Source organism: Mus musculus, chromosome 6 (genome assembly GCF_000001635.26).
Source record: "Mus musculus strain C57BL/6J chromosome 6, GRCm38.p6 C57BL/6J".
Taxonomy (NCBI): Eukaryota; Metazoa; Chordata; class Mammalia; order Rodentia; family Muridae; genus Mus; species Mus musculus.
This window is the reverse complement of record NC_000072.6, coordinates 22,523,510-22,667,688: the sequence shown is the minus strand read 5'-3', so window position 1 is coordinate 22,667,688 and position 144,179 is coordinate 22,523,510. Positions and strand designations below refer to the sequence as shown.

The window sequence follows — 144,179 nt, the reverse complement described above, 5'->3', positions numbered from 1 at the left end:
CCATTACATTGGGTTTGGGGTTCTGTTTTACCTTTTAATTCTCTCTCTTCTCTTTCTCTTCTCTCTCTCTCTCTCTCTCTCTCTCTCTCTCTCTCTCTCTCTCTCTCTCTCTCTCTCTGTGTAAAATGTACATGTGAGTGCAGTGCCTATGGAGTCCAGAAGAGGGTGTAGATCTCCTGGAGCTAGAGTCACAAGTGGTTGTGAGCCACCTGATGTGGGTGCTGTGAACTAAACTGAAATCCCCTGGGAGAGCAGTGTACATACACCCTAACACATCCTTTTTCCTTCTGAGCTATACAGGATGGAGAAGACTCCGAAGTGAAAGAAGCTAAAAGGCAGAGCATTGAGATCCATGGGTAACTGCCCAGCTCTTTTCTCTCCCACTGCTGATGATGGGCACAGTAACAGATAAACATTTCTTATTTGAACCACAGAGATTCAGGAATGTGATAACTGTTAGGCTATTCTGTAAAGATAATGTTAAATAGAATATCCTTGTTTTAAAATATAGGAAAGTAAATATTCCTGTTTCAGGCACATATGGAATTGAAAAAGTATTTTCCTTTCTTCCATAGCTATGTGTTATAGAAAAGCCCTCACAAAAATCCAAGGATTCAATTTATTAGAAAATAGTGTTGTTTTATAGGACTTGACTAAATTCAGAAATTCTTAGAAATAAGTATATTCAGGGAAGTGATCTTAACAGATTCTTAGAGACAAAAGTCCAACCATTATTTGAATTCCATCATGTCACAATTTTTTTATTCATGACTTTGCTTTCTACTCCTGCCTCAGCCTCTCTGTCTCCTAATTCCTTTGCTGTTCTTAAATATTAGTACTCAGTATCTGGATACGTACCATCACAATGGCCTTGCAGTCCATTTGTCTTCAGAAAGGTATATGGACTACTTTTCCTGTTTATTTTTTTCCCCTGAATAACAGATCATTTTAGATTTATTTTAAAATCTGAAATATAGTCTATAAATATGAAAATTAAATTTTCATAGATTCTTTGTGAATTTCACATCATGGAACCCAAACCCACTAACCTCCACATCCTTTCCTATCCACCTTACACCTCTGCCAAAGGGAAAAAAAATTCTTACCAAACTGAGAGAATCCTGGAGATAGAAATCCAAGGTAAGAAAACAGGAACTACAGATGCAAGCATTGTCTGCCTTCTTTTGGGACCCTTTCCTTGCCCAGCCTCAGTAAGAGGGGAGGTACCTAGCCTTACTGGAACTTGATATGACATGTGTACTGGCTTGCTTCTTGGTCATGATGTTTGTGCAGGAATAGAAACCCTGACTAAGACAACATGGTTGGTTCGTATCCATGGGATCCTCAGTCTTTTCTGAAGAGAAATGAAAGGAGAGTTGGGTGGAGGCAGAGGAGATGTTGGGGAGAGGGACCGGGAGGACCAAAGGAAGGGAAAATTGCAATTAGGATGTAGGAAGGAAAAAGGTAGGAAGGAAATCAATGTATTTATATAAAAAAGAAATATACCAATAATATTTATAATAACTTCAAAAAGCTAAACTTACTTTCTTGAAGCATGAATCAGACTTTTCTTCAAGAATAACTCTAATTCCTTCCAAATAGCAGTATCTTCATAAAGTTCACATGTTGAAGTCTTAATTCTTAGCCCCTGAGAATGTAATTTCATTAGTAAATAGACTAGGGTGTGTTCCAAATCCAATGATTAGTGTATTACTGGGGTGGGGGGTGGGGGAGGAAAAACATAGAAAATCCACACAAATACAGAGAAAACGTTCTGATGAGCCTGAAGGCAGTGGTCAGCTGAGGGATAGCAGTGTGAGGAGAAGCTAAAGCTGCTACAGTCTGGATGATGACAGAATTATTATGAAAAGCCAGGGCAAAAACTTTCTAGGTAAAGGAAGGAAAGAGGCCAAGGCCGCAAGGGAGAAAATACTAGGTGCTTCAGGAACAAAAGGACTCCATGATCAGATAGTAAGTTCGAAGATGTCTTGACTAGTGTTTATGCCGACTTGACACAGCTAGAGTCGTCTGAAATGAGGAAACCCCAACTGAGAAATTACCTCCATAGAATTAGGCTGTGGTCAAGCCTTTAGGGCATTTTTAAATTACTAATGAGTGTGGGAGGGCTCAGTCCATTGTGTGTGGGATCATTGCTAGGCTGGTGGTCCTGAGATCTTCAAGAAAGCAGGCTAAGAAAACGCAAGCCATGTGGAGCAACCCAGTAAGAATTATCTTTCCCTTGAATAACAGATCATTTTAGATTTATTTTAAAGTCTAAAATATAGTCTATAAATATGAAAATTAAATTTTTATTTATTCTTTGTGAATTTCACATCACGGAACCCAATCCCACTACACTCCACATCCTTTCCTATCCACCTTCCATCTCTGCAAAAGGAAAAAAAAAAATCTTGCCAAATCGAGAGAATCCTGGAGATAGAAATCCTAGGTAAGAAAACAGGAACTACAGATGCAAGCATTGCTTGCCTGCTTTGGGGACCCTTTCCTCCTACTGGGTTGTCTTGCCCACTATCCTCCATGAACTCTGCATCATCTCCTGCCCCTAGGTCCCTGCCTTGAAATCCTACTCTTACTTTCTTCGTTTGTGAACCTTTATGTGGAAATGTAAGCAAAATAAACTTTTCACTCCCCAAGTTGTTTTTGTCTTGGTGTTTCATCAAAGCAATAGTAACCATAACTAAGACAAGAGATGGCTGCTACACAAGCTCAGGTGTCATGCCAGTGGGGTCCAGACGTATAGCTTGCGTTTTAGTCACAGTATAATGTAAAAATATAAGGCGAAATCTTCAGAAGTTTTAATCAAACCATTATTGGTTCAGTTAGCTTAGGATGCTAAAGATTGCAGCAAAGAAGTTAAGGAAAACTGTTTTTGCAATAGAGAAGGTGAGTGGTAATGGTGAGTTAGAGTAACATGGTCTCAATGCCTCTGATGTAAGCAATAAGATGTGCAGTGCAGATGAGGGAACAGGCAGAGGACAGGATGAGTTGTACAGTGGGGGAAGGTTCCAAATGAATGAGAGGGAAAATCATTACCTGGGGAAGTTCTGTGGGGTATTTCTTTTTATTTATATATAATTGCGGTAAAAAGAGAACAACATTTTTACTAGACTTTTCAGAACTTTTGCATCCTTGTTTTAACCTGATGAACTCATAGAGGTTTGATGTTGTCATTTTACTATCTAATGACAAATAAACTAAAGACTCTATTTAATATCGTTTAGGAAACAGATATAGTAGAAGATAAAGGACATTTTCTTATTCCAAGAGGTTATAAAGTTCCAAGAAAGGCAGACAAAAGAAGGGTGTTCACAGACAGTCACCTTGATGAATTCTTGGAGTTGTTGTTGTTGTTATTGCTGTGTCTTATGTAATTTAACAATATTTACATTCTACTCCCTAAGTATTAGCTCTCTCGAAGCTTTAGTGGAATTTCCACAGTGACTTCAGCTAGTCTTTGAAAACAGATGAGCTACTCTTCATTATTTGGTACACAAAACCAAGAACTAGAAATACAGTGTCAATGTACTCCTTGTAGTTAAATGCTATTTAATTGACATTAGGTGTCAAACCTCCTACAACCCTCGTCACTCCTGTGACTTGCACTATGCTCTGATGATCTTCAAAGGAAAATCAAAAGCTAAATTTTAGATTACTTTTCTAATCATTTTTAAAGGACACAGTGAATAATTCCTTCCTGAGCTTGGACTCTTGCAGGTATCCAACTACTGAACATATAGCATTCTAATATCCTTTGCACAATGAATTCTACTTTCTAATAATGGGTTACTGTCAAAAACTAGGGGGAAAAGTTTGTCAAATGTAATGCATTTTAAAAATAGCTTTTCATGTAAAACTATCCATAAAAAATATTTTCTATGGGTGATACCTCCAAATTAGAGACAATTATACTTGGCATACAAGTATAGACTATACTCAGGCTGTCTTATTTCAAATTCCGCATCTTTTCCCTACATGTGTGATTCTGAGAAATTTTTCTAACCTATTTTTGTGTTTTAATTTATAACCTATAGACAGCAGAGGATATGGAGAAAAAGTAACACTCCTCCATTGCTGGTGGGATTGCAAGCTTGTACAACCACTCTGGAAATCAGTCTGGCAGCTCCTCAGAAAACTAGACATAGTACTACCAGAAGATCTAGCAATTCTTCTCCTGGGCATATACCCAGAAGATGTTCCAACTAGTAATAAGGACACATGCCCCACTATGTTCATAGCAGCCTTATTTATAATAGCCAGAAGCTGGAAAGAACTCAGGTGTCCCTCAACAGAGGAATGGATACAGAAAATGTGGTACATTTACACAATGGAGTACTACTGATATATTAAAAACAATGAATTTATGAAATTCTTAGGCAAATGGATGGATCTGGAGGATATCATCCTGAGTGAGGTAACCCAATCACAAAAGAAGTCACTTGATATGCACTCACTGATAAGTGGATATTAGCCCAGAAACCTAGAAGACACAAGATACAATTTGCAAAACACATGAAACTCAAGAAGAAGGAAGACCAAATCGTGGATCCTTCATTCCTCCCTAGAATAGGGAACAAAATACTCATGGAAGGAGTTACAGAGATAAAGTTTGGAGCTAAGATGAAAGAATGGACTATCCAGAGACTGCCCCATCCGGCGGTCCATCCCATAATCAGCCACCAAACCCAGACACTATTGCATATGCCAGCAAGATTTTGCTGAAAGGACCCTGATATAGCTGTCTCTTGTGAGGCTATGCCAGTTCCTGGCAAATACAGAAGTGGATGCTCATGGTCATCTATAAGATGGAACACAGGGCTCCCAATGGAGGAGCTAGAGAAAGTACCCAAGGAGCTGAAGGGTCGGCAACCCTATAGGTGGAACAACAGTATGATCTAATCAGTACCCCCAGAGCTCGTGTCTCTAGATGCGTATGTATCAGAAGATGGCCTAGTTGGCCATCATTGGGAAGAGAGGCCCCTTGGTCTTGCAAACTTTATATGCCCCAGTACAGGGAAACTCCAGGGCCAAGAATCGGGAATGGGTGGGTAGGTGAGCAGGGCAGGGGTAGGGTATAGGGGACTTTTGGGATAGCATTTGAAATATAAATAAAGAAAATATCTAATAAAGTATTAAAAAAGAATTATATGAGAAAAAATTTATAACCTAAATAAGTAATAGACTATTTATCTCAGATTACTGAAATGATGAATATATGACCACAGTCTCTCAGACACTTACTTCTTACGTGTCATACTTTGTGAGACATGGTGAGTCCTGAGACGGACTTTTGTGTATGATTCAAAAGAAGCAAGAATCTGAGCAAGTATGATAATTTTAAACTTTCTGACAAATTAACAAATATAATGAAATTGACTGTCTGGTTCTATTGTTGATGGACAAAATGAAAAAAAAAAGAATATTTTCATTTCAAATACATGTAGAGATAAGTCTGAGAAACCTGTGTAGGAACAGATATTAAATAAATGTGGAACAATGGTAGAAGAGACATAGTTAGGTCAGTTCAAAATCATGGACTTGGACCAACTAAGCAGAGATGCTACATCTAATGTAGTGTTGGAGAGTAAAAACCCTTTGGTTGGATTCTTGACTGCAACACAGACCAAAGATGGCCCACAGTGAGTTGGAAATACCTTGGTTCAGTTTAGAGAAAGATTCAGAGGTGGGAGAGATAAAAGTTTTAGAGTGGATTTGTCATTTGAACATTTTCACTTACACTTGTGAGCCCAGAAACAGCGTTATATGAGTAATAACTTTGTGAGAGGCACCTTGGCTTCTTCCAGCAGCTCTGTAATTATTTTCAGTATACCAGACCTCTCTGTGTGTTATCTTCTCTCATTCGATCCTGAGGTGTGAAGGGCCAAGTGATTGAATTCAATCTCTAAAGCAAAGTTGTGATGATGGAGAAAAGAGTCAAGGCAGCAACCAAACACCCTGATTCTGGCAGATGTACTGCGTCACCTACTAGCTGCTCGTGGTGATTCTAAAAGTGAAACAGACAAAAAGCCTACTAAGTTCTCAGCTGATCTGTATATACAGAAAATTTCTAAGTTGAGTAAATGAAATTCTGACCTGAATCCTAAAAAGCAGAAAGTCAGGGCCCCTCAATCAACCTTTCATTTTAACCAATTTATAGACCTATCATGCTCTCAATGAAAGGAAGAATGAGATTCCACTAAAATAGATCTTGGAATACTGCCAAAGAATTACACCATTAATCTCTCCCTCAATTTTCCCTCATAGGAATTGATGACTTTATTCCAGGGCAAATTTATTAGCAAATGGGAACTAATGAGACCTTCAGGAGTTTAGCTCCAAGCTCATACTAATTCCAATAGACCCCAAATATAACTGTGTGGCAATAGTAAGTCCACTACTCTTAGAAGTAGCTTATGAAATTCAGGCAATCAATGGAACTGTAGTTTAAGTCCATGTGTAATGGACTCAGTTGGTTCCAAAACATATACTGGCAAGTGATTCCTCAAGTGTATCAAATTTATAATACATTGTTAGCTCCCATGAATTTGATCATCTTTCCCTTCTGTAGGATACCACATTGATAATATTTGAATGGTTAGTCCTAGTGAATAATAAATGCATATTATTGTAAATTTACTGGTAAGACATTTGCATATGGTAGAGTGAGAAGCTTCTAGGAACTTACCAAGATGTTTGCTCTATCGTAAAGTACGATTTGTTTCCTCTGGTCCCTCCTACAACCATTAGAGAAAAAAATAACAGTGAGCTTCCTTGAGCTTTGGAAGAAACCTAGTCCTAACTTGATATTACTTGAGACCATGTCCAAGTGACCTAACAAAGATGCAATTATAGCCTGGGACCCAAGTCAGAAGAAGACTTTATGGCTGACTATGAAGTGGCTTCACCAATATGCTCGCATGTTCAAGCAGATTCAACGGTGCTTGGAGTGATGATAGCATATAGAGATGCTCTTCAGACTCTTTGCCAAGTGTCAATCACTGAAGGACCTTGCAGGTCAAGGTCAAGATTTCGCTTCAAATGTTGACCTCCCCTAGAGATTACTCTAATTCTTTTGTGAAGCATATCAAAGCTTGCTACTATGCCTTAGTCTTACGCGCGTTCGCAACCTGCCAGGAAAGACGCAACAAGCCAGAATCTTCTGCGGCAAAGCTTTATTGCTTACTCAGGAGCAAGAGAGGAAGAGCACGGCAGAGAGAGGCAGAGAGGAAGAGAGAGAGAGACGCAGAGAGACGCAGAGAGACGCAGAGAGAGAGGCAGAGAGGGAGAGAGGCAGAGAGGGAGAGAGGCAGAGAGCAGAGGAAGAGAGCAGAGGAAAAGACGAAGAGAAAGAGACGAAGAGAGGGAGTGCCAGAACCCTGTCCCTTTTAAGGAGAATTATCCTCCGCCTAGGACGTGTCACTCCCTGATTGGCTGCAGCCCATCGGCCCAGTTGTCATCATGAGAAAGGCAGAGCACATGGCGGGAAAACTGCCCCTGCACATGTGCAGATTATTTACTACTTAGAACACAGCTGTCAGCGCCATCTTATAATGGCAAATGTGAGTGCGGCTCCCCACATCTCCCCCTTTCCTTTTAATAAGAGCAATAGGTGTCAGCGTTTGGATGCTGATTATGGGGTGGATCCCTGGATATGGCAGTCTCTACATGGTCCATCCTTTCATCTCAGCTCCAAACTTTGTCTCTGTAACTCCTTCCATGGGTGTTTTGTTCCCACTTCTAAGGAGGGGCATAGTGTCCACACTTCAGTCTTCATTTTTCTTGAGTTTCATGAGTTTAGGAAATTGTGTCTTATATCTTGGGTATCCTAGGTTTTGGGCTAATATCCACTTATCAGTGAGTACATATTGTGTGAGTTCCTTTGTGAATGTGTTACCTCACTCAGGATGATGCCCTCCAGGTCCATCCATTTGGCTAGCCAGATGTAGCTGTCTCTTGTGAGACTATGCCGGGGCCTAGCAAACACAGAAGTGGATGCTCACAGTCAGCTAATGGATGTATCACAGGGCTCCCAATGGAGGAGCTAGAGAAAGTAGCCAAGGAGCTAAAGGGATCTGCAACCCTATAGGTGGAACAACATTATGAACTAACCAGTACCCCGGAGCTCTTGACTCTAGCTGCATATGTATCAAAAGATGGCCTAGTCGGCCATCACTGGAAAGAGAGGCCCATTGGACACGCAAACTTTATATGCCCCAGTACAGGGGAACGCCAGGGCCAAAAAGGGGGAGTGGGTGGGTAGGGGAGTGGGGGTAGGTGGGTATGGGGGACTTTTGGTATAGCATTGGAAATGTAAATGAGCTAAATACCTAATAAAAAATGGAAAAAAAATAAGAGCAATAGGCCACCCATATTAATGAGAGTGGAGATAGAGGTCAAATCCCCAGTGTGTAGGTAAAGGAGCCGTACACATAACCTCCTTCCAGGCTCATCACCCAGAGGGGTCCTGGTCTGGTCCCGTGTTGTTTTTCCTGGGGAGAAGGACACTTGGACACTCAACCTTCTTGAAAGATGACATGTCTCCCTAGAGTAGGCTCATATATGCCGCAGAGCCCTTCTACTGCAGTGCTTAGCCGTGTAACTCTCTCGGGCTGCTGAAGCACACTCACTCTATCCCGTGCAATGAGACTAGCCTCGTGGGGTGCAAGAGCTGAGTGGCCAGCGACCTATTCCTTAAGCATAGAGATATCAGGGGAAGCACCATGTTCTAGAGCTGCAAGTACCTGGGCAATAACCACCTTGTCTCTCCTAGTTTGGGCCTTAAGCTTGCAGACCAACCAAAGAAGCAACACTAATCCACAGCAAAGTGTATCTCCAAATAATCCCACCCCCATCCATTCTTTAAAGAAGGAAAATGCTGAGGAGATCCAATTGGGTAATCCTTTGGTCAGGGACAGGTCCAAGCGCGTGGAGTTGACCTGAATGATGGCAATTCCCGAAGGGTCTGTTCAAATTCAGCCGTCCAATTCTGTAACATATACTGAGAAAGACTTTTTAACAAATTAGCTGCCCTAGTAAATTTCTCATACTGAATGGAAGTAACGCACAATCCCGGAAACTTTTGTTCACATCCCAGCTGAGCTATTTGCCATAATACATCTAGTTGTTCCTGGACAAGATCTATGCGTTGATTCATTTCTGCCCATGGAGCATTTTTGGGATTGGAGGATGGCGGCCGCTAAGCCTGCATTGGTGAGAGGTCCCCCAAGCTCCCGACAAACCCTGAGCCAGTCTTGTAAACCTTTGTTCTTTCTTGGGGCTATGGCCGCTTGGCATTCCTGCGTGGCTTGCTCATAAATGAGTTGTTCTACCAGAGGTGTGGCTTGCTCCGAATCTGCAAAAATATGCTCTGCTACCTCTGTCATTCTGGCCACAAAATCTGAGAAGGACTCCTGGGGTTTCTGGACGATCTTTGTTAGTTGTCCAGTGGCTTCACCTGCTCGGGAGAGCGCCTTCCAGGCCCTAATAGCCTTTTCATCTGATTCAGAACTACTAAGAACTGGCTCCTTGAGCTCATCTAGTGATGAGTATAGACTCCTTCTCCTAGAGACCTCCGCTGTTTGATCTTTTTTCTTTTCTTTTTCCTTCTCCTTCCTTCCAATCTCTCCCCAGGTATTTTTCCCTGACCCAAACTTTTCCTCGGGTTCAAGACCCTTGGAAAGGCCTGTATACTTATTTTGTGCACCATATTTCCTCTTTGCTCCTACTCTCTCTCCCCGCATTACTTCTGATAGATTGCCCTGAATTTCATCCAGAATTTTCAGCCCTGCCTTAACCGCTTGATAACATGTGAAAAGGAACAAAAAGGCTCCTAACACTGGAGAAAGTTCAAGGCCAAACATACCTTGTAAAGCTATTCCCCGCTTTACTTCTGATAGACTGTCTTGAATTTCGTTAGAAAGTTCAAGGCCAGACCTACCTTGTAAAGCTATTTCCCACTTTACTTCTGATAGACTGTCTTCAATTTCGTTAGAAAGTTCAAGACCAGACCTACCTTGTAAAGCTATAACGTGATCGTGACCCGCAGTTCTGGTTCTGGAATGAGGGAATCTTCCTTGCGCTGGTGATTGTAACTCCCGGGTTTCGGCACCAACTCTCATGCGCTTTCGCAACCGGCCAGGAAACAAGCAACAAGCCAGAATCTTCTGCGGCAAAGCTTTATTGCTTACTCAGGAGCAAGAGAGGAAGAGCGCAGCAGAGAGAGGCAGAGAGGAAGGGAGAGAGAGACGCAGAGAGATGCAGAGAGATGCAGAGAGAGAGGCAGAGAGAGGGGCAGAGAGGGAGAGAGGCAGAGAGCAGAGGAAGAGAGCAGAGGAAAAGACGAAGAGAAAGAGACAAAGAGAGGGAGTGCCAGAACCCCGTCCCTTTTAAGGAGAATTATCCTCCGCCTAGGACGTGTCACTCCCTGATTGGCTGCAGCCCATCGGCCCAGTTGTCATCACGAGAAAGGCAGAGCACATGGCGGGAAAACTGCCCCTGCACATGTGCAGATTATTTTCTACTTAGAACACAGCTGTCAGCGCCATCTTATAATGGCAAATGTGAGTGCGGCTCCCCACACCTTAGTAGAATCTAAATTCTTAAAGATTGACTAAATTAGCATGAGAGCCAAGCTACTTCTTATGAGCCATGGGCATCTATCCCTAAGCAGTATATTTCGACATATACCACAGCACTCCATCATCAAGTGGAAGTGGTGTGTTAAAAGCTTTAAGCAAGCTCTGAAGGCACAGGTACATAAATAAATGGCTCTGCTACACATGAGTTAGTTCCTGCTCCAGTGTCCCCTTCTTCCTACTTATACCTATGGTTTCTTGAAATATTTCCTATGGTCAGCTAGCAGATGAAGCAAAGATGGGTCTCACAGTGGTGAATTACCTCATGCAGTGGTGTCATTACTAGTGCATTCAGTTTTTCATTTTGCCCTAAAATAGAAATAATTAAGAATGTGATCACATAAAAATTATTTGTGGACTGTGATCAATGATTGGCTGCTGTAGATATGATATAGTGTTGTAGTAATATAGAATGAGCACAATTGAAAAGCAAATGATAAGAGGGGTAGAGCTGGCACTGCCCCCTCACTCCCTGTAGCATTCAAAAGAGTAGGACCTGCACGCTGCCTGGGAAATACCGTGGACCTGGTCCTCATGGCAAAGGCATGGATGAACCAGCCTCAATGGCATTAGAATGGGTGAGCTGCCCCAGTTCCTCATAGGCTGCAGCACTTGGGAGAGTGGGTCCCATGTGTTGAGTGAGAAGCACAGTGGAGCTGCCACTGCTGGTGAAGACACAGGTGAGCAAGACCTGAGGGCAGGAGAGCAGGAGAGCTGACCCTGCTTCCTGCCAATGGCACAATTGGGTGGCCTACCTGGAGCAGTTCTGGAGAACTCTGGTAGTGCAGATAAGGGAGAACCTGTGGGCTGACCAGATACCACAAGGGATCACATTCGGGGGTCTGAGTTGGCCCACCCCAACATCAATATCATATGTGAATGTTTGGGATGTTGTTTCAAAGCTGCAGGATCTCAGGGTAAGAACAGGATAACCAGGGGGGAGTCCCAATGAGGAACCAATATTCATGGTATCACAGAAGCCAGACAAATGACTCATTGCAATGAATATTTGCAAGTGAAGATATGTGGCCAGAGGATATATCATGGTACACTCTGTGACATACTACAGCTTCCATGATGAGATGTTTTCTATGCTTTGTTTGTTCTTGTTTTTGTTGTTGTTGTTGGTGGTGGTGGTGGTGGTGTGTATCTGCGTGTGTGTGAATGTGTGTGTTAGTTGGGAGAGGGAGGTTGCAAGGACAAGGAGTGGATATAAGGGGGCAGGGAGATGAACAGGACTGGGGTGCAAGATGTGAAACTCACAAAGAATCAATAAAAAGATTTAAAAAAATCACAAGAAAACTTGAGGAAGATGAGGAAATGTGGACTTCTCTAAGTGGGAAAACCCCATAAAAAATTCATTTTCCTATGTGAATATTCACCATGACTGACTTTCCACATGACAGTTTTAATATTAAGTAGATGGATGACTTATTCTGCCTTTCTACATTCATTACTGTTAACATATAAGGCTCCACAGTGGGGAAAACAGATGCCCGCAGAATGGTACCATTCTTTAGCCTGATCAGTCACCTGCTGGTAGTAGTCTGATTACACAGAGCACTTCCATTTTGGAATAAATAACATCCTTATGGAAAGTCTTACAGAAATACATTTGATGTATATATGCTACCTTCATGAAGTGCCTCTACTAGAGTTTTTAGGTGACTTACCTACTGACATGTATTTCATACAGCACATTAATTGTAATCAAAGACCTCACTTTGGAAGAGACTCCTCCAAACTCAGACTCAGCCTTCCACTATTTATTGCCTGCTTTTCCCAATGGACACACTCTGATTCTCCTGGGAATCCACTTAGCCAACAGCAGAACTTGGGGCTTCTCAGATTCCATAAACAATGGCTCTAGGGCTGGAGATATAGTTCAGTGGTATGGTGTCTGTTTAGCATGTGAAGGTCCCTGTGTACAGTCCCTGGGACTGTAAAATACATAAATAATGCCCACAATCATAAGGGTGTATTGTGAGTGTGTGTGTGTATGTGTGTGTGTGTCCGCTAATGGTTCTATTTAGCTAGAGAATTGTAACCAGTATAATAGGATTATGTATTACAAAATAGAGACCATAATTGAAATACTTCAAGACTTAATAATTGTACTTTAGTCAAAATAAATTTGAAATATTCTTTCTAAAGTCTGGGGGTCATTAGAATTAATGGAATAACTTTCAAGGAAATAACTTATTGTTAAAATGGAACTCTTTTGTGAGTTAGTATTGTAATAGAAAAGAACAAAAAGTGCAAGAAGTGAAACAAAAAAAAAAAAAAAAAAGGAAGCTGCTGTGTGCATTCCTGAGTTTGTAACTTGAAGCATAATGGGCACCTGAAGAAGCTCTTCATGTAATACTTTGTCCTAAACTCTTCATCATTACTGTTTGTCTGGACTAAGAAAAATTAAAATTTTTCATGAAACAGTAAACTGAAATCAATAGTCTTTAGTGCCTTCACAATCAGTAATGATAGTTCTAAAAGCATAGCTAATAATCCGCAGTCAGACATGACCAACCAGTTGCCTTCTGTGAGACGAGCTATTACAGACCCAACACTGGCAACATTGTCTTGTAGATCTCACTTAGTAGAACAAACCAAAACAAATCAAAAGCCATCTTGAGTCACAGTGTGTTAGGTGGGCACTGGTCCTAGCAGCTGTGAGCCCTGTTCCTAACGGCGGGGGCACTCACAGTGCTGTGGGTGTCGATGTTGATGGAGTTCGCATGTGCAGTCCCCCTTCATCAGCGTTTTCAGCTGTGGGATGTTTGTTTTGTTTTTGTTTTACTTCTGGTGTGTTTAGAGTATTCTTGAGAGTTTTAGGGTACACTGCCCAGTGCACCCAAGGTCAGAGGAGACTACCAGACCTGTTCCCTCTTTGCTTTTTGCATTATTGTTTTAAAACAGGGTTCCTCATTGAACAGGAAGCTCCCTGAGCTAGGCTGGGTGGTCAGTGATGTCTCAAGATCTGCCTCTATGGTGTGGTTGAAAGTATTTTTAACCCTATAGGTGGAACAACATTATGAACTAACCAGTACCCCGGAGCTCTTGACTCTAGCTGCATATGTATCAAAAGATGGCCTAGTCAGCCATCACTGGAAAGAGAGGCCCATTGGACTTGCAAACTGTATATGCCCCAGTACAGGGGAACAACAGGGCCAAAAAGGGGGAGTGGGTGGGTAGGGGAGTGGGGGTGGGTGGGTATGGGGGACTTTTGGGATAGCATTGGAAATGTAAATGAGGAAAATACCTAATTTTAAAAAAAAGGAAAAAAAGGTATTTTCAGTCATATCTGGATTTTAACGTTGATACTGCGGATTCGAACTCAGTTTCTCTGCTTATAGGACAAATGCTTCCTCGCTGAGTCATTTCCCCAGCCCCTGCACCTTCTAATATTAATTGATAAGATTGTTTAGTAAATGAACGTTTCATTAATGTTACAAACACCATGTTCTCAAAAGGAAATAATTAAGGATTGGTTACCTTTTTTGTTTACTCATGCTATTTTAATGATACTTCCATAATGCAAGGCAAGATAAGTGATCTCCAGCTATACTGAAATAGAACACATACGCCACACACACACATATACATGTGCACACACACAAACACACACATGCACGCACAGAGAGAGAGAGAGAGAGAGAGAGAGAGAGAGAGAGAGAGAGAGATACATAGGCACACACACACATCTAAATGCACAAATCCAACCTGTTCAGTCTATATAATACTACTTGTATGTATATTTTCAGGGCTGACCATTTGGGGTAGATAACCTTCACACCTGGAAAGTACTTGTCTCTTCTCGGCTTGCAGGAGAGCATAGGACACTTGTCTTTTTGTCCTAGCTTACTTCACTTAACATCTAATCCTCCCATGCTTTGGCAAATGACAACATTCCATTCTTCTGATGCTCTAATGATGCTCTACTGCACATATATACCTGCTCATATAACATTCTCCTTATCCTGAATGATATTACATGGCCTATATGTGGTTTTTTTTTAATCTATTCACCTATTGATGGGTACCTACTCTGATTCCATATAGTCTTAACTATTATAACAAGTTCTGTTGTACATATAGGGTTTGATATGCCAGTTTGATTTTCTTTATATCTATTCTTAAAAGTAAGATTGTAGAGTCATGTGGTTAGGTTTTTGTCTGTTTCTTTGGCTGGTTGGTTGGTTGATTTCTTTCTTTTTCTTTGTAACTTCTTTGCTAGTTTCTATAATGTCTGTAACTTATTTCTAATTCTATTAGTAATGCATTTCTGTAACCTTGCCAGTAATTGCTAATTTTGCCTATTATCATCATTATTATAACCATGGTAGAATAAATATCTCTCCATGGCTTTCATTTTGATTCCCTGATGATTAATGAAATTGAATGTTTATTTTTCATAAACATGTTCCCCACTTGCATATTCACTTTTGAGATGCTACTTTTTAGATAATTCATCCACTTGAAAGCCAGATTATTAGAGTTGGGGAGATTACTCAGTGGTTAGGATCACTTGCTGCTCGTCCAGAGTACTCAATTTCTAGCACCCATATGGCAGCTCACAGACCCCTCTAACTCAATCCCCAAAGGCTCTGACACCTTCTTTTAGATACACATGTGATATACAGGCATCCAAAAAGGCAAAGCACACACACAGAGATAATATTATAAATATATATCATATAATATACAATATAATTTTATATAATTTAAAAATTATGCCATATAATTTTGACATCATTGATTGCAATGTCTCCAGCTTTGATCTATTGGGTGTTGCATAATAGCAGTAGTGTGGAGTATGTCAATCAATGTACATGCCTATTTTCTGATACAATTTTATTCACAAAAAAACAGGAGGTGTGCCTCATTTGTCAGTGAGTGGTAGCTTTCTGTGTTTATTGATCGTCAAATAGATCAATGAGATGTAGCAATACATAAATAGATCTAAGCACATGTGGATAAGTGATGTCTCCACAATGAAAAAGCTACAATACACATGATTGGGAAAATGCTGGATCTCTCAAAACTGGCAGTGAGACAATGAGATATTAATGGGTTGTGACTGACTGGTTCTCTTTTTATTTTATTTTTTTTTCCATTTTTTATTAGGTATTTAACTCATTTACATTTCCAATGCTATACCAAAAGTCCCCCATATCCACCCACCCCCACTCCCCTGCCCACCCACTCCCCCTTTTTGGCCCTGGTATTCCCCTGTACTGGGGCATATAAAGTTTGCAAGTCCAATGGGCCTCTCTTTCCAGTGATGGCCGACTAGGCATAGTGTCCACACATCAGTCTTCATTCTTCTTGAGTTTCATGTGTTTAGCAAATTATATCTTATATCTTGGGTATCCTAGGTTTGGGGCTAATATCCACTTATCAGTGAGTACATATTGTGTGAGTTCCTTTGTGAATGTGTTACCTCACTCAGGATGATGCCCTCCAGGTCCATCCATTTGGCTAGGAATTTCATAAATTCATTCTTTTTAATAGCTGAGTAGTACTCCATTGTGTAGATGTACCACATTTTCTGTATCCATTCCTCTGTTGAGGGGCATCTAGGTTCTTTCCAGCTTCTGGCTATTATAAATAAGGCTGCTATGAACATAGTGGAGCATGTGTCCTTCTTACCTGTTGGGGCATCTTCTGGATATATGCCCAGGAGAGGTATTGCTGGATCCTCCGGTAGTACTATGTCCAGTTTTCTGAGGAACCGCCAGACTGATTTCCAGAGTGGTTGTACAAGCCTGCACTCCCACCAACAATGGAGGAGTGTTCCTCTTTCTCCACATCCTCGCCAGCATCTGCTGTCACCTGAATTTTTGATCTTAGCCATTCTGACTGGTGTGAGGTGGAATCTCAGGGTTGTTTTGATTTGCATTTCCCTGATGATTAAGGATGTTGAACATTTTTTCAAGTGCTTCTCTGCCATTCGGTATTCCTCAGGTGAGAATTCTTTGTTCAGTTCTGAGCCCCATTTTTTAATGGGGTTATTTGATTTTCTGAAGTCCACCTTCTTGAGTTCTTTATATATGTTGGATATTAGTCCCCTATCTGATTTAGGATAGGTAAAGATCCTTTCCCAATCTGTTGGTGGTCTTTTTGTCTTATTGACGGTGTCTTTTGCCTTGCAGAAACTTTGGAGTTTCATTAGGTCCCATTTGTCGATTCTCGATCTTACAGCACAAGCCATTGCTGTTCTGTTCAGGAATTTTTCCCCTGTGCCCATATCTTCAAGGCTTTTCCCCACTTTCTCCTCTATAAGTTTCAGTGTCTCTGGTTTTATGTGAAGTTCCTTGATCCACTTAGATTTGACCTTAGTACAAGGAGATAAGTATGGATCGATTCGCATTCTTCTACACGATAACAACCAGTTGTGCCAGCACCAATTGTTGAAAATGCTGTCTTTCTTCCACTGGATGGTTTTAGCTCCCTTGTCGAAGATCAAGTGACCATAGGTGTGTGGGTTCATTTCTGGATCTTCAATTCTATTCCATTGGTCTACTTGTCTGTCTCTATACCAGTACCATGCAGTTTTTATCACAATTGCTCTGTAGTAGAGCTTTAGGTCTGGCATGGTGATTCCGCCAGAAGTTCTTTTATCCTTGAGAAGACTTTTTGCTATCCTAGGTTTTTTGTTATTCCAGACAAATTTGCAAATTGCTCCTTCCAATTCGTTGAAGAATTGAGTTGGAATTTTGATGGGGATTGCATTGAATCTGTAGATTGCTTTTGGCAAGATAGCCATTTTTACAATGTTGATCCTGCCAATCCATGAGCATGGGAGATCTTTCCATCTTCTGAGATCTTCTTTAATTTCTTTCTTCAGAGATTTGAAGTTTTTATCATACAGATCTTTCACCTCCTTAGTTAGAGTCACGCCGAGATATTTTATATTATTTGTGACTATTGAGAAGGGTGTTGTTTCCCTAATTTCTTTCTCAGCCTGTTTATTCTTTGTATAGAGAAAGGCCATTGACTTGTTTGAGTTTATTTTATATCCAGCTACTTCACCGAAGCTGTTTATCAGGTTTAGGAGTTCTCTGGTAGAATTTTTAGGGTCACTTATATATACTATCTTATCATCTGCAAAAAGTGATATTTTGACTTCCTCTTTTCCAATTTGTATGCCCTTGATCTCCTTTTGTTGTCGAATTGCTCTGGCTAATACTTCAAGTACTATGTTGAAAAGGTAGGGAGAAAGTGGGCAGCCTTGTCTAGTCCCTGATTTTAGTGGGATTGCTTCCAGCTTCTCTCCATTTACTTTGATGTTGGCTACTGGTTTGCTGTAGATTGCTTTTATCATGTTTAGGTATGGGCCTTGAATTCCTGATCTTTCCAAAACTTTTATCATGAATGGGTGTTGGATCTTGTCAAATGCTTTTTCTGCATCTAACGAGATGATCATGTGGTTTTTGTCTTTGAGTTTGTTTATATAATAGATTACATTGATGGATTTTCGTATATTAAACCATCCCTGCATCCCTGGAATAAAACCTACTTGGTCAGGATGGATGATTGCTTTAATGTGTTCTTGGATTCGGTTAGCGAGAATTTTATTGAGGATTTTTGCATCGATATTCATAAGAGAAATTGGTCTGAAGTTCTCTATCTTTGTTGGATCTTTCTGTGGTTTAGGTATCAGAGTAATAGTGGCTTCATAAAATGAGTTGGGTAGAGTACCTTCTACTTCTATTTTGTGAAATAGTTTGTGCAGAATTGGAATTAGATCTTCTTTGAAGGTCTGATAGAACTCTGCACTAAACCCATCTGGTCCTGGGCTTTTTTTGGTTGGGAGACTATTAATAACTGCTTCTATTTCTTTAGGTGATATGGGACTGTTTAGATGGTCAACTTGATCCTGATTCAACTTTGGTACCTGGTATCTGTCCAGAAATTTGTCCATTTCGTCCAGGTTTTCCAGTTTTGTTGAGTATAGCCTTTTGTAGAAGGATCTGATGGTGTTTTGGATTTCTTCAGGATCTGTTGTTATGTCTCCCTTTTCATTTCTGATTTTGTTAATTAGGATTTTGTCCCTGTGCCCTTTAGTGAGTCTAGCTAAGGGTTTATCTATCTTGTTGATTTTCTCAAAGAACCAACTCCTCGTTTGGTTAATTCTTTGAATAGTTCTTCTTGTTTCCACTTGGTTGATTTCACCCCTGAGTTTGATTATTTCCTGCCGTCTACTCCTCTTGGGTGAATTTGCTTCCTTTTTTTCTAGGGCTTTTAGATGTGTTGTCAAGCTGCTAGTATGTGCTGTCTCCCGTTTCTTCTTGGAGGCACTCAGCGCTATGAGTTTCCCTCTTAGAAATGCTTTCATTGTGTCCCATAGGTTTGGGTACGTTGTGGCTTCATTTTCATTAAACTCTAAAAAGTCTTTAATTTCTTTCTTTATTCCTTCCTTGACCAAGGTATCATTGAGAAGAGTGTTATTCAGTTTCCACGTGAATGTTGGCTTTCCATTATTTATGTTGTTATTGAAGATCAGTCTTAGGCCATGGTGGTCTGATAGGATACATGGGACAATTTCAATATTTTTGTATCTATTGAGGCCTGTTTTGTGACCAATTATATGGTCAATTTTGGAGAAGGTCCCGTGAGGTGCTGAGAAGAAGGTATATCCTTTTGTTTTAGGATAAAATGTTCTGTAGATATCTGTCAGGTCCATTTGTTTCATAACTTCTGTTAGTTTCACTGTGTCCCTGTTTAGTTTCTGTTTCCACGATCTGTCCTTTGAAGAAAGTGGTGTGTTGAAGTCTCCCACTATTATTGTGTGAGGTGCAATGTATGCTTTGAGCTTTACTAAAGTGTCTCTAATGAATGTGGCTGCCCTTGCATTTGGTGCGTAGATATTCAGAATTGAGAGTTCCTCTTGGAGGATTTTACCTTTGATGAGTATGAAGTGTCCCTCCTTGTCTTTTTTGATAACTTTGGGTTGGAAGTCGATTTTATCCGATATTAAAATGGCTACTCCAGCTTGTTTCTTCAGTCCATTTGCTTGGAAAATTGTTTTCCAGCCTTTCACTCTGAGGTAGTGTCTGTCTTTTTCCCTGAGATGGGTTTCCTGTAAGCAGCAGAATGTTGGGTCCTGTTTGTGTAGCCAGTCTGTTAGTCTATGTCTTTTTATTGGGGAATTGAGTCCATTGATATTAAGAGATATTAAGGAAAAGTAATTGTTGCTCCCTTTTATTTTTGTTGTTAGAGTTGGCATTCTGTTCTTGTGGCTGTCTTCTTTTTGGTTTGTTGAATGATTACTTTCTTGGTTGTTCTAGGGCGTGATTTCCGTCCTTGTATTGCTTCTTTTCTGTTATTATCCTTTGAAGGGCTGGATTCGTGGAAAGATATTGTGTGAACTTGGTTTTGTCGTGGAATACTTTGGTTTCTCCATCTATGGTAATTGAGAGTTTGGCCGGGTATAGTAGCCTGGGCTGGCATTTGTGTTCTCTTAGTGTCTGTATAACATCTGTCCAGGCTCTTCTGGCTTTCATAGTCTCTGGTGAAAAGTCTGGTGTAATTCTGATAGGCCTTCCTTTATATGTTACTTGACCTTTCTCCCTTACTGCTTTTAATATTCTATCTTTATTTAGTGCATTTGTTGTTCTGATTATTATGTGTCGGGAGGAATTTCTTTTCTGGTCCAGTCTATTTGGAGTTCTGTAGGCTTCTTGTATGATCATGGGCATCTCTTTTTTTATGTTTGGGAAGTTTTCTTCTATTATTTTGTTGAAGATATTAGCTGGCCCTTTAAGTTGAAAATCTTCATTCTCATCAATTCCTATTATCCGTAGGTTTGGTCTTCTCATTGTGTCCTGGATTACCTGGATGTTTTGAGTTAGGATCCTTTTGCATTTTGTATTTTCTTTGACTGTTGTGTCGATGTTCTCTATGGAATCTTCTGCACCTGAGATTCTCTCTTCCATTTCTTGTATTCTGTTGCTGATGCTCGCATCTATGGTTCCAGATCTCTTTCCTAGGGTTTCTATCTCCAGCGTTGCCTCGCTTTGGGTTTTCTTTATTGTGTCTACTTCCCCTTTTAGTTCTAGTATGGTTTTGTTCATTTCCATCACCTGTTTGGCTGTGTTTTCCTGCTTTTCTTTAAGAGCCTGTAACTCTTTAGCAGTGCTCTCCTGTAAATCTTTAAGTGACTTATGAAAGTCCTTCTTGATGTCCTCTATCATCATCATGAGAAATGTTTTTAAATCTGGGTCTAGATTTTCGGTTGTGTTGGGGTGCCCAGGACTAGGTGGGGTGGGAGTGCTGCGTTCTGATGATGGTGAGTGGTCTTGATTTCTGTTAGTAGGATTCTTACGTTTGCCTTTCGCCATCTGGTAATCTCTGAAGCTAGCTGTTTTAGTTGTCACTGTTAAGAGCTTGTTCTTCAGGTGACTCTGTTATCCTCTATGAGCAGACCTGGAGGGTAGCACTTTCCTTAGTTTCAGTGGGCAGAGTATTCTCTGCAGGCAAGCTCTCTTCTTGCAAGGCAGGTACCCAGATATCTGGTGTTCGAACCAGACTCCTGGCAGAAGTTGTGTTCCACTCACTAGAGGTCTTAGGATCACGTGTGGAATCCTGTGTGGGCCCTTGCGGGTGTCAGGCGACTCAGCTGGCAAGGTAGCCGGGGCTCGAGTGGAGTGGAAGGGGTTTGTGCCCCAGATCAAGCCCGGGTAGCCTGCTTCCCTATGTACCGCAGTCTCAAGTTCCACGCGATTGGATTGGGGTAGGCGCTGTGTTCCACTCACCAGAGGTCTTAGGGTCCCGTGGGGAGTCCCGTGTGGGCCCTTGCAGGTGTTGGGCAAGACTCTGCTGTCAAGGTAGCCCGGGGCTCGAGTCTCGAGTCGAGCGGAAGGGACTTGTGCCCCAGATCAGGCCCGGGTAGCCTGCTTCCCTATGTACCGCAGTCTCAAGTTCCGCGCGATTGGATTGGGGCAGGCACTGTGATCCACTCACCAGAGGTCTTAGGGTCCCGTGGGGAGTCCCGTGTGGACCCTTGCGGGTGTTGGGCAAGACTCTGCTGGCAAGGTAGCCCGGGGCTCGAGTCTCGAGTCGAGCGGAAGGGACTTGTGCCCCAGATCAGGCCCGGGTAGCCTGCTTCCCTATGTACCGCAGTCTCAAGTTCCGCGCGATTGGATTGGGGCAGGCACTGTGATCCACTCACCAGAGGTCTTAGGGTCCCGTGGGGAGTCCCGTGTGGACCCTTGCGGGTGTTGGGCAAGACTCTGCTGGCAAGGTAGTCCGGGGCTTGAGTCTCGAGTCGAGCGGAAGGGACTTGTGCCCCAGATCAGGCCCGGGTAGCCTGCTTCCCTATGTACCGCAGTCTCAAGTTCCGCGCGATTGGATTGGGGCAGGCACTGTGGTCCACTCACCAGAGGTCTTAGGGTCCCGTGGGGAGTCCCGTGTGGACCCTTGCGGGTGTTGGGCAAGACTGCTGGCAAGGTAGCCCGGGGCTCGAGTCTCGAGTCGAGCGGAAGGGACTTGTGCCCCAGATCAGGCCCGGGTAGCCTGCTTCCCTATGTACCGCAGTCTCAAGTTCCGCGCGATTGGATTGGGGCAGGCACTGTGATCCACTCACCAGAGGTCTTAGGGTCCCGTGGGGAGTCCCGTGTGGACCCTTGCGGGTGTTGGGCAAGACTCTGCTGGCAAGGTAGCCCGGGGCTCGAGTCTCGAGTCGAGCGGAAGGGACTTGTGCCCCAGATCAGGCCCGGGTAGCCTGCTTCCCTATGTACCGCAGTCTCAAGTTCCGCGCGATTGGATTGGGGCAGGCACTGTGATCCACTCACCAGAGGTCTTAGGGTCCCGTGGGGAGTCCCGTGTGGACCCTTGCGGGTGTTGGGCAAGACTCTGCTGGCAAGGTAGTCCGGGGCTTGAGTCTCGAGTCGAGCGGAAGGGACTTGTGCCCCAGATCAGGCCCGGGTAGCCTGCTTCCCTATGTACCGCAGTCTCAAGTTCCGCGCGATTGGATTGGGGCAGGCACTGTGGTCCACTCACCAGAGGTCTTAGGGTCCCGTGGGGAGTCCCGTGTGGACCCTTGTGGGTGTTGGGCAAGACTCTGCTGGCAAGGTAGCCCGGGGCTCGAGTCTCGAGTCGAGCGGAAGGGACTTGTGCCCCAGATCAGGCCCGGGTAGCCTGCTTCCCTATGTACCGCAGTCTCAAGTTCCGCGCGATTGGATTGGGGCAGGCACTGTGATCCACTCACCAGAGGTCTTAGGGTCCCGTGGGGAGTCCTGTGTGGACCCTTGCGGGTGTTGGGCAAGACTCTTGGTTCTCTTTTTATACAAACATCCATTCCATAAAGAAATATTACCATTTTATTATTACACAACATATCTTCGCGGCATACAGTAGGAACTGATTTTTGTTCATCACACAGAAAACATTAGGAAAATAGAGAAGATTTGTGAGGTTATATTTGATACTCTTTTTTTTTTTTTCTTTTGAGACAGGGTTTCTCTGTGTAGCCCTGGCTGTCCTGGAACTCACTCTGTAGACCAGGCTGGCCTCAAACTCAGAAATCCACCTGCCTCTGCCTCCCAAGTGCTGGGATTAAAGGCATGTGAGATGAATGCACACAGACATACATTGGACTGAGCACAGGGTCTCCAATGGAGGAGGAGCTAGAGAAAGGACCCAAGGAGCTGAAGGGGTTTGTAGCTCCATAGGAGGAACAATAATATGAACCAACCAGTAACCTCCAGAGCTCCCAAGGACTAAACCACCAACCAAAGAGTACACATGGAGAGACCCATGGCTCCAGCTGCATATATAGCAGAGGATGGCCTTATTAGACATCAATGAGAGAAGAGGCCCTTGGTCTTATGAAGGGCCCCAGGGTATGGGAACGCCAGGACAGGGAAGCGGGAGTGGGTGAGTTGGTGAGCAGGGGGAGGGGAGATGAAATAGGGGGGGGGGGTTCAGAGGGGAAATAGAGAAATGAGATAAAATGTGAAATATAAATAAAAAATGTAATAAAAATTCATAAAGTTTATCTAGTTAATATCTATTCCCTAAAGACACTATTAAAGGTTGAAAATTTAAATATCATAAATGAAGAGATTGCTTCACATATAAGTAAGAATGGAGCAATAGCCACATGCATGAAGTTGACTAATGAATATAATGATGAACAAACCAAATCACATAATTACATTGGGGTTTCCCCACTTTCCTACATTAGAACCTTCTGAAAGGCTACTACTAAAATATTTCTTCACTTGAATACTTTCTTTGTTCTTAAAATATACATATACTTTATATACTCATCTGAATATTAATATTTCTCATAAAGACAACCATAAATAGTGAGTTGGACTGTCACTTTTGCCACCATCACAATCTAGAATTACTACACAATCTAGAAGGAAATTAGGTTAGTCTTTAGACATATCCATGGAAGGGTTGTCTTGAGCATCTTAATTGAGGCATGGGATATGGCCCCTGAGGATAGCACCAGTCCCTGGGTATGGGGTTCTGGACATTAAAGTAGAATAAACAAAATGATCATTAGTGTCCATGTATTAAGTACTTGCTGTTCCTTATGTGACCAGCTCTATCCTGCTCTTGCCACTATAAATTCCCTGCTGTAATGGACTGTAACACAGAACTATGGACTAAAATAAACCCTATATCCTTTACATTTACTTTGTCAATTTTATTCCAACAATAGGGAAAGAAAGACGGTGATTATAAGACCACAAGTATATTACTTTGTAGGATGAAGAAGAATTGAAGTGAAGAAAATTGGAAAAAAGAACCCAAGGGCAGAGAAGGAGAACAAGAAGAGAAATTCCAGGTACTTGACACATATTTGAGTGAACACAATAAATGATATTCAACAAGCAAAACTTGACAGTAATAATTTGCAAAGAGATCAAGAAAAAGGTTATAATTAACCCATAGAGGATTTTAGAAAGTGTTGGTTATGACAGTTATGCTGTCACTCTTTGCAGAAGAGAGGGCTATTTTGAAATGAAATAGAAGAAATTTGTCATTTAAAAAACAACCGGTGACTCCAACATTAACCTTAGATTTTAGGTAAGTAAGGTGCCAACAGCTGGTAGGCAGTCAGACGATTTCAGTGAACGCTTTGTCAACAAATGGTTTAGAGACTGTCATTTTCCATAACTTTGCAAATCAGTGTCAGTATCTAAACTTAACTAAAAACATCAACGACAAGAAAGGTTCTGCACTGTGGCCCCACATCTGTGACTGTAGAGCACAGGGTTTTCCACATAGACTTTTGTTTGTTTGTTTTTGTTTTTATTTTTCGAGACAAGGTTTCTCTGTGTCGCCCTGGCTGTCCTGAAACTCACTCTGTAGATCAGGCTGGCCTTGAACTCAGAAATCCACCTGCCTCTGCCTCTCAAGTGCTGGGATTAAAGGCCTGTGCCACCACTGCCCGGCCCACATAGACTTTTCTAACAGAAGATAATGACTCATTTTATAAGCAAAAATTATTTTAGGTTAAAAAAAATTCTGACATTTATGATCTATCTTAGTGAATCAGTGTTTATTCATGCCTCCCCAGGAAAACCTACATAACGTATAAGTGGAACCACATCCCTACAAAACACAAATATTTAAGCCCTAATCATCAAAGAGATGATAATTTGAAGGAGAACCTTTAGGGCTAAACAGGGGCATTAGATGAAGGTGGAATGCACATAATGTAATTCGTGTCCTTCTAAAAGGAGACTGTAGAACTCTTTCTTCTTCTAACAAGGACCAAGGAAAGGCCATGTGATGTAGTAGTCATCCTATAAAAATACTGATGGCAACTAACACATACAAAGCCTATTGACTTTGGCCAGTTGTATGAATAGAAGGACCAGGTATAGAAGTTCACATAGGCCAGCCTTTTCATATTAATCTTGAAGGCAAGTAGAAGTTGAAAGGTAGGCATCTATTATTTTACTTTAACACAATGTTTTTTTTTTCCATTTGAGAGGTATAAAGAAAAGAAAATGTGAAGAAAATTGGAAAAACTGCTGGTGAGATAACCTGCCAGGTACTGTCTCTGGTTTCTTGTCTTTAGGCCTTTCTGTTATTGTATTGCTCAAGGTATCCAGTGTATAGTTTTAGCTTAATGAGCCATTATACTGACTGCATTCTCACACCACATCCACTTTTTATCTGTTATGTATGTAATTATAGCCAGAATCAGTTAAGATAAATAGATACATGCATACGTACAGTCTGAGTTCATGCTTTTGTTTAGCAGTAGTAACCGCATCCCTTCACTCAAAGATGACAGAAGAGGAAACGGTCACTGCGCTGAGGTCAGGACCTCATATCCTTCTGCCCCCTCTTCTCAAGGCCACTATTTCCCAGAAAATAAAACTGAAGTGCATTGGAGGGACATTTAAAGTCTGAGGTTCTTTGACCCCTAGAATCCTACTCTGCCATGCTGTCTTGCTGTGTTATGTGGGCATTTGGTCATTAGAGTCATTAGAAACGATTCTTCCTCTTCCTTGGTTAGCCCTAGAACACACCTTTAACCCAAGAGCTTCTGCTTATTGAAGACAGGATTAAATAAAGTCAACCACAGGTCAAAAAGTCGAACAAACAATCAGTTGACAGGAATGAATATAGAAGATAGAGAGTAAGAAGTTAGGACAGATAGAGAGGCTCACAGGAAGTAGAAAGGAGGAACATTCAGTTTGAGGGTGGGTTTAAGATGGTGTAGAGAAGGAAAACTTCCCTTTGGGAGGTAAACTATGGAGGAAGGTCAGCTGTGTGTGTTCTCTGCCTCTCTGAGCTAGCAGGCTTTCACCCCAATATCTGGCTCCTGAATCTTCATTGGTAAAATTGAAGGATTGAGATTTTGATAAAAAATAACAGCTGTAGTTTGAATCTTCTCACAAAAAGTTCATTTCGGGCTTTTATCCAAATTGTGGGTGAGTAGACTGAGTAGAATTTTCAAGACATAATTGAGTTGAGGGCTCTTCTCGTATTGATGGAGTAATCCATTCATGAATTAGTGGGTTAGTGGGTTATCTCAAAATTACTGAGGGTATTATAAGTCAGTTTACCTCCATCTCTTATAGGTGCCCCTCATACCACATAATTCCCTGTGGTACCCCTAGACTCTAAGAGAGTCCCCTACTATAGTGAAGGATCTGAACATCATGCAACTGTTCCACCCCAGAGTTATAAATTGAATATATTTTCTACTTATGAATTGCCCAGCCTGTGATATCCAGTTATAGCAATAGGTTATGGACTAAGTTATAAACACTAGTATTTGTTTATTTCCTCATTTGCTCATCAGATAGCTGCAGCACCTACTCTATCTGGAGGCTGTGCTTGGTGTGCAGAACAAGGACACACAGTTCCTGGTATCAAAGGACGGATGTCAATGTTGGCATCTCCTTGACCTGGAACAGTTCCCATGTTTTGAAGTCTTTACCCTTTACATCCTCTCATTATAACTGAGCAGACTCTCTGTCACTAGGTTCAGACTTTTTTCAGCTATGAAATGATCTTTTAAGTTCTCCAGCATCCTGATTCACCTTGTATTGAAGGGGCTAAGCTCAGGCTAAGCTGACTCCATGACAGACTGCAGCACAGTAATTCAGGAGAGTAGATCTAAATTGCTCTTTCCCAGAAGTGAGAACCCAGATCCAGGAACTTGTGGTCAGCCAACCACAGCCATGGCAGCCAATCTAAGGACACCTTGTCATCTGACCTGAAGTAAGAATAGGTAGCTGGAATGAGTAAGCAAAACCTGGGAAGTCCCCAGAGCACTAAGAATTACAGAATCAGTTAGACCCCTAAAGATACAGCTAAGTAATCAAGGTAAAAAGCCACATACTGCTTCCTGGAATTCCCCTAACTGACAATAAAAGCTGGGCCTTGAGGTCCACCTAGGTATCTCCATTCCTGAATTGGGATCCCTGCATGGAGGAAATTCTGCTGAATAAACACTCTGCTTTTGCGTACTATTTGAGTTAGGAGTATTATTCTCCAGTGTTTCTCAGATCCTTACATTATCTATATGAATTCAATATTTAATCTTGTCTCAGGCAAATTCTATGGCTTAAATTCATTTCTCAAACATTTCAACTGTGGAAATTCTCACAAACTTATTTAAAACCTGCAAGATTGAATACAACTTGAAATGGTTGATTGGATGTCGATTGATTGATGTCTCTTTTGCTGTATATAACATTTCCCTGTTCTCTATTATATAGTTATTTATAGTTTCATTTTTTCTTGTCTTAACATCAGGGACATAGATAATCTAGTCTCTTTCACTTTAGTCTTTATTACTTCTAGATTATCAACTAGTCCCTTTCCTGTCTCCCAAGTGCCTCATGCATATCATCCCATTTTATATCCAATAACTTTCTACTTTTGTTCACTGTTGATTTGCTTAAAAAAGTCCTAGACCTGGAACATCCTTCCTTCCCTAAGCACTGGTTCCAAAACCAACAATGCTTTTTAGTATCCAGAGCCACCATGTTTATGTTCATCCTTCCATGGCATCTCTCCCCATCTATGAATTGGTTGTGACAAGGACTGTCATTAACTGAGAGTTTAATTCTTTCACCCCACAAACCTATTCAGATTGTTGACAGTGAGATAGGTACTATGCTAAAATATGTTGCTTTGTGTATTAATCAACAGTCTTCGGCTTTCAGAAACTTACAGTTTAAGGAGGAAAGATTCAAACTTGTAATTATTTTAAGCTGTTATAACTGTGTAACTTTGTCATCATTTTAGCATTAGAGGTCGCCTCTGTTTCACTACAGTAGCTCAACCATGCACAAATTTGCCTGTTGAGAGAAAGTGCTCATTAATGATAACTATATATGAACTTACAAGCAATGCCAAAGTTACTATTTCAAAAGACTTAATAACGATATAGGTTTTGATATATAACAGTGGAGTATACAGACAACTACACATTTCCCTTGACTGTCATAGGACAGTGACACAAGGCTGCCCTCTTGAGCAAACAGCTAGTTTTGATGACAGATGGACTAACAAATGCTTTATGAGTAATTTTACAAAAATTATATTATAGCATTAGAATTATAAAAAAAGTCTTAAATCTACTAACTAAACTTTATACTAAGTTATAGCCTTTCCTTGGAATATTATTGAAAATAGATAAATAAATAGAAATATTTTTCTGCTGTATCCATAGGGGATGTAGCAATAAATGTTAGGTCAAGACAACAGTGGATATCAGGATGACAACTACTCAGTACTAAGAAGAGATTCTGAATTCTTGTAATAGATCTAAAGGAAGTCTTTTGAAACACCTGTTGATTAGTGAAATTCAACTGCTATTTGCCATCCTGTCTCTTAAAACCAACAAAATATTACTGTGAAAATCAAATTGTGATGTGAAAGTGGGTTTCTCGTGTTGATGTAGATCTAAAAGTTGCTGGTACCAAACTTATTTTTAAACACCTTAAAGTTTAAAGAAAAATATAAATTCATCACTTCTCATATAGCTTGGGGAGTGGGAGCAGTAGGTTTCTAAACACAGGCTGCCTTAAATGGATTCAGCATTTACACAGCTCAAACAATGAGTACACATCCAGGCATCCAGGCATCCAGGCATCCAGGCAATGATAGTACTACCCATGCCCTAAGCTCAGCCACTCCACAGAGAAAAAGGAGGTCATGAGGAGAGGGTTAAATTATCTGATGCATAGGGCAACTCTTGCCAGTCCACATCTCAGAAATCTGTTCTGATGGATGGAACTGTATAGGATCATCCCGCAAATCATTTCCTTATTAACAGTTATAAAGAGGAGCTTGTTTCTACCATTAGACTAGTATTTTGAAAGTGAAACAAGCCAGGCGTGGTGGCGCACGCCTTTAGTTCCAGCACTGGGGAGGCAGAGGCAGGCAGATTTCTGAGTTTGAGGCCAGCCTGGTCTACAGAGTGAGTTCCAGGACAGCCAGGGCTACACAGAGAAACCCTGTCTCAAAAAACCAAAAAAGAAAGTGAAACAAAGCAGTGTATTTGATCTAAAATTTAAGCATTACTTATGACAGGGCTTTGCTTTGCTTTGCTTTGCTTTGCTTTGCTTTGCTTTGCTTTGCTTTGCTTTGCTTTGCTTTGCTTTGCTTTGCTTTGCTTTCAGGGAGATGCCTTGAATTCCAAATGATATGCTCATAAATTACTTTTGAATTCAACCCCACTCAACTTTTCAGGATATAAACAGAGTACATCAAGACTGTTTGCCATAAGAGCACACCAGTGGCTCCTAGGCAGGCTCCTGATGAAGCTCTTATTCCTCTCTAAAATAGTGTAAGTCACTCTGCCACTCTCTTGATTTATCTCAGTATTATCTCCTAAGTTTCCATGAGAAAGAACATTGTTAAAAAGTGTTTTCTAACTCAAATTCCCAAACTCTGCCACAGTCTTCCCATAAAACAATCCCAAAGGTCCAAGAATCACATGACCATGTTGATCACAACAATGGTCCCACTTCTTGGTACCCCTTTTCTGTCATAGTTACTTGCCTAACTGTTGTGATGAAGTACCTGACAAAATCAATTTCAGAAAAGAAATGATGCTCTTAGATTGTGCAGTCTGCCATGGTGACAGGAACTTGGGCAGCTAGTCACATTGCTTCCCCATTCAGGAAGCAGGCAAGGTTAGTACTCATGCTCAGATCTTTTCCTTTTTTTTTTTCCTTTTCCTTTTTAATTCAACCTAGAATCTCATTCACTCACATATGGCAAGTCTGAATGAACCTAATCTAGAAAATTTCTCAACAGTTCTTTTTTCTCTGGAAAAGAGATCATTTTGTTCTCCTAGGGGAGAGTTGTCCTTTGTGATATTCTAGAGCTCTTTGGTTGGTCCAAATACATTAGACATTACTCTATCAGTGCTTGAATAACAGAATTTTTCTGGAAGATATTAGAAATGGAGTCATGGGTGTCTGTAAAAGCTGGTTTTGAAACCCACTTTTAGATATTATTAAAAGAATTGACTTAGGAATCCAAGGTTCTTAAACATGCCCACTTTGCACCAGACCATTGCAAGAGAGAAGTAAGAGAAGACTATTCCCTGTAAATCCAGGATATGAGCACATTGAGTGTCCTGCCTGCAAGCCTCATGTGTATAAACTCCACAGCACTAGTGAAGAAATGAAAAGAACCATCAACAAGCAAGCCTGGCATGTCAAGAGTCAAAGGTAGCTTAGTGATACTGGAAAAGACATCAAGTGATCTCCACACTCCAACCATTGTGAAAAAAGTTGTATTAATCAGGGCTCTCTAGAGTTTCAGAACTTACAAAATGAATGAATGAATGAATATATGGGATTATTATATAAATTATTGTATTCTATAGAAATATATAAACATATAACAATATATTATATAAAATATATGGAACTTATATAAAAGCGATTTATTAGAATGACTTAAAGGTGATGGCCCAACCAGTCCAATAATAGCGGGCTGTGAATGGAAAGGTCAAGAAGCAGTCTGGAATAGAAGCAAATCTTTCCACTCCAAATTAAACAGAAATCCCTCGCAGGTGTGCCCTCCATTTGGGGGTTTTAGTTAATTCCAGATATAGTTGAGTGGATAACCAAGAATAGCCATCACAGAAGGGAAAAATGAAATCATTCCCTTTCTGCAGCTTTAATGGTGATTTCTTTATATTTGTTGCAATGGTTTTGTTTGTTTTGGAGCTTGTGTCCAGAGAGTTCTAATCACACTCCTCATCTCATTACAGAACCCATCAAAACACTCTTTCAGTCAACAGCCCACCCTTTTGCCTTCTACTTATGTCTACCACATATTTCCTGGTATTCTCCCACTGTCTACACGTGCCACTGTAAAGGTTAAACACTTTAATCCCCAGTGTCAAAATTCCTATCTAATTTCAAAGAAAAAGAATAAAAGAGAACAAGAAAAATTCTCACATAAAACTATGGTGACAGACCTTGGCTCTGAACAGTCCATAGCACATTAAATTTTAACATTAATCAATATGAGGGAGATGTTCTGAAATCCCTTTAAGTTTCTTTCATGGGATATCCCATTATATATAGATGAGAAGAAGCAGGTGAAATGGAACTGGGCAGTCTCTATAATTTTTTTTAAATATTTGTATTTAGACTCTATCCTCATACTCATCTGCATATGAGAAGAAATCCTTCTCTTTATTCAGATTTCAGGAAGTTTACATGAGAAACAAATGAATTTAGTGAACATGAGCCTATTTCATTGACACATGAAAAATTCTAGTGGGTTGGAAATAAAATATGTAAAAATAATAATTATATAATCTAAAAAAGAAAAATCATGTTAATGTAATTGGGGTCTTTTTCTTCCCCCAAATTATCTTCTCTATGAATTCTGATCTTAAACACATTTTAAAATAGAGGAAAGTATTTTATTTTTAAAACTAAGCATGATTAGTATGAGGCTTTAATACATTAAGACTAGTAACTAAAAAAAAAAAAGCTTTAGATTATAGATTATAACACAGCTGCTGCATGGCCAGTAATTAAGAAAAGCACTTTGCAAATAGTTACAGATTAAAGACAATTATTCAGTAATGAATGCAAGCAACTATTTAAAATGTCTTATTTAATTGGTTTGGCATTTGAAACTAAAGCTCTAAAGGAGAATTTTAAATAACTGTCATTAAAATAGAACTTAGACTTCTGAACTAATTTAAATGAAAATTATTCAAAGTGTCTAACAGTTGTGGATCATACTGAAGTTGGGCTTTGTGTTTTCGTGAATGGGGACCAAATAAATGATGGACTTGGTGCCCAAAATTATTCAGTGAATAAGTGTGGTCAGCAGTGTCTATATAATATAAAGCGATCTCAATGAGAGTCAGTATTCGCAATCTCAGTATATTACTTGGCTTATAATGTTATGAAACACATTTTATGTCATAAAGCGTAGGGGAGACCTTAAGCTTCTTTTTCCAGATTTCCGTAGATGGATGGTAATCTTCTGCATATAAGTAGTGGATAAAGTGGCATTTCCTGAACGCTGTGGACACACTGAGGGAAGTGTTAGAGGAGGAACTGGGCATAGAATGGCATTGATTATGCCCAATGCAAATGAATCCAAACAGTTTAAAACTGAGACTAACATGCTAGACTCCTGTGGAAGGATATGAAGGCCTCTACTAGCTAGGCAAGAATAATTACTTTCAACTCTTTTCAGTAAAATCCATTCTGGTGACCTGAAAGCTGGCCCGATTCAACACCCATTCTGAAATGACTCAAAGGAGAAACGACCCTGACTGCTCATGAGATGCCAGTCTTTTTCTTTGCTCTTACTACCTCAGGTCCTTTCTTCTTATTCTGTGACCTCAGACAGCAAAGGAGAAGCTTGCCTACCATCAAACTAATCCCCTTTCCTCTTCCTATGCTGCCTACAAAGCTACAGAGAATGGCTGATTGATCAAACATAGCAATTTGGGAGTTAGCTTAAATCCAGGACAAAAACAGGCAAGCCCGTTTAATACCTGTTATAAGAGGGTCACATGGACTTGAGAAGGAAAGAAGCGCGAGCAATGAAAAGCAATCGATGATGCCAAGAATCAATATTTGCATGGCTTATAACAGAGAGGTGGAAGGAAATAGAAAGTCAGTGAGAGATCCATTAGTATTCTAAGCTTTCATCGTGCTAGAAGAAAAATAGGACATATTGAACTTGTACCTTTCCTAGTAGGAATACAGGTTAAATTCAGAATAATTTATATGCTAATAAGGATTGTTTTGTAGTATGAAATGGCTCATATAGAAATGAGCATTCAGGGGTAAGGTTACCCAGAGAAAGGAGGGGCTTATATGGTGCATCTTAAATCTAAGGCATTCACAGGGGAAACCTGAAATGCTCTAGTCAAAAGCTACAAAGAAGCCCAGTGCCACTCTTTGGGACAGCAGAGCCTTACTGCATCCTTGCAAGGAATCAATGAGAGAGCTTTGTTAAGAGGGATGTACTAAGCTAACTGCATCCAACTACCGTAACATCAAGGAGCTGCTGAAGCATGGAGGGTAAGTCCATGCTGTCCCTGAGATTGTTCCAGTCAATGCCTGACTATACAGCCATATTCCACCCAGTGCATTTCCTTTCACAGTTCTAGGGACCCCCTGGGCTTAGGAGAGATGTTCTAGGAGTGATGAAACAGTTGTAACATCTTACCAAGACACTCTTCCTTTTATCTTTTCTTCCTCATGTATCACTACACATTGTGGGAATGCCCCCTCTCTGCGACTGCTTTTTCTCTGGAAGGTTTCTCTCAACAAATCATTACTACTTCATTTTTGGTGTTTTTTTATTCCTCTTGTCTTTTTCTAGTTTTGGTGTGCAAACGTGCATGCTTGTGCTTGTGGTGTGTGTGTGTGGGTGGGTGGGTATGTGTGTGCACATTTGCATGTGTTGGACACATGTGTAGGTCAACTGGCATGTATGTATGGCAACATGTGAGGTTGATGCTGGGACTCATCCTTCCATATTACATCTTACTCAATAAGGCACTGACTCTTGGAGTCAGACTACGGTTGTGTGAGGCCATATGACAGGGTTCCCTAAGCAAACCCAGAACTCACAAATACTCAGATATGGCTAGTATAGCTAACCAGGCTAGCTCTCTCTGGAGATCTACCTCACTAGGAAGCTAGAGCTACAGAGGCGGCTACTCTCATCCTACATTTAAATGGTTCTAGGGATCCAAATTCCATGCTTGAGTAGCAAGCCCTAACCACAGAGCTATCTCCTCATCCCCCAACCTCTTCAACATTGTTATTGGTCTTGTCATTATTTTAATATTATTTATTGTACAATTTTATTGTGTATATTCAGTGTATACAGTACTTTGTTACATAAGGACATTGTCATACCTTGAAATGTTTGATACTTATTCTGTCCTCATGTCACCTTCTGGAGGACTTTCACATGCACACAGGATGATCTGACAGAGCCTATTTTGTCAAAGGCAAAGATCCACAAGGGCTCTCCATGACAGTGTTTGCTGCAGACCCTCTGGGCCCCTTTGTCTGCGTGGAACAGGTCTCTAAACCGGGTGGACAAAGCGTCAGATGAATTGACAGACAGATGCACACAGGAGAGTTTGTGTAGGATCTGAATGTAATGTCAAATCGAGCATCAGACTTTTTATGCAGAAGACAATAAGGAAGTCGGGTGACACACCAACAAGGTACAAAGAGGTTACTAGATTCTTACATAAAACAGAGGAATGCAAACACAGAAGGTCTAACAGGAACCACCTGGGATAGAATTAATTGTTAACAACTGGGATCAACAAGGTCTCCACCTAAGATTCACTTAATCTTAGAAGCCAGGGTCAAGGGCTTCGTGCCCTTGCCATAGTTCCTATTTTAATCTATTGTATAGTCCACCTTCCCCTTAGGCCATTGTAAATACGTGTGTATGGGTGCAACTCTACTATAGTTCTAAGTATCTATTCTGGTTTCTCCTTTGGTCTGAAACTTCCTTCTTCCTTAGTGATGGTAAATTCCTGTGTAAGGGAGTGACTAGCTTTTATTCAAAGTGATAGTGTAATATCAGAGGCTATTCTGAATGTCAGTGAATAGCAACATTTTTACTGAATTTCAAGCCCATGATCTTGCTCAAGGACGTTCTAGGACTGTTGGAACACTGGCGGAAGGCTTTAGCTATGTCAGAATTCAATCTTAAAAGGCACTTATAATAGGATAATACTAAAGGAGAGCATGTGGATCCATACACTAGACTAACGCGGGGATGGAAAATTAATGTAAGGGTTAGAGAGAATGCTAGACTCCAGGAGTGAGTTTCCGTGAAACTCTTCTGCATCGTGAGTAGCTTCCAAGCCTCTCAGCTTGTCAAGCTGACTCGACCAGAGTGCGTGGCAAGTGTTAAAGATTACGTGATTTCAAAACCACTCTTCAGTATTAACCCAATTCCTGTCTTGCTCTATAACTGACTTGATATATTAACCACATTTTCATCTGAAAGTCAAAAACACTAGATAAAATATTTTAAAATATGTTCTTGGTTCCACCAATGGCCTGAACCTTTAAGGAAAACTCTCAAGAGTCCTTAGCCTAAATTAAAATTTAAGCTTAAACAATTATGAAAGAACCCAAATTAGCTTTGCCCGTGTAGATATTATGAGGCTTTGTGAATCTAAGCCTTGGTTTTCATAACCATTTGAGGTATAGAGCTGCTGAAACCCAAGACAGGTGACAGCTTTTCTACATCAAGCTGCCACAGCCAAAGGAAAAAAAGAAGGAAATGTGCCACAACATCCTGTCAAGACCCTAAGAAATATCACTGCTGTAAGTCACTAAAGCTGCCTCTTTTAAACACTTGATAATCCAAGAATAACAGCATAGATGTATAAGCACAACCACTTGGGAGGCTGGGAAAAAAGAATCAACTTTGGGACCAGCCTGGGCTGTCTTTGGGTCATAAACCACTCTAGATCAAGGGTGACCCTCAAAGATTCAGGGTTACCATTGCCCTAACCACCATCCTTAAAATTGTGGACCAGAAATTGAAGAAAATGCCATCCAAAGACTGGTCCACCTGGGGATCCATCCCATATACAGTCACCAAACCCAGACACTATTGCAGATATCAAGAAGTGCTTGCTGACAGGAGCCTGGTATAACAGTCTCCTGAGAGGCTCTGCCAGTGCCTGAAAAATACAGAGGTGGATGCTCACAGCCAACCATTGGACTGGGCATGATGATCCCAATGGAGGAGTTAGAGAAGGGACTGAACGAGCTGAAGGTGTTTGCAACCCCATAGGAAGAACAATAATATCTGTATTAATACCCCAGAGATTCTAGGGACTAAGCCACCAACTAAGGTATACAACCAAGGAGGGACCCATGGCTCCAGGCACATATGTAGCAGTGGATGGCCTTGTCAGACATTGATGGGAGTGGAGGTCCTTGGTCCTGAGAAGGCGAAATGTCCCAGTATAGGGAAATGACAGGGCAGGGAGGCAGGAGTGGATGGGTAGGTGGGAGATCACCCTCACAGAGGCAAAGAGAGCACTCTCATAGAGGTAGGGGGAGGGGGCATGGGATAGGGGCTGCAGGGGAGACAGGAAAGAGGATAACATTTGAGATGTAAATACATAAAATATCCAATTAAAAAAAGAAGTCCAGATGAACATGTGCATTACCCAAGATGGTGGCTGATCACTGTGGTTCTAGTGAATAGGGAGGCATAGTCTCCAAGATGATGTGAGGCACGGTCCCATCTTTGTTTAGTCTGTGTTTTGTTTATCAAAACAGAACAACTAAAGAAAAAATTTCATGGTAATAAATTAAATATGTTGCCTATGCAAGAGAGAGTGACAATCCAACCTTGTCATAGGACAAATAAAAAGAACCCAACTTTATGGCACATTTGTTTTGAATTCTCATGAGTATCAATCAGGTAGAATTTTATTTGATATGTTTCTAGGGTGATGCAACCAAAAAATAAATAAAACAAACAAAGTAGCAAACATAAAACCCAGGTCTCCAAGAAGAAATGCATCAAGCCTTTAAAGCTTTCACAAATGAAGGGTTAACACAAACATCCCAGTCAACATGTACTCTCCAGAAGAGGCATGCCTGAGAACCAGGGCAGCAGTGGACGCAGAATGAGACTGGCAGAGACTGAAGACACAGCTATCAAACAGAGGCTATAAAATGCAGTTTTCCTCAAAGTTTGCAAGAATGGAATTGTATGGAGGAAGGCTAGGTAGAAACAAGGCTTGAGCGTTTGAGTAGAAGATTCGATATGCAGAAATGAGAGGCTTGCGAACTGAAGAGGATGCTGATGTTGGGGAATCATCCTTGAGTGAATGAACTAAAGCAGAGAAAAGAAAAAGGGATGGGTATAGAAGTTACTCGTGCAGAGAACTGAAACGCTGTGACAAATGTAACACTTGAAACAGTAACAGCAAAGCATCCTCTAGACATGAGCAACCTAAGATTCCAGAAGGACTACATATACTTTCTTCAGCTCTCACAACCTTTGAGGGAACACACAATCCCACCCAGGAAGAAAACTTACACACAAAAAAGGACAATCAGTAGTATTGGTGACTTCTATATTTACAGGCTCATGTCTTTTCAGGGTCCACCACCTTGGAGGCTGTGTCTCCCTATTCCTTAGAAGCACAGTGTTCAGCCACAATCTTGAGTGATGCACACGTTCATCAGACTTGTAAGGATGCTGGTGAGCGGAGTGTCAAGGCTGGATCTCTGAGAGTCACCCTTGAGCTGGTGTGGTTTATGATTCAATCAGGCAGCAGGTTTATTCATTTTGAGATTTGTGTTTTAGACTTTATTTTAGGCATTTTCCCCCCACTGAGGCTTCTGCTCTGTGCTGATGAATGAAAGCTTCAGCACTAAAATGACTCTTGGAGCCATGTTCCAACACAAGAGTGCCACACCTGTGCCCCATAAATCAGTCATGCCCTGCTCCCAGGGTAGTCGTGGTGACTTATAGTATTTGGCTGGTGGCATGCAAGGCTTATTGATATACCTTTTTTGTCCTGTGGTCAAACTTGATGTTCTGTTTTTATCTCATAATGAATTGCTGTTAGAACCACTTTTTATCATAACTTGTGTCAACCAGTGAATAAACCCAGGGTTTTGTTCACAGAATAACATGAATGGATTTCAGGTGTGAGAATGGACTCAGGCCCAGGGAAAGCACCTTCAGGCCCTGGGACTAGACAAGGAGCTGTGATAATTCAGTGTATAATTTTCAGAATAATGTTTGCTCTGATACAAATTATTTCAAACCTTAAGAAATATGCTTTCAACAAGGCCTGGAAGCAGACACCTGTAATCCCAACACTTGAGGCAGAGGCAGAGGGCAGAGGCAGAGGCAGAGGCAGAGGCAGAGGCAGAGGCAGAGGCAGAGGCAGAGGCAGAGGCAGAGGCAGAGGCAGAGGCAGAGGCAGAGGCAGAGGCAGAGGCAGAGGCAGAGGCAGAGGCAGAGGCAGAGGCAGAGGCAGAGGCAGAGGCAGAGGCAGGCATATCTTTGTGAATCTGAGTTCATCCTGGTCTACATAGAGAGTTCCAGATCAGTCATGGCTATATAGACCCTATCTCAGGAGAAAGAAAGAGAGAGAGAGAGAGAGAAAGAGAGAGAGAGAGAGGGTGGGGGGGGGGGAGAAAGTAGAAAGGAAGAGAAGGGGGAGGGTGTTTTCAATCATTTAAGTGGGGATAGCTGTATGGTATTCCTTGCATGTGCTGATTCATATCATTTGATTTTTAAAACTGTACTTGGTGAATAAGCCCTTAGTCACCTTTTCATTTTTCCTAAAGCCTTGATTTAATTAATGTAAAATCCACTTTAGCCAGAACGGGTTTTGCGTGAGGCATTATATTCTGAAAGTTAAAGCATGATATCACAAGGAAAACAAATTGCCATGTATGCAAGCATGAAATTAACCAGCAGAAGGAGCAGGCAGTGCTGGCATATTTATGTGCTCAGAAACACAAGGATTTGACTCCGTGTTTTGCTTTTCTCTTTCCCACATGTGTGCGATTCAGATTAGGCCCTCTTCCAGACGGGAGCATGTCAAATTTTCTCTGTTCAATGCATAAGAATATCTGGTTGTTACTTTGAAAGTGGTAATTACATTTTCTTCACAAATGCAACAAAACTAATCATTTTAATATTCATCGTTTACCAGAAAGAACCCAGATGCCCCTCAACAGAGGAATGGATACAGAAAATGTGGTACATCTACACAATGGAGTACTACTCAGCTATTAAAAAGAATGAATTTATGAAATTCCTAGCCAAATGGATGGACCTGGAGGGCATCATCCTGAGTGAGGTAACACATTCACAAAGAAACTCACACAATATGTACTCACTGATAAGTGGATATTCGCCCCAAACCTAGGATACCCAAGATATAAGATACAATTTGCTAAACACATGAAACTCAAGAAGAATGAAGACTGAAGTGTGGACACTTTGCCCCTTCTTAGAATTGGGAACAAAACACCCATGGAAGGAGTTACAGAGACAAAGTTTGGAGCTGAGATGAAAGGATAGACCATGTAGAGACTGCCATACACAGGGATCCACCCCATAATCAGCATCCAAACGCTGACACCATTGCATACACTAGCAAGATTTTATTGAAAGGACCCAGATGTAGCTGTCTCTTGTGAGACTATGCCGGGGCCTAGCAAACACAGAAGTGGATGCTCACAGTCAGCTAATGGATGGATCACAGGGCTCCCAATGGAGGAGCTAGAGAAAGTAGCCAAGGAGCTAAAGGGATCTGCAACCCTATAGGTGGAACAACATTATGAACTAACCAGTACCCCGGAGCTCTTGACTCTAGCTGCATATGTATCAAAAGATGGCCTAGTCGGCCATCACTGGAAAGAGAGGCCCATTGGACACGCAAACTTTATATGCCCCAGTACAGGGGAATGCCAGGGCCAAAAAGGGGGAGTGGGTGGGTAGGGGAGTGGGGGTGGGTGGGTATGGGGGACTTTTGGGATAGCATTGGAAATGTAAATGAGCTAAATACCTAATAAAAAATGGAAAAAAATAAAGTAGTTTGCTTTTTAGATCCAAATAAGGTAAAGTGTCCTAGTACTGCTAATGAAAGGTCCCTGTTCGGTATATAGGAGCATAATAAATATTATAAAAGTAAACAAGTCATTGTTAAATCACCATACTGAGAGTTTAAATGGAAATTAAACATCTAATTAATTGAAAGGCTGGGGAAATGGTTTAGCAGGTAAGAGTGCTTGCTACAGAGTATAAGAACTGAGTTCAAAGCCCCAGAAACCAGGTTAAAGAGTCAGGCATGTCCACATGCATAGCTCTACCCCAATGCTGCAGGAATAAAAACAAGAAGATTTGGGGGACCTGCTGAGCCAGTCCAGCTTCAAGTTCAGTAAGAAATCCTGAAGCAAGGGACTAAGCTGAGGAGTAATAGAAAAAAGACACATAACATCCACCTCTGGCTTCCAAATAAACAGAAATAAGAACGCACACACATACATACACAGAGAGACAGGGCGAGAGAGAAACTCAATTTTTTTCTTTAGAAGTAAACAAACTACCAGTTGGAACGGTGACCAGGACTGTAACTTTCTTTTGTTCTTATTTGAAATATGAATAATTAAATACACTAAAATAAACATACTAAGTGCATTGTATGTACATTTATTGCATTAAATGTGTATATTTTGTATATAAAACATAAGAAATCGAAGAAGATATCAGAAGATGGAAAGATCTCCCATGCTCATGGATTGTCAGGTTTAATATAGTAAAATGGCTATCTTGCCAAAAGCAATCTACAGATTCAATGCAATCCCCATCAAAATTCCAACTCAATTCTTCACAGAGATAGAAAGGGCAATTTGCAGATTCATCTAGAATAATAAAAAAACCTAGGATAGCAAAAACTGTTTTCAACAATAAAAGGACCTCTGGTCGAATCACCATGCCTGACCTCAAGCTGTACTACAGAGCAATTATGATTAAAAACTGCATGGTACTGGTACAGCGACAGACAGGTAGATCAATGGAATAGAATTGAAAACTCAGAAATGAACCTACACACTTATGGTCACTTGATTTTTGACAAGAAAGCTAAAACCATCCAGTGGAAAAACAGACAGCATTTTCAACAAATGGTGCTGGCTCAACTGGCGGTTAGCATGTAGAAGAATGTGAATTGATCCATTCTTTTTTTTTTTTTTTAAATCTTATCTTTTTTTTTTTTTTCCATTTTTTATTAGGTATTTAGCTCATTTACATTTCCAATGCTATACCAAAAGTCCCCCTTACCCATCCACCCCCACTCCCCTACCCACCCACTCCCCCCCTTTGGCCCTGGCGTTCCCCTGTACCGGGGCACACAAAGTCTGCGTGTCCAATGGGCCTCTCTTTCCAGTGATGGCCGACTAGGCCATCTTTTGATACATATGCAGCTAGGGTCAAGAGCTCAGGGGTACTGGTTAGTTCATAATGTTGTTCCACCTATAGGGTTGAAGATCCCTTTAGCTCCTTGGGTACTTTCTCTAGCTCCTCCATTGGGAGCCCTGTGATCCATCCATTAGCTGACTGTGAGCATCCACTTCTGTGTTTGCTAGGCCCCGGCATAGTCTCACAAGAGACAGCTACATCTGGGTCCTTTCAGTAAAATCTTGCTAGTGTATGCAATGGTGTCAGCATTTGGAAGCTGATTATGGGGTGGATCCCTGGATATGGCAGTCTCTACATGGTCCATCCTTTCATCTCAGCTCCATACTTTGTTTCTGTAACTCCTTCCATGGGTGTTTTGTTCCCACTTCTAAGGAGGGGCATAGTGTCCACACTTCAGTCTTCATTTTTCTTGAGTTTCATGTGTTTAGGAAATTGTATCTTATATCGTGGGTATCCTAGGTTTTGGGCTAGTATCCACTTATCAGTGAGTACATATTGTGTGAGTTCCTTTGTGATTGTGTTACCTCACTCAGGATGATGCTCTCCAGGTCCATCCATTTGGCTAGGAATTTCATAAATTCATTCTTTTTAATAGCTGAGTAGTACTCCATTGTGTAGATGTACCACATTTTCTGTATCCATTCCTCTGTTGAGGGGCATCTGGGTTCTTTCCAGTTTCTGGCTATTATAAATAAGGCTGCTATGAACATAGTGGAGCATGTGTCCTTCTTACCAGTTGGGGCTTCTTCTGGATATATGCCCAGGAGAGGTATTGCTGGATCCTCCGGTAGTACTATGTCCAATTTTCTGAGGAACCGCCAGACTGATTTCCAGAGTGGTTGTACAAGCCTGCAATCCCACCAACAATGGAGGAGTGTTCCTCTTTCTCCACATCCTCGCCAGCATCTGCTGTCACCTGAATTTTTGATCTTAGCCATTCTCACTGGTGTGAGGTGGAATCTCAGGGTTGTTTTGATTTGCATTTCCCTGATGATTAAGGATGTTGAACATTTTTTCAGGTGCTTCTCTGCCATTCGGTATTCCTCAGGTGAGAATTCTTTGTTCAGTTCTGAGCCCCATTTTTTAAGGGGGTTATTTGATTTTCTGAGGTCCACCTTCTTGAGTTCTTTATATATGTTGGATATTAGTCCCCTATCTGATTTAGGGTAGGTAAAGATCCTTTCCCAGTCTGTTGGTGGTCTTTTTGTCTTATAGACAGTGTCTTTTGCCTTGCAGAAACTTTGGAGTTTCATTAGGTCCCATTTGTCAATTCTCGATCTTACAGCACAAGCCATTGCTGTTCTGTTCAGGAATTTTTCCCCTGTGCCCATATCTTCAAGGCTTTTCCCCACTTTCTCCTCTATAAGTTTCAGTGTCTCTGGTTTTATGTGAAGTTCATCCATTCTTATCTCCTTGTACAAAGCTCAAGTCTAAGTGGATCAAAGAACTACACATAAAACCAGAGACACTGAAACTTATAGAGGAGAAAGTGGGGAAGAGTCTCAAAGATATGGGCACAGGGGGAAAATTCCTGAACAGAACAGCATATGTGAATATATATGCAGCATATATACAGAGTATATATACATAGGTATTTTGTAGTATATACAGTATATATATATATATATATATATATATATATACATACATATATACATATATATATATACACACATATATAGTGATACTATATATAGTATAGTCTATACACAATCTTGTATTACTACATACTGCATATGATTTTGAAGAAATGCAAAGACTGGTACTATAGCTCAAATATCTACTTTACCTAATGCTTGAATGCCTCTCTTACATTATTTTTTTTGCCTAAGCATACACAGCATTATACATTATACACTGATGTTTCCTCTCAAACAAAGCAACTAGATCAAGCTCAAAATTAGTGGAGCCATTTCACGTCTTTCTAGAGACATGCATATCTAGCTTCTACTAAGTTCTGAGAAGCCATGTGAAGAGGGAGGGTTGCTGTTCTAACCTCTGTGGACTCCTTTTAAGAGCCTGGTGGGATGAAGACTCCCAGAGCTGCAACAGAGACATCCTAATAAGTGTCTGCTTTGTGTGCCTGATTTGTCAGAAATCTAGGTCATTGGTCCCATCATGACCATCTCTCCAGTTGTTTGATGTAAGGACTTATAAGAAATGAAATGTTCCAGGAGGATAAGAATAGTGATTAATGCAAGATAGAGCTCTGTCTTCTGCAAGGCTTAAATAAGGTTTACAGGGATTATAGATATTTCTTTCCATGAGTTTAACTTTCAAAGGTCATAGATATTTTTGGAAATTTTTCATATCCTTTTAATTATCATATATATTATTTTATCTATAAATAAAGATTCTTGGGTTTATTTTAACAGACTTAACTCACATTAGGTTTTTGTTTTTTTTTTTAAATATAAACTTTCTGTGGTAACCACTGCTGGAGCCTTGGTCCTGTTAACAAACAGTGGGTTTTCCCAGGATGATCAGTGAATTTCTGATAAAGAGACTTTGTGAATCCAGTCAGGTAGCTGTAGGTATTGGAGCTATGATATCAAAGGTGGCCTTGGTAAAGTTGCCCCAAGTAACCATGCAGCCTCTGGCTGATGTGTAGCCATCAACACTGGTCATCAGGGGGTAGATTCTTGATCACAGGGCAGAGACAATGCCAGTGAAGGAATGAGATGCACCAACACAGAGCCATAGCAGCCTGTCACCTTGCATGAAACAGTGTGAGGTTAGCCAGTTTTGTTCTCCAGTAGCCACCATACCTGGATGAAGGAAAGCTTGGCCAAGATGATGACTTCCTGGACAGCAGTGGCTACCTCCTTGGAGCACCAAGACCAACATGACTCCAGTAGTGGCAAAAGCCTTGAACCTGGCCCACTAGCCAGCCAGAGTCTGCTCCTGCTCTGGTATGAGCTTTAGAACTTCATCCTTTAGGGATCCGCTCAGGAAAAAAGTCAATATTCTAGGATGCCTTAGTGGGGAGGGAAAACAGTAGATCTCTTTCAGGGACTTGATCTTCATGTCCTGACCAAGCTGCCCAGCTTGATGATGGGCATCCTTGTCTTCAGCTTTACCTTCAGGAGCCCTGCGACCTGGATCAGGACCTTGGCCTCTAAGACCACTGTGGTCTCCTAATCCTGAGCCCCCAGGTCCTCCAGGCCCTCCAACTGCACCAGTGCTATTTGTTTTTCTAAAGAAGTGATTCTTATTGAATGTACTTATAAATGTAAAGTTCCTTTTAAATGAATGGTTATGTACCAGGTGTTTTGTTTATTTAGAGTGAACCATCTCAGAGCTGCCAGCTGCCCTAGCTGACACAAAGATGTTTTATTAATTTTATTAATTAATTTATTAATTAATTTTATTAATTTTTATTAATCCTTGTTTTTTTTCCTCCCAGCCCCACATTTCCAGATAAAAGACTCAGACTCAAAATATATTTACAAAAATCATGGCCATATAGGTAGGCTCTTCTCTGACTAACTATAACTTGAAATGTCCCATTTATTAAAGCCTATATTTTGTCCCATGGTTGGTTACCTATGCTCAGGTACCATGAGTCCCTCTTGTTACATCTTTCTGGCAAATCTTCCTTTTAGGTTTTCTCCAGATTCCTTTGTCTGTCCCAGATGTCCCTCCTCTATTTTCTGACTAAGCCATAGATCATGGGCCTTTTAATTGACAGGTGATGCATTCATACAATACACAAGATGTCCTCTCTACAATTAATCATGAAAGCTTGGCCTCAGCTTAGGCTTATTCCCAACTAGCTTTATAGTTACATTGGCCCGTGTATACTAATCTATGTTCTTCCATGTAGCTAGTTACCTTCTAGTAAATCTCCTTCCCCAGTGTCTGACTCGTGAATTTCTCCCCTGAGACTCTTTCCCAAAGTTTCTAACTCTGTCCGGAAATTCCACATATCCTCTTCTGCTTTACTATAGACTGTTCAGCTCTTTATTAAACCAATCAGAAGGTGATGGAGAAGCTGTTTACAAAACACTAAGACTGATGGTGCTTCATACATAATGTACAAGAGATTATCCCAACATTTATTAGAGACTCATCTTACTGATTAAATCATTATTAATTTAGTTGTCTTATCTTCTAGACTTCAAGAATGTCTATGCTATAGATTATACTATACAAGTAAATATGTAATTTACTGGTTTATGTTTATCATTGAAATGCACTTGTGTTTATAAATGTGTATATGTATCTGGAATGAACCACCTGGGGACTACTAAGCATTCAGGTGCACATTTGGGAGGGTAGCAAATGAAGGTGGTATGTAAAATGTAACTTTTATTCACCAGACACAATTGTCATCTCAAAGACTTACTGATGAATAAACTCACTCTTTCTAGCTCTTTCTAAACTCTGGCTGTCTGGTTTAGCACAGCTGTTCAGGCTCAACCTCCTCTCCAAGCTGACTAGTTCAAATTAGCTTCTCTTAACTTCTAACTGAACTTCTCTGCTTGGAAAAACTGCCTCTGAACTCCAAAAAAACAAACTGCACTGACTACATGAACAGAACTGAACTATAGTGCACAAAGTCAGTGACCTTAGCTGCACTAAACTGAACCGTATTCACTAACCGGCTTCTCAATTAGTTGTCACTTTCAAACATGGCTGTTTCCTTCTACAAACTAACCTTAAGGAATTAAAGGTGTGTACTAAGGATGTGACTGTAGTCCAGCCAGATATACTGCAATCCAGGACATGTCTGCACGCAATCTAACTAGATCATATAGACCTAGAAGGTCTTTGGATGTGATCTCTTGCCAGAGCAGCTCTGTTGCTGGGCTAAAATTCCTCTACAACAAGATGTTTGGGTTAGGAGGCTCACTAAAGTCTAGGTAGCATGGGACATAATGTGAAAGGGGAAGGATATGTATGCTCATTTTGTGAGCCCCAAAAGACCACCAAGGAGCTGATTCCAATGCAATCACACATGAGTCTTTATTCAAACTCAAGCTGGGGCCACACCATCATCACTGATGCAGCAGGACAGGAGGGTGAAGCCAAGAGCCGAGTTTTAAGCAAGCATTTATATAGGCAAGCAAACAGGCAAGGGGTATCCAGCTTGATACCATCTGATTGGAGAGCTATTATGGAATTTGTTGGATTTTAAAATGATTGGCTGATGCTGGGAGCCAAACCATAAACTTCCATAAGTAAATATCTATAGGTACAACTTGATTGGAGGTTGCTAGGGACCAGTGTTAGGTATAGGCAGGGTGGTTAACTCCAGTTCAACCTTAGGTCAGGTTCTCTATGATCGAGTCTGAACCCAAGATAGAGTTGTTCTTGTCTCTCAGGCACAGTCATCAGGATCAGCTAAAACTCACGACTGAGTGATAAGCTTTTTAAATAAGAAGCTGCAGCTATGGTGTACCAAGGAGAAAAGGCACATGGCATGTGCAGGCAGGAGGTGGAGCGTGATAAACACTGCTGCATGGCGCACTTTCTTCTATGTATTTAGTGACTATAGCCTATGGCCACCCATATGATGTCCATATTCAGATTGAGTTTTCCATTTTCACTTTATGTTTCTAAGAATACCTCCACAGACACAGAGGTATATTCAGAAGTGATTCTAAACCCCTAGAAACTGACAACCAATATCAACCATCACAGACAGTGTATAAAAACAAGTAGACCATGTAAGCAGAGAAAGAGAAATTCAAAGGAAGAATTTTACTTAATGCTACAAACAAAATCACTCTAACAGAATGGAAGAATGTGCTTGATGGGATAATTCAGACTGAATATACCTGAAGAAATGAGTTCTGTTTAACTATGGCTCAAGAGATGCTTCCTAAACCAAAAAGCAATGAGATGGGCTGGTGAGATGGCTCTGGGGGGTAAACATGCAAAGCCCAAGTTGGATCACCAGGGCCCTTGTCATGGAAAGAGAGAATCAAAGTTGTTCTGTGACCTCCATACATACACCTTGGCAAGCATGCTCCCGCCACCACTAAATAAATGAAAATTAAATTTAAAACTTTTAAAAGCAAAGGCTAAAAAGTAAAGCAGGGAAAAAGAGAATATCAAAAATATATGGGGTAATAAAAAATCTGTGATATATTCATAATGGAAATTGAATCCCAAAAAGAGATTATTGGAAGAAATGATATGAGAGCTTTCCTAAATTAGTATTGGTACCAACATACAGCAGGTGAGGGCAAGTTAGAGAATACCAAATCAAGGTAGTGCCCACACATGTTGCACAGAAACTAATGAGAGCAGTACCTATGTACATCATTCAAACTGCAGAAAATTAGGCAGAAAAATTGAAAGAAGAAAGAATTTACTTCCCTTGTGATATATCACTGGAGAAAATTGCATCTAGCTTCTCAGAAACCTTGTGGTCATAATAAAAGTTAAAACAGGGTAAACTTTTTAAAACAGTATTGTGGGAGGAACCAAATCACTCTTCAGAAGAGAAGGGAACCATACCTAATGCAGCAGAGAACAGGAGTAATTAAAGGGATCTTGTTATAGAAGAAAGAAATTCAATTTTGTTCATAGATAATATGATTACCTATGTAGAAAATTCAAACTAATCATCCAAACCAGTTCCTGAGTTAATAAGCAGTTAGGACATAATTACAGAAGAAAGTTACAACAGCGAACTCAATTACTTTTCAATGTGCCAACAGTGAAGAACTAACAGCAAAGATATTTGAAATTATAAGTTTCTTTCCTGAGAAAGACAATGTCATGAGAATAAAAGGAAAAGCCACACATTGAGAGAAGATACTTGCAAAGATTGATTCTGATGAAAGACTGTGATTCAAATATATAAAGAGCTTTAAAACCCAAATAATTAAAAATTAAACAACCCAGTTAAAAACTGGGCAACAGCTATATGTCCTAGCAATATGGCTACCTAAATAAGACATAAACAAGAATGACAGCAATAGACATGCTAACATAGAAGAAGGAAATTTCATAGGTCTCCAACCCTAGACAATGAATTACAAGCAACAGAGGAGTGTTGAGAGTAGGAGAAATAATCTATAAGGATGGCTAAAATCCCTAACACCAAAGCCACAAAATGATAACAATGACATGGACCACATCAATGCTCACTCAATATTGATGCAAAAGTAAAATGTGACAATAACTTTACAAAAGTCAGGTATGGCCTTATAAACTAAACGTTCTCTTCTAACTCCTACAGCCCAACATACAGCATCCACTGGTATCTACCTAAAAAAAGATGAAAATTTATGGCTACACAGAATCTTCATGCAGAGATTTACTTGTAGTTCCTAAATCTTGGGAGAATCAAAATATCCTCTGATGTAGACTGGGTATTATTCAGTATAAAAAAAAATGGTTCTGTCAAACTGTAAGAGTATTGAGACAACTGAACTTAAGTCCCTGTTAATAAGTGTAAAAAAGTAACTTTGAAACTATTAAATACTCTGGAGTCGAACAAAATGAGAGTCTAAAAAAATCAAAGCTACCTAGATAATAAGATCTGTGGTTGTCTAGGGCTATACGGTGAGAGGAGCAAAGACATATGGCACAGTACCGTTTACAAAATTAAAAAAAAAAAAAGCTCTGTGTTATTAAACGGTAGAATTGTGTCATTACACATTTGTTGAAACCCTAAAGATACAACACTAAGATGAAACTCTGGGCTGAACTCTGGGTCTTGAGTGATAACAATGTGTATAGAAGTTTCCTTATTTGTAACAAATGTACTTTTTTTTTTCTGAGAAACGTCAGCAAATGAGGTTGCTTGTTCAGCTATGGGAGGAAGAGCTATTTGTATATTTTCCTCACAATTTTGTTATAAACACAACCCTCTTTAAATTATGGATTCTTTTGAATAATCCTAGTAGCAAATATAAATAACATAACAGAGATATCTTCAGTAGAAGTCAGTGGAAACCATTTTTAAGTATTTCTTTGATATTCAATTTGCCTCAAATAATACCACAGTTATTGTCCTTTATGTTCCATTATTCTTCAGTTAAAGAGGGTCATGGCAACCTGCAGGGGGGTGACATCCTCACTAGTGACTCTCCTGGCCTGTATATCTATTACCCAGAGACTTTGTCATGTGTTTTCAGATTTCTCCCACCTTCTTCTGTCTATATCTCTGCTTGTAACTTTTCATTTGTTGGTGGCCCATCTTTATATAACATAGGTAGGAAGTTTGGATTTTGCCTGATATATCTCTCATTTTTGTATTTTATACATTATATTCTAGATATGGCCTATATGCTTCTAGAATTAGCCTACTCCTTTCCGCATTTGACCAAGATATTTAAGCTTGGCTCACATACTCACATTCCTGAAATAACATCTTTAAGCTGAGTCCCTATCAAATATTCCTGGCTCTCAGTTAGAAATGCTACTTTCATTCTGTTGGCCAAAATTCTGTGTGAGGTAATTGTTCTGTCATTGATAGAGGACCTCATCTCTATATATACTTGAGTTTATTTAAGAAAGTATTGTTAAATTTATCATTATCAGAAAAGAATAAGGCATTCTGTTATTTGTGGCACTGTGTTAGATGTTTTAGAAAACTAGATTTGACAGTACTGGTTCCTATCCTTCAGATAATACAAAAAGTGGGTAGAGGAACACAATTCAAAATAAGAGTCTACATTAATGGAGAGGCAAGCAATTTCTTATAGTTATGGTTCAAGGACTTCTGCAAAGGTCCACCGGGAATGATGGATGATAATGCAATATCCTTCCATTTTAAAGGACTTGTTCAATGTCTCCATCAGTGTTTCTATGAGACCAGTGACTCCTATGACACAGCAGTGGGACTGGGCTTTACTCCTAACTACACTCCTCTGCCTGCCTTACCCTCTCTGCTCTCTGATTTGTCCTTCTTGGACTTGCAGAATTTCTCTCTCTTTGTGGTTCTCAGATTCAAACTAGGTGACAAATGCTATGTGTTATATATAATTCTTGAAAGTAAGTGACAAATTTAATTAAGCATCATAGAGAATAGAAGGAAATGAGTCACTCAGCATGTGAGCACCATTTCAGAACTTATTAAATCCTTTGCTTATCAATACATATGTGTATATCATTTTCAGTCATGTGCTACATGATACTGGTTAATATTTACAGTGCTGCTATGACAAGGACGGGGAGATAGTTTTATTGCCTTTTTTGTAAAAGTGTGGTCCTTAGGTGTGAGAGGAAAGAGAATTTGTCAAGAAGAATGAGGGGGGTAGTTTTGTTTTATTTTGTTTTGTCTGTTTTTGATGATTCATTTTTAAATTTAATTTTAAAATTTTTATTTGTAATTTTTTAATTTTGTATTTTTAATTTTAATTTTATTTGTAATTAATTTTTTACACTCCATATTCCATTCTCGGCCCCTCCCCATCCACCCTCCAACTGCTCCACATTCCACACCTCCTCCCCATCCCCACTCCACCTGACCTCTAAATTCCCTGGGGCCTCCAGTCTCTTGAGGGTTAGGTGCTTCATCTCTGAATGAGCACAGACCCAGAAGTCCTCTACTGTATGTATGTTAGGGTCCTCATATCAGCTGGTGTATGCTGTCTCTTTGGTGGTCCAGTGTTTGAAAGATCTCAGGGTCCAGATTAATTAAGACTGCTGGTCCTCCTACAGAATTACCCTTCTCCCGGTTGTCTGTATGTAAAAGAATGAAAATAAAGCCATATTTATCACCTTGTCCAAGTGGATCAAGGACCTCAAACCAGATACACTGAATCTAATAGAAGAGAAAATGGGAAAGAGTCTTGAACTCATTGGCACAGGGGAAATTTCCGAAACAGAACTCCAATGGCTCAGGCTCTAAGAGCAAGAATTGACAAATGGGATCTCATAAAACTGAAAATCTTCGGTAAGGCAAAGGCAAAGGGAGGCAGTTTTGTTATTCCTTAGTCAATTCCAGTAAGTGGGAAGGCAAGACTACATGGAAGGACACATTGTGGTTTTTTCACTTTTTTTGTTTGCTTTTGTTATTTAGGAATATAAGAGAGGATATAGTACCACGTTGGACCAGAAAAGTGTGAGAATTACACTAGCCAAAAAGAAAATGTATGAGAATATCTGAGGTTCTGGCTTGAAGAAGTCAGCAAATTCAAAAATAAACTAATTTTAAAAACTGAAAAATATAACAAATAACAAATAATTGTGTGATACAGACAATGAAATGAAAATCCTTTATTCTTACAGAATAGAGTATTTCAAGTAAGGAAGACTTGAACTATGTCATAGAAAGACTCAAGGCAGCTATGACCGATATAAGCAAAGAGTTAAAAGGAAACAGTGTTTAAAGAGTGATGGGCTAAAACAGCATCAAACAGCATAATGGTATATTTTACACCATTAAAATATAATAGCAGAATTGACAGATTCATAGCGTACCTAATAGGAGATGTGATATTTAATAAATTTTCTTGAAATATGAGATTGTTTAAAGGGGATCAATAGAAATGATCCAATGTGTTAAAAGAATGAAAAAATGATGAAAAATTAACTGTATCAAAGATGTTTGCTGTTCAAGAAGCACATTAACATATTGGAAAAATAGCTGTAGGGTTGTATCATAAGAAACTACTAAAAATTAGACTCAAAAAAGAAGTAATTATATTTAGAATTTTGTAATAGAAATGTAAAGGAGAGCATGATAGTAAAGGACTGTGAAACTAAACATGATTATTTGAAAACCATTTGAAGTGATAAGGGAAAATGAAAATACAGGTTACCAAAATGAGGAATAACAGTAGGCTGCCAATATAGGGCCTAAGGATAGCAAGAGGGACAAGGGCCTATTAAGAGATTATAACCAACAATTATGTACCCAAAACTAAGAAAAAAAATGGGTTAAAATGGCAATTTCTTTTTGTAGAACATGATGTTACTATTTCAACTGTTACTAGTCAACAAACAGAATAATCAAGATATATTTTGTTGTTATGTCTCCCTTTTCATTTCTGGTTTTATTAATTTGGATACTATCTATGTGCTCTCTTGTTAGTCTGGCTAACAGTTTGTCTATCTTGTTGATTTTCTCAAAAAACCAGCTCCTGGTTTTGTTGATTCTTTCTGTAGTTCTTTTTGTTTCTACTTGGTTGATTTCATCCCTGAGTTTGATTATTTCCTACCATCTACTCCTCTTGTGTGTGTTTGCTTTTTTTTGTTCTAGAGTTTTCGGATGTGCTGTTAAGTTGCTAGTATATGCTCTATCCAGTTTCTTTTTGGAGGCACTCAGAGCTGAGTTTTCCTCTTAGCACTGCTTCCATTGTGTCCTATAAGTTTGGGTATGTTGTGCCTTCATTTTCATTAAATTCATTTTCATTAAAGTGTTTAATTTCTTTCTTTCTTCCTTGACCAAGTTATCATTGAGTAGGGTGTTCTTCAGCTTCCATGTGTATGTGGGCTTTCTGTTGTTTTTGTTGTTATTGAAGACCAGCTTTAGTCCTTGGTGATCTGATAGGGTGCATGGGATTATTTCAATCTTCTTATATCTGTTGAGACCTTTTTTGTGACCAATTATATGGTCAATTTTGGAGAAGGTACTGTAACATGCTGAGAAGAAGGTATATTATTTTGTTTTAGGATGAAATGTCCTATAGATATCTGTTAAATCCATTTGGTTCATAGCTTCTGTTAGTTTCACTGTGTCTCTGTTTAGTTTCTGTTTCCATGATCTATCCAATGCTGAGTGGGGTGTTGAAGGCTCCCACTCATATTGTGTAGGGTGTAATGTGTGCTTTGAGCTTTAGTAAAGTTTCTTTTATGAATGTCGGTGCCCTTGCATTTGGAGCATAGCTATTCTGAATTAAGAGTTCATCTTGGGAGATTTTTCATTTGACTTGTATGAAGTGTCCTTTCTTATCTTTTTTGATAACTTTTGGTTGAAAGTTGATTTGATTCAATATTAGAATGGATACTCCGGCTTGCTTCTTGGGACCATTTGCTTGGAAAAATGCTTTCCAACCTTTTACTCTGAGGTAATGTCTGCCTTTGTCACTGAGGTGCATTTCCTGTATGCAGCAAAATGCTGGGTCCTGTTTATGTATCCAGTCTGTTAGTCTATGTCTTTTTTGAGGGGTTGAGTCCATTGATGTTAAGAGATATTAAGGAAAAGTGATTACTTCCTGCTATTTTTGTTGTTAGAGGTAGAATTATTTTTGTGTGGCTATCTTCTTTTGGGTTTGTTGAAAGATTACTTTCTTGCTTTTTCTAGGGTGTAGTTTCCTTCCTTGTGATGGTGTTTTCCATCTATTATCCTTTGTAGGGCTGGATTCATGGGAAGATATTGTGTAAATTTGGTTTTGTCATGGAATATCTTGGTTTCTCCATCTATGGTAATTGTAGTGGCTATTCCTGGTTGACAACTTGACTATATTTGGAATGAAATACAATCCAGAATTGGAAGGCTCACTAGTGATCCTAATCTGGATGCTAGGAGATAGAAGTTTCTGACCTGGATCTTAGTATGGAGATCTTGAGGCATAGTGTCCATGAATTCCAGAAGATTAAGACAGGGAGATCTCTGAGTTCAAGGTCATCTGGAAATAAAGGTGTGGTGGCACCTTCTGCTGGAGACATACATAAGGACATTGGAAGAAGGAAGGCTCTCTCTCTCTCTCCCTCAACTGCTTGCCGTGTTGGACTGGGCAACTGCTAGATCCTTGGACTTCCATTCACAGTTGCTACTGACCATTGTTGGGAGTTAGACTGCAGACTGTAAGTCATCAACAAGTTCCTTTACTATATAGAGACTACTCATAAGTTCTGTGACTCTAGAGAACACTGACTAATACAATAATTGAGAGTTTTGCTGGGTATAGTAGCCTGGGCTGGCATTTATGTTCCCTTAGAGTCTGTATGACATCTGTCCAGGATCTTCTAACTTTCATAGTCTCTGTTAAGAAGTCTGGTGGAATTCTTATAGGTTTGCCTTTATATTTTACTTGACCTTTTCCCCTTACTGCTTTTAAAAATCTTTCTTTGTTTAGTGCATTTAGTGTTTTGATTATTATATGATGGGAGAAATTTCTTTTATGGTCCAGTCTATTTGGACTTCTGTAGATTTCTTGTATGTTCATGGGCATCTCTTTCTTTAGGTTTGGGAAGTTTTCTTCTATAATTTTGTTGAAGATATTTACTGGCCCTTTAGTTTGGGAATCTTTCTTCTTCTATACCTATTATCCTTAGCTTTCATCTCCTCATTGTGTCCTGGATTTCCTGGATATTTTGTGTTAGGAGCTTTTTGCTTTTTGCATTTTCTTTGTTGTGTCAATGTTTTCTATGGTATCTTCTGCACTCTTCTATCTCTTGTACTCTGTTGGTGATGCTTGCATCTATGACTCCTGATCTCTTTCCTAGGTTTTCTAACTCCAGGGTTGTCTCCCTTTGTGATTTCTTTATTGTTTCTGTTTTCATTTTTAGATCTTGGATGGTTTTGTTTATTTCCTTTGCCTGTTTGATTGTGTTTTCCTGTAATTCTTTAAAGGATTTTTGTGTTTCCTCTTTAAGGGCTTCTATCTGTTTACCTGTGCTCTCCTGTATTTCTTTAAGAGAGTTATTTATGTCCTTCGTAAAGTCCTCTATCACCATCATGAGAAGTGATTTTAGATCTGAATCTTGCCTTCCTGATGTGATGGTGTATCCAGGACTTGTTATGGTGGGAGAATTGGGTTCTGATGATGCCAGAAACCTTGGTTTCTGTTGCTTATGTTCGTAAGTTTGCTTCCCTCCATCTGATTATCTCTAGTGTTACCGGCCCTCGCTATATCCTAATGGAGCCTGTCCTTCCTGTGATTCTGGTTGTGTCAGAACTCTGCAGAATTCAGCTGTGTCTATGGTCCTGTGATTCTGTGATCCTGTGATCCTGTGATCCTGAAATCCTAGGTGTGTCATAGCTCCTAGGAGTCATGCTGCTTCTGGGACCCTGAGATCGTGGTGTGACCAAGCTCCTGGGATCCTAGGATCCTGTGGTCCTGGGTATGTTAGAGCACCTGGGAGTGGATCTTCTTCTAGGTGTTCAGGGTACTGGCCTAAATAGGAAGGAATCTGGGTCACTGATAGGGCTGAGTCCCTGGGTGCCCGGGTCCTGCTAGCCAGAGTTATTCCCAGTGTTGGGACAGATGTTGTGTCTTCCTCACTTTTGATCCTATGATCCTGGGTGTGTTATAGCGCTTGGGAGTGAAGCCATCTCTGGGTGTTGTGGGACTGGCTCTGATCCTATAATCCTGTGATTGTTAGAGTGCCTGGGAGTGGATCTTCCTCTGGGTGTTGTGGGACTGGCTGCAGATTCCACACCCAAGGTCTGCTCAGGGCACCAGTCTAGACAGGAAGGAACCCCATGCCACTGGTCGGGCTGAGTTTCTGGGTGCTCAGGCCCTTCTGGTCCCAGTTACTCCCGTTTTTGGAGCAGATGTTTGTGTCCTCCTCAACTCTGATCCTATTATCCTGGGAGTGTTAGAGCTCCTGGGAGTGGACCTTACTCTGGGTGTTGTGGGACTGGCTGTGGAGTTCGCACCCAAGGTCTGCTCAGGGCACTGGCTCAGACTGGAATGCGACAATTTTTTTTTTTTTTCGAGACAGGGTTTCTCTGTGTAGCCCTGGCTGTCCTGGAACTCACTTTGTAGACCAGGCTGGCCTCGAACTCAGAAATCCACCTGCCTCTGCCTCCCGAGTGCTGGGATTAAAGGCGTGCACCACCACCCCCGGCTGCGACAATTTTTTAAAAGGTAAAAAATTCAAAACTTTCTCAAAAGTAAATAGAATAAAAGCTGATGTTTGTGAAGTAAAGACCCACACAACAGTCTTTCAGCACAAAATAAATTACAGGATCTGAAGCATTCACTGTAGGAGAAGATTCTGGATTTACAATACAGGACTTTTCAGGAAAATAGCTTACATGAATAGATTCTACTTCATTCTATGAAGCAACTATTGTTCCAATAATATTTGAATATGATATTGAATAAAGCCTAAAGTCATTAATGGAGATAAATACTAAAATCTCTTATAGAATAATAGCAAATAGAATCCAAAAACATGTAAGAAGGGTTGTATACCATGAACAAGTAAAATTTATCTCAGATATTCACAGTTTCTATAACACTAGAAAGATATATTTTTGTTTTGGTGAGTGTTTGATTGCTTATTTTAATTTTTGTATTTTAGTTTTTGAGAGAGAGAGAACATAAGATTAGGTGGATAAGGAGTTGGGAAGGATCTGGGAAGAGTTGGGGGAGGGGAAAGAATATGATCAAACTATAGTATATAAAATATGTTTAATAAAAATAAATATAGCTGGGCATAGTGGTACACACCTTTAATTCCAGACGATGGAAGGCAGAAACAAGTGGATCTCTTTGAGTTTGAGGCCAGCCTGATCTACATAATGAGTTCCAAGTACAACCAGAGCTATGCAATAAGATCCTGTCTCAAAAAACAAAACAAAAAATTAAATTAAGTAACACACAGTATTAATAAAGGGTAGGTTTGACATTCACAGTGAGTTTAAACTTTTTTGGCAAGGCACAACAGTTATTAAACATTATAAATATGCTCAGCCATTAAGATGGTTAGAATATGTCCTTAATTTGCCCCTTAGGGAATCTGTAGGTAGCTCTAAGGCCAACATTATCCCTGATGATGAAAGACCTTGTATTTTTCTGTAAGACTGAAAACAAAACAAGGCTTTCTACTCTTCTTGCTTTTATTCAACCCATACATAGAGTTCTAGTCAGTGAACTAACAGAAGAAAAACAAATTCCAATTATCTTTATGGTCAGATGACATTTTCTTTGTAAACATGAAAATTCTCCAGAATTGCTATACAAAAACTAGAATCAGTAAGTATATATAGCAAGGTCACAGAACACAAGATTAATATATACAAATAATTATACATATACATTAGTAAAAAAATAACCAACAATCTGAATAAGAAAGCAATTCCATTTACAGTAGCACCAAAAACCTAAACTACTAAGAAAAAATTAATAAAATTTTATTTACTCTTTCAAATCTTCATACCTGTATACACTGTATTACATTGATTTTACCTACTCCCATTACCTCCCTCAAACTCCCATTGACAATCATCAACTCTTCTTCCTCCCAACTTAATGTCCTTTCGCCCCTTGAGTCCAATTAAATCAATGTGTGTAGAGGCATCCACTGAAGCACGAGCAATCTATCAGCAGCTACACACACACACACACACACACACACACACACACACACACACTGTGCTTTACTTCAAAGGCCATCAATTCCCAATAGCTTCTCAGTTAGGGGTTAGACTCAGAGAGTCCCTCCTCCATCCATGTTGGAATTTTGACTGGCTTGATGGTGTGCAGTCAGACATGGCATCAGCTATATCCTGGACAGATTAGAAACAAACCTAATGAAAGTATCAAGAGGCCTATTCAGTGAAACTGCAAAATACAGTTGGGAAATTTTAAAGAAAAACTGCGTAAGTGTGGAGATAGACCCTGTCTATAGAATGGAACTTTCAGTAGTCTTTCAGATGGCAATTCTTCCCAAATGGGTCTATAGGTTCAATGAAGTCCCTACTCAAGTACAATGTAATGTTTTACAAACTACTTTTGGTTGTGAGCCTAGCCTTTTAAAGCTGAGCCATCACTCCAAACCTTGCCTAGCCTTGATATGAAGGTTTGTGCCTAGTCTTTTGTATCTTATAGCTCAGTGGCTATCTCTGGGAGGCCTGCTCTTTTATGAAGGGAACTAGAGGAGGCATAGATCTGGGGAATGGGGAGGTAGGGGGAGCCAGGAGGAGTGGAGAGAGGGGAAACTGTGCTTAGTATGTATTGAAAAAATAAATAAAAGAATAATAAAATAAAACAAATCAACAGGCCGATCATAAATTTGTAAGAACTTTTAAAAACATTTAAAATAGACAAAATGATTTCAAAGAAACATAAAGAGGATATACCTACCTGACTTCAAAACTAAAAACTTCAATAAATAAGCTGTGTACTTTTGCAAATATCAGCATTTAGAGCGTCAACAGTAGTGACCCTAAACCTTCATAGTCAATCCACTTGACAACAGAACCAAGGTAATTGGATGGGGAAGCTATTATAATGTTTTTTTTTTAAAGATATTAGCTACTCACCCTAAAGAGTGAGCATGCCCTCAAGTACTACACAAACATTTTACCTGAAGTGCCCAAGACTAATGAAAGCACGAATGCATACAAAGACGCGTGCTCAGAACTGAGTCATCAGTAGAAAACAAAAATTAAAAAGATACAAGTCCCATTAGCTGTGAGCAGATTCCATGCAACATCACAACACAGTGAAGTGTTGCCCGTGTAGAGGGACAAAGTGATCATACGATGTCACTGAGGAATCACAAGTGTTAAACAAGACATGGCAAATGCAAAGATCTGTATATTGTCTGATTCTAGTTGCCTGTGATTTTCTTAAAAAGTCAAATCTGTATAAAAATAAATCCAACCATTATTTTCCTGGGGATAAAAAATATTCAGTTGATTATATATAAGCACAATAAGCTTTAAGGGGTAATAAAGGTGTTCTAAAACCAGACTGTAGTAAAGCTTACATGACTATACAATCAAATCATAAAATTGTGTGCCCTAGGGGATTAGTTACTTAGATAAATCATAACTCTGTAAATCCTTCTCGTGGAACTTCTATCTGCAAAAGAGATTAACAAAATCCCTAATTCTCCCCTCTCCTTAATATTTGATTAATTTATTATACTTGTTTTTATAATTAAATACAATCATATGTTCTTCACATTTTAGTAGAAAATGCATCATTCTTGAGAAGAGAAATGACAGTAACCATTTAACATGTCGCATTATCCCTTCTCCAACAATCTACCATGTGTCTGGAACATGACGGCCACATCACTGAAAAACCAACACTCCACATTCCAGCCCCATTATTTGCTAGTTGATGAAGGGAAAAATGACCTTTTTCATGATTTTCTTCAAGGATGGTATTGGCCCAAAGTTTAGAAATTGTTCCCTTTAAAAGAAGAAAAGAATCTGGGGAACAGATTCATGTTTTCAGCAGTAACTTTTTTCCTCCAGTTCTTAAAATGTACACTGTTGCCCTGTAATTTTCTTGTAATTTATTGCTTATGTGTTATTACAATTTTCCCTTCTAAAAGTCTTGCTTCTTGACTGTTTTTAATAACCACTCTTTACTTTGAAATAAATATTATCAGCTGAGTGAGGATTTGTTCATGTCAAGACTGTGTGTGTGTGTGTGTGAGTGTGTGTGTGTGTGTGTGTGTGTACATTTAGATGAATAATTTTCACTTCAGCTATAATTGAATCTCTCACTCATCCATGTTTTTTACAAAGTTGTAAAATTAATCATCACATCTGAATCAGCCATGTAAATGATTCACATCAACTCTAAATAGTCTGAAGTGAAGAAATTAGGTGAAACCGAGTTCACACACTTCAGCACATATTAGCACTGTCAAAATCAATAGCCACTAACCATTTTCTTTAAAGTATGATACAGCCCTTTATACTGACTGCCCTGAAAGTGATTTCTATGGGAATGAGAACTATTCAGTCTTTTTCATTAATCATTACTCAGAGCAATCTACACTCCTGTCCATGTGAAAGGTTCAGAAGATACAAAATTGAAAAAACCCTGAACTTTGGGGATGCTGTCATTCAACGGAAATAGGACATGACAAGAGAACACTGCCTCTTCAGTGATGTCAAAATTGTAATGTAGTATCAATAAACATTGTAGATACTGGAGATGATGGAATATAGCCTCACTCCTATTACTACACTGCAATTTCCAGACACCAACCTTTTGTTTTGTTCATGATCCCTTAGGAGCAGGTGTAAAAGCAAGTAGAAGACTGTCATGAATGTCACAAGATGCTGGTCACAGAAGTAGCTGCTTATCCTTAGATTCTCTGGTCCTATAATCTGAAAATAGTTAATAGAAACAACCTAACTGAAAACATTAATATTGATGTTAGCTCCTACACACACATACACACACACACATACACACACACACACAATTAGGCATTAGGCATTGGGGAAAATATAATGATAGAATACAGGTATTGTCCCCCAAAGGCTCGTGTTTTGAATTCTTTTTTTTCTTTTTTTTTCTTTTTTCTTTTATTAGATATTTTCTTTATCTACATTTCAAATGCTAACCCGAAAGTTCCCTATACCCTCCCCCCCCACGCCCTGCTCCCCTACCCACCCACTCCCACTTCTTGGCCCTGGCATTCCCCTGTACTGGGGCATATAAAATTTGCAAGATCTAGGGGCCTCTCTTCCCAATGATGGCCAACTAGGCCATCTTCTGCTACATGTGCAGCTAAAGACACGAGCTCTGGGGGTACTGGTTAGTTCATATTGTTGTTCCACCTATAGGATTGCAGACCCCTTCAGCTCCTTGGGTACTTTCTCTAGCTCTTCCATTGGGAGCCCTGTGTTCCATCCACTTCTGTATTTGCCAGGCACTGGCATAGTCTCATATGAGACAGCTATATCAGGGTTCCTTCAGCAAAATCTTGCTGGCATATGCAATAGTGTCTGGGTTTGGTGGCTGATCATGGAATGGACCCCCAGGTGGGGTAGTCTCTGGATAGTCCATCCATTCATCTTAGCTCTAAACTTTGTCTCTATAACTCCTTTCATGGGTATTTTGTTCCCTATTCTAAGGAGAAATGAAGTATCCATACGCTGGTCTTCCTTCCTCTTGATTTTCTTTTGTTTTACAAATTGTATCTTGGGTATTCTAAGTTTCTGGGCTAATATCCACTTATCAGTGAGTGCATAACTAGTGACTTCTTTTGTGATTGGGTTACCTCGCTAAGGATGATATCCTCCAGATACAACCATTTGCCTAAGAATTTCATAAATTCATTGTTTTTAATAGCTGACTAGTACTCCACTGTGTAAATGTACCACATTTTCTGTATCCATTCTTCTGTTGAGGGACATCTGGGTTCTCTCCAGCTTCTGACTATTATAAGGCTGCTATGAACATAGTGGAGCATGTGTTCTTATTACCAGTTAGAACTTATTCTGGTTATATGCCCAGAAGAGGTATTGCTGGATCTTCCTATAGTACTATGTCCAATTTTCTGAGGAATTGCCAGACTGACTTCCAGAGTGGTTGTACAAGCTTGCAATCCCACCAACAATGAAGGAGTGTTCCCCTTTCTCCACATCATCGCCAGCATCTGTTGTCACCTGAATTTTAGATCTTAGCCATTCTGATTGGTATGATGTGGAGTCTCAAGGTGGTTTTGATTTGAATTTCCCTGATGATTAAAGATCTTGAACATTTTTTCAGGTGCTTCTCAGCCATTCGGTATTCCTCAGTTGAGAATTCTTTGTTTAGATCTGTACCCCATTTTTAAATGGGGTTATTTAAATTTCTGGAGTCCAGCTTCTTGAGCTCTTTGTATATATTGGTTATTAGTCCCCTATCAGATTTAGGATTGGTAAAAGTTCTTTCCCAATCTGTTGGTGGCCTTTTTGTCTTATTGACAGTGTCTTTTGCCTTACAGAAGCTTTGCAATTTTATGAGGTCCCATTTGTCAATCCTTGAACTTACAGCACAAGCTATTGTTCTATTTAGGAATTTTTCCCCTGGGCGATATCTTTGAGGCTTTTCCCCACTTTCTCCTCTATAAATTTCATTGTCACTAGTTTTATGTGGAGTTCCTTGATCCACTTAGATTTGACCTTAGTACAAGGAGATAGGAATGGATCAATTCACATTCTTCTACATGTTAACCAACAGTTATGCCAGCACCAGTTATTGAAAATGCTGTCATTTTCCACTGGATGGTTTTAGCTCCCTTGTCAAAGATCAAGTGACCATAGGTGTGTGGGTTCATTTTTGGGTCTTCAATTCTATTATATTGATCTACCTGTCTGTCACTGTACCAGTACCATGCAGTTTTTATCACAATTGATCTGTAGTACACCTTAAGTTCAGTCATGGTGAGTCCACCAGAGGTTCTTTTATCCTTGAGAAGAGTTTTTGCTATCCTAGGTTTTTTATTATTCCAGATGAATTTGCAAATTACCCTTTCTAACTCAGTGAAGAATGGAGTTAGAATTTTGATGGGGATTGCATTGAATCTGTAGGTTGCTTTCAGCAAGTTAGCCATTTTTACTATATTCTTTCCTAGGGTTTCTATCTCCAGAGTTGTCTCACTTTGGGTTTTCTTTATTGTTTCTACTTCCCTTTTTGGTCTTGGATTTTTTTTTTAATTCCATCACCTGTTTGGATGTGTTTTCCTGTAATTCTTTATAGACTTCTACCTCTTTAGCGGTGTTCTCCTGTATTTCTTTAAGTGAGTTATTAATGCCCTTCTTAAAGTCTTCTATCAGCATCATGAGATACGATTTTAAGTCTGAGTCCTGCTTTTCGGGTGTGTTGGGGTATCTAGGACTGGCTGAGGTGGAAGTGCTGGGTTCTAATGATGGTGAGTGGCCTTGGTTTCTGTTAGTAAGATTCTTAGGTTTGCCTTTCGCCATCTGGTAATCTCTGGCATTAGTTGTTATAGTTGTCACTGGTTGGAGCTTGTTCCTCCTGTGATTCTGTTAGCCTCTGTCAGCAGACCTGGGAGACTAGCTCTCTCCTGAGTTTCAGTGGTCAGAGTACTCTCTGCAGGCAAGCTTTCCTCTTGCAGGGAAGGTATACAGAGGTGTGGCATTTGGACCTGCCTCCTGGCTGAAGATGAATGCCTGAAACAGGGCCTGTCCCAGATGTGTTGCCTCTGCAGTCTGCGAGCTGACCTGCGCAGACTGGTCTCTGAGAGACTCAGGGCCCAAGATGGCTTCTTCACCTGCTCTGGTGGTCAGAGCCCTCCCGGGCGGACACCTCTCCTCTGGTGGAGAAGGTGCCCAGATGTCTGTCCTGTATCACTTCTGCCAGTCCCAAAAGCTGTGTTGCTTCTGCAGTCCTCACTCTGCACAAGATCTCGTGTTTTGAATTCTTGTTTGTTTGTTTGTTTGTTTGTTTGTTTGTTTGTTTTTTCTAGACAGGGTTTCTCTGTATAGCCCTAGATGTCCTGGAACTCACTTTGTAAACTAGGCTGGCCTCAAACTCAGAAATCCACCTACCTCTGCCTCCCGAGTGCTGGGATTAAAGGCATGCGACTCTATTTTGGAAAGTGTCGAAACTTTAGAAGGTGGGACTTAGGTGAACAAAGTACATCATGTCCTTAGACCAGAGACTCTTTGTGCTTCTTATCCACAGTGAGCTTCTGCCACGTATTACCACCAACACAATGTGCTGTTTCATCATGGGCCTACAATCAACAAGCTAGACTATGGACCAAAGTCTTTGAAACTGTGAGCCAAAATAAACCATTCCTCCTTTAAGAAGAAAAGTTCCATACAACACTTACATTTACTTCCTCTTCACTTCATTAAAACAACAATACAAACATTTTTGACAATGTATATTCATAAAACTATGAAGAACTGGAAAAGAGAAAATATTAATATATCAATACAATTCTGAGAAGTAAAAAGAAAATAGTAACATCATCATCAAAATAAAGTCAGGTTGGCTACTTGGAAAATCAAGAACAATCCTGAATTTTCAGGACTACATGGCAACATCCTGTGGAAGTGGATAACAGCAGAGTGTGTATTTGAAATGCCAGAGTCACAGCCCCTTGGTAGAGCACTAACCTATCAATCCCAAGCCTCTAGGTCCTTTCCCCAACTGAAGGAGAGTCTGGTCAAGTAGTAAGTCGTCACACCTTTATATCATCACCCCCAGGGATGTAATTTTAAAAAAATCAAATAAAAAAATTTTCTTTTTACCACAGGATCTAATGACTTCCAAGTAGGGGAAAGTAATGACAGCTACACCTGTATAGCAATTACTACACACTGGTTATCTTCTATGCATTTACTGATTTTTGACTCATTTACACTTTAGCCTAGTTTTGTGAGGTACCTGTGCAATTGTCCCCCAAATTGAAAAGAGACAAAATCTAGAGAAGTGAGAGCTATTGTCTGTACTCTGCATAGTTAAGCATGTGTAACCTCTCTACTCGGTGTTCCTTCCCTTATAACTTTCTCCCTGTGAAAAGGAGGTGCAGACTTCTCTGGTCATCCTAGGATCACAATTGTAGTAGAAAAAGAGAAAGCTAATAACATCAGGATTTCCCAACCATATAACCCCGACAGTAACCTTTAGAAAAAACCATATTCTCCCACTGTGACAGATTTTCCAAGCAAATACCTATTGTCTACATGGAAGCAAAAACACATGAAGATCACTAGCATGAGCGATAAGGTGCACAAATAAAGTATTGGGAACAGAACAAAAAATATATATGTATATGTATACACATACACACACACACATGAGCACGTGTGTCCACATGTGTATGAAAGACTACTTGTGGGCATCTGTTCTGTCTTTCTAACCTGTTAGTTATAGTAACTAAATACAGCCCTCCAGTCTGACAAGTGCATTTACTCACTGAGCCATTTTCTAGTTCCATTTCTGTTAATCAACATTTTTCCTTTGACAATCTCATAAATGTATATCATATTTTGTACTATATTCAGCACCCAGTTTCTCTTATTCAGTCCCTCTGGCCTCCTTCCAGAAGATGTTTTAAATCATGAAAAAGGATATTTAGAAAATAAAGAGGTCTTTAAAAATTATATATAGACTATGTGCCATATATGTCAAATAAATATAACTATCTTAGTAAGTATTATATAATAATATGAAAATAACAGCTAAAATGCAATAGGGTTTTAAAAAGATAAATGCTAAGTAAATCTGAGATTAATGCTAAAGGACAGATACATAAAATACAAAAAAAAACCCTCAAATATCTGAATTATACACAGGTTCAAAAGAAAACAAACTTTAAGAAAAACAAATGATCAATGAATCAAATCATCTCCAGAACTGTGCTATATGAACTTTTCTCATTAAGATAGTCCAGTGACAGTCTGCATAGTACAGAAAAAACAGACCCACAAAACAGACAACTTGAAAGAGAAGGTTTAGACCTTCTGGAAGCCATCTGGGAAAGGCTTAGGGCATGCAAGTGAGTTTCCTGAGATAGCCCACTGTTTTGCATGGCCTGAGATTGGTGAGCTCTAAGAATGTAGGGTCCTTAGAGACTTCATCCCTGGATGTCTTCTTGCTCCTGATGTTTCCTGTCACTATTACAGAGCCTAATGATTGGGCATCAGCCCATCCTATTTAGCAAATTTCCTGCAGATCATCATGAAGATGAACTTTCATGGACTAATGCTGTTTAGATAAATTAATAATGCTATAGAATTCCTGACATGAGTCAAATAATTTTAAGAAGAAAATTTTAGGAGATGGTTTTAGTTGTTTTCCCAGAAAGATAAAGTTAGAATCAAGAACAGAATATGCCCAGTCCCCCTAGAGTAGGAACGAAAGGCTGCACAATAAGGAATACAATGAGCTTCCATAATTATACGACAAAGAGAAATAGACTTGGGGCAAATTTGTGATCAATGAAAAACATTCATTCTAGGTCAGGTCCAAGGATGTAGTCACAGGTATGCACTATGATAAAGCAAGGGCATTTGAAACTGTTGCTTTGAACTTAAAATGAACTTATAAAATGAAACACTGATTTGAACTTCCTATCAACATCCTTCTGTAACTCCCCTTTTGTGTAACATTTTATCTATGAGGTAATTTTATGAAGAACTTTTGTCTAGGAAAGTATAAGAAGGCCAGAGAGAAGAAATAAAGCATAGCATTTGGGGCTCAGTCCCACCACCAAATGTGTGTGTGTGTGTGTGTGTGTGTATGTGTGTGTGTGTGTGGTTATCTATATGTATGGACATAAATACATATGTAGGTAAATGTGTATGTATATAAGTAAGTGTGAACATTTGTGGAGCTGATGAGCCAGGTAGCTGGGCTTGAGCAGTGTGTGTGTGTGTGTGTGTGTGTGTGTGTGTGTGTGTGTGTGTGTGTGTGTATGAGTGCGTTTTTGTAGGTGCATATTTTCTGTGTAAGATTTTCTTTTTTCTTTTTCTATTCTCTCTGGTTCAGGAAGAACTAAGGAATTGCAAGCCTCTAGAACAGAGACAGGTCCTTAAGCCAGAGAGAAAAGAACACTAACAATTAAGCCTTTTTTTCTTCTTAATCCCTTGTTGCTGTCAGCAAGAGTTTATTACCAGAAACCAGCAGCATTTAGCCACAGAATAGTAAGAAACCAGCACTTATTAGCACAAAATAATAAAAGAGTGTTACAAGGCCAGAGATCATCAGTCTCTTCATCCAATGCTGTGTCCTACCTCGTACCGTTCATTCTAAAGATCAGGGCAGGTCCCCAGCATATAAATGAATGAAAATCAAAATACTTTTAAAATTTTTAAACATCTTGTGGTTTAAACATTTTTTTAAACCACAAGCTGCAGAGTACAAAAGCATGTTCTCTAACTACCGACAAAAAACAATATCTTAGACAGAGTTGCTGTGAAGAGACACCATGACCACAGCAACTGTTATAAAAGAGAAACACTTAACTGGGACTGGTTTACAGTTTCAGAAGATTAGTCCATTATTGTCATGGCAGGAAGCATGGCAGGATGCAGGAATATGTGGTGCTGGAGAGGAGCTGAAAGATCTACTTTCTCCAATAAAGCCACACCTATTCCAGCAAGGCTACACCCTCTAATGATGCCACTTCCTGTGAGCCTTTTGGGCCCATTTTCTTTCAAACCACCACAGGCAAGAAGAGAATAAGGGTGCTTTCAGGACAGTGAGTTTCAGAACACTGACTTCTCAAGCATTCTACCTCAAGAAGCACTGCCCTGGATGTTCCCCTTGACATAACAGGGGAGAACCAGAGGATACAAGATCCTCAGGCTCAGGACTGACAACCCAGAGGACATGATAGATCCAGGAAAACAGAGGCATAGTGGGTTAGAGCTAATCATTGTCATACTGTGCATGCTTGAAGCTTCCCAAAGCAGTTTCTTTAGGAAAATAAAATGGTCATAATACAGTTGTACCTAAATGTAAATAGTAAAATACATGCCAAGGACAGTGGGGTTGAGTGAATAGTAAATACATAGAGAGTGCATAAAAAAAGCAAGCAAAGGGCAGTAGAAGCAACAACAGCAGATAATAGATAGATAGATAGATAGATAGATAGATAGATAGATAGATAGATAGATAGATACATACATACATACATACATACATACATACATACATACATACATTGATAGATATGTGGATAGATGAAAGAACAAATAAATAAACACCCAGGCTACACTGGTACTAAAGTTTGTTTGCACTACTATGATGATGCAAATATTCAGTGAAAGTTCATTTTCTTGTCAGAGTGAAAGGACAATTTCTTGGAGAGAGCAAGAAAACATTCAGAGACATTTAAAGGAGAAGTCATTAAGTGTATATTGAAGGGCGAGCATCCTAGAATGGTACAAAGAGCAAATACCAAAATGAGTACCAAAATTGATGCAAAGATTTCTTCCAAAAGGGAGAAGTCTGTGTTGCTGTTTTCTTGTTCTTGTTTTCCTTATAAAACTCGATATTGGGCTGTGAGGTAGATCATTAGTAAACACATTTGCTGTGCACACCTGGTAATTCAGTACAATCCTTAGTGCTACATAAAAATGGGAAGAGAGAACCCACTCTATAAAGTTGTCCTCTGACCTTCACATGCACACTTCTCCACCCACTCAATAATAATAAATCTTAGTTTAAAAACTTTACATTATACACACACATACATATATATGTATATACATATATAAATATATATATGTATATATATAAAATCATGAGAAAAATAATTTATGAAACAATAAGCAAATATGTGGTATTGTCTTCACTTGTCATTTGCCTAAGCTATTTGACATAGCCAATTCTTATAGTAAGTGAAAAAAATTAATTTTCTTTTCTTATTATTCTTAACTATTTCAAAGGAATTAATGAAAGTTGGGGGGTTTTATTTATTTTTTAATTTTTTTATTATGTATTTTCCTCAATTACATTTCCAATGCTATCCCAAAAGTCCCCCATACCCTGCCCCCCACTCCCCTACCTACCCATTCCCACTTTTTGGCCCTGGCGTTCCCCTGTACTGGGGCATATAAAGTTTGCCTGTCCAATGGGCCTCTCTTTCCAGTGATGGCTTACTAGGCCATCTTTTGATACATATGCAGCTAGAGAAAAGAGCTCCGGGGTACTTGTTAGTTCATAATGTTGTTGCACCTACAGGGTTGCAGATCTCTTTAGCTCCTTGGTTGCTTTCTCTAGCTCCTCCATTGGGGGCCCTGTGATCCATCCAATAGCTGACTGTGAGCATCCACTTATGTGTTTGATAGGCCCAGGCATAGTCTCACAAGAGACAGCTATATCAGGGTCCTTTCAGCAAACGCTTGCTATTGTGTGCAATGATGTCATCATTTGGGGGCCAATTATGGGATGGATCCCTGGATATGGCAGTCTCTAGATGGTCCATCCTTTTGTCTCAGCTCCAAACTTTGTCTCTGTAACTCCTTCCATAGATGATTCTTTCCAATTCTAAGAAGGGGCAAAGTGTCCACACTTTGGTCTTCATTCTTCTTTAGTTTCATGTGTTTTGCAAATTGTATCTTATATCTCAGGTATACTAAGTTTCTTGGCTAATATCCGCTTATCAGTGAGTACATATCATTTGAGTTCTTTTGTGATTGTGTTACCTCACTCAGGATGATGCCCTCCAGGTCCAACCATTTGGCTAAGAATTTCATAAATTCATTCTTTTTAATAGCTGAGTGGTACTCCATTGTGTAAATGCACCACATTTTCTGTATCCATTCCTCTGTTGAGGGGCATCTGGGTTCTTTCCAGCTTCTGGCTATTATAAATAAGGCTGCTATGAACATAGTGGAGCATGTGTCCTTCTTACCGGTTGGGACATCTTCTGGATATATGACCAGGAGAGGTATTGCGGGATCCTCCGGTAGTACTATGTCCAATTTTCTGAGGAACCGCCAGACTGATTTCCAGAGTGGTTGTATAAGCTTGCAATCCCACCAACAATGGAGGAGAGTTCCTCTTTCTCCACATCCTTGCCAGCATCTGCTGTCACCTGAATTTTTGATCTTAGCCATTCTGAGTGGTGTGAGATGGAATCTCAGGGTTGTTTTGATTTGCATTTCTCTGATGATTAAGGATGCTGAGCATTTTTTTCAGGTGCTTCTCAGCCATTCAGTATTCCTCAGGTGAGAATTCTTTGTTTAGCTCTGAGCCCCATTTTTTAATGGGGTTATTTGATTTTCTGGAGTCCACCTTCTTGAGTTCTTTATATATATTGGATATTAGTCCCCTATCTGATTTAGGATAGGTAAAGATCCTCAAAGGAATTACTGAATTTTTAACAATATCAACACAATGGTTGCTAGACTAAGGAATCCTCGTTCATTTTCAAATAGTTAGAAACAGGTGACAGATTTTAACCATATATCAAGCTGTGTGAGAGAAGAGGTGAGCTTTGATTTCTGTCCCCAAAGCTACTTAAGGCCAGAGAGTAATTTCATATATACATAAAGACACTGATACATTATCATGCAAACTTCAGCTTCTTAAATATTTATTATTATTATTATTATTATTATTATTATTATTATTTTGAGAGTTACATGGAAGGAATCAGATATGGTGGGAGAAAGAGAAAAAAAATTAATGCAGCATACTTACAAATCCAGAAAGGATCCAGAGAAGGCCCATTGCTCACTAACAATCTTATGTAATCTTATTGTATTACAAAAGAAAAGTGTTATGTGAATTAATATATGGCAGCCACAAGGATATGTCACAAAGTCAATCTATTTATGAACAATGGATAATAATAACTTTAGACAAAGGAAAGTCAGAAGTGATTTCCAAAACACTCAAAATAAAATCACTGATTTCAGGTCTGGAAATCCAAAGATAAGGATGAGATTATATTGGTTTTGTAGATGAATTCATTATATGGTAAAATAAAATTTTGTTAAGAACTTGATTTTTATGCCAGCCAGTGGTGGCAAGCACCTTTAATTCCAGCATTTGGGACACAGAGGTGGGCAGATCTCTGTGTTGGAGGCCAGCCTGGTCTAGAGAGTGGGACTAAAGAGTGGATTAGTGATTTCTGGGACAACCAAAGCTACATAGATGAACTCTGTCTCAAAACAAACAAACAAACAAACAAAAAAAACAATAAAAAACAAAAGAAAACAAAACAAAAAACAGCTTTCCAGTTTCTGTCTGAGCCTGGAGCTGATCTTGTGCCTCAGCTCTCCATACTCAAATTCTCCCAGAAAGAACTGGTCTCCCAGGAGTACTGACACACATGCTTGCAGGAGGGACAAGCCACAGTCAGAAGCAGCAAGACCAACTACCACCAAAGATAACCAGATGGCAAGAAGCAAGGGCAAGAACATACGCAAAAGAAACCAAGGCTACTTCGCACCATTAGAACTCTGTTCTTCCAACAAAACAAGCCCTGGATACCCCAATACAGCAGAAAAGCAAGACTCTGATTTAAAATCACATCTCATGATGATGATGATGACAGAAGACTTTAAGAACATGAACAACTCCCTTAAAGAAATACAGGAGAACGCAGGTAAACAGGTAGAAGCCGTTACAGAGGAAACAAAAAAATCCCTTAAATTACTGGGAAACACAACCAAACAAGTGAAGGAATTGAAAAAAAAAAAACATCCAGGAGCTAAAAATGGAAATATAAACAATAAAGAAATCACAAAGGGAGACAAGCCTGGAGATAAAAACAAAAAACAAACAAACAAAAAAAACTAAGAAAGACATGAGGAATTATAGATGCAAGCATTACCAACAAAATACAAGAGATAGAAGAAAGAATCTCAGATGCAGAAGATACCATAGAAATCATTGACACAACAAAGAAAATGCAAAATACAAAAAAGCTGCTAACCCAAAACATCCAGGAAATCCAGGACACAATGAAAAGATAAAACCTAAGGATAATAGGTATAGAAGAGAAAGAAGATTCCCACCTTAAAGGGTCAGTAAATATCTTCAACAAAATTATAGAAGAAAACTTCCCAAACCTAAAGGAAGAGATGGCCATAAACATACAAGAAGTCTACAGAACTCCAAATAGACTGGATCAGAAAAGAAATTCCTCCCATCACAAAATAGTCAAAACACCTAATGCACAAAACAAAGAAAGAATATTAAAAGCAGTAAGAGAAAAAGGCCAGGTAACATATAAAGGCAGACCTATCAGAATTACACTAGACTTTTCACCAGAGACTGTGAAAGCTAGATGATCCTGGACAGATGTCATACAGACTCTAAGAGAACACAAATGTCAGCCCAGGTTACTATATGCAGAAAAACTCTCAATTACCATAGATGGAGAAATATATTCCATGGGAAAAAAAAAACAAATATACATAATACCTTTCTATGAATCCACCCCTACAAAGAATAATAGATGGAAAAACACCATCACAAGGAGGGAAACTACACACTAGAAAAAGCTAGAAAGTAATCTTTCAACAAACTCAAAAGAAGATAGCCAAACAAACACAAAAATAACATCAACAATAAAAGGAAGCAACAGTCACTACTCCTTAATGTCGCTTAACATCAATGGACTCAATTTCCCAATAAAAAGACATATACTAACAGTCTGGATATGTAAGCAGGACCCAGCATTTTGCTGTATATAGGAAATTCACCTGAGTGTCAAAGACAGACACTACCTCAGAGTAAAGGGCTAGAATACAATTTTTAAGCAAATGGTCCCAAGAAACAAGCTGGGGTGGCTATTCTAATATTGAATAAAATCAACTTTCAACCAAAAGTTAGCAAAAAGGATAAGGAAAGATACTTCATACTCATTAAAGGAAAAATCTACCAAGAACTCTCAATTCTGAACATCTATTCTCCAAATGCAAGGACACCCACATTCATAAAAGGAACTTTACTAAAGCTCAAAGCACACATTGCACTTCACACAATAATAGTGGGAGACTTCAACACCCCACTCTCATCAATGGACAGATCATGGAAACAGAAAGTAAACAGAGACACAGTGAAACTAGCAAAAGTTATAGACCAAATGGATTTAACATGTATCTTTAGAACATTTCATCCTAAAACTAAAGAATATATCGTCTTCTTGGCACCTCATGGTACCTTCTCCAAAACTGACCATATAATCGATCACAAAACAGGTCTCAACACATACAAGAAGGTTGAAATAATCCCATGCATCCCAGGGATTACGGCTGTTCTTTTTTTCTTTTTGATATTTTCTTCATTTACATTTCAAATACTATCCCGAAAGTCTCCTATACCCTCCCCCTGCCCTGCTCCCCAACCCACCCACTCCCGCTTCCTGGCCCTGGCATTCCCCTGTACTGAGGCATATGATCTCCGCCTCTCCTCTCATTGATGGCCAACTAAGCCATCCTCTGCTATTTATGCAACTAGAGACACACATGATATGCACTCAATGATAAGTGGATATTAACCCAGAAACTTAGACTACCCAAGATACAATTTGCAAAACACATGAAACTCAAGAAAAAGGAAGACCAAAGTGTGGATATTTTGTTCCTTCTTAGAATGGGGAACAAAATGCCAATGAGTCAGAAGAAAGGCTGGTCTTTAATAGCAACAAAAACAACAGAAAGCCCACATACACATGGAAGCTGAACAATGCCCTGCTCAACAAGAACCTGGTCAAGGAAGAAAGAAAAAGAAGAGAGAGAGAGAGAGAGAGAGAGAGAGAGAGAGAGAGAGAGAGAGAGAGAGAGAGAGAGAGAGAGAAATTAAAGACTTTTTAGAATTTAATGAAAAATGAAGGCACAAAATACCCAAAGTTATGGGACACAATGAAAGCAGTGCTAAGAAGAAATATCATAGCTCTGAGTGCCTCCAAAAGGAAACTGGATACAGCATACACTAGCAGTTTTACAGCATACCTGAAAGCTTTAGAACAAAAAGAAGCAAATACACCCAAGAGGAGTAGATGGTAGGAAATAAACACACTCAGGGCTGAAATCAGCCAAGTAGAAACAAAAAGAACTATACAAAGAATCAACAAAACCAGGAGCTGGTTCTTTGAAAATTCAACAAGATAGATAAACTAACCAGAGGGCACAGAGAAGTATCTAAATTAACAAAATCAGAAATGACAAGTGGATATTAGCCCAAAAGTTCAAAATACCCAACATTCACAGACCATATGAAGCCCAAGAAGCAGGAGGACCAAAGTGTGGATGCTTCAGTGCTTCTTAAAAGGGGCAACAAAATACTCACAGGAGGAAATATGGAGACAATGTATGGAGCAGAGACTGAAGGAAAGGTCATTCAGAGACTGCCATAACTGGGGATCCATCCCATATACAGACACTAAACCCAGTTACTATTGTGGATTCAAGAAATGCTTGCTGACAGAAGCCTGATATAGTTGTCTCCTGAGAGGCTCTTCCAATGCCTGACAAATACAGAGGTGGATGCTCATAGCCAACCATTGGACTGAGAGCAGTGTCCCTGATGGAGGAGTTGGGGAAGTGACTAAAGGAGCTGAGGGGGTTTGCAGCCCCATGTGGGGATCAACAGTGCCAACAGGCCAGACCCCCCCAGAGCTCCAGGGGACTGGACCACCAACCAGAGTACACATGGAGGGACCCATGGCTCCGGCCACATATGTGGCAGAGGATGGCCTTGTTGGACATCAGTGGGAGAGCGGCCCTTGGGCCTGAGGGGGTTCAATGCCCCAGTGTAGGGGAATGCCAGGGTAGGAAAACAGGAGTGGGTAGGTGGGTGTGGAGCACTCTCATAGAGGCAGGGGGCAAGGGGATAGGATGGGGGATTTCTGAAGGGAAGACCTGGAAAGGGAAAAATATTTGAAATGTAAATAAAGAAAATATCAAATACCCCCCCAAAAAAACAAAGTAAATATGCAAGTCAGTGTTGAAGATATACAAAAACAAAAAAAGCAAAACAAAACAAAAGGATGATTTTGTTTTAAATCAAGAAAATCAAGTCACTTTTTCCTTTAATTATCCAACACAGATTCAATTGAGGCAATTGTAATCAGTCATCCTGAATAAGCACTGCAATCATCTACCAAGGGTGTAATACTTACATTACATGAAGTCAAAACATAGCCTCTTAGGGGATAGAAGAAGTACCAAACATATTACTTAGGAGCTGACAACATAGTCCTATAGTCCCATGGGAGCCTGGTTGCCTAGCACATGTAAGGCCTTAAGTTCAACTCCCAGCACAAAACAAGAATAAAAGAAAAGGAAAAAGAAAGAGCTCTACAATAACTTTTTACCCAACATACTCAGTACTAGGGCTCTTTCTCCAAATTCCATACTTCTACAAATATACACATATAATAACGGTTACTGTATTATAATAAGTGAAATCAGAAAAGGAATTATCTATAATAACCACTAATTTTAGAATGTTCAAATGATGTATCTGACTTATGGAATGCACACACATCTAACACCATGAATACACATGTACACATATATAATAATATATCTAGGACTCTTTATGAAGCCAATTAAGAATATCCACTATTTCTTTCCCAAGTGTATATTACCGAGTACATTAACACAAGGTTTTACTGTGTAGTCCAGGCTAGTCTTGAACTCATGGTAACCCTGCCTGAGCTTCCCAAGTGTGGGAGTTACAGGCATGTGCCTCTCTATCCAGCTCCATTTATTTTTTAAGAGATAAATTTGTTAAGCACAATAAGAATATAGAATATGGTGTAGAAGAGTCCTAACATTTGTTGGCAGGGCTATCCACTGGAAGGATCAAAAGGTGGGAGCACAATATGCACCAGTGAATGACATGGACTTTGGAGCTAAACCAAACTGGATCTTAGTGTGAATATTTAACTGTCTCCTTTCCAATATCTGCATCTTTAAGGCATGTGAATACTGCTTAGAATAAACTTGGGGCACAATTATCCTTATGCCAATTAGCAAGCATTAAGCAGATGTTCATTGATATTTTTAGGAAAGCATTAGTTTTCATCCTGTAATTGATGTTCTATTTAGCTCTCGTGCAATGCATTAATGTTGCATTCTTTTACAATCAAAAAGGAAGAAGGCCAAATCTAGCAATGTTACTGCCTAATGGGGATCAAGGTACTTGAAAATGTCAGAGTGTACAGTTCCAAGACCTCCTGTCCCTTCATGAGTACATGACTGCAGTACGCAGAATAAATAATTACCCTTCCACTGTCTCAAGGGCAGGAAATTACTGCTCTTTGCCCTAAATGAGTCCCTCAGTGCTGTGTACCCATCGGGTAAGCACAGAATGTTTGCTGATAATGATAATAGTGAGGATGCTGTCGGCTGTGACATGCTGTAAAGTTTAATTTAAAAGCCATTGGGGGAAAATAACAAAACACAACGTTTCAGAATTTCATTTGCCTGGGAAACAAATTCCGTTAGATTATTAATGAAGTAACTCAGAGCTCATTGTACTATCGATTGTTTTGGGGCCACCCTGAGTTTCATTCATTAGCATGGCCTAATTATTACTTCAGATGTTCCGGGAGGCAAAGCAGGGTCCATTTCTATTATTTTAGCCTGAAAAGTTTGTCTCTTGTAAGCACTTTTTTAAATTAAATGCCTAAAATGGCTGCTATCAAGTAAATGGTACTTAATCCCTACAGCAAGGTTTGAAATGTACTGTTTTCTGTCTCCTAAATTACTGGTCTACTTTTTTCCATACTGACACTCATTTTCCTTGTGTTTCAGTATTTCAGCATGACTTTGTTGAAAGATGAAAGTACCTCTCTGTCCTAGCTCTATCCCAATACTACAGGTGGAACTCCGTTTATATATAGGTTATATTGCTTGTCTTCCATGATCACTGTAGATTCATGCAGACACTGTATGAATAGCACCTATCCCTCCATCAGCAAAGTCTGAAATTGGTCTTCAGTCATGAAGCTTTGATAATAGGAAGAGACACCACATGAAGGTGTAGTACAGGGAAAAGAGCTAGTGTCTTGAATGGGAGATCCACCCACATCACACCCATATTGCTGTATCTGAGAAGTCATGATCACTCTGAGCAGAAAGTTTTAACACATAGAATAATGAACTTGCAACAGGACAGTCAGTCTGTAAAGATAGAGACAGAAAACCCAAGGGAGAATCAGAAGGTCAAGAGACCCATTCTTGAGCCTCTCTGCTGAGCTGTATGTGTTTACTGAGTACCAGTACTCCCAGCATGGCACTGCTGCTGGGATGCTAAGGAAACTCATTAAGAGGCTGTTCAATGGGCCAAAAGTAAGACTCAGTGGGAAGCCAGCAGAGCCAGATAAGACAAACTTACACCTCCTGGCAAGTCACTCACAGAGGTGCTGGGGATTTACAACGAAGCCAGTTCCAGAATGCCTATGAGAAGCTAAGTGGTGAAATGCAGCCCTGATTTACTGTGACGTGGCGAGTTTGGGTGTTAACAAGGTTCACTGAGGATCTGGGGAAGGGCGAATGCCACTCACATCCAGTCATACACTGGATAATCTAGAAGGAAAAAAGTTCCTATAAACACCCATGAAAGGAGCAAGGCATCCCTTCAGTACCCTCTGCTTATACTAATGATGTGCTTGTTGGCAAAAAGATACTTGCAGTCTTGGTCTTCAGTATTACAAAGCAAGGGAAAAAATGATTAAGGATTCAAAACCAATAACTTAGCAACTGCCACGGCACCTGCAATATTTATTTTACTACAGGACATTCCAGGAATGACTTCTTGATCAATTATTCATTAACTTATTAACTCACTCAAGAGCTGTTTATAGATGACCTTTCATGTGACTGACACTATAGAATTGGCTCTGGACATGGTAGCAAATGAGAGATGTGATTGATTGGCTTCTGATGGCTAGTCTTCTCCTTACGATTAATTCCACACCCAGTCAGTCCAGTATTGCTTTAACCTTCTGGTTCAGCCACCTTCTTCCTGGCCTCATAACCTATTCCCCAAAATACTGGACTTTTTTTTTTCAGACAGTGTATTTCTATGTATCTTAGGCTGACCTTCAATTCATGACAATCCTGGCTCTGTCCAGGATGTACCACCACCCCTGGATCCAAGTTTATAAGGTGCCAGATGAAGAAAGGAGAAAACAATGAGCATAATGAGACCTGAGGCAGAAGGAGGGGAAATGCGTGTATACAATGTATAAGTGTTCCCCTGTGGCTTTCCTTTTAGCCTTTGGTTGGGCGTGAGACAAGAAAAAGGTATGTTCACCCTTAGCATCTTCATCTCCTCTGGCCTCTTTCCTCTTCACCTTCCTAACTAGAGATCACTGAAAGCACACCAGCCAACACTGACTCTTCCCCTCCTCCACTCACAGCCCTTGGAGAACCCTGATGTGATCTGACCAACCAACGGGCCTGCTGCATCCCACCTCAGCATCATGGACTGGCCTGGTCTGTATCTCTTTTAAACCAATTCATTTGGAGGGAGTCTTCCCGACAGCTAGAGAGAATGGTTATCCTATAGGCAGTGAGCAGATGACTGTTGTCTCTACCAGACTCTCCTGAAAATAACCGATTATCCTCCAACATTTAAAAGAGGTTGCGGGAAGGGGGCGGGGTGGAGGTGTGGGAGGAAAGGCAGAGTATAAGAATGTATCTTCTAGAGGTCTCTGCTTTATTCCACACGCACCTGGGTAAGTGATTTCCAACTTCAGAGTCATACTCCCCACTTCATGCACATTCCTAATTCTTTAATTTAAGCCAAACAATGTAACACACTTGCCAAATGGAGAAACTATCCCGACCGCTTGACAACAGGCGTAAAGAGAACTGAGGCCAATCTATGGGAGTGAGCAAATGTAGTCACAAATTATGACTACAAGTGTAACTTACCTCCTTTTACCCATTTGTGAGCTATGGGGAAAAGGAAACACTGTTACACTCTTTGAATCTAAAAAACATTTCTCAGTAATGTTTAGGAAACATTTTCCTTTTTTTAATTCATAAAAGTTTGTTTATTTATTTATTTATTTACACCTCAGATTTTATTCTCCCCCCTGTCCACCCTCCTACTGTAACATATCTCATACCTCCTCCCCAGGCCACTGTCTCCACAAGGATGTACTCATCGCCCATCCCCCACACAGTCCTCTAAACTCCCTGAGGTCTCCAGTCTCTTGAGGGTTAGGTGCATCTTCTCTGACTGAACCCAGACCTGGCAGTCCTCTGATGTATATATGTCGGGGGCCTCATATCAGCTGGTGTGTGCTGTCTGGTTGGTGGCCCAGTGTTTGAGGGATCTCAGGGGTCCAGGTTAATTGAGACTGCTGGTCCTCCTACAGGGTCACCCTCCTCCTCAGCTTCTTCCAGCCTGTCCCTAATTCAACCACAGCAGTCAGCAACTTCTGTCCATTGGTTGGTTGCAAACATCTACATCTAACTCAGCTGCTTGGTGGGTCTTCTGGAGGGCACTCATGATAGATCCCTTTTTGTGAGTGTTCCATAGCCTCAGTAATAGTATCAGGCCTTGGGACCTCCCCTTGAGCTAGATCCCACTTTGGGCCTGTCACTGGACCTTCTTTTCCTCACGCTCCTCTCCATTTCCATCCCTGTTCTTTCAGACAGGAACAATTATGGGTTTTTACTGTGGGATGGCAACTCCCTCTCTCATTTGATGTCCTGTCTTCCTTCTGGAGGCGGGCTTTATAAGTTCCCTCTCCCTATGATCCAGCATTTCATCTAAGGTCCTTCCCCTTGAGTCCTGAGAGTCTCTCACCTCCCAGGTCTCTAGTGCTTTTTGGAGGATCCCCCAAACCTCCTACCTCCCAAGGTTGCCTGTTTCCATTCTTTCTGCTGGCCCTCCGAGTTTCAGTTCTTTTCCCTCACCGGATCAGGTTCCCCTCCCCCCCAACTCAACACCCCCATCCACTTTCCCTCCCAAATCCCTCCCTCTTTCCCAACTTGTGATAGCTTTCTTCTCTCTCCCAAATGAGGCTGAAGCATCCTCACTTGGGCACATATCAGCATGAGTTCTGTGGACTGTATCTTTTTGAGTTCTGTGGACTGTATCTTTGGTATTCTGCCCTTTTTTCCCCTAATATCCACTTATTAGTGAGTACATACCATGCATGTCCTTTTGGGTCTGAGTTACCTCACTTGGGATGATATTTTCTAGTTCCATCCATTTGCCTGCAAAACTCAGGATGTCCTCGTTCTTAATAGCTGAGTAGTATTCCATTTTCTTAAGAACTTTCCCCAGTGTGTCTAGTTTCTTCTCTATAGATCTGAATTTCGGAATTTCCAGACAAGGTTCCATAAGAACAATTTCTTGGGAAGAAGACATCTGAGATATTTTAAACTCAGGAGTTTTAGTGAAAACATGTTTGGAGTATTAACAATGACAATATTTTTTTTTTTTTTGCTACTGCAAATACTTAAAGAAACTAAATTGTGAAATCCTGTCCTTAGGGGTAAAATATGTTGCTGATTCTATAGATGTCCCATTAATAATTTAGTTTTATGTGAGCCCAAGTTGAATTTTAGAACGAGTGAGTGCTTAAACTCAGGTTTAAAAAACAAACAAGAGTAGGCAGACTACTCTTATTAATATAAGACAGAACAAGCCTACACCTGCCAGAAAACCAGGTAGGCTACCTGCAGACTCTATCTGTTTTCCAAGTCCTGTGTCTCATCCCTAGTGCTGCAACAGAACACTAGCTACAGCCTTCCCTCACCCCTCGCCACATCTTCTGTGGCCCCCACAGGCCATCTCCCTCATAACCTTCCTTCCTTCCTCGTCACTGTATCTCAGACCCCAACTTCAGCAGACACCTCCTACTAAATCACAGCCCATGGATGCCAGAAAATGAGGTAGGCTGCCAATAGGCTTTCTTTCTCCAGATCCAATCCCCTAGTCTCATCCCTAACGCTACAACAGAACACCAGTTGCAGCCTTCACTCACCCCACCAACATCTCCTGTAGGTCCCACAGATTATCCCCACATAATCTTCCTCCTCCGGTTTGTTGGATTGCCCAGACTCCAATTCCAGCAGCCACCTCTGCAAACCCAAGGGGAACTCTTTCCAGGGCAACAAGTATACTGAAGGAAGACTCACATCTCTCCTTCAAGTTCTGAGATCTGATACCCTAATGCCATCCCTAGCTCTGTCCATGGAAACAAAGACCTTCTCCTCCAATCTTTCTCCCCCACCCCACCCCACGATTCATCCCAATTACCCAGCCTCTAACACCAGTAAGCATTCACTGTGAACACACCAGCTGAACAGGCAAAGAAAGCCAGCAACAGACAGCTATCACACTCATTGAAATTCCAGAAAGGAAACAGACACCAAGGAACAAAACACTGACCTGACAAAGACAAAACCACAAATCAGCAGACCTTTATTCACCCCAAACAAGAAGCTAAGACACTACCTTAAAAGCACAAACGTCAACAAGGGCAATATGGCATCACTCCAATCCAGCTATCTTCCCAAAGCAGGCCTTGACTATTCCAACATAGATGAAGCACAAGAGAAAGACCTTTAAACCAGAGAGAAAAGGTTGGTTATAAAAGATCTAAAAGTTATAAAGAATATGAAAGTTATAAAAGTTACAAGGATGTAAAGGTTATAAAAGGATAAAAGCCCTTAAGAAGAAAAATGAATAAATCCCTTAAAGAAATCCAAGGAAACACAAACAACTGAAGGACATGAATAATTCCCTTTTTAAAAGCCAAGAAAACACAAACAGTTGAAGGAAACTCATAAAACTGTTCAAAACCTGGAAATGGAAATAGAAGCAATAAAGAAAATACAAACTGGGGACAATCTGAAAATGAAAAATTTAGAAATTTGAACAGGAACTACAGAGGCAAGTCTCATCAACAGAATACAAGAGATCAAAGACATCTCAGTATCCTGAGACAGGCACTGAAGATATGATAGCAGAAATGGATACATCAGTCAAAGAAAATGTTGAATCTTAAAAACTCCTCATACAAAACATCCTAGAAATCTGGGATACTATGAAAAGACCAAAGTTAAAAAAATAGGACTAGAAATTACCATAGATAAAGAAGACAAGATATTCCATGATAAAGTTAAATTTAAACAATAACTGTCTTCAAATCTAACCTGATAGAAAGTGCTAGAAGGAAAACTCTAGGTGATGGAGATTGACTACTCCCAAAAAATACCCCATACGAAATAAATAATCTCACCCCAGCAAAATCAAAACAAGAGAAACAAACACACACACTAACTACCACCAGCACCACCACTACCATTACCACCACCAACAACAAAATAATAGGAATTAACAATCATTAATATATCTCAACATCAATAGAGTTAACTAACCACAAACACACACACACACAACTAACAGAATGGATGTGAAAACAGGATCCATCCTTCTTCTGCATACAAGTACACCTCAACATCAAGTATAGACATTACCTCAGGGTCAAGGATTTACAAAAGATATTTCAAGCAAAAGAACCTAAGAAGATATAGTATAACCATTTTAATATGTAACAAAATAGATTTCAAATCAAAACTAATCAAAAGATAAAAGGAAGGACACTGCAAACACACCAAAGGAAAAATACACTAAGATAGCATTTCAATTCTGAATATCTATGTTCCAAACACAAGGAAACCCAAGTCTGTGAATGAAACATTACTACAGCTTAAATCACATACTGAGCATCACACCCTGAAAGTGAGAGACTTCAATACATCCCTCTCACCAAGGGACAGGTTGTCGAGCGAAAACTAAACAGAATACTGGAGATAGCAGGCATGGTAAACCAAACGGACTTAACTGGTGTTTACAGACCATTTCACCCAAACACAAAGGAAGATGCTTTCTTCTCAGAACTTTATGGAACTCTCAGAATTATCCACATACTTGGACACCAAGCAAGTATCAACAGAAACAAAATCAATTGTGTTGTGAGCGGGCCCACAGCTCACAGGAACCAGGTACACCCTAGTGGCAGGCCGGGGCTGAAAGAGAGGGGAACTAGGCGGTGGCTGAACAATAGAGTGATCTAGGGAGAAAGGCTCCACCCTAGGTAATCTCCTTAGTGACAGTAAGGTCAAGGTCTGGCTCAGCCTGCTTCTGGCTGGGGGAGGTTACACAATTGAAACAAATTCCCTGAATCCTATCTTACTAGAATAGATTAAAGCTGGATATCAAGAACAACAGAAAGCTTACAAACTCATGGAAATTGAACAACTAACTCTCCACTGAATAAAAAGTTGGTCAAGACAGAAATAAAGAATAAAACTAAAGACTCTTTAGAATTCTATGGAGATTAATTTACAGCATACCCAACCTATACAACACAATGAAAACAGTGCTAAGAAAAAAGCTCATAGCACCAAGTGCTATTTAAAAAAAATGGGAGAGCTCTCATGCTACTAACGAAACAACATACTTGAAATCTCTAGAACAACAACAACAAAAAAATAATTACATGGAAGAAGAGAAGAGGGTTGAAAGCAATAATAGAAACAGAGAGAACGATGTAGCATCATAAGTCTATATAACATCTGCAAGAATGACAGTGTAAACTGGAGAGAGTTTTATACCTTCTGTTCAGAAACTCCCTCCCCTTAGAGGCCTATATTAGTTATTTCTTAATTAGTGTAATAAAACATGATCACAGACAACTTATAGAAGACAGTCTACTATGGCTTACACTTCTAGAAGGGAAGTCCATATTGGCAGGAAAATCATGGCAGCAGGAGTAGGGAGCTGAGAGGTCACATCTCAACTGCATACAGGAAGCAAAGAGCAAGTATGTATTGGGTGAGTCTATACAGCCTCAACCCCCATCCCCACCTCAATATAGTGATGGACTATCTCCAGCAACATTGTACTGCACCTCTCAAAAGCTTCATATCCTCCACAAACAGCACTAGCAACTGGGGAACAAGAGTTCTAGTTCCTCAGCCTATGGGTGACATTTTTTTGTTCAGCTGCCAACAGGGTTAGTGAGATGACTCAGCAGATCAAGTTCCCAAGTCTGAGGATCTGAATTCAATTCCTGGGACCCACATGGTTGAAGGATCGAGCTAACTCCTACAAGATGTCCTCTGACCTACACATTTATGCCATGGCACATGAGCACAGAGACAGTACACACGCACGCACGTGCACACACACACACATACACACACACAAAGAAAATGAACAAATAAAAAATATTTAGGAACTATATCCTCAAATGGTGCACTTTGAACACCACATATATGATAAATAAGGTTATGTATACTGGTCACTTTCCAGACATTCTCCCTAGTGTCCCTAGTTTCAAAAGCAAGAGGATGTCTTAAAAATAGAATGACAAAAATGTAATGTGCTTTCTCTTCACGATTCCAGTGGACACTCAAAATAGCAGTTGATCACAAAGGGCATGGAGGGAGCTCTTTCTGATGGAAGTGGATCAGCTACAGTGGCACTGCTCTCAGATCCTTTCCATGAGATTGCAGTACCCCGGAACTAGGAAAATAAGTGATGTCACTAATGATATTGGTGACATAGTGGTCATTTCCATGATTATCACATAGAGATTCTACAAGACATATTGTGGTAGTGGCAATTTGGGTAAATATAAAAGAAGTGCTTTTCAGAGAAAATCTCGAAAGTAACAAATCAGTATGACACATGATCCCAGGATTCATTAAATTTCCATAGTGAGCTGTATTTGGACCAAGGAGGATTAGAGAGAAACATTATGGAAGGCCTCCTTGAGAGACCTACCCCAGCAATATAGACCAGCAGAGCTTTCTGACCCATTACAAGTACCAGTTACAGAAAGGAAGTCACTGGCATGCAAGGTATTCAATAGCTGTGTCAACCTACTTATCAGGAGAGCTGACTTGGACTGGCTCATGTAGCCCTACTGAGGCTATTAAAAGTACAGAGAAATGGAGCCCGCAGGGACTTGCAGCTCCATTCTTTCTTAACACCAGTTTACAAAAAATACACCTGTCACAGCAAATCTTAACTTAAAGGGAAGAAAGAAACTGGTAATAAATGCAGAGAAGTTCTAAGAGCACAGAAAAATATCTCACAGGAGAGCAGAGACTTCAATAAGTTTCCACAAAAGAAAGGTATTGGCAGTGCTTCATAGTCTCTAGAAATATCTGTTTAGAATATTGGCATACATTGTAGGTTTAAAAAAAATGAAAGAAGAGAAAAAGTTAGAGAAGAATCCTAAAACTGCTCTTGTGCCTCAGAAATCTATAGTCTGAGGGAGTGAGGCTATCTGTTATATAAAGACACTATTTTTTTGCATCCATGGGTTTCAATTACTATGGAGTCAACCAACCACTAACGAAAAATATTTGTTAAAAAAAAAAAAGCCTGTGCTGATCATCTACATATTTTTCTTCTTGACATTACTTCCTTAACAATGCACTCCGATATTTAAATTATAGGTACTTAATTACTTAATCTTGAGATTATTTAATATATACAGAAGAATATAAACAGGATGAATGCAAATACTCTTATTTTATATAAGGACTTAAGCATCTATATGTTTTCTGTCAATAGGGGATCTAGAACAAATCCCCTATAGATATCAAGGGATGGTCATGTTTATTTGATTTTATAATCATACATATAGACTTCACATTTCTATAAATATTATTTTTATAAATGAACATAGAACAACTAGTTGCAATAAGACTCTACTGCTAACATGCCCCCAAATTGAAATGTAGATCATTTTGCTTAAGGTAAGTGATACCTTAATCATTAAGACGTGTCCATACTTGAAAAAATTTATATGCTTTAGCCTAATTTTCCCTCTTCACTGAGCTGCAGAGAGGAGTACAAGTGAAAAATAGAAGAGAGGAAGAAAGAAAGACTAATCCACTTCTGGTTTGTTTTTTTAATATCACTTCTGTATCACCATTTCTGTTTGGTTTTTTCGAGACAGGGTTTCTCTGTATAGCCCTGGCTGTCCTGGAACTCACTCTGTAGGCCAGGCTGGCCTCAAACTCATAAATTTTCCTGCCTCTGCCTCCCAAGTGCTGGAATTAAAGGCATGCACCACCACACCAGGCCCTGTGTCACCATTTAGAGTAACCTTAAAATGTTAACTCTAAGGATTAGTTACATGCATTCCTTTACTTATAGCCAGTAGAAGAATGCATATATATGCACACATATATATGCGTGTATGTGTAATGTACATATATAAATATGTACATTTGGAAATTTGTACATATTTTCCTTAAATTCTAAATTCTGCCCTAATATTGTAGTAGGTAGTTCTAAGTGGATAGTGTATCATTCTACTTTCTTTTATTAATAAATAGTGCACAGTCTCACACTCAAAGTACAACTGTTGCAAGACCGTATGACCAGGTGGTAATTCCCTGACCTATCTTATAGCTAACTAAGGCAATTGTGACCAAATTCCTCCAGAGGGAATGTGGACTACTAGAACAGGTGCTTTTCCAATGTACTTGCTTTCATTTCTCTCTTCTCATATAAGAAGAAGGACATGCAGCCACCTTTGACAGATGGAAGTCCTATGCTATAGAATCACGGTGTAAAATCCCATCTCTTTCTGGGTGGGTTCTGAGCAGTATGGGTACCATACAAAGAAACTTAAATCCCTTCATCTTCAGACCTCTCGTAGAGCAACTTTTCTTGCACTCAAACTACAAATAAATATATGTAGAAAATTGTCAAAAAAAAAGCAAGAGTAGCAATAAAATAATAAAATGAAATGAAAATACAGAAGTAAGAGAATGTCAACCCATCTTAGTACCGTGTCAGAATTCCACAGTCCTGACATCTTCTGTGTGCATTGTTTCATCCAGTTTTTCCCGTTCTTACTCTTTTTTCCATATTTATACTTTACACTTGAATAATTTCTCAAAATGCTAGCTGTACAAGGACAAAAGACTATATAATCAAGAAAACATTATTTTCCAGCAATACCTCTCCTGGGCATATATTCAGAAGATGTTCCAACTGGTAATAAGAACACATGCTCCACTGTGTTCATAGCAGCCTTATTTATAGTAGCCAGAAGCAGGAAAGAACCCAGATGTCCCTCAACAGAAGAATGGATACAAAAAATGTGGTACATTTACACAATAGAGTACTACTCAGCTATTAAAAACAATAAATTTATGAAATTCTTAGGCAAATGGATGGATCTGGAGGGTATCATCCTGAGTGAGGTAACCCAATCACAAAAGAAGTCACTTGATATGCACTCACTGATAAGTGTATATTAGCCCAGATACATAGAATACCCAAGATACAATTTGCAAAACACATGAAACTCAAGAAGAAGGAAGACCAAAGTGTGGATACTTCGTCCCTCCTTAAAATGGTGAAGAAAATACCCATGGAAGGGCGAAGTTTGGAGCTGAGACGACAGGATGGACCATCCCATAATCAGCCACCAAACGCAGACACTATGGCATATGGCAACATGACTTTGCTGAAAAGACCCTGATATAGCTGTCTCTTGTAAGGCTATGCCAGTGCCTGGCAAACACAGAAGTGGATGCTCACAGTCAGCAATTGGATGGATCACAGGGCCCCCAATGGAGGAGCTAGAGAAAGTACCCAAGGAGCTGAAGGGGTCTGCAACCCTATAGGTGGAACAACAATATGAATTAACCAGTACCCCCCGGAGCTCATGTCTCTAGCTGCATATGTAGCAGAAGATGGCCTAGTCGGCCATCATTGGGAAGAGAGGCCCTTTGGTCTTACAAACTTTATATGCCCCATTACAGGGGAATGCCAGGGCCAAGAAGTGGGAGTAGGTGGGTAGGGGAGCAGGGCAGGGGGCAGGGTATAGGGGACTTTCAGGATAGCATTTGAAATGTAAATGAAGAAAATATCTAATAAAAAAATGAAAAAAAAAAATAACAGGACATGTAGAAATCTACTTCTTTAAAAAGGAAGAATTGTTTATTTTGGGTTACAGTTTCAGAGGTTTAGTGTCCATTTTGGCATGCTCAATGTAGGACAACAGCAGGAATAGGAAGTTATCTGATCAAATTGATTTCACACAAGAGACAGAAATAGAGAACAGTATGGTAGGGTCAGGAATGCAGGGCTCTGCCTCCTAATATGAATAATTCAGACACAGACATTAGATACTTCATAAAAATTAATTCCAAAGGAATCATCAACATACACTGATATAAAGTGCAAGTATGCAAATAAATAAATAAATAAATATAATAAAATCATCCCTGGGAATTTATGTAAGAAAGATGGCAAAGAAAGATAACATCAAAGACAAGATACATGGAAAAACTGATAGACTGAATAAAAGTAGAAAGGTGCTTGTTTTAAATTTTAAATTAAAATAACATGGTCAAGGAGAAAAAAAAGCCAAAGATTAGGGGAAAATACTTGCAGAAGATATACAAAAAAACCCTTAAAAATCAGTTATGTTTGGTAGTAGTGTACACCTTTAAAGATTTATAATATGTAAGTACACTGTAGCTATCTTCAGACACTCCAGAAGAAGGAGTCAGATCTTACAAATGGTAGTGAGCCACCATGTGGTTGCTGGGATTTGAACTCAGGACGTTAGGAAGAGCAGTTGGTACTCTTAACTGCTGAGAAAATCTCTCCTGCCCAATGTACACACCTTTATTTCCAGCACTCAGGAGGCAGACAGTTGGAGCTCTGTGAGTTCAAAGTCAGCCTAGTCTACAGAGCAAGTTTCAGGATAGCTATGGCTACCCAGAGAAATCCTGTATATAATTAACTATAAACAAACAAACAAACAAACATAAAAGTCCATCATAAGGAAATAACCTCAATTAAAAAATGGGCCAGACACTTGCAACTTCACAGATGATATGATGAAGTTTAAGAAAATGAAAATGAATTATCAGGAAAAGTAGATGTAACCGAAAATCATGTTAAGAAGAATAAGTTAGGCTAAATAACAAATACTAAATATTTTCTTCTGTTGTGGGATACTCATCAGAGAAGAATGCTCTGTAGTATGTAGTTTTTGCTATCCTGTTTGAAGCTCTGAGTGGACCTTGCTACTAGCCCTGCCCAGGTTCCCTTGGATCTGTGGATGAAACACACTCACACACATTAACTTTTTTTTTTTTAAACTGCCTTACTGGCTCAATCTCTGGGCACGTCTAATCTCCCAAGGCTAGTGTCCCTTCCCAGTACTCTTAGCTCAGCACCCTAAATCTGTCCTCATCTTTAGCTGTTCGGTTACCTTCTCCTTGTTCAGCAACCCAAAACTCCCCTCTACTTAATTATGTTTCTAATCTCCCACCTGGGGAACTGACCTATGGCCTCTCCACCCAAGAACTCACATGGCGTCATGAAAATCTCCCTTTCTCCCCTGCATCTCTTAGCCTGTGTCCAGGGACTCAGAAGTCCCACCTTTTTCCTTTGACCCAACAATTAGCACCTGGCATTGCTGCAGACCCTCTGGATCCCTTTGTCTGAGTGGAACGGGTCTCTAGTCTCGGGTGGGCAAAGCGTCAGATGGAATGACAAACAGATGTACACAGGAGAGGTTGTGTAGAATCTGAATGTAATTTGTCAAATCGAGAATCAAACTTTTTATACAGAAGAAAATAGGGAAGTTGGGTGACACACCCGCAAGGTACAAAGAGGTTACTGGATTCTTACATAAAACAGAGGAATACAAACACAGAAGGTCTAACAGGAACCACCTGAGATAGAATTCATTGTAACAACTGGGATCAACAAGAGCTCCACCTAAGATTCACTTAATCTTAGAAGCCAGGGTCAAGGGCTTCATGCCCTTGCCATAGTTCCTATTTTAGTCTATTGTATAGTCCACCTTTCCCTTAGGCCATTGTAAATACGTGTGTATGGGTGTAACTCAGCTATCTATAGTTCTAAGCATCTATTCTGGTTTCTCTTTAGGTCTCAAACTTCCTTCTTCCTAGATGATGGTAAATTCCTGTGTAGGGCAGTGACTTAGCTTTTATTCAAAGTGATAGTGTAATACCAGAGGCAATTCTGAATGTCACTGAATAGGCAACATTCTTCCTGAATTCCAAGCCCATGGTCTGCTCAAGGACTTTCTAGAACTGTTGGAACACTGGTGAAGGCTTAGCTATGTCAGAATTCAATCTTAAAAGGCACTTATAATAGGATAATACTAAAAGAGAGCACATGGATCCATACACCAGACTAACTCGGGAATGGAATATTAATGTATGGGTTAGAGAGAAAAGCCAGCCTACAGGAGGTGAGTTTCCATGAAACTCTCTGCCTCATGAGTGGCTTCCAGGCCTCTCGGCCTGTCAAGCTGACTCGACCAGAGTGCATGGCATGGCATCTTTATTGATTGATCATGATCCAATTGGAGGACAGGATCTTAGCACCAGAACCAGCCTCTACACTGCTCAAACATTGCTTTAAGTCAATAGGAAGTCTTTATTAGCCAGCTGGTGACTTTACTGGGTGTTCAGGATACCAGTGTAGCACCAAGCCTTTCTCAGGGTGAGATTTAAAGAATAACAACGTGAACAAACTCCTGAGTGGACATACTTTTGGTTAACAAGAACAGTTAGCCAGAAGCAGAGCTACAGAAATCCAAAAGCAAGGCTAACACATTTAGAGACTTTCCCATAACCATGGACTTTGATGAATTAGGCCTTTGTTTTGGTTTTGGCACTTGGTGCTGTCTATGTACTGAGGGTTTTTTTTTGGGGGGGGGGGGGAATGGGGGCCTGAATGGCACTTCTATCATGGAGTCAGTTGAGCTAATGTCTGGGTGCCTACTAAGGTCTGGCACCCTGTTACATTTCTATATATAGAACTTCAATTTAAAATTATATATGTGCATGCAGCTAGATGAGGTGAACAGTGTTTTGTGTTGGTACTGACTCAGAGTCAATGAATATAGTTGATTGTGAATTAAAATGTAATGATTTTAATTGCACGAAATCTGTGGCTTTCCAGTCAGAGAAGAAAAAGACACAATATAAACAAAAGCTATGCAATGAATCAGAGAAGATATTTGTAAAAATGGATGGGAACTCAAACATCTAAAATACTGCAGAAATAAGTTAAGCTGTATTAATAACAATCTCATGTTGATATGTGATATACATGTGTCGGGCAGCGGGTGTGGGGGAATAAAGCAGGTAGGAGAGAACCCGCATCCCACCAGAGTTCTGGTGTTCTGGGCAGGCAGACACAAAGGACTGCTGTGCGCTCTCCACTCAGCCCTGGGTGGGTGTCTGGCTGTGTGAAGCCACAGAATCCCAGTCCAAGGAGGAAGGACAGGGAGCAGTCTAAGGTCTCTGGGCCTTACGGAGACTAGAAATAACAGGATCTCAGTTTCCAACATCCCAGACGTCACTGTATGTCTTGGAAGGGCTGAGAAAAAAGTAGGGGCCTCAGGGGCAGCTAGGTCAGCCCTGGGGCCAAAAGGAGAAGAAGGCAGGAGGAGAGGGGGCACTGGGTGGTTCCCACACGGGCGAGAGTCTTTGTTCCAATCCGTGGCTGGAGTGTAGGAAGGCCTTCTGTGGGAGGTTAGACTTGGCTCTCTAGGGCAAAGCCTATTCCACTGTTCAAGTACAGCAGGCCTTGATGAGCAGAGACGGTCTATGGTTTTAGAGCTTTATTGTAGAACGGCAGAGAGAAATAGAGAAGGTAGAAAAGGAGAGGCTGGCTATGGCCTCATGGAGACAAGAGGGAAGGGAGGAGGAGAAGGAGAGCTAGAGATGAGAATGAAAAGGAAGAGCTTAAGAGAGAGAGGAGGGGCCAAGTAGCCCCTTTTATAGTAGGCTGGGATATTTTGCTGTTGCAGGGTAGCTGTGGGGAGGAACATACCTGGCTATTGCCAGGTAACTGTGAGGGTGGAGTCTAGCCAGAATGCAAGGAGCTTTGGGGCATGACTGATAATCACAGGATGATGGAGTTGGGGGCTCTGTGGCATCAAGTGCCTATGTCTGGGAACATGGCTCACTGTTCCATTTCTTGTAGAGTTTTCTACTGGATCTCCGGAGCAAGCTTCGCTCAACCAAAACAGGCTACCTTTCACGGTCCCACATACATGTATAATAGACATTTATTTATCTGTCACCACAAAAACAGCAATTATCAAACTGGATTAAAATAATTCTCCTATATTCTATTTTGTGGAAAAAAAACTCCTATATTCTATTTCAAAATGACATATATAAAAACCACATAGAAAGGTTGAAAAAAATTACAGAAAAGTTAGCTGTCTTAGTTAGAGTTACTCTAGTTGTAATAAAACACCATGACTAGAGAAACTTGAAGAGGGAACGGTTTATTTGCCTTATGTTTCCATACCATAGCTCATCATCAAAGGAAGTCAGAACAGGAACTCAAACAGGGCAGGAACCTGGAAGCAGGAGCTGACACAGAGCTCATGGAGGGGTGCTGCTTACTGTCTTGCTTATTGTACTAGCTGGTTTTGTGTGTCAACTTGACACAAGCTGGAGTTATCACAGAGAAAAGAGCTTCAGTTGGGGAAATGCCTCCATGAGGTCCAGCTGTAAGGCATTTTCTCAATTAGTGATCAAGGGGGAAAGGCTCCTTGTGGGTGGGACCATCCCTGGGCTGGTACTCTTGGGTTCTATAAGAAAGCAGGCTGAGCAAGCCAGGGGAAGCAAGCCAGTAAGAAACATCCCTCCATGGTTTCTGCATCAGCTCCTGCTTCCTGGGCTGCTTGAGTTCCAGTCCTGACATCCTTTGATGATAGACAGCAATGTGGAAAATGTAAGAGAATAAACCCTTTTCTCCCCAACTTGCTTCTTGGTCATGATGTTTGTGCAGGAATAGAAACCCTGACTAAGACACTTACCATTAATTATTTAGCCTCGTTCTTATAGAACATAGGAACACTAATCCAGGGACAGCACCACCCACAATGGTCCTCCATCAATCACTAATTAAGAAAATGCCCTGTAAGCTTGGCTACAGTCTGATATTATGGAGACATTTTCTCAGCTGAGGCTCCTTCCTCTGATGACTCTAGCTTGTGTCATGTTGACTAAAACCAGAAGTACAATGGTTCAGACAAACATCAATCAGAAGAAATATAATACATTGTATTAATGTCAGCTACAATAGAATTTATGATAAACCTGAAAGATAAAAATGAAGAACTTCAGTTTCTAAAACAAATCTAAAATAAACCTGAAAAATACTAAATAAAAGTTCATAGAGTCATTTGCAGTAGTTGACAAATATCAAATAAATGGAATTTTGATAAAAACTCATTAGATGAAATCTAATAACCATATGAAGTTCAAATCACCACCCCAAGAGTGACCCACATGGCACCCCAAGTCCAAGAAGGCATTCCCTTGGTAAACCCAAAGAAACTCTTACAGAGGCTATTTTCTAGATCATAAATTCTCAATAAATTTAAAAGAATCAACATCATGCATACACACAAAGAGGGTATCATCATCTGATCAAAAATCAAGCAAAATTAACAGCAGAAGGCTACTTATATAGGACAAATATTCCTAAAGTGATATACACTATTGGGTAACTTGATGCCAATTACAATGGGAATGACAAATTATTTAACCTCATGCAGGATAACACAGACATATTAAAGTACAGGAGATGCACTAATGGTACTCAATGTGAAGTGCAGAAGCAAACGTTTGGTTTAAAAAGTGAAAAAAGAGGTTACAGCCCCATAGGAGGAACAACAATATGAACCAACCAGTACCCCCAGAGCTCCCAGGGACTAAACTACCAACCACAGACTACACATGGCTCCAGCCGCATGTGTAGCAGAGAATGGTCTTGTCAGACATTAATGAGAGGAGAGGCCCTTGGTTCTGTGAAGGCTCGATGCCCCAGTATAGGGGAACGCCAGGACAGGGAAGCAGGAGTGGGTGGGTTGGTGAGCACGAGGAGGGAGGATGGGATAGGGAGTTTTTGGAAGGGAGACAAAGAAAGGGGATAACATTTGAAATGTAAATAAAGAAAATATCTAATAAAAAAATTTTTTAAATAAAATAAAGTGAAGAAAAAAAAAAAAAAAGCTGGTGTGGTGGCCCACACCTTCAGTCTTTGCACTAGGGAGACAAATTTGGTGAATCTCTGAGTTCCAAGCTAACTTGTTCTACACAGTGAGTTCCAGGACAGCCAAGACTACAGTCCAAAAGCATGAACTGAATTGGTTTCACGGGTGAACTTTATTAACCTTCAAGGAGAGCTTGCAACCATGTTTGCTACTAATTCTAGTCCCTGACGTTAAAATGAGGGAAGGGGGTGGGGAAGAAAATTATAAACAAACTATCTTTATGCACACATATTTAAAAATCCCATAGGAAAGAGAGAGCAGATATAAATTCAGCATTATTCTTTTGTAATAAGCTAGCAAAACTTGAATGATATCGGTAGACTATCATGGCAAAGTATCTGTGTTCAGTTGAATTTACTCATACTGATGGCTGAAGTGTATAGGACAAAGACTAAAGTAGACACTGAACTTCTCAAAATATATATCTCAAATAAAGCCATTTAAGAAGACAGAAAATGTATAAGTATTCATGCTGGACTTATAAATATGTTGTAAGTCTGTGTTTGATTCAAATTTTTAAAAACATTTTTAAAATCAACATCATAAGAAAGAATGCTAAGGAATTTTTATGGCATTATTGTTATTTAAGCTAATTTATGTTTCCCCAGTGACAAACTTATTTCTATTATGTATTTTAATATTGTGTATTGATATAGCATTCTGTAAAATACTTATAACAGAAATCACAACTTCAAAATTCATAACTACATTGTCTGGTATCAAATCCAACCTCTGAGCCTAGAGAGGATGTTCAAGGATTAAAAGCACTGGCTGCTTTTCCAATGGATCTGGTGTTCAATTCTCAGCTTCCCAGCCATCTGTACCAACGAATGGAGCACTCTTTTCTGGCTCCTGCAAGTACCAGGCACACACATGGTGCATAGGCATACAGGCTGGCAAAACACCCATTTCCATTTTTTTTTTTAAATCCAACCTCTATCTTTCTTAACTGAGTTACTGGGAAAGTTGCCTGCCCTCCCCATTCTTCAAATTCCTCATTTATAAAAGCAGGATAAAATGAGTGCCTGTGTGTAGTCTTATGCTGTTGACCAGCATATATTAATTGACAAATAATAGCTATAGATAACAAACCAGCTTTGTTATATAGAGGACTTCAAATGTTAATAATACAATAGGTACAAGAATAATTATACTATTTTCTAAGACCATGGCTCATGATATGTTTGAAAACAAATAAAAATTTCACAGAACTTATATTAAAATTTTTGCCACTTCTCACAGGATTGAGAATTGTAGTCCTCATTTGGGGATTTAGAAGTGATCTACAATTGGTATGGAAACAGGAACGTTTTGCTGAGGAAAACTTAAAAATTGCTTGATCCTGCAGGTTCAGAGCTTTGTGTTAGATAATAACACACTTGAGACACACAGAGGTTATATGAGCTAGTGTAGAATATAAAAAGCTGTACCAGCGGTTGTCTGGCAACAGGCTATTTTCTGAGAAGGCTGTCTTAATGAAATGCAGTCTTGATGTTTGGGGCTGGTGATTTTTCATTCATTATCAAATAAATATAGAAGATTTCCTGCCCAGAACCCTCATGCCAAGAACTAGATGACCCCCACAAAGCAGGTTCAGCAAATCCTCTTGATGTCAATTCACTAGGCTGTTTTCAAGGATAGCAGCAGATCTTGGCTATGCCTTCTTAGCAACATTCCCACAAAGTGGAAGAAAGGAACTCTGCCCCACCCACCCAAGAAATGAAGTAAGTGTTGCTCTCTATGTTGCTTTTCCTTTAACTAAAAGAATACTCAGACAAGGGCAGACAGTACAGACTGTACAAAGACCCTGACATGACCCAAGTTCTGTCCTTAGAACAGACATCAGAAGCCCAGTGGTGGCCCACACTTGCAAACCCAGCATAATGGGGTGGAGGGTGGGGGTAAAGAAAGAAAGAAAGGTGTATAGGGCTTGCTTGCCAGCCAGCCTAGCCCAACTGACAAGCTACAGGCTGAAGAGACTGTCCCTCATATAAGATGGATTGGCCATCCTGAAAAATAGCATTGGAAATTGTCCTTGGAAAGAGTCAGGTGAGGAGCAGTGCTCCTCATTTCCTTGAGAAAGGGTGCATCCTCTGCTATTTGCATTGAGCTGTAAAAGAAGCAATGGTCAGGATGCAGAAGGTCCTCAGCATTGAGGGACTTCATCTGCTGCGATCTGGGTTTGTACACACACAGCCTCGATACTGTCTGCATTCTCTGCTAGAGTGTTAAGCTTGCTGAAAATTGGCAGAAGATGAACTCGGAAGCCTTTGAGGAATTTGAACTGAAGGAAGGAGAGCATTTGGATTTACGATACAGAAACAGAATGAAATCTTCCTACAACAGACTATCACTGCTTCAGTTTATCTCTGCATTTGGCTCCGTGAAGCACGCTATGAAATTGATTTGTCTTATATTTAGAACATGAGATCTTTAGAGGTAGTGTTTATTTTGGATACTGTATATTTGGGGCACTCTGCATACAGGGGATAATATATTATAGATACTCAATGGCTCACTTAATGCAAGTTTCTACTTTATTTATTGTCTACTAAAAAGGGAGCAATTATCACCAGCCATTTTTTCTGTCCCCTAAGGTTATGTCTTGATCTTCCACTTGACCTTCCTAGAAATAGTGCTGTGGGACTTGTAACAAGACACTTGAAAGCCACAGCTCAATTTGAGATTTTCTTTCAAAGCATAGTAACTAGAGTTGGAGAGGTACCATGGCACCCACTGGTGGTATCCATCTAATCATTGTCTATTGTCACACAAAGAACCTAAGCCTTCTGGTTTCATTTGCAACATGTTCTGTACCCCAAAACTATGTAACAATACATCTGATTTCCTGACTGATTCGCCTAGTAGTTGTGGGTACACTAATTAGCCACATGTAGTAGCAATTGTGCAGTTGTTCAGCTTGGGAAGAGAACCTTGACACGATCTTTGAGTGGTTCTTTATGCCTGTGCTCCAGTGTGGCTGACTCTGCATGAACGAGTAGTCTAGTACATGTACTGTTCCAAGCTTCTATTTCTTCCTTTCAAAACATCATGGTGAAACAATAGGTGGAAAGCACAGAAGATAGAAAAACATGACCCACCAATCCAACCAAAACCTGTGACTAAGTTTAGGGGAAAACAAGGTGCTTTGAGCTAGGGGGTCATGACTGTTAACAACATAAGCCTGTGGGATAATACCTTTCAAGCTACCCAAATTCAGCAGAAAATCATTTTTAAAAGAAGCAATTCTCAAATTCACCTGGAAAGGAAAAAAAAAAAAAAAACCAGAATAGCAAAAACAATTCTTAACAATCAAAACACTGCTGGGGGAAATCACCATCCCTGAACTCAAGCTATACTACAGAGCAATACTGATAAAATCTGCATGGTATTGGTACAGAGACAGATACATTAATCAATGGAATAGAATTTGAAGACCCAGAAATAAAACCACACACTTACAGACACTTGATCTTTGACAAAGAAACCAAAAATATACACTGGAAAAAAAGAAAAAGAAAGCATATCCAACAAACGGTGCTGGTCTAACTGACAAGTCTGTATGTAGAAAAATGAAAATAGGTCCATATTAGTCACCTTGCACAAAGCTCAAGTCCAAGTGGATCAAGGACCTCAACATAAAACAAGATACACTGAATCTAATAGAAGAGAAAGTGGAAAAGAGCCTTGAACTCATTGGCACAGGGGGAAATTTCCTAAACAGAACTCCAATGGCTCATGCTGAAAGATCAAGAACTGGAAAATGGGACCTCATAAAACTGGAAAGCTTCTGTAAGGCAAAGGACACTGTCAATAAGACAAATCGGCAAACTACAGATGGGAAAAAGTCTTCACTAACCCCACATCCAATAGAGAGTAAATATCCAAAGTATATCAAGAACTCAAGAAGCTAACCACCAAAAAACCAAACAACCCAATCAAAAATGGGGTTTAGAACTAAACAGAGAATTCACAACAGAGGAATCTGAATGGCTGAGAAGCACCTAAAGAAATGTTCAGCCTCTAGCTGCATATGTATCTGAGAATGGCCTAGTCGGTCATCAACGGGAGGAGAGGCCCTTGGTCCTGTGAAGGTTCTATGCTCCAGTATAGGGGAATGTCAGGGCCAGGAATGGGAGTGGGTGGGTTGGGGAGCAGGGGGAGGGGGAGGGGGAAGGGGATAGGGGATTTTCAAAGAGGAAACTAGGAAAGGAGGTAATATTTGAAATGTAAATAAAGAAAATCTAAGAAAAAAAGGAAAAAAAATGTTCAAAGTCCTTAATGATGAGAGAAATGCAAATCAAAACAACCCTGAGATCACCTTACCCCAATCAGAATGGCTAAGATCAAAACCTTGGGGGACAACACATGTTATCAAGGATGTGGAGAAAGAGGAACACTCCTCCATTGCAGGTGGGAGTGCAAACTGCTACAACCACTCTGGAAATCAATCTGGAGATTCCTTAAAAAATTGGAAATAGATCTACCTGAAGATCCAGCTATTCTACTCTTGAGAATATACCCAAAAGACGCCCCACCATGTCACAGGGGCATGTGTTCCACTATGTTCATAGTGAACTTACCTGTGATAGCCAGAAGCTAGAAACAGCCCAGATGTCTCACAACAGAAAAATGGATACAGAAAATATGGTTCATTTACACATGGAATACTACTTAGCTATTAAGAGTGAGGGCATCCTGAGTTTTGCAGGCAAATGGATGGAACTAGAAAATATCACCCTGAGTGAGGAAACACAGACCCAAAAGGACATGCATGGTATGTACTCACTAATAAGCCAAAAAAAAAAAAAAAAAAAGTACAGAATACCCAGGATACAGTCCACAGAACTCAAAAAGGTTAACAAGCCAAAGGGCCCAAGTAAGAATGCCTCAATCCCACTTGGGAGGGAGAAGAAAATAATCACAGGAGAAAGGGAGGGAGGGAGGCTCTTGGGTGAGAAAGAGGACAGAGAGGGGAAGAAGAGGAAACCTGATCAAGTATTGAGTGGGGGGAAAGGACTGAAGCCCCGAGGGCCAACAGAAAAAAATGGAAACAGGCAACCTCAGGAGGTAGGAGGTGGGGGTACCCTCCAGAATGTACCAGGGGTGGACCAGGAGGGGGATAAAAATCTGGACTGTAAAAAAAATAATAAAATAAGATAAAAAATAAAAGTAAATAAAATTTAAAAAAAGAAAGAAAAAACTGAAAAAAAAATGCAAAAAGTAGAAAATGCAGAATATGGAAACATAGGAATCAAAGGTCAGCTAATAAAAGAAGTTATGTTGGAAAGGAAAAAATAAAGGGAAAATGAAATACTTGAGTAAATAATGAAGTTACTGCTGCTGGTTTTCTTCATAAAAGTTGTTCCCCCAAACTGAGTATCAGAGGTGATGGTTGATTGTCAGTCAACCCAGTATGCTAGCAGACTGAAATGGCAGACATTCCAATTCGTGCTATCTCAGTGTATTTTGAATTTATAATTACATCATTATGGATGAAATTTGATGTACTTTCAGGTTTAAGAGCTGTTCAAGACACGTGTGTCATTAATAGATATTGGCTGTTCATCCCTTTGGATTAATTTCCCATCGGATTTTGCTTTCCCCGGTTTCATTTGCCTTTGTTACAGGGCAGAAATATCTAATCTTTATTTAAATAAGTGAATACGTTTTTCTCTCTTTAAAAATCTCTGAATTTTTGATAGCATAGATCAGCTATCTCGTAACGAGACTGCAGTTCTCAGAAAATGTTTTCAAACAAATTCCTAAGCGGCTTGCCTTGGGATTTCTATTTCTGTTATTCTCAAATGGAGCCAAAAGTCTGCTTTGGTGATCTCTGTCTAGCTCCGTCTACTACATATTTAACGAGTGAGTCACGGTGTCAGCAACTCAAATGTCACATGCTACTGAATGACTAGAATGTACAGCTCTCGATGAATCTCCAAAGGAAAGTTGTCATCATTTTGAATACTTAAAACAACTCACACGGCACAATGTTGAAAGTAGTTACTTAGTAATGGAAGTGAGCAAATAGCGCTTTTTCCCATGGCCCCTTTCCAGGAACACTTGTCACTGCCTTTTCCAAATAGATCCTTGCTCATCCAACATGGAGGGGTGATGATGCGTTTCACACAAGGGGTACAGGAGGATCCCAGGCTGGCCTCTGGTCTTCTAGTCACCAGACTTCCCGTACACCATTTACTCTATCAATTCAAAGCGTATTGATTCACTAGAACATCCCTCCCTCACCCCAACTCTTCTCATTACCACATCCTTATGGCCCTCCATCCCCACTGCAAATGCCTAAATGTTAAGCCAAGACAAACCAATAGAACTTGTAAGAGTGACACAGCAGGTCCTAAAATCTCCCCCAGCTGATTTCTTAAATATAAATAAATATATAATTTTAAGAATATATTGATTTTTTAACTTAATAATATGTACATAGATGTGTGTGTGTGTTTGAGACAGGGTCTCTCTCTATGTAGCCCTGGTTGCCTTGGAACTCACTCTGTAGACCAGGCAGACCTCAAACTCAGAGATTCACCTACCTCTGCCTCCCAAGTGCTGGGACTAAAGGCATGTATCATCATTTCCCACCTTACAAATATTTTTGAAATAATTCTTACAACATAATTTTAAGCATGGGATTAGAATTAAGAATAGTTTGTCTGGGTCAGTTTTTTCCTCTATGTAACCACTAAATCCCATGCACACTGAGGAGCAAGAAGAAAGATACCAACAGAATTCAGACAAACCAGGAGACACGCTTTTGTAGAATGTGGTAACAGCATCTCTAGATAACGTTTGCAGAAAGCAACTTGTTCTTTCTTGGGATCAGCAGGAAGAACCTATTACATCTTGAAACTTTAATTTGTTTTTCTAGAAAGTCCTAAAACTTCTCTCTTCATTTTCATAGCTGTAAAGGATGAAGTAACAGTTACAGTATCAGCTAACTTTCATTCATGGTTCTTGGTACTCACTACAAAGAAAGTGAGGAATTTTTTCAACTACTCAGATGCATTTCCTAATAGTTAAATACGTTTTGTCACACGGAAAGCATGTCCCTCTCCCTTCCTGGATGTATAAATGCAGATGAATGGGCTAATGTATAATTTGTATGCTATCTCTGCATACTGGGTGCTGACATTTATAGCCAAGCTTTTGAACAAAAACTGCTGTTTCCAAACCTAACAATTCACTTTCTGTTTACTACAGCATTTTCCATATCAGATTTATTTGCCCTAAAAATAGAATTTCCTCATTTCTAGTCATTTTCTAAATTTTCTCCTTTGCCATGAAGCCTTTCTTGTCTCTCTTCTTCCACAAACTAATTCTGTCCATATCCTACTCAGCCATTCCAAATAAGAAATCTTTTCAAATCAAATTTATCAGCACAATGAAAATTTTAATTATGCCAATGGTAATACTATTTAGTTTACTGTAGAAAAAGACTAGTAAATGCCTATAGTTCTGCAAAGTGTAACATTAAAGCCAATACATGTTAATTATTTATTTTTATGTGTCCTAAAAATAAATTTCTATTAACACATATGAAATAACTTCTAAGATTATAACTTTTGAACACAATGTTTTCCTTTTTGAGATTTTTCTCTTTTTTTCTAAATTTTATTTATTTATTTATTTATTTAGTATTTATTTATTTACTTACTTATTTATTTATTCTACTTATTCACTTTACATCCTACTCACTTCCTCTCTCCTGGTCACTTCCTCTCACAATCCTTCCCTCATCCCCTTATCTCCTCTCAGTGGGTGTGGCCCCCCCCTCCCCCCCGTACATACCCTGGCACTTCAAGCCTCTTCGAGGTTAAGTGCTTTCTCTCCTACTGAGGCCAAACAAGGCAGCCTCCCTAGAAAAACATATTCCAAGTATAGGCAACAGCTTTGGGGAAAGCCCCTGCTCCAGTTGTTCATGATCCATATGAAGACCAAGCTGCACATCTGCTACGTATGTGTGGGGAGGTCTATGTCCAGCCTGTGTACGTTCTTTGGGTGGTAGTTCAGGCTCTGAGAACCCCAAGAGTTCAGAGTTGACTCTTTTTGCCTTCTTGGGGAATTCCTACCCTTTCAGGACCTACAACCCTTCCTCCTATTCTTCTATCAGAGTCCCCAAGCTCCATCCACTGTTTGGTTGTGGGTGTCTATATCTGTCTGAGTCAGCTGCTAGGTGGAACCTCTCAGAGGACATGAACATAAGTTTTGAGATAGGTTTTTGCAATTCCCAAAGCTTATTGCTGTTGCCCTTGGTTGATCCCCAGAGGTAGAAAGTAAATTCCTGTCACTGAAGACACCATGCATTTCAGACACAGGACTTAGAGGCTACTGAACTGCTTGTCTCCTCCTTATGGACCAGCTTTTACAGTATCAGAAGAGCAACCAACCCGGCTATGATGTCTATGAGCAACAATAGCAACCAGCTCAGCGCAATAACCCTAGGTATATAGTAGTGGCTCAAATACATTGGTAGTAACAAACAGCACTGGGCTTAAGACCTACTCAACAGAGAAAAATTATGACTAGTACTAGAAACCTAGTCAACTATCCAGGGCTAGTGAATTTATGAGTCTTAGAGGAAACCCTACAACCACTACTTTACTAAACTAGCATAATTTCTTTACTACACTATAAATATGTACACAATGATGAGTATAATCCTCACCTCTCATCAAGGAAACTTTTTGCCAACAGATAGAGACCATTACAGAAAACCACAACCAATCAAAATCAGGAGTTGTACAACCCAGTCCCAAGGATACATCTACATAACAACTGCTTTACCCAAGGCTCTGGGGTCATTCATTGCTTAAGAGGGACAGGTGATCAGGGAGTTTTCTGTGAGATTGTGCCTCCTAGTAATGTCAGAAGCTACACTCATAACTCTCACCAACATGCCTCCTTAAACATGAGATGAACAAGAGCAAGATAGACATGCCAAAGTAGATGAAGAAAAAAACCATGAGACCTCAACTCTATGCAAAGAACTATCAACGACTAAGGAATCGTGAGAATGGAAGAAACAGTCTTCACCAGGAAAGAGCCTACCATTGGTTATCCAATACAAATAGTCAGCCCTGAAAACATTCATACAAGTAACATTATAACATTTGTGCAGGCTTTATTTAGGAATAGGTACATCTATATGTATGTAACAACAATTAGTAAATAGGCTGTGTGTTTGTTTGCAAGAGAACAGAAAGTGCTATATGGTAGGGTTTGGAAGCATGAGAGGGGAGAAATGATGTGATTATATTATAATCTCAAATAGAAACAAGATAGGCCCTTTTCACTTTGTTCAGGCTAGCCCAGAACTTACTAGGCATTGTAGACTGGCCTCAAACTCTAGACCAGTGGTTCATAACCTTCCTAATGCTATGACCCTTTAATACAGTTCCTCATGCTGTGGTGACCACCACCTATAAATTTATTCTTACTGCTACTTCATAACTGTGATTTTGCTACTGTTATGAATTGTAATTAAATATCTGTGATTTCTGATGGTCTTCGGCAATCCTGTAAAAAGGTCACTCTTCCTCAGCCCCCCAAACAGTTCCTGGGAAATACCAAATTGCCCAGCTAAAGGATGGTAATGTACAGTCAGAAGTTTATCTAAGCGTCAAAGTCTTGTGAGACAATCAGGGCATACCTTTAAATACTTTTAAATTTAAAGCTCTTTTTGTTAAAAAAAATTTTCATCTTATTTAACTACAAACATCTAAACTAGAAAAATGGTATGAAGACACAGCTTTTCAAATTGATTAACTTTGAAATTTATTTTTACATAAAGTGTGGTTACTTACAAAAGTTCATTAAATGCCCAATAAATTTGAATTCATGCCAATAAAACAACAAAATGTTCTTTTACCATTGATGATAATGTGAAAATTGGGGAATACCTTGACTTCCTTGTAATTAGCAATGGTGAACCTTCTGGTAATTTGCAAACAAAACTATTAAAATTTAGGTAAATAAGAATTTTTCAAGTTTATTCAGGATCAGCAAGACAGCTCAGTGGTAAAAGTATTTGTCACCAAGTCTGATGACCTCAGTTCAGACCCTGGGCCCACATACTAGAAGGGGAGACTCCGTCTACACAAGCTTTCCTCAGATTTCTACACACACACTGTAGATATGCTCACACACACACTCTGTAGTATTGTAATAAAAATATTTTAAAATATCTTCACTATAAAAGTAAATTTCTGGTATTTTCCCAAACTTGAATTATTTTATTTTATTTTATATTTACATGTAATATATTTAAGTGTGAAGACTTCCTACCCACCTCATTCTTTTGCTGCTTGCAGAAATATATAGCCAAAGTATTCATCACTGTGAAACAACAGGGCTTGGTTTTCATTTTCCTTTACTGTTAGGTTTGTTTTTTTTTTAATGCATTCAAGTGTCTTTTTACCTTCTGGCTTTATTTTGTACACTCCATGTCACTTTGAAATGAGGACTATCAGCTATTCTTTCATTTTAACAGTGTGTGACTCTTAGATAGCACTTAGGGTTAATTGAAATTTTCTATCTGGCAACATTCTGAAACTTGAAGATCAAGTATATCAATAAACCAATATTATTATTTCCACTTCTGATGTTCTTTTGAATTAGCTACAGGAGTCTGAGTCTTGTCTTTCCTAAGACTGATCATCAAATATAAAAATCTTTGTTATGGTAATATAGTAAGGCATAAATTTTATTTTTAATGAGAAAGATATGATGTCCTTAGATGTGTTGTGATAAAAATAAATTTTATGTCTACAAACAATTAAATGGGCAAGTTTTGAGAATTTACTTAAATTACCACACTATAAATGTTTATGTCCTTATTTTAGTGTCTATATCTACGGCTGGAACAAAGTATCTATTGAGTTACATCGAATAATTTTTTCATTAATTAATTAATTTACTTTACATCCAGATCACAACTTCCCCTCTCCCTCCCTCTCACCTCACTTTTTTCCACACCCCCTCTTTCTCTTAAATGAAGGAAAGGTCTCTCATTGATACCAACCCTCCTTGGTATATCAAGATGCAGTAGAACTAGGCACATCTTTGCTTATTGAGGGTAGACAAGGCAGCCCAGCTAGGGGAAGGGGACCCAAAGGCTGTCAGAAGAGTCAGATGGCTCCTGTTCCCGCTGTAAGGAGTCCCACCTGAAGACCAAGCTAAACTTTTGTTACATATGTGTAAGGGGCCTAGGTCTGCCCCATGCATGCTCTCTGGTTGGTAGATCAGTCTCTGTGAGCCCCTATGGGCCCAGATTAGTTGATTCTGTAGCTTTTCTTCTGATGTTCTTGACCTCTCTGGCTTCTTCAATGTTTCCTCCCCTTCTTCCAGAAGATTCCTGGAGCTCCACCTAATGTTTTGCTATGTGTCTCTGCACCTGTTTCCATCAGCTGCTGGTAATAGCGGGAGGAGTGAGCCCTGTCTCAAACCGAGCCAGTCATTGGTTGGCCTCAATTTCTGCTCCATCTTTATAGCTGCACATCTTGTAGACAGGACAAATTGTGTGTCCAATGTTTTATGGCTAATTTGGTGTCCCCATCCTTCTATGAAAGTCTTTCTGGTTATAGGAAGTGGCCGTTTCAGTTCCATATCCCTTATTAGGGATCCTTAGCTAGGGTGACCCTCTTAGGTTCCTGGGAGTTTCTACAGTCTTAGGTTACTAGCTGGTCCCTAAGAGATCCCCACCCCCCACTGATTCCAGTTCTCTTTCCCAGTTCTGTCTCCTTCCATCCTCCCTAGACCTTCCTGTTCCTTCCCTATTCTCTCTATCACCTGTTCCCTCCCTCCCTCTGTTCCCTATATAGATTTTATTTCTCCCCCTCTGTGAGACTCAAGCATCCTTCCTTAGGTCCTCCTTGTTACTTAGCTTATTTGGGTCTGTAGATTATAGCATGGTTATCCTGTACTTTATGGTTAATATCCACTTATCAGTGAGTACATACTTTCTGCTTATACTTAATAAATATAATAAGAGTAACACATTAAATTTGTAAGTGAAATTTTTAATAATTATATAGCACAGTAACTTTTGTGCAGGTAAACTGTAGCATTGAAAAAAAAACTATCATTTTGTTAGACAAGTATAATGATGCCATACATGATCCAGTCTTTTTTCTTGCTTGATTCTGATACTTCAGTTAGTTATCAAAATGAATATGTATATGTGCATGATGATATAAATAGACGTGAGATGGATAGATATGCAGCAGTATAGAAGCAGAGATGAATGCAGAGCATCCTCTGCCATCATCACATTGGCATTCTCTTCTGCTCTCTTCTTGTGTGATCTAGAACTTGTCTTGGAATTTCACTTCTACTCAGGTTAAAGAAAAACTGTATTCCTCAATTTACGAAGTATGTAGAACAGAACCAAAAACAGATTCTTTTTAGCACAGATTTAAATATTCTATGACAAAAAGTCAAAACTTGGATGTGGAGATAAGTAAAAGTTTTTGAAGGTGGTGTATCTGCATTTTTATATTCTCCACTAATGCACGGCACCTCTGTAATACAGAGATGGAGCTTGCTATTGAATAGTGTATAGCTTTAGGTCTACAACTGTGAACATTTTTGTTGTTTAGTTTGTGAGAGTGTAATCCAGTAGAAAACTATCAATGGCAATATACAAAGTTTGACCAGTAGATGGAAGACAGTCTTATTAACAAAATATAATCAGAAAACACGAGAGATATAAAAGTAGATTCCATGGTTGCAAACAATCACAGATGTCACCTACCTAATCTTATCATTCATCTGATGATTAAACTGCCTTATTCCACTCAATATCATGGTGATCAGAGATGGCCAGGTTCTCTGCCACTCGTGTCCAAGCGTAAGCTGGGAGGCCAAGTCAGAGATGCAATAGATGCTATGTAAAACAAAGAGTTAAGTTACCCTCAAAACTCATCTTTGCTAACCTATTATTTTTCTGATGTGATGGATTAAAATTACCACAGCACATGAAATAGTATACAATCTTACTTATTTTATTTAAAGATTGCTATGCTAATCCATGTGAAGAAAATGTCAGCGTTATTACACTGAAGTATAAAAGCTATTTATAAGACTAGCATTCTGTTCATACTTTTTGCACACACCAGAAAAGGTAAATGCTTCAGAGGTAAGTGATATATTTCTGCTTTTAAAATGTCTGAGCAATCAATAGAGGACCAGTCATAACATTTGATTGTCTCCAAATGTCTGATCAAAAATAGTCTACTAAAAGCCTCCAGCAATGTGGAAAGGATGCTACTTGAAACTGATGCCACTTCAGCTGAACTAGCTGCAGATTCTGTCATGCTTTCTCTCCTAGTCTGCATGTCACCACCACACCATCAATAATCTTGGAAGATGCTTTGCATTTCCAGCCATACTAGAACAGCATGACCAGGAAAATTCCCATCAACACTGTAGAAGCTAGAGCAGTGTCAGCTGAGACACTGACTCTAGTGATGTAATATGCCAAAGTCAAAGGCTAGGCTGTGCAACAAGAATTTCAAGAGTTCTAAAATACACATGATTCTGAAACATTCATCCTTATTAAGGTTAAGTCATAAGTCTGCGATATATGGATAGTGAAAGAAATAAGAGTTAGTTAGATATTGACCTTTCTCAGCTTCTGCAGCAGAGAGAGATAAAAATGTTTCCCAGTCAGACTACACAGTACAGAGGAGCTTTACAAGGTTTTTCAGACATTTCTAGTGCTTGCAGGTTATAGTGACCCTTGCCTGGGGAAAATGACGGAGCAAAATTATGAATTTGGTTTGTTTCTCTGATGAGAACATATGACCCTGGTGTTGAGAACAGCCAGTATCCCAGAATCTGTACAGGTTAGAAGAAAAGGAAGAGAACGGGACAAGAAGGAGGCAGCTGATGTTTCTCTTATTCAAAATTAGAGGAAGATAGCAAGTCTTGGAGCCTTCCCCTAAATCTGCCTAAGTATAGATAGACAATGGGGAGAGAATCTTAAGGCATCCTTGTATGTCTAGAGCTAAGAAATATCCAAAAAGTGAGCAAAGAAAGATGGATTATGCTTCCCCTTCATAGAAATATAGGATAACTTTCTGAGGTGGGCTGTAGTGGGAGTTTGAAGTGACCCCTCCAGGTCACCTCCATCCAAAGTCTGTCACTAAAAGATGACAACTCAATTTCATATGGAGTCTTATCCAGAGTACAGTGCTGTTAACATAGGTATTATCTGTTTCTTTTTATTCTTTTATTCTTGTGCTCACTTGGGACTTTGGTGGAGTAAAACCTGCTACAGTAACTTAAGAGACAGAAATCAGTACACACCAGGGTGGGAGACACTGAAGTTATTACATCTGTGACAAGTACATTGGACTGGAAATAGTCACTAACTACACAATTTTGTTTTCCATGATTTTTATTTGTTCTTTTACAACTTCATGTAGTGTGTTTTGGTCATTATCGCCCTTCCACCAACTCCTCCCAAGATCCCCCTTCCCTATGCACCCAACCTTATGACCTCTTGTTTTTTAAAAAAAAATGTCAAATACTGTCAATATATATATATATATTTGTGATAAATGTGGACCATAATTAAAGTCAGTACTTCCTTTCCTGACTTCATTGCTAATATCTATTACCAATAGCTCCTTAGCCAGGGCTGCCCATCATCTACCTTGATACTGGGATTTTTGTCTGGTTTGAGCTTAAACTGTTCTTGTGGGTTCTCTAGAAGCTTTTGTGAATTCACATATGCAACTATCCTGCTGTATCAGGAAAATACCGTGTCTTGCAGTCATCCATTGCTTCTGGGTCTTATAATCTTTTGGCTCCCTCTTCCAGAATGAGCCCTCAGCCTTGGGATGGGGTTGTGTGATATAAAATACCCTGTTTGAGGCCAAGTATTTCTTGATCTCTTATTCTCTGCACCTTGATCAATGTAAGTCTTTGTGTTGGTCACCATCTACTGCAAAAAGAAGCTTCCCTGGTGAGGGCTGAGAGGCAAATTTATCTTTGGGTATAAAGATAAATCACTAGGAGCTGTTCCATCCACTTGGTAGAGTAATGGTAAAAAGGTTTTCCTAGGGTCTATGCCCTATCTAGCCACAGGTTTTTAGCCCTGATAGCTATGTCAGATATGGGTTTCAAGTTATGGAATGACTTTAAATCCAATCAGAAAGTGGGTGATCACTCCCAGGATATCCATGCCACTATTACACCAGTGAACTCTCTTGCCAGGCTGGTCATTGTTGAAGCTTCAGAATACACGGACCTAGAGACAATTATTCTAAGTGAAGCAACCCAGTTACAAAAAAGAAAACTTCACACTTTCAGTGATGGATGCCATCTTTGAACCTTTATGTATGTGTGTTCCATATGAAATACAAACATATTTGAAAGTGAAGTGAAGAAATTAGTAAAGGACCAGGGGGCTTAAAGGGATAGAATATAGAACACAGTAATAAAACTATTAAAGAGGAGTAGGGGAACAGGAAGAATTAAATGGGGTTGCAGTTGGAAGTGCAGAGTAGAGGAAAGACCATGAAAAGAGATAACGAGCACTAGAGATATTTGAAAAAAACAAAGCATGTTAGCATATGCCTTTATTATCAGCACTCAGGATGTGCAGGCAGGTGGATCTCTGTTAGTGCAAGGCCACTCTGGTCTACATTTTAAGTTCCAGGACAGCCAAAGCTACATAGGGAGACCTGGCCTCTAGTAATATTAGTAATAATAAGTTTTTAAAAGTTATTTGGAATCCTAATACTGTAGACACTCCCTAAAATGTATACATAGACATCTACAAATAAAAAAAGAGTCAAAAGGGAGGTTTACAACTGTGAGGGAGTTTTCAGAGATGTTTAGATACTGAGATACTAGGCTGATTAATAGCCTGGTAAAGAATCCTTGATCGATTCATACTTTGGTAGCTTTACTGAGAAATGGTAGTGCTGGAAAGATGGCTCAACAATTAAAGGCTAGGTTTAAAACCAAAAATAAAGAGAAGTGGGGAAAATAGAAAGGGGATATTTACAGAAAGTCGGTGGGTCACTGGAGTGTGTCCTTGGATGTACATGTTGCCAGGGCTACTTCTCTTTCTCTGCTTCCTGTCCAACATAGGTGAATTCCCTCTGTCATATAGTTCCCTTTCCATGTGTGGAAGTGATTCCTGTGTGGGTGATTAAGTGACCATTGTCTGAATCCTCTGAAACTGTTAAGAATAAAATAAAACCTTTTAAGTTGTCCTTGGCTATGTTATTAGTCACAAGAAATGTAACTGATACTTGCCAATAAACCTTTTTTTTTCCTTTAATTTATCTTGTTACCTCCAATCAAATCTGTCCTCACAAAGGTGCTCTTGTGGTGGCCTCTGATATCACCACAGTCAATTACAAATTTATCAATCAAGTGATCATGCAAAGAAATATAATTTAGAGGCCTACAGACACTTCCTAATTCTGAGGCATCTGGTTTTGTGGCAACTGCTTAATACTCGGAGAGTTCTGGAAAGTTCTGTTGTTCTCACTGTGCCCAGCGTCCCTTCCTACCTTTCTACTCTTGCCTGTGCTCACCCTCCCATGCATGTCATTTATTTATTTATTTATTTATTTATTTATTTATTTATTTATTTTCCATCCCTTTAACCTACTCTGTCTCATACTGCTTCTTCTCAACATTCTTCCAGAATTCCTTAATAGAAAGTTCTATTAAGAAAGATGTCCACTGACAGTCAGTCATAAGCAGTAACACAGAGAGACCCTTTACAAGATTCTCCTAGAAGGAAATTTTAGAAAAAAATTGTGCTGTAGTCTCATACAGTTTCACAGCCAGGATTCTGGTTTCTGTTACAGTGGGTTGGTCTCATTTATTTTTCTAGAGTTTTTAGTTTTACTTCTGTCTTTGTATGTGCTGGTATATATATATATATATATATATATATATATATATAGATTCTCTTTAAATCAGCCATGATGGTTCATGTACCTATTAACAATGTTAAAATAACCGATTTGCCCACATCAGCAGGATGCCAGGAGTCCACATATTGCTGGTTTTAGCAGTTGTTTGTCTTCTTCCTCCTCAGACCACTATTGATTAAATCTGACCACTATTAATTTATCCAAAAATCCTGATGTTTCAAAAATGCACTATAAATGAAACCTTAGGAGACTTGCCATTTGTACTTTGCATATCCTCTGGAGGCTGTTGTTTAAATTAGTACAGCCATTAACTTAATGATTGTTGGCTGCAAGAATGCACAATTTAAAGATTTCATATAGAACTCGTCCTGTTTGTTTTCAAAAAATGCTTGATTTGAGTGCCTTTGGTATCAATGTTATAGAACTACACATACTTCATGACCTCACATGCAGTAAAAATGGTTTAAAAATATTCTTTCTTTTTTAAATTTTTTAAAAGATTTATTTATTTATTATTTGTAAGTACACTGTAGCTATCTTCAGACACTCCAGAAGACGGTGTCAGATCTTTTTAGGATGGTTGTGAGCCACCATGTGGTTGCTGGGATTTGAACTCAGGACCTTTGGAAGGGCAGTGGGTGCTCTTAACTGCTAAGCCATCTCTCCAGCCCAAAAAAATATTCTTTCTTTATCTCCCTGATACTTCAGTACTTAAAAATATCAAGTAAAAACAATTGCTTTTGTGGGAAATTTTCCTTCATAGCTTTTAAAAAAATACTGCGGCTGAACTCCCTCTGGGTGGCATGTATCAGAGCCAGCACAGCAGGAGTCAGGGGACACTTAAGTCTTCCATCCTCTATCTTCTACAAAAGGAGTCTCATCCTGCCTGAAAAGAACAAATCATCTGGTAACTGACTGAGAAAAACTTGCTCTGGGGCCTCAGAGAAGATCAATAAAATCAAAGCATTTAAAGGTGAATCCATTAACTACAGAAATGATATCCAGCCAAAATGGTTGTGTTTTTTTTTTTTTTTCTATTTAGCATTCAGCATTCAGCATGTATTTTGATCAGATAGTCCCCAGGCCTTATCAGTTTTAAAATATTTTAAATAGCACCCCCCATTGTGTCACATATTATGCAGCAAAGGAAATGTAAGAGGTTATTTGACTTCCATTTTAAATTTACATTTGAGTAATTGGAGAAGAATTGAGGTCTCAATGGTGGGGAAGAAGATGAAATGGTTTCAGATTCTTCACTGTGACTTCACAGGCCACTCACACAAAAGTCTGTTTTTAATAACACTAGCAACTATTGAATTTGTAGGCACAGTCCTTATATGTCTTCCTGTTCCGCTTATTTTTACATATTAATTCATAAATAAATATTTACAGAGAACCATCATGAAGATATTGAACTTGCTCTCTTCATACATTCTTCAGTCTGGTCTAGGGACATTTCTACAAAAATGTTGATATACATTGATTGCTGCCTTCCAAACGCCTTTTAGTGTAGGTGGAGGTTCCCCAATCGTCTCTTGATTGGGTCAATAAAGATGGCAGAAGCCAGTAGCTGGGGGAAGATATAGAGGTGGGTTTTCCAGGTCCCAGGAGGAAGAGGAGGAGTCAAGATAGAGAAAGGGCTTTTTGGGTCAGGCTTTGGAGGGAGAAGCACGGACACCATGTAGGTCTGGGAGTTATTAGAACCAGTGGTGACCTCTGCCACCATATGAATTCCAATATAGAATAGCTTATGAGTTTTTGGACAGTAGACTCTGAGCCCAATACTTGTGTCATCAGGCTGATTTTAAAATATTAAGATTGTTTGGTGTTTTCCATCCATGACAACTCAGGTGGGCAAGAGAGAGGGCACAGCCTCAGGGTGGTCATTGGAGGTCAACAGATCCAGTCACAGGGGGCCAAGTGGGGGTGGACGGTGAGTACAGAGCAATCACTGCTCCCAAGCTTGTGGAAAAAGCATTAGCTAGCATCAGGGGCTGAATACACAGCAGGTGGGCAGCTGCTGATCACTATTAAAATTACACGCAGCATTTTAGTGTTTTTAAACTTCACTTTATTTGGAGGTGTCTACAGCTAAAATCTCAAAGTCCTATCTTTTCTGAAAGTGAAAATAACCATGTGATGCAGATTTGGCTATGGTATAGGAGTAAAAGTCTACCAATGTAAGATACAGGCAAGCTATTGGATACTTAAAAAAACCATTGATATTACTAATTTTCATATGCACCTTTTTAACAAAAATAGTTTGCCTTTATTCACTTATTGAATATGAACAGGAATAATGAATGTGTGATGGGTATCTTGTAACCATGAGCTAGCTGGTAATGATGATGGAGCAAGAATCTGGGAGCCAGGATTTTTTAGTACCATGGGACTTGATTTTCCTATCTTTGTTTCTTTGTTTTTTTAATAAGTCACAGACTTGATTGGGATTCTGCCAGATGGAACGAAGTGCAATCATGATTAACAGAAGAATTAAAATCATGTATGTCAAATAAATAGTGTCTGCCTAAAACTGATGTGAGCTGCTTCTCCAGTCTCTATAAATGTATTTCCTTGACTACCAGGGTAGCTCACTCCACTTCCTAGGATATTAAAGAGTGGTCAACATCAAAAATGGATTGATAAATCTATGTTCTCCAATCTCAATTTGTTAAGACTGGATATGTAAACAGGACACAGCATTTTGCTGCATACAGGAGACCCACCTCAGTGTCAAAGACAGATACTACCTCAGAGTAAAGGGCTAGAAAACAATTTTTAAGCAAATGCTCCCAAGAAACAAGCTGGAGTAGCCATTGTAATATGGAATAAAATAAACTTTCAACCAAAAGCTATCAAAACAGATAAGGAAGGATACTTCATACTGGTCAAAGAGAATATCTATGTTCCAAATGCGAGGGCACCCACATTCATAAAAGAAACTTTACTGAACCTCAAAGCACACATTGCACCTCACACAATAGTAGTGGGAGACTTCAACACCCAACTCTAAGCAATGGACATATCATGGAAACACACACTAAACAGAGACACAATGAAACTAACCAAAGTTATGAACCAAATGGATTTAACAGATATCTACAGAACATTTTACCCTAAAACAAAAGGATATACCTTCTTCTCAGAACCTCATGGTACCTTCTCCAAAACTGACCATATAATTGATCACAAAACAACCCTCAACAGATACAAGAAGATTGAAATAATTCCATGCATCCTATCAGATCACCACGGACTAAGGCTGGTCTTCAATAGCAACAAAAACAACAGAAATCCCACATGCACATGGAAGCTGAAAAATGCCCTACTCAATGATAACTTGGTCAAGGAAGAAATAAAGAAAGAAATTAAAGACTTTTTAGAGTTTAATGAAAATGAAACCACAACATACTCAAACTTATGGGGACACAAACTCATAGCTCTGAGTACTTCCAAAAGAAACTAGAGAGAGCACACACTAGCAGCTTGACAGCACATCTGAAAGCTCTCGAACAAAAAGAATCAAATACACTGCCAGGCAGTGGTGGCACACGCCTTTAATCCCAGCACTTGGGAGGCAGAGGCAAGCAGATTTCTGAGTTCGAGGCTAGTCTGGTCTACAGAGTGAGTTCTAGGACAGCCAAGGCTACACAGAGAAACCCTGTCTCAAAAAACTAAAAAAGAAAAAAAGAAAAAGAAAGAAGAAAAAATAATCAAAACACCCAAGAGGAGTAGAAGGCAGGAAATAATCAAACTCAGGGCTGAAATCAACCACGTAGAAAGAAAAAGAACTATACCAAGAATCAACAAAACCAGGAGCTGGTTCTTTGAGAAAACCAACAAGATAGATAAACCCTTAGCCAGACTAACCAGAGGGCACAGAGACAGTATCCAAATTAACAAAATCAAAAATGAAAAGGGAGATATAACAACAGAAACTGAGGAAATTTTTAAAAAATCATCAGATCCTACTACAAAAGCCTATACTCAACAAAACTGGAAAATCTGGATTAAAAAAAAAAAATGAATGCTGTGAAGTTGGTGCACTTAACACCTTTTGTTAATCCGTTTATCTTTACATGAATTTTTGGCTTGCTCCCACCTTCAGGATTCTGTGGTTTCAAGTTTGGGAAGATGTGAAGCTGGTGAATCACATGCTGGTTATAATTTCAACTTTTGAGGAGCCACCACACTCTATTCTATAGAAACAAGATTGTATACACATATTGATAGTATACAAAGGTTGTAAGAGCTTCACATCTTCAGCAGCATTTTTAGAAGGAATAGCCATCTCAAAGGTGTGTTAAAATGTTTTATTTTAGCTTTGTGGTTGCTTTATTTTAGCCATTGTTTATTAATCCCAACTACATATTAAGTGATTTCTATCAGTGCATTCATTTGAGGGAACTGAGATGGAGAGAATTTTACTGAGTGTCCTAGGGCACTAGGTGAAGGCTGGGATTTGAGTCAGTTCTGTATCTCTGAGCTGTGTGCACTGAGTGATAATTCTTCTTCAGACTCAATGTCCCTGATTTGTTTTGGACTTCCATCTTATTCCTTAAACAATTTTGGAAATTATCTTTTTTTGTCTTTTTGACACTAGAAAATACGAGCACTGATCTCAGAGCTAGTACGATGACAACAATGTTCTAGGCACCAGCACTGTATGGAACAACACCTGTGGATTCTGTTCCTTTGCTATTTTACACACTGAACCTGCTTAGTGAGTGCTGATATAGTTTGATATGAGTTTGATATGAGTGCTGATATAGTTTGATATGAGTTTGATATGAGTGCTGATATAGTTTGATATGAGTTTGATATGAGTGCTGATATAGTTTGATATGAGTTTGATATGAGTGCTGATATAGTTTGATATGAGTTTGATATGAGTGCTGATATAGTTTGATATGAGTTTGATATGAGTGCTGATATAGTTTGATATGAGTTTGATATGAGTGCTGATATAGTTTGATATGAGTTTGATATGAGTGCTGATATAGTTTGATATGAGTTTGATATGAGTGCTGATATAGTTTGATATGAGTTTGATATGAGTGCTGATATAGTTTGATATGAGTTTGATATGAGTGCTGATATAGTTTGATATGAGTTTGATATGAGTGCTGATATAGTTTGATATGAGTTTGATATGAGTGCTGATATAGTTTGATATGAGTTTGATATGAGTGCTGATATAGTTTGATATGAGTTTGATATGAGTGCTGATATAGTTTGATATGAGTTTGATATGAGTGCTGATATAGTTTGATATGAGTTTGATATGAGTGCTGATATAGTTTGATATGAGTTTGATATGAGTGCTGATATAGTTTGATATGAGTTTGATATGAGTGCTGATATAGTTTGATATGAGTTTGATATGAGTGCTGATATAGTTTGATATGAGTTTGATATGAGTGCTGATATAGTTTGATATGAGTTTGATATGAGTGCTGATATAGTTTGATATGAGTTTGATATGAGTGCTGATATAGTTTGATATGATGTTGGGCAGTCAGTGGGACAGATTATAGTTTTCATTTGTTTTCAGTATAGATAATGTTATGATCTATATAGTTATTCTGTGCAAATAATTTGCTTGATAAATCATTGAAAATACTTTTTAAAAAAAATACTGGCCCCTGGCTACTCAGATCGGATGTTAGATAACCAATGTGTCTGTGCCAAGTTCAAGACTCATTATTAGTCTCTGCTCATTGCCTTTTGCCATGCAAATAATGTATGAAACTTGGCCCCTGATTATTAAGAACAATTGAGACATGCCATGTAGTCTTTGTGAAATTTCCTGGTTAGAGTTTGAACAATGTAAATTATTCTTAGTATCCATATTTTCATAGCAGTACTTAAATATATACCAGAGATGGCGAAGAAGTAATTATTGTCAGGGAAAAGGGTTAATCCATAGTCTAATAGTTTTCAAAGCTCCACAACTCAATCAACTAGAAGTACAGCGAATATATAAGGCAACATTGGGAGTTGACAAATACTAAGTGCGTTTATATATTCTCACACGGGGAGGTTCTACTTCCCTTGTGCCTTGGTCGTCATTGACAGCCACTTAATTTGTAAGGGCAAAGATGATACTTTCTTATGAAGAACAAGTTGGAAAGGAAAAGCTTTACTGTTCTAGGATTTGAATTCAGTTCACCAGCAAATAGGAAGCTGACTAACTATGTTTCCTCACTCATTTACTTAAATAAAAGAAAAAAGAAAAAAAAACAAGAAAATTCTAGGTAGAATAAAATTTTAGATGGAAAAAAAAAGGATAATTCTATTAGAGGGTTAGTGTCGCTTATGCAAAATACTTGGGACTAGAATTGTTTGTTCTATCAGATTTTTTTTCTACTTTCATTTATATACTTTCATTTATATAATGAGATGTATTGAATTCATTTATGCTTTGTGTGTAGTTTATGTACATAATTTTAATGTAATTTTATATAATACTTTAAAGTATTTTATATACGTCATATATTTTTATATATAACATAGTTTTATATAATACTTTAAAAACTAAACACTTTCTAAGATGCCATTGGCTTTTCCACATTTAGTATCATGTTGGCACCTTAATTATTTCAGATTTTTGAGCAATTCAAATGCTTTTGGATTTTTTTCATTAGAAAGGTGCCATATGTAAATGCTTGCAAGCAGAAGGGTAAGATGACTTGTGCCTGTGGTAAATGATGTGTGAAGATGTAAATTGAACAGGAGGGAACAATGAAGAACTACAGCCTCCCCCTTCCAATGCTCACCAGAAGCAAGTTGTAGACTACACATCCTCAGCCTCCTCTCCATCTCTCACTTATCTTTCATAGGAGATGCCAGCTCTTCCTATTATGGAAATATATATTTCCATAATATATATTATATTATATATATAATTCCTAGATTCTGGAATACTTTCTTTTATATCATGAGATGTCTTGGAAATAGAATGAAACTGGGTAATTATATGCATACATATATGTATATATAAAGTACATATGTACATATACATATACAGCCATTTTCTACCCCTAAGTCTTGGTCAATGGTATGTAAATCCACAATTTTGGTGGTGGTGGTGGTGGTGGTGGTGGTGGTGGTGGTTGATTGGGTTGGTTGGTTAGTTGGTTGGTTGGCTTTTTGTGGCACACTATCACTCTTTAACTACAGATGCTTAGAACCTAATATATAATAGATGTTAGCTTCAAAGTTGTGAATGTTCCTACTGCCTCAGCCTGCCACCTGCTGAAATTACAGGTGGGAGCCATCACACCTCACTTTTAATCTACCTTTAAAAATATCTTCCCATTTTGAATCTCAAAAGGAAGTTCCTGGCTATCTTAGAACTTCTGGAAGACCTCTTATTTAACCACCCTGTCTTCAAAGCACCCCATCAAAGACAGAGGCTCCTTATTGAATCACTGCAAAATGAAGGTGGTGGTGGAGTACTTCTAACCATCATTCTCTCGAAGCACTTTTGTGATTTTTTTTTTTCATCCTAAATCCTGGCCTTTCGAACTCTGCTCCTACCAAAAAGGCTAGTTTTCTATCTCAAGAGGGAGTTCAGACTGGGATTGTCTGGCACTTTTCTGGCACACTCTGCAACTCATACATCTGAGAGGATGAATCAAATGACTACTAATATTCCCTTCCAATTTGGAGAGTTATCTTTCTCCTAGGAGTTTCCAGCTTCCCAAAAACATTTTCATGTGGATCTGTTAAGTGTTTACATTTCTTTCATGGTATTTTCTTACCAATAAATATTTCATAAAGCTAAGATAGTGAGGGGAAAGGGCACCTCATTTCCCGAGCTCATTATCGTTGTCATGGCCTCAGCATCGCCTATGAAATACTTATGGGCTTTTGCTTGGTGTTAGCAGATGGGATGATAGGCAAATGCCCAGCTGCTTGTCGAAGTACTGATCAGGAAAGCCTGCCCCCCCACATCCATACAGCCAACTCTTGACAGGGGGATGGGGGTGGCGCGGAGCAGTGAATGTGACATCTGCCTTTCCTAATTGCCTCATGCTACAGACTAGAGAATGAGACAGGTTTTGCAAAAAATGCATAAATATTAATAACGTGCCTGATTATAACATACCAAGCTTATTAACTTAGAATGTAGAGGGAGGGGTGGGGAGGAAGAGGGAGAGAGAGATAGAATCGGCAGTTTGGAAACAGTGGTCATGACAGTCTTAGCTAATTGACTACCTAATGGCACATATGTATAGATTCAGTTCTTCACAGTGTAAGTGCCAACTGTCTTCCTGGCTCTCACACATAGAAACAAATCATACAGAATGTATGCACACTGTTTAAAGCCTGTGAGAAATTTGTACCCAAGTACCACCAAAGGCTTCATCCATGGTCTTGATCCTCGATATGGGTCCCAAAACATGTGATTTTTTTATTGATTTGTGTGAAGATTACTTTGACAACGGTTTTGAAATGTGTGCATCGGTGACTGTCAAAAAGAATTGATGAAATGATTCCTAATGATATTCGTCTGTACACACAGGTCTGTGCCCTGTCCAGTCATCATCAAAAAGGCTTTCTCCAGCAGCAGATGTGAGTCGGTGCAGAGACCCACAGCCAGACAATCTGCTGGGAGACAGTGTAACTTGGATGTCACCATTAGGTCTTTCCCATCACAGCTTAGGGACACCAGGTAAGAGGGGGAGAAATGACTGTAGGAGACAGAGAGATTGAAGGACACCAGGAGAGCATGACCCACTGAGGCAGGGCTCACATGGACTCACAGAGACTGAAACAGTAAGCATGAGACTTATGTGTGTCTGAATTAGGTCCTCTGTGTATGTGTTATGGCTGTGAGTCTGTGAGACTTCTAACTGTGGAATAGCTGTGTGTCTCTGACTCTTTTTTTCCTGCTGTTGAGACTCCCTTTCTTCATATTGGGTTACCTTGTCGAATAGCCTTGTTGATGTGAGGGCTTTTGTCTTGTCTTAATTTGTCATGTTTGGTTGTTGCCTCTTAGAGGCCTGCTTTTTTATTGAAGAGGAATGGAGGGGGTGGATCTTGGGGAGGAGGTAGATAGGAAGAGTGGAGGAAGGGAACATTGTAGTTTGGATGTACTATATAAGAGAAGAATCTATTTTCAATTAGAGAGAGAAAGAGAAGAAGAAGAAGAAGAAGAAGAAGAAGAAGAAGAAGAAGAAGAAGAAGAAGAAGAAGAAGAAGAGGAGGAGGAGGAGGAGGAGGAGGAGGAGGAGGAGGAGGAGGAGGAGGAGGAGGAGGAGGAGGAAGAGGAAGAGGAAGAGGAAGAGGAACAGGAACAGGAACAGGAACAAGAACAAGAACAAGAACAAGAACAAGAAGAACAAGAAAGAAGAAGGGGAAGAAGGAGAAAGAAGAAACCTTGATTTTAAGAGTTTATGGGTTATTTTTCTATTCATCATTTTCTCAGCATTCCTTCCTCATACTATTCAAAGAATTTTATATTATAACATTGGACAGGGACTTATTCATTTTTATTAATTAACACACACCAAGGTGAAAAGCAATTAACAAAATACTTGCATGTGAGTATTTTTAAATTCAAATGTCCCAGAAAATTGTGCCATAGATTCATCTGCAATTCAAATATTTTATGAAAAACACTGCCTAGCTTCAGGGACTGCTATGAAAGCTGTCTTCATGGAAAAAAATATGATTGGAGTTTGTTTTGAAACATTAAAGAAAGAAACTTTAATTGAGCTCATGGACATTTAAATAAACTCCCAGGAAATATAATTAAAAGAGTAACCATCCAACAGAATGACAAAATTGGAAAATAAAAACCATGCAAAAATAAAAATAAAAGGGAAAGTAACCCCTTAGGAGACACTGCCTTCAAAAGGGAGAGGAAGCACCCTCTTGATGAATGCAAAGCCTTTCTTGCGTAGGAAATCACTTCTTCCTGGGACTTCTAAGTTTGTACAGATTCACCTTTCAGATTCATCTTTCATTCATGGACTCGATAGACGGGATCCTATTATTAAGAGGTGGGTTTTAAATGAAGTGCTTAGCAGCTACGTGACACAGTAAATGTGGAGGGCTCCCTGGCTAGGAACCTCCCTTTATGATATAGAAGCTTCCACTTTGCCTTCTCTTCTGTCCTTCCATCATGGTCCAGCCACATACTTCCTCCACTGTTGCTACAACCAGCATCTTTCCCTGATTCTTTTTCTTTAGGGGCACAAATCTCCACATGTGTCCTTTATAATCCATCCCTGGATATTTTTTTTAAGTTATTGGAAGAAAGGAAAGAGATTTTTTTTTTACATTAGTAAGAAATCTTGTCTGAATCTTGGGGAGAACAGATTTTCATACACAGAGTACTCTATGGAAGCATGAAACACAATATACAAAGGGGGCAAGAGGTATAAAGACAGACAGTCCTTATGACAGCCAGTACCAGATAGTTCTCAGGAGGCTTTAATACTGTTTATTTGTCCTCCTAATTAAAAAAGAAAAAAAAAACAGTTTGAGTTAGCTTGCTATTGCTGCAGTTAAAAACACTGAGTCACACTCAGTGTGGGACAGAAGCACATCGTGCTCTGCTCAGAGAAGTAACTGTAACTATACCTCCACAATTATGTGTCATTGCCCCCTCTTATACTCTATAAAATTTGTGGCTACCAATAGTACAAGCTGCTCCATCCAGCACTGAATAATGGCCTAAACATCCACATCCCACTAAGCATCTTCACATCCATGCCAACTTTTGTTACAAAGAACAGCTTGACACTCACTTGCACAAAGATCCCCACGTTCTGATTCCTGGTGGTGGAAATCAGAATGATAGAATGCATGACACTAAAGCAAAACAAAGTCCTGTTACATAGTCATCTATGAATCTAATCATTTGGCTCTTTAAATGCAGGTGGTCTGGAGTGGCACTCAAGGTTATTTTAAAATGGTATTGCAAACTTTATATGCCCTAGTACAGGGGAATGCCAGGGCCAAGAAGCGGGAGTGGGTGGGTAGGGGAGCAGGGTGGGGGAGGGTATAGGGAACTTTCAGGATAGCATTTGAAATGTATATAAAGAAAATATCTAATAAAAATCATAACTCAGAATCTCTCCAGGGTTGTCTAGAAAAATCAACTGAGACTTTTGGCTGTCAGAAGGAAGGAATCCAATTTCAGCCTTCTGTGAGACTGGTGGCTTTCTTCTCTCAGCCGGAGAAACCCTTCCAGCATGAGACAGCCAGTTCTCTTCGAGAATACCTATAACCATGCCCAGAACCAAAGCCCTTGCCTGCCTAGCTCCCACGTGGACTACAGGTTCCTCAGACTTCTCCGAGGAGGAGATTAGGATGCAGGGGTGGCAACTCTTCCCCACAATATATACTCATGGAGGTCAAAACAGAGCTCTTGGCCTCCCCAACCACTGTCTGGGAGTAGTAACAGCCACTGTTTCCTCTCCTTTATTCTGAATCATGATTTGTAAGCTTCAGAAACCTGTTCCCTTCACAGAGAGTTTGTTTCTGTCGAGCACATCCCAAGCGCTCCATGTGTCTGGTGGTGAAGCAGCAAAGACCTCGGCGGGCATGCATGTTGGTTCTTCAGAACCACTTTCTCTGGCCTAAATGCACAAAAGTGTTAGCCTAGTCTCTGTTCATTATGCCTGAATTCATGAAGAGAAAATTCAAAGACCATGCCCTACCTGAACTATGTCAATACCTTGTGAATGTGCATGCCATCTGCTGTAAAGTCAAGTGCTTGCTCTGATGAAGTCACTGCAGCAAATGCATAGCCTTGCTTGGCCGTGCAGTTTCCCGTTCTCAGTACATCAAGCAATTAGGTAATGGGCCACATTCTCTGTCTTCACCACTATTTTCTGTCTGTAAAAGCTTCCTATGATTATAGATGTCCCATTATTCAGCATCTTGCTTGTTTTAAAGCTTGATTTTTTTTCCCCTTCTGGAATAAATAATCTCTGCCCCTTTGCAAACACGTAATTAATTGTTCTGGACTTGGAGTAAAATACAAATAGGCTCATAATTACCTAGCATGATATTCCTCAGAGAAGATGAGCAGGTCCCTACTTGGCTGTACATGGTAAGTTTGTGTCTTGAAAATTGAAATTGAAGGGATGAGGTTCTGTGCTTAGATGAACAAGATACTGAAGAACTCTGACTAAACAGAAGCCAAGCCTTCTGAAAACACCCGAAATCCAAGTTCTTTTAAGTGGTCTTCAAAACCAAGGGCAGAGCATGGAACCAGAAAGAGATCATAAAGAAGAAAAGACATCAGGGCAGCCGTCCTGTGTTGAGAGTCGGCAATGGAACTACAACTCGAACAGAGATGGCTTCTGAGACCACTGCAGCAAGTAGAGAGACTTTCATTTCCCAGAGGTCTCAAGGTATGTGAGTTGGACAGGTTTAAGAGTTCAAGGCCAGGACAGTTGCAAGGAAATGAAAACGATGTTATTATTTTGGTATTTACAGTATATGTGAATTATTAAATCTTTTTGAGGCTAATTTTAACGCTGCTGAAAAGCCAGATCGACACCTTTTGTTTTGTTGCCTTAAAGAGTTCAGAAAACATAGCCACAAACCATTTTTTTAAATCTTTCAACTAACATAAATTAAAGCTCTAAATAAAAAGTTCTTATAGAACTAAGTTATACACAATCACAAAGGAACTCACACAATATGTACTCACTGATAAGTGGATATTAGCCCAAAAACTTAGGATACCCAAGATATAAGATACAATTTGTTAAACGCATGAAACTCAAGAAGAACGAAGACCGAAGTGTGGACACTGTGCCCCTTCTTAGAATTGGGAACAAAACACCCATGGAAAGAGTTACAGAGATAGAGTTTGGAGCTGTGACAAAAGGATGGACCATCTAAAGACTGCCATATCCAGGGATCCATCCCATAATCAGCTTAAAAACGCTGACACCATTGCATACACTAGCAAGATTTTGCTGAAAGGACCCAGATATAACTGTCTCTTGTGAGACTATGCCGGGGCCTAGCAAACACAGAAGTGGATGCTCACAGTCAGCTAATGGATGGAGCACAGGGCTCCCAATGGAGGAGCTAGAGAAAGTACCCAAGGAGCTAAAGGGATCTGCAACCCTATAGGTGGAACAACATTATGAACTAACCACTACCCCAGAGCTCTTGACTCTAGCTGCATATGTATCAAAAGATGGCCTAGTCGGCCATCACTGGAAAGAGAGGCCCATTGGACACACAAACTTTATATGCCCCAGTAGAGGGGAACGCCAGGGCCAAAAAGTGGGAGTGGGTGGGTAGGGGAGTGGGGGGTGGGAGTGTATTGGGGACTTTTTGGATAGCATTGAAAATGTAAATGAGGAAAATACCTAATAAAAACAAAGAACTAAGTTATAGTAGATATTACCTAAAAGCAAAGAAGCTAAGGTGCAATGTTGCAGATTTCAAATTCCAGTTCTCACACATTCTCTTCTGCCTCACCTTCCCTCTCACTGTGCATCTCCTCTTTCGCCTAGATCCATCCACCTCTACCTCTCTTCAGAAAAGAACAGGATTTCTAGGGACATCAACTTAGCATAGCATAACAAGCTACAATAAGATCAGGCACGTGCTATCACATCAAGTCTAGACAAGGCAGCCCAATAGGAGGAAAGGGTGCCTAGCAAGCAAAAGAGTCAGGGACCACTCCTGATCCCACTGTTAGAATTCCCACAAGAACACCAAGCCTCTCAGCCATGACATATATCCAGAGGACCTATGTCAGACTCCTAAAGGCTCCCTGATCAAGTTCCCATAAGTCCTTTCAGTTGATTTTGTGGGTCTGTGTTCTTGTGGTGTGTCTCTGATCCCTCTGGTTCCTCCTATCCGTCTTCTCTATTCTCCACAGGACTCCCCAAACTCCACCTAATGTTGGACTCTGGGACTCTGCATCTGCTCCCATCCAGTTCCTGGATGATGTCTCTCTGGATTCTGATGGTTCTGCTAGGCTCCAGTCCCAGCACACTCTGCAGGTAAAACAATCTGTAGATCAAAGGTTTTGTGGCCGGGTTGGTGTCCCTGCTCTTGAGGCCTTCCTGGTTATAGAAGATGGCACGTCTAAGCTCACTGTCCCCCAGTTACTAGGAGTCTCTACTAGAGACACCCTTGTAGATTCCATGGAGTTTCTATTGCACTAGGTATCTACCTTGCATTCAAAGTGCCCCCAATTTCACTCATCACTCCCAGAACTTTCATTTCCCCATTCCATCCTTCTTGATCCCAACTCCACACACTCACAGTCCACCTGCAAAATCTATTCTATTCCCTTTTCCCCTGGAAATCCTTGCATCCCCACTTAAGCCTTCCTTGTTGATTAGCCTCTCTGGTTCTATGGACTGTGTGTAGCATGATTGTCTTTTATTTTATAGCTAATATGAACTTATAAATGAGTACATAACATGTTTGTCTTTCTGGGTCTGGGTTACCTGAGTCAGGATGATTTTTTTTTCAAGTTCCACCCATTTGCCTGTAAATTTCATGTCAATGTTTTTAACAGCTGAATAATATTCTACTGTGTAATGTACCATGTTTCTTTATCCATTCTTTGGTTGAGGACTTTTAGGTTGTTTTCTGTTTCTGGCTATGAAGATACTTGAGCAAGTATATTTGTGATAGGCTTGCCCAGTTATGGTATAGTTGGGTCTTGAAGAACATCAATATTCAGTTTTCTGAGAAATCATAGGGACACATTTTTTAACCTCTGCTTTTTGTTTGTTTGTTTGTTTGTTTGTTTGTTTTACCAGACATTTATTCTTTCTCAAGTTATTCATCTTTTAATCATCTACTATGCTAATATCTTTGGGATTAAAGATTGTAGAATCTTGTAATTCTATAATTAACCTATAAGGGGAAAATCACTTATAAAATAAAAGAGCTGCAAAACTGTGTGTTAAACAGTTCCTATTTGCACATGTATTAGACACTTGGTGTCACACACTCTCCAATCATTAAGGAAGTGTGAAAGCAGGGCCTGGAGGCAGAAGCAATTGGCAATCCGTATGTACTGTTGCTAAGTACTGTATCATAATATGCAAAGTATAACATGCAGATAATAACATAAATGATAAGAAAACAATGTGATGAAGAAAAATAAACAATGTTCTGGTGCATTGTGGGGCAGGGTAGGGTGAGGAAGGGTAGAAAAGTGTGGGGTGGGCAGGTGGGGTGGAGCAGGGTAGGGCAGGGCAGGGCAATGCAGGGCAGGGCGGGACAGGGTGGGGCAAGGGGATCAGGTGGGGTAGAGTAGGGTGGGGCAGAGCACGGAGGGTAGGTGGAACAGGGCAGGGGGGGTGGGGTAGGGTGGAGTGGAGCAGGGCAGGGTAGGTGTGGTGGGACAGAGTGGGGTGGGTGTCAACTATGCTGGGGAAGCCAATTTGGATGCAGGTTACCCAGAATATAAATTGCATAAATGTTTAGAATTAGAGATCTACAAAATACTTAATCAGGAATTTGAGTCTCAACCTGACAGTTAGTATCTTTGCCTTTTGATAACCTGAAATGAGTTTAACCAAAACTTCCACATGAGAGACAAAAAGGGAACCTATTCAAAATGTAGGTGTGGTGGCTTTTTCAGATGCTGGGCACAGGACAATATTCTATAAATTAGTCTGCTATCTCAGATTTTAAAGTGTGCTGTGTCACATAGAGGCATCTGTCTTGTGAATCTGATGAAGAGCATAAGTGTCTCTACCTTCTGTGGCACCTTCAACAGAACATTGAAGCAAAATGCCTGCATCTCCCATTACACCCTTCTACATTTCCCCAAAGATTAGAGGACACACATGGCTTTTTAACTTATTTTTCTTTAGAGTTTTAACTCACTTTTGCTGGCTGTTGCTAGCAAAATCAAACATCCAACTATTTAATGACCACAGACTATCACTGCCATTGTATTTCTCTCTATCTTTAGTGTGTAAACATTATTTCTACCAGTTTTCATATTTCTGTCCCCATCTAAGTGTTATGGATAATTTAAACTGGTGATTTCCTTGGATTAGGAAAGGCCTAGGGGATAGGAATGAGGTCCCATTGGTAAAGTGCTTATGTAACATGCACAGAACCCTGGGTTCAATCCCACAGCTGAGGGGTGCATGCCTATAATCCATGAATAGAGGGGTAAAGGCAATGGGTGTCAAACTTTAAGGATTCAGGGTCATCATTGGCTGCACAGCTAATTTGGGACTAGCCTGAGATATGTGATACCCTGTCAGAAGGGAAGGAAGGAAGGAAGGAAAAGATGGAGAAAGAAAAGGAGGAGGGAAGGAGAAAGGGAGGGGAGGGAAGGAGAGAGAGAAGGAGGGAGGGAGGGAGGGAGGGAGGGAGGGAGGGAGGGAGGGAGGGAGGGAGGGAGGGAGAACACCTGAGGCATTAGTGAAGCACTCTAGATAAATCTGTAAAGGTATTACAGATGGGTTTAACTGAGTGGCACCATCCCACAAGATGGGGTTACTGAATAAAATAGAAATGGAGAAAGCCAGCTGAGCTTCCATATTCATTCCTCTACTCTCTAACCTCAGACATTCTGTAGCCTGCCACCTTATGTCCCTGTAGCTACATTTTCTTTGCTGCAATTTACTACATACTCTCAAACCCTGAGCCAAAAATAACCCCTCCCTCCCTTAAATTGCTTGTATCGGGTAGTCTGTATTTTTAAAAGATCTTGTTTTTTAATTGTTTTAGATTTATTCATTTTATTAATTTTATGTGTTTGAATGTTTTCTCTGTGTGTAGGTCTGGCACCATGTGTATAACTTGTGTCTGAGGAAGTCAGAAGAGAGTATTGGATCCACTGGTACTGAAGGGACGGATGGTTGTGAGCTGTCGTGTGGATGCTGGGAACCAAACTCGTCTCTTCTGCAAGAGCAACAAGTATTCTTAACCACTGAGCCAATTCTCCAGCCCCCAAGTCTGACTTCCCAAGGAGAATAGTAAGCATCGTACCAACTCAAGTCATGATGTTGGAGGCGGAGAGATAATATTAACGTGGCATGGAAAGAAGTCATTTGGCTTGTATACAAAATAAATCATATTCACATATTAAAAAAAAAAAACAAGACTTATTCTTGCTGGATAAACTTAGGTGATCGTAAGGATTCTGCGCTGAGACTCTTTGGTTTGGTTTTATTTCCTTTCCTCCTCTACACCTCTCCCTCCCTCCCTCCCTCCCTCCCTCCCTCTCTCCCTCCCTCCCTCCCTCCCTCCCTTCCTTCCAACATCTACAGGCAACCACATCTGATGATGGCACACTACAGCAGACCCCAGTACATCCCCAGTGATTCGGTTGAGCTCTCTCCCGTGACCCTCCCTACACAAATGACACAGTTACTCAGCTGAACCTAGAAATCCTCCAGAAACCTACCATATAAATGAAAGCAATATATGACTTAGGCCAAATCACAAGAGGGGATATAACTAGAACTGGAACCTTGGTTCCCTGTTGCCAAGCTTAGCCAGTTCTAGACATTTTACACCTTGCAACCTTTCTCTGAGCACTCAGGACAAACTCCTCCCCAAGTTTAACAACCAAGGATATATTCACAGATGAGGGATCTAGTTTTGTGGCAAATACAAACTTTTTTTCTGCAAACCAACAAAAATTGCCAGGTCATTATACTCAGTTTACTCAGTTTTCTTACAAGCTGTGTGATGATACGAAATAGGAACATCAACATTGTGGTGAGTTTAACAGGTAACAGCATCATGAGTACTGAGTAATAGGGCCAAAGAAAGGACCAAATTCTATGAGAATCAAAAGCTCTAGCAACAAATTGGAATGTGTCACCATGCTTTGGATAATTGATTCATTCCAAAATAAATCCCTTGTAGGATGAGGTTTTATATAGAATCCATCTGGTGTTTATATCCACAATGGCCTTTTCTTTTATATTAATTCACATGTGTGTTTAAATTGCTATACAATACAAATAGACTCTATCAAGGGAACATATTATACATTCCCACCGTGCATCCCGGAAGGGTAAACATGCAGGAAACAGTTGTTAGCACAGAGAACAGCATATTCGAATTTCATTTAACTCTATACTAATGCAGTTATAGGCAAAATTTGTTATGGCAAAGACTGCCTAGAAGATGCTTATCATTGACAGTCAACCTGACCCTGTCTCGAATCACCTAGACTGCAAACCTTTCAGCAATGTCAAGGTTGGATTAACTGAACTAACCACATGGTAATACCCACAGGAATGTGGGTGGTACCCTTCCCTCAGTACAAGGTTGGGTCTTGTACTAAACAGGAAAGTGAGCAAGCTTGCTGAATACTAGCATCCCCCGGCCTCTGTTCCTTCACTGTGAACAAATGTGACCAGCTGCCTCACACTCCTGCCACTGTGACTTCCCAGAAATGACAGCATGTACCCTCAAACTGTGAGCAGTTATATTTAAATGGCTTTTGTAAGATTTTTTTCCAACAGCATTAAGAAAAGCAACCGTTACACCTAGAAAATACAAGTTCGGAATGTTCTCGGTTTTCCTTCATTGCGACATAAGGCATGGTCTTCCCAAACTAAAGCACAGGTCAGGAGTGATAACCTTTGTGCCCAGATCCCAGGCTCCACACTTTAAGTTGCCTCATAATACAAATGAGAGCAAGCAAAGAGTAAATGTACTCAGGAAGGCTTGAGTGTGCACTTACACATGAGTGTGCACTTATACAGGATCAATCAGTACTTCAGCAGTGTGTCCTCTACCCAAAAATCTGCTGTGGTGATGAATAACAGTGTTCAGGCCCCTGAGGCATGGCCACTCAGCCCTCCCAACTCCCCCTGTACCCACACACACACACACTTGTATTCCAGAAACAAAAGAGAGCTGCTCTGTAAGCTTGAAGATTGTGGGTTGTACCACTGAGCAATGCTGCAGAGAAGGGGCACAAGTGACTTGAGACTGCTCAGGTAAGAGAAAAGAAAGACAAAGAGACCACTCAGCTCCTTTGCAGACAGCATGGATGGCACAACCTTACAGGGTATAGAGCAGCAATGCTGCTCCCAATATTTCCTAAAGTAAAGCTTTAAAGTATGATTACTTTCTCCTCAGAGTATTTATTGCCAGGTTTATTGATACACACCTCTGATCGCAGTACTCAAGAGAAACAAGAGTTTAAGGCTACACAGTTACACAGCAAGAACCTTTATTAAAAAACAAAGGGATAAGACACAGCTCAGAGGTAGAGTGGTCCCTAGTATGCATGTGACTCTCTATTGGACCTGTAGTACCTCAACAGGAAAAAGGCCCTTGGTGTATTTTAAAAAAAAAAACAACCCAGATATCTAACAAAAATATAACTGGGCAAAACTATGAATAAACACAAAAAAATTGACCAGATTTTTTTTTACCTTAACACACCAATTTGTTTGTTTGTCAAACATGGTTTCTTTTCTCAAACAGTATATCCTGATTATAGTTTCCCCTCTCTCCACTCCCAGCTTCTCCCCACCTCCCCTCTCCTCCAGATCCACTTTTTTTCTGTCTTTCATTAGAAAAGAACAGGCGGTCGAAACCTCTGTGTCCTGTGTGAGATACGTTCCATTTTGGCTCCACCATGTGGTCAACACCTCTGTCTCCTGCGGGAGATACGTGTCGGCCCGGAGCTCCGTCTATAGGTATAGGTATCAGTTTGAATGATTTAAGGTTAATCGGCATCACTCAGATAAAGCTACTGAAAACAGAAGGCTAGTGAGTATTTGGGCACAAAGTCTGAGGATGCAACCAGCATTATTTCCATAGATCACTCTGTCCATGAACAAAATTATTTTCAAATTTCTGTTATGTGGTATGTGGGGTTGCAACATGCCCTCCACAGCTCTGAATTTTACATACTCACATGATTGTATTCAAACAAGGAAGCAAGTTGGATGTCACCAAAAAGGCCTTCCTCCTAAGGGCTACTCTTTTTAATAAGAAACAATATCTTGCAAGAACCCTCAAAAGATGTCTATATGTGTTGGATCAGCACTGAAGCCGCATACCTAAATATAGGAAGGATATCCCATAACTTGTAGCTGTTTTAGACTAATCAAAGTTTGTTACACAAGAGTGAGCATTTAGAATATAGTTTATGGGATGGGAGAAGGGACTCTAGAGAGAGGAATAGCAGTATGCAGATGCTGTGAAGAAGGAAATGAGAGACACAGAGGGGGGCTTTGACTATTAGAATGAGTATAGAAAATAGAGGGGGGGCACTAACACCAAGGATGTTTGAAAAAACAAAACAGGGAATCATATTTTTATATTTATCTAGATTTACATATAATATTTATATATGTTTATGAATATAGACTTTAAATAAAATTGCAACTGTAGTTATATTAATAGTCAACAAAAACCCCAGTAACTAGGCATGAGAAACCTCTTTTCAAGTCATTGGTCAGGAGAGTCCAAGACACACACACACACACACACACCCGCTGCGCAAACAATACAGACTACTGTAGTTGCCCTTGGTTGCCTCCCAAAATTTGAAAGTAATTCCCGTTTTCTGAAGACACCACACTCTTTAGATCGAGGTTTCAGAGGAATCTAGCTGGTCCTCACCTGAGAGCCTCCTTCTTGAGGACCAGCTCTCATCGTGGTGTGAGGTGCTCTACACACTGCCAAGAGAGAAAAGCCATCAGTTGTCCTACCCAGCTGTGATGCCTACAAAACACAAAAATGACCAGCATGGCAAGATTCCCCAAAGCTACAGAAACCACACTTACATATTGGTGGTAACAAGCAGCTGTCTAATTGAACTGAAGACATATTTAGTAGGAGGGAATTCATGCCTGCAATTGTAAAGCTGGTCTGATTACCCATGACTGATGAGGCCAAGTAAACTAGAGAGCCTACTAGTACCATTTGTAAGCCAGTATAATTTCTAATTGCCCTGTAAATTCTCAACCTTCTACCCACAGATATGTGCACTGCTCACTCCATAGCAAAGAAGCTTTTTTTTTTTTTTTTTTTTTTTATTCCGAAAAGATCATTATAGAAATTCGGAACTGGCTGTAAATCAGAGAATCATGTGGCGCCAGCCCCAACTGATCCATCTACAACAAAACCCTTACACCTAAGGCTCAAGGAATATCAAAGAGGAGGAGGACAGAAAGTTTGTCAGGTTATCTGCTGCTGTAAAACATGTCTTTATATAGAATAGAAAATGTCATCCATGCAATCCCAACAATGTGGAAGCCTAAATAAGAACTGATACCAGCAGTTAACATGCCAGTGCCACTGGGGGAAACATGTGAAAGTAGAAGACTTGGAGTTAGAGAAAGGGGAACATAGAGGATGACGATGATCAAAGTATATTGGTCCATGCCTGGAGTGCCACAACCAACTCATTGATTTGTATAGTTAATAAATGCAAATTAGTATGGTTTACTGTAGAGGGGAAAAAGGAAGTGACTGTGTAGGGGAAATATGCTCCCTTTTCTTTATGAATGGGATATGGATCTGATTTCTAAATGTGTGTTTATGCCAGTAGAGCAATGCTGCTCTTGCCCTTGGTTAGAGAGCTGTTTGCAGTAGGTGACTATTAATGGCAGGACTCCCAACTAATCAATGTGCAGAGAATAAGTGACTGCTGGATGCTGAATCCCAAACAGGACACGGATATTAACCCTTCCAGGCTGAGAGAACTTTATGGAAGAGGAAGCAGGAAGAGCAAACAGGCTTGGGGTCAAACGTTTCTATCTGTATGTATATTTCCAAATTCTCTACAATGAATACATAGTGCTTAATAATAACTAAAGCAGCTATTATAAATCTCCAAAAGAATTTCTTTAACTCAAAGACAAATTCACGAATTAACTGACCCAAGAAACATTCCATCAAAGGTTATAATATATTTTTAAAAGTATAAGCCAATAAACCTGAAAGACCCTATTGTGATCATGCTGCCATCTTGACCTCAAATCAAAATGACTTGATTAATATGATTTAGGTTATAGCTACAATGGGAAATATTTGTTTGCCAAACTTAATGAATGATAAAAAAGGGCAGAATAAATCCAGTCAAAGCCCAGTCAAGCAAAGCCAGTATTTAATTCCCTTCATATAATTAGTTGACTTTTCTTGGGCACTTGATTGTGTGTGTGTGTGTGTGTGTGTGTGTGTGTGTGTGTGTGTGTGTGTGATTGGTGTCTGAGTTTCAGATATCCCAGGTAATATGGCCAATTTTAAATCTCATAAATATTTTAAATATCATAGAGGAAAGGTTGGAAGAAAAATGTAGGAACAGAACATCATAACAGTTTTAAAGTCAGGATGTTGTGTTATACCCAGCCATCTTTGCAGCTCTTCGACTAATTGAGTTGATATATTCAAGAACAAGTGGAAGCTATAAAGAGCTATGGGCTCATTTTGAAAAGATTTGTTTAGGTTTCTCATTATTGTGTCTAATAAAATGGGAATGGTGGGGGTTGAAGAGGTAGCTTAGTGCTTAAGAGCACTTGCTGACCTTGCAGGTGATCTGTGTTCAGTTTCCAGCACCTACCTGGTGGATCATAACCATCCACAATTCCAGAGAATTTTTACTTCTGCAGGCACCAGGCACAGGCACATGCCACACAGACATGCAGGCAATACATTCATAAGAATAAAAAAATATTTTCAAACTTGGAATAGGAACATTAACTTACCTGCTACTTCATACAGAGAAATTAGCATGTGTATTCTGCTAGGGTTTATATTTAACTACCCTTTAAATTTGCCTGTTACCCTTCCGCTCGACTCGAGCCCCAGGCTACCTTGCCAGCAGAGTCTTGCCCAACACCCGCAAGGGCCCACACGGGACTCCCCACGGGATCCTAAGACCTCTGGTGAGTGGAACATAGCGCCTGCCCCAATCCAATCGCGCGGAACCTGAGACTGCGGTACATAGGGAAGCAGGCTACCCGGGCTTGATCTGGGGCACAAACCCCTTCCGCTCCACTCGAGCCCTGGGCTACCTTGCCAGCGGAGTCGCCTGACACCCGCAAGGGCCCACACAGGATTCCACACGAGATCCTAAGACCTCTAGTGAGTGGAACACAACTTCTGCCAGGAGTCTGGTTCGAACACCAGATATCTGGGTACCTGCCCTGCAAGAAGAGAGCTTGCCTGCAGAGAATACTCTGCCCACTGAAACTAAGGAGAGTGCTACCCTCCAGGTCTGCTTATAGAGGCTAACAGAGTCACCTGAAGAACAAGCTCTTAACAGTGACAACTAAAACAGCTAGCTTCAGAGATTACCAGATGGCGAAAGGCAAACGTAAGAATCCTACTAACAGAAATCAAGACCACTCACCATCATCAGAACGCAGCACTCCCACCCCACCTAGGCCTGGGCACCCCAACACAACTGAAAATCTAGACCCAGATTTAAAAACATTTCTCATGATGATGATAGAGGACATCAAGAAGGACTTTCATAAGTCACTTAAAGAATTACAGGAGAGCACTGCTAAAGAGTTACAGGCCCTTAAAGAAAAGCAGGAAAACACAGCCAAACAGGTAGAAATCATTAAAGAAAAACAAGAAAACACATCCAAACAGGTGATGGAAATGAACAAAACCATACTAGAACTAAAAGGGGAAGTAGACACAATAAAGAAAACCCAAAGCGAGGCAACGCTGGAGATAGAAACCCTAGGAAAGAGATCTGGAACCATAGATGCGAGCATCAGCAACAGAATACAAGAAATGGAAGAGAGAATCTCAGGTGCAGAAGATTCCATAGAGAACATCGACACAACAGTCAAAGAAAATACAAAATGCAAAAGGATCCTAACTCAAAACATCCAGGTAATCCAGGACACAATGAGAAGACCAAACCTACGGATAATAGGAATTGATGAGAATGAAGATTTTCAACTTAAAGGGCCAGCTAATATCTTCAACAAAATAATAGAAGAAAACTTCCCAAACATAAAAAAAGAGATGCCCATGATCATACAAGAAGCCTACAGAACTCCAAATAGACTGGACCAGAAAAGAAATTCCTCCCGACACATAATAATCAGAACAACAAATGCACTAAATAAAGATAGAATATTAAAAGCAGTAAGGGAGAAAGGTCAAGTAACATATAAAGGAAGGCCTATCAGAATTACACCAGACTTTTCACCAGAGACTATGAAAGCCAGAAGAGCCTGGACAGATGTTATACAGACACTAAGAGAACACAAATGCCAGCCCAGGCTACTATACCCGGCCAAACTCTCAATTACCATAGATGGAGAAACCAAAGTATTCCACGACAAAAACAAATTCACACAATATCTTTCCACAAATCCAGCCCTTCAGAGGATAATAACAGAAAAGAAGCAATACAAGGACGGAAATCACGCCCTAGAACAACCAAGAAAGTAATCATTCAACAAACCAAAAAGAAGACAGCCACAAGAACAGAAGGCCAACTCTAACAACAAAAATAAAAGGAAGCAACAATTACTTTTCCTTAATATCTCTTAATATCAATGGACGCAATTCCCCAATAAAAGGACATAGACTAACAGACTGGCTACACAAACAGGACCCAACATTCTGCTGCTTACAGGAAACCCATCTCAGGGAAAAAGACAGACACTACCTCAGAGTGAAAGGCTGGAAAACAATTTTCCAAGCAAATGGACTGAAGAAACAAGCTGGAGTAGCCATTTTAATATCTGATAAAATCGACTTCCAACCCAAAGTTATCAAAAAGGACAAGGAGGGACACTTCATACTCATCAAAGGTAAAATCCTCCAAGAGGAACTCTCAATTCTGAATATCTACGCACCAAATGCAAGGGCAGCCACATTCATTAGAGACACTTTAGTAAAGCTCAAAGCATACATTGCACCTCACACAATAATAGTGGGCGACTTCAACACACCACTTTCTTCAAAGGACAGATCGTGGAAACAGAAACTAAACAGGGACACAGTGAAACTAACAGAAGTTATGAAACAAATGGACCTGACAGATATCTACAGAACATTTTATCCTAAAACAAAAGGATATACCTTCTTCTCAGCACCTCACGGGACCTTCTCCAAAATTGACCATATAATTGGTCACAAAACAGGCCTCAATAGATACAAAAATATTGAAATTGTCCCATGTATCCTGTCAGACCACCATGGCCTAAGACTGATCTTCAATAACAACATAAATAATGGAAAGCCAACATTCACGTGGAAACTGAATAACACTCTTCTCAATGATACCTTGGTCAAGGAAGGAATAAAGAAAGAAATTAAAGACTTTTTAGAGTTTAATGAAAATGAAGCCACAACGTACCCAAACCTATGGGACACAATGAAAGCATTTCTAAGAGGGAAACTCATAGCTCTGAGTGCCTCCAAGAAGAAACGGGAGACAGCACATACTAGCAGCTTGACAAAACATCTAAAAGCCCTAGAAAAAAAGGAAGCAAATTCACCCAAGAGGAGTAGATGGCAGGAAATAATCAAACTCAGGGGTGAAATCAATCAAGTGGAAACAAGAAGAACTATTCAAAGAATTAACCAAACGAGGAGTTGGTTCTTTGAGAAAATCAACAAGATAGATAAACCCTTAGCTAGACTCACTAAAGGGCACAGGGACAAAATCCTAATTAACAAAATCAGAAATGAAAAGGGAGACATAACAACAGATCCTGAAGAAATCCAAAACACCATCAGATCCTTCTACAAAAGGCTATACTCAACAAAACTGGAAAACCTGGACGAAATGGACAAATTTCTGGACAGATACCAGGTACCAAAGTTGAATCACGATCAAGTTGATCATCTAAACAGTCCCATATCACCTAAAGAAATAGAAGCAGTTATTAATAGTCTCCCAACCAAAAAAAGCCCAGGACCAGATGGGTTTAGTGCAGAGTTCTATCAGACCTTCAAAGAAGATCTAATTCCAGTTCTGCACAAACTATTTCACAAAATAGAAGTAGAAGGTACTCTACCCAACTCATTTTTATGAAGCCACTATTACTCTGATACCTAAACCACAGAAAGACCCAACAAAGATAGAGAACTTCAGACCAATTTCTCTTATGAATATTGATGCAAAAATCCTCAATAAAATTCTCGCTAACCGAATCCAAGAACACATTAAAGCAATCATCCATCCTGACCAAGTAGGTTTTATTCCAGGGATGCAGGGATGGTTTAATATATGAAAATCCATCAATGTAATCCATTATATAAACAAACTCAAAGACAAAAACCACATGATCATCTCGTTAGATGCAGAAAAAGCATTTGACAAGATCCAACACCCATTCATGATAAAAGTTTTGGAAAGATCAGGAATTCAAGGCCAATACCTAAACATGATAAAAGCAATCTACAGCAAACCAGTAGCCAACATCAAAGTAAATGGAGAGAAGCTGGAAGCAATCCCACTAAAATCAGGAACTAGACAAGGCTGCCCACTTTCTCCCTACCTTTTCAACATAGTACTTGACGTATTAGCCAGAGCAATTCGACAACAAAAGGAGATCAAGGGGATACAAATTGGAAAAGAGGAAGTCAAAATATCACTTTTTGCAGATGATATGATAGTATATATAAGTGACCCTAAAAATTCTACCAGAGAACTCCTAAACCTGATAAACAGCTTCGGTGAAGTAGCTGGATATAAAATAAACTCAAACAAGTCAATGGCCTTTCTCTATACAAAGAATAAACAGGCTGAGAAAGAAATTAGGGAAACAACACCCTTCTCAATAGTCACAAATAATATAAAATATCTTGGCGTGACTCTAACTAAGGAAGTGAAAGATCTGTATGATAAAAACTTCAAATCTCTGAAGAAAGAAATTAAGGAAGATCTCAGAAGATGGAAAGATCTCCCATGCTCATGGATTGGCAGGATCAACATTGTAAAAATGGCTATCTTGCCAAAAGCAATCTACAGATTCAATGCAATCCCCATCAAAATTCCAACTCAATTCTTCAACGAATTGGAAGGAGCAATTTGCAAATTTGTCTGGAATAACAAAAAACCTAGGATAGCAAAAAGTCTTCTCAAGGATAAAAGAACTTCTGGCGGAATCACCATGCCAGACCTAAAGCTTTACTACAGAGCAATTGTGATAAAAACTGCATGGTACTGGTATAGAGACAGACAAGTAGACCAATGGAATAGAATTGAAGACCCAGAAATGAACCCACACACCTATGGTCACTTGATCTTCGACAAGGGAGCTAAAACCATCCAGTGGAAGAAAGACAGCATTTTCAACAATTGGTGCTGGCACAACTGGTTGGTATCGTGTAGAAGAATGCGAATCCATCCATACTTATCTCCTTGTACTAAGGTCAAATCTAAGTGGATCAAGGAACTTCACATAAAACCAGAGACACTGAAACTTATAGAGGAGAAAGTGGGGAAAAGCCTTGAAGATATGGGCACAGGGGAAAAATTCCTGAACAGAACAGCAATGGCTTGTGCTGTAAGATCGAGAATTGACAAATGGGACCTAATGAAACTCCAAAGTTTCTGCAAGGCAAAAGACACCGTCAATAAGACAAAAAGACCACCAACAGATTGGGAAAGGATCTTTACCTATCCTAAATCAGATAGGGGACTAATATCCAACATATATAAAGAACTCAAGAAGGTGGACTTCAGAAAATCAAATAACCCCATTAAAAAATGGGGCTCAGAACTGAACAAAGAATTCTCACCTGAGGAATACCGAATGGCAGAGAAGCACCTGAAAAAATGTTCAACATCCTTAATCATCAGGGAAATGCAAATCAAAACAACCCTGAGATTCCACCTCACACCAGTCAGAATGGCTAAGATCAAAAATTCAGGTGACAGCAGATGCTGGCGTGGATGTGGAGAAAGAGGAACACTCCTCCATTGTTGGTGGGAGTGCAGGCTTGTACAACCACTCTGGAAATCAGTCTGGCGGTTCCTCAGAAAATTGGACATAGTACTACTGGAGGATCCAGCAATACCTCTCCTGGGCATATATCCAGAAGATGTCCCAACCGGTAAGAAGGACACATGCTCCACTATGTTCATAGCAGCCTTATTTATAATAGCCAGAAGCTGGAAAGTACCTAGATGCCCCTCAACAGAGGAATGGATACAGAAAATGTGGTACATCTACACAATGGAGTACTACTCAGCTATTAAAAAGAATGAATTTATGAAATTCCTAGCCAAATGGATGGACCTGGAGGGCATCATCCTGAGTGAGGTAACACATTCACAAAGAAACTCACACAATATGTACTCACTGATAAGTGGATATTAGCCCCAAACCTAGGATACCCAAGATATAAGATATAATTTGCTAAACACATGAAACTCAAGAAGAATGAAGACTGAAGTGTGGACACTATGCCCCTCCTTAGATTTGGGAACAAAACACCCATGGAAGGAGTTACAGAGACAAAGTTTGGAGCTGAGATGAAAGGATGGACCATGTAGAGACTGCCATATCCAGGGATCCACCCCATAATCAGCATCCAAACGCTGACACCATTGCATACACTAGCAAGATTTTATTGAAAGGACCCAGATGTAGCTGTCTCTTGTGAGACTATGCTGGGGCCTAGCAAACACAGAAGTGGATGCTCACAGTCAGCTAATGGATGGATCATAGGGCTCCCAATGGAGGAGCTAGAGAAAGTAGCCAAGGAGCTAAAGGGATCTGCAACCCAAAGATGGAACAACATTATGAACTAACCAGTACCCCGGAGCTCTTGAATCTAGCTGCATATATATCAAAAGATGGCCTAGTCGGCCATCACTGGAAAGAGAGGCCCATTGGACTTGCAAACTTTATATGCCCCAGTACAGGGGAACACCAGGGCCAAAAAGGGGGAGTGGGTGGGCAGGGGAGTGGGGGTGGGTGGATATGGGGGACTTTTGGTATAGCATTGGAAATGTAAATGAGCTAAATACCTAATAAAAAATGGAAAAAAAATGAAAAAAAATAAATTTGCCTGTTACTGAAAAATATTTTTTTAGTTATGAATGCAATTGAAAAAAGTTAAGCCCTCACTCTCAATTTTAGAAAAACAATTTATTATAGTATAGTCTTCCTGCTCTATGTATGCATGTGCATGTCCTCTGTGTGTACAGGTACACATACATGTGGATGTTGGTGGGTGTGGAGGACAGAGGTCAGCTTTGAGTGTTTTCTTCAATTGCTCTCTAAAGATGATCTTTCACTCAAGCAGGATCTCAATGATTCAGTTAGACAGGCTGGTAGGTGAGCTTCAGGGGGCTTCCTGCTTCCACCTCCCAATATTGTAGACACATACAGAATTTTGATTTACATGTTTTTTTTCAGCAAGCACTTATCCAAATCAGCCATTTCCCCAACCCCCAAAATAAACCTTTCAGAAAGATACAGAAAGATGAAAATGCTTTATATTCAAAAGAGATAGTATCAGACCCACTATTTATACTTAACAACAAAGTAGGAAGTCTGTATGTAGGTAGATGATGATAGATAATAGATAGATAGATGGATAGATGATAAATAGGTAAATATATCATAGATACACAGATGATAAATAGATGATATACAGGGAATAGACAGATGATAGAATGGTAGATAGATGATAAATAGATAATAGACAAATAAACAGACAAACAAACAGACAGATATATTATAGATAGATTACAGATAGATGATAGGTGACAGACAGATGATAGGTAGGTAGGTAGATAGATAGATAGATAGATAGATAGATAGATAGATAGATAGATAGATAGATAGATAATTTAAGACTCAGACATGAAAATGTTTTGTTGTTCCTAATAGTCATCTCTGGGAAAGCAGTAAAGAGCAACTTACTTTTATTCAATGTATTTAATTTTATATAATTTGAGTTCTCACAATAAGGATATATGTGTGTGTGTATTTGTGCCCAATAGTTGAACTTCAGTCTAGTGAAAATTATGATTTCCCCAGGTTCAGTGAGAGACCCTGTCACAAAAAGTAAGGCAGAGAGAAATAGAAGACACCTCAAGTCTGCCTGTGACTTTTGTGCACACATGCACATATACACAGAAGGGTGAGGAAGAGAGAGAGCAATTCTAAGTACAAATATATAATACAAAAAATACCTAGGAATAAGGTTAACCAAAGAGGTAAAAATCTCTGAGCCAAGAAAACTATAAGACATCTGTGAAGAAATCAAAGAGTTTACAGGCAAATGGGAGGCCATGCCCTGTTTCTCAAGAGCAGACTAGGTATTGTTAAAATTCTGGTAGAAACTGTCATCTACAGAACAAGTACAAACCCTATCAAAATCCCAACAGGGGTCTTCACAGAACTAGAAAAACATCCAAAAATGTGTATAAAAGCACCAAAAAAGTGGGTTTTTTTTTTTAGATAATTCATCTTGAAAAAAGGAACACAGCAGGAGACTAACTATTCTTTAAATGCAAAGCAAAACTAAATGAGGTATCACATAATCCTTATCCTGATGCTGTGTCAAAGAGACAGCAGAAAATAAGTGCTAGTTGGTGGGTGGTGAGTTTATACAGTCATAGAAGGCAGTATGCAAGCAAGCTTCTCTGAAAAAATGAAAATTAATCTACCATATATGTGTCCTGTGCCCAGTAATTCAAATATTGGGTATATAACAGAGAGAGAGACAGAGAGAGAGAGAGAGAGAGAGAGAGAGAGAGAGAGAGAGAGAGAGAGAGAGAGAGGGAAATTAGAGAGACAAGGAGAGACAGATAAAGAGAAACTTAGTTCAGGAAGAAATCGCTGCAGTTCAATGTTTACTGCCATCCTACTTCGCTACATGTCTGTGTTAGCTTCCCTGTTGCTGTCATAAAACACAGTGAATACAAGTAACTTGGGGAAGATGGGCTTAGTTTCTCCCACATATCCCAGCCACAGTCCGTCATGAAGGGACGTCAGCCCGGGAACTCAGGGCCGTAACCTGGAAGTGGGAAGTGAAGCAGAAGCCATGCAGGGGTGCTGCTTACGGGCTTGTTCTTCATGGTTTGCTCATCCTGCTTTCTAACAGTACCCAAGACCACCAGCCCAGAGATGGCGCCACCCATCATGAGCTGAGCTACCCCATCTCCATGATCTATCAAGAAAATGCACCTCAGACTTATCCACAAGCCACTCCAGTAGGGGCACTTAATCAAGTGAATTCCTTCTTCCAAAGTGACTCGAGCTAGTGTCGAGTTGACATAAAACCAACTAGCACATTACCTATAATAACCAAGAAACAGAAACAACCTCAATGTCCACTAAAGGAATGGGCATGTTTTTAAAAATACAGGACATATGCACAATGGAGGAATATTTGGTTGCAAAAAGAAGGAAATGCTGCCATTAGCATCCGCATGCATGGGTTTGGAAAACATTATGGTAAGTGGAGTAAGCCAGACACTATATGTAAATAATACATGGTCTCACTTCTATGGGGTGTTGTAAAAAGTTGATATCACAGGACTCGTGAGAAGAGTGATAGTTATCGAAGGCAGGAAAGAGTAAATAGTAGACTGAGCCACAGAAGGCTGGCAATGAATACTAAGCTATGGTTTGCAAAGAGACTGGAATTCTGATGTGCTGCTATTGAACATTAAGGTAAATTTGGATCCACGTTAGAAACTACACCTTAAAAACTACTTTTACCACAAAGCAATGACGGTTTGAGGAAACAGATACGTTTATCCATACGTAAACATTTTTTTTAAAGCATGGCTTTATCAACACGTTATTTTGTACTCACTAACATATACAATTTTTATGCGTGTACCTATCAGCGAAAACATTTAATTTTAATTTTATAAAACAGCAGGAATAAAGTGTTACCTGATTTTTCAATATGGAAAAACAAAAGTTTGTTTCTCATGAAATGGATTAAAAGACTTTGAAATCAGGCCAGGCCTAATACATACATGCCTTTATTTATTTATTTATTTATTTATTTATTTATTTATTTATTTATTTATTTTCCTTGAGACAGAGTTTCTCTGTGTAGCCCTGGCTGTCCTGGAACTCACTCTGTAGACCAGGCTGGCTTCAAACTCAGAAACTCACCTGCCTCTGCCTCCCAAGTGCTGGGAATAAAGGCGTGTGCCACCACACCTGGACCCACATACATGCCTTTAATCTCAGCACTTGACAGAGGCAGAAGGAGATCTGTGTGATCAAGGCCAGCCTGGTCTACATAGAGAGCTCTACGCCAGCCTGAGCAAAAATGTGAGACCCTATCTCAAAAAACAAAACAAAACAAAAAAAAAAAAAGGGACTTGGAAAGTGTTTTACTCACACTCACGTCAGTCAGTGATGCCAATCTTTATTTAGTCTGCTCCCAGCCCAAGTCAGAAGTAAATGCTGCGTCTACTGAGGATGCTTTGGCTTAATCCCACCTCTCTCAATTTTAAAAACAAATTCCAAGAGGCCAAGGAAAACATGTTATTTTGAAAACGTACTTCATCTTTCAAGGATGTTATTATTTTCTTCCTCACACAGTATGAGGTTTCATGTGGTAGCCCAGGCAATTTTTACAGCTAAACACATGGTCTGAGGACAAAATATAGTTGTGGTCTGCTGGAAGCCTGAAGCTTTAAACAGGATAGCATGCTGATTTTCTTCACGTCTGGAATAGGATAAGAAGGGCTCTCCTGATTTAAGTATGCTCAGCAACATTCATCATGGCTCTAGAAAGAGAGAGAGAGAGAGAGAGAGGGAGAGAGAGAGAGAGAGAGAGAGAGAGAGAGAGAGAGAGAGAGAGAGAGAGAGAGAGAGAGAAAGGGAAAATGACCCCATAAAAATCCATTATCTTTAAAAATATTTGGTGTTAAAATTCTGACTACTGAAAAGAAAATTCTGACTACTTTGTGATATTTATATTTAGTTATAGAAAGGTTCTAATCCGTCTCTATTCACCTTGGTTTCTTGGCTGTAAGGCTCCAACTTCCCCCCAGCCTCTTGGAAGAATTGTTGGGATTTGAGTTTGAGCCCAAAAAAAAAAAAAAAAAGCAAAAGAGGCTAGGAAGCAGTTACAGATGGAGATAATTAGCATATTAAAATAGGCCAGCCAGATTTTTTTTTTTTTAAATCAGGAAATAGAGGGTAAGTGCTCTCTCTGGCAAGGCTGTAGAAGCCGTGTAGACAGAGGAAATGCGATTCAAACCGGTATGAGAATGGTGTTTCACTTGAACCAGGTTTCAAAAGACTAAAGCTGGAGTTCCTTTGACTGAAACCATGAAGCTGGCGGGCTGAGCAGGGGCCTTCCTTGAAATTCTGCTCCAAGGGTACTGTTTTGAATTTTGTTTGAATGTCTTAGAATGGGAGCCACTTGGTTTCGGAAGACACAGGATAAACACGGAGAACTCCATTGCTTCCTGATGCGGGGTGGAGGAAGTAGCATTCTGACACCGCCTCCTGTTGAAAGGGGATTATAGGAGCTGGTGAGATGGGAAAGAAGGCCCTAGAACAAAATCTCAGGCTCCTTGGTCATTCTTCTTGCCAATCCCAAGGCAACAACAGCCCGAGGCTGATGTGGAGTTCAAGCTCTATCAATGGAGTGTGCCTAATTGCCAGATAATCCACGG

At 39.8% G+C, this 144,179-nt stretch overlaps 1 long non-coding RNA gene across 1 annotated transcript; it reads left to right on the top strand.

Moving 5' to 3' along the window:
- Positions 1-33,550: 33,550 nt before the first annotated feature.
- Positions 33,551-124,535, top strand: Gm38774. The gene is made up of 3 exons (XR_868819.1): positions 33,551-33,661; positions 119,166-119,315; positions 124,506-124,535. It is a non-coding gene; the product is annotated as a predicted gene, 38774 (long non-coding RNA).
- The last annotated feature ends 19,644 nt before the right edge of the window (positions 124,536-144,179 follow it).